Source organism: Musca autumnalis, unplaced genomic scaffold (genome assembly GCF_047663935.1).
Source record: "Musca autumnalis isolate F117 unplaced genomic scaffold, ASM4766393v1 scaffold_1, whole genome shotgun sequence".
In the NCBI taxonomy this organism is placed as follows: Eukaryota; Metazoa; Arthropoda; class Insecta; order Diptera; family Muscidae; genus Musca; species Musca autumnalis.
The window spans coordinates 315,605,216-315,749,394 of NW_027411644.1; the positions used below are offsets into that span (position 1 = coordinate 315,605,216).

At 34.4% G+C, this 144,179-nt stretch overlaps 1 protein-coding gene across 3 annotated transcripts; it reads right to left on the reverse strand.

Annotated features, from left to right (window-relative positions):
• Positions 1 to 23,042: 23,042 nt before the first annotated feature.
• On the reverse strand, positions 23,043 to 115,609 carry LOC141389979 (protein serrate-like). 3 transcript variants are annotated; one of them, XM_073962339.1, is made up of 14 exons: positions 114,928 to 115,609; positions 105,802 to 106,186; positions 88,696 to 88,813; positions 87,929 to 88,119; positions 70,583 to 70,637; positions 69,428 to 69,743; positions 47,754 to 47,887; positions 47,240 to 47,415; positions 42,993 to 43,206; positions 35,062 to 35,553; positions 34,494 to 34,621; positions 33,595 to 33,742; positions 24,490 to 24,870; positions 23,043 to 24,239 (listed from the first exon to the last, which is right to left on the reverse strand). In XM_073962339.1, the coding sequence occupies exons 2-14, from the start codon at positions 106,003 to 106,005 to the stop codon at positions 23,698 to 23,700; spliced, it is 3,099 nt and encodes a 1,032-aa protein (XP_073818440.1). In that variant the 5' UTR covers positions 106,006 to 106,186; positions 114,928 to 115,609; the 3' UTR covers positions 23,043 to 23,697. The 3 variants fall into 3 exon arrangements, with proteins under 3 accessions (XP_073818440.1, XP_073818442.1, XP_073818441.1); XM_073962341.1 differs by having other exon boundaries at positions 115,261 to 115,608; XM_073962340.1 differs by having other exon boundaries at positions 114,938 to 115,608.
• Between the last annotated feature and the right edge of the window lie 28,570 nt (positions 115,610 to 144,179).

Sequence of the window (144,179 nt, forward strand, 5' to 3'; positions counted from 1 at the left end):
GAACTTTAGTGATTTTAAAGATTTTGTCGCGAAGTTCAAGAACCGTCGTTGGTCTGAACTTAAGAATTTAAGTGCTTTTAAAAGAATTTGCCGCGAAGTTCAAGAACCGTCGTTGGTCTGAACTTAAGAATTTTAGTGATTTTAAAGATTTTGTCGCGAAGTTCAAGAACCGTCGTTGGTCTGAACATAAGAATTTTAGTGATTTTAAAGATTTTGTCGCGAAGTTCAAGAACCGTCGTTGGTCTGAACATTAGAATTTTAGTGAATTTTAAAGATTTTGTCGCGAAGTTCAAGAACCGTCGTTGGTCTGAACTTAAGAATTTTAGTGATCTTTAAGGATTTTGTCGCGAAGTTCAAGAACCGTCGTTGGTCTGAACTTAAGGATTTTAGTGATTTTAAGGATTTTGTCGCGAAGTTCAAGAACCGTGGTTGGTCTGAACTTAAGGATTTAAGTGATTTTTAAGCATTTTGTCGCGAAGTTCAAGAACCGTCGTTGGTCTGAACATAAGAATTTAAGTGATTTTTAAGGATATTGTCGCGAAGTTCAAGCACCGTCGTTTGTCTGAACTTAAGGATTTTTAAGAATTTGCCGCGAAGTTCAAGAACCGTCGTTGGTCTGGACTTAAGAATTTAAGTGCTTTTAAAAGAATTTGCCGCGAAGTTCAAGAACCGTCGTTGGTCTGAACTTAAGGAATTAAGTGATTGTAAAAGATTTTGGTGCGAAGTTCAGAGCCGTCGTGGGCCAGAACGCAAAGAAAAATCAGGAGATCAAGTCTTGTTCAGGAGTCGTCGCGGACCAGAACATAAAGAAAAATTACCGAAGACACGTTCAAGAGCCGTCGTGGGCCAGTACGTGGAGTTAAGTGGTCGAAATATCGTTCAAGAGCCGTCGTGGGCCAGAACATAAGGAAATAGTACGTTGCCCTGGTCAAGAGCCGTCGTGGGCATTGACGCCAGCCTTTATCGAGGAAGCTGACACCAGTACCGTCGTGGGTCAGGAGACTACGACACCGATTTAAGCCGCAGAGCAGACGTCGCCCCAACCACAGCAGCGAAGCAGCCCACATTTCCGACGAAGTCGCCGTGCCGAACCTAGCGCAATATAATAAGTAGAATAAGATAGTGTAGAACTTTGAAGTGGTCAATAAAGTGTAATATCAGAATCTGTACCTAAAATATCTTTCTTTCACTCTCAGTCACTTCAATATAAATTTTCTGTGACGAACCCACCCCCGTGAGTCTATCCCAGTAACCGGAGGAAACTTGTCGTTACACAATAATCCAGGGATTTTTTCCACCCAAAATAGGTTGGTACTGTTGTATAATATTATTAAAAATGAATTACCCTGTTTATATTACTTACCACTGTATATCATATTAGTTATAACTATTGTATAGTACATGAAATAGAATAAATGAATTCATTCCGATAAACTACAGGTACTTACAGTCATGTTTAAATAGAAATCTTGGTCAAATTCTTGAAAATGCATCAAATCGGTTCACAGTGGCCAAATCTCCGAAAAACCTGGCCAAAAATCGAAAAAAAACTTTTATAAATTTACGCAAAATAGTGTCAAATATTTTTTATAGGATCGCACTGCGTGATGTTATGAAAAATATATACTTTTCTAGTTTAGTAAGTGGGTATAAAAGCAGGTCAAAGTGACCCTATTTAGAAAATTTATTTTCTGAATATTTAAGTTGTTTATTAAAATAATATAACATCCAAAACAAACGTCGGTTTTTAAATATTTTTTGGTGTAATTATAATGAAAGGCATGTGAAACGAATTTAAAATGTTCAGTGCCGTCAATAAAGTGCGCGTTTTTTAATAATTGATGTCCGTACTTGTTGATTTTTATGGGTCAATTTTCACAATAAATTATGAAAATAGTTGTTAGCAAGATCGAGTTGGGCTGTGTACCTTACCATTTCAAAACAGGGACGAGTATTTCACCAAGAACCATCGAAAAATCCATATTTGCACTTTTCGTTTTTATGTGATATTTTGTCTTGCAGATACCAAGGAACGGTCCTGACCGGCTTTAAAATGGTAAAGTCCAGGATTTATCTTAGTCCCTCTCTCATCTCAAGTGGACACTGACCTCCCGTGGTGTCACCTGGGGAGCTGCCTTTAACACCCATTAAAGGTAGTGAGCTAACATGTGCCGCGCGTTCACCCATAAGAACGTTAAAAACTTGGGTTGGGCGTTGGGCTAGTAACTCACCCCATCAAAACACCGCCTACTATGAAAAAAACAAAGAAAAAGAAGAAAAACAAACCCCTCTAAAGTTGACGAACTCCGCAAACGTTTTAAGGACCATGATCTGCGAATCTGCACCTGGAATTTCAGGACTCTCTACAGAGCAGGTGGAGTTTTCGCACTGGCGGATATACTTGGCAAGTACAAAGCTGATATTATCGCCTTACAGGAAGTGCGATGGAACCGGACAGACGTAAAAATAACAAACGATTACGTACTGTATTATAGCTGCCATGAAACGAAACATGAGCTAGGGGTTGGATTTATGGTAAATGGGAGGCTTAGAAATCTCGTCTCCAGCTTCACTCCTGTTGATGAGAGAATTGTCTCAATCCGAATAAAAGCAACGTTTTTTAACATCAGTCTCATCTGCGCCCATGCCCCGACCGAAGAGAAATATGAACAGACCAAGGATATATTCTACGAGCGCCTAGATAGAGCATATTACCGCTGCTCTGGTCATTACATTAATATTGTTCTAGGAGATTTGAATGCTAAAATTGGTAGAGAAAATATCTTTGGTCCCACGATCGGAAAGTTCAGCCTTCATGAGGTAACATCCGATAACGGAATGAGGCTGATCGATTTTGCAGCGGCAAAAACATGGTAGTGAGCAGTACCAGATTCCAACACCTCGACATACGCAAGGCCACATGGATATCCCCAGATGGGAAAACAAGAAACCATATTGATCATGTTGTGATAGACGGAAGACTCTCGTCCAGTGTGTTAGATGTCCGATCGATTCGAGGAGCGAATATCGATTCGGACCATTTCCTTGTAGCAGCAAAGGTACGCACTCGCCTTAATGTTGCGGCAAAAGTGCGATCTAACACAGGACGGAAGCTGGATGTCGAGAAGCTGCAAACACAACAGATAGCACAAGCCTACTCCGCTCAACTGACTCACATGCTGGAAAACGGAACTGCTTGTCCCGATAATATGGAAGCGCAGTGGCAAATCATAGCCCACTCACTTGAAACTGCCGCAAAATCTGTGCTTGGGTACCAAAAACCACCACCTAAAAATCTATGGTACGATCAGGAGTGCCGTAAGGCTACTGAAGAAAAGAACGCGGCATACAGAGGAACCCTTCATTCAGTAGCAACACGAAGCGCGAAAGAAAAATATCGGGAGAAGAGGAGAAGCGTATTTTCAGAAGAAAAGAAAAAGAGCAAGAAAAACGTGAGCGTGAGAAACTCGAGATGTTCAGGAGTCAGAATGAAGTCCGCAAATTTTACCAGAGTGTAAAACACCAGACTGAAGGGTATGGTGCAGGCACATTCTCCTGCAAAGATCATGAAGGGAATCTGGTAACTGATACAGATAGCGTACTGAGGATCTGGAAGGAGCATTTCATGAAGCTCTTAGTATAGAATATGGGCGGTGATGAAGATATACTAGAATATCTTTCACCTAGCCAAAGCGAGGTCATGACAGCAATTAATCGGCTGAAAAGCAATAAAGCAGCAGGAGCTGATGGGCTGCCCGCCGAACTGTTCAAGACCGGTGGCGAAATGCTGATAAGGAGTATGCATCAGTTAATTACCGAAATTTGGCAGGAAGAGAGCACACCCAACGATTGGAACCTTAGCCTCCTATGTTCCGTACACAAGAAAGGAGACAAGACGGTGTGTACAAACTACAGAGGCATAAGTCTGCTACCAATCGCATACAAAGTGCTGTCGAGCGTACTGTGTGCACGTTTAAAACCCATGGTCAATAACATAATCGGGTCATACCAATGCGGTTTCAGACCTGGTACATCGACAATTGACCAAATCTTCACACTGCGCCAAATACTTGAGAAGACCCACGAAAAACAGATCGACACATACCACCTGTTCGTCGACTATAAGGCCGCCTTCGACAGCCCAATTCGATCAAAGGTGTTTCAAGCCATGTCTGAGTTTGGTATCCCTGCAAAACTTATAAGATTATGCAGGATGACATTGGCTAATACAAGATCAGCTGTTAACGTAGGAAAGAACCTCTCGGAACCTTTTGAAACAAAACGAGGTTTCAGACAAGGTGACAGCCTATCGTGTGACCTATTTAACATTCTATTGGAAAAGGTCATATGAGTATCGAATGTATAAATGGATAGAGATAAAAATAGCACTATATACACTAAGGATATAATGTTACTGGCCTACGCAGACGATATTGATATAATAGGTCGATCAACTCGATCCGTAACAGCCACCTTTGCGAAAATTGAAAAAGAGTCTGCCAGTTTATGGTATCAACACGCAAGACGTCTAGTAGACTCGGACCAACTGTTGATGTTCAGAACTACAATTTTGAGGTAATAAATGACTTTATTTACCTTGGCATCGCCACAAATAAAACTAACAACATCAGTTTTGAAATCAAAAAAAAAAAAAAAAAATAAATAATATTGGCCAACAGATGCTACTTTGATCTAAGTAAACAGTTAAAAATTAAAACCACCTCTCGTCAAACAAAACTTACACTCTACCAGACACTGATACTACCCGTACTTATGTATGGATCTGAAGAATGGGTACTTGCGAAAGCAGATGAGGCAGAACTTGGTGTGTTTGAGAAAAAAATTCTTCGAATGATTTATGGACCAACGACTACAACGATTGCGTTGGCTTGGCCATGTCAGCAAGATGGATAAAGATGCCCCCGCCAAAAAGGTATTTGAATACGAGCCACTCGTCGGTATACGGCCCAAGGGAAGGCCAAAACTCCGATGGAAAGACCAAGTCGAAGAAGATATCACCAAACGTGGCATCGAAAATTGGAAAAGTAAAGTAAAAGATCGGTGCGTTTGGAAATGTTTTCTTAGTTCGGCTTATGGAACAAGACGCTCTGTTTAATATAAAAGACATCTAAGTAAGTACCTTACCATTTCAAAAAAGGGACGAGTTTTTCACCAATTACCATCGAAAAATCCTGCACATATTTGCACTTTTCGTTTTTTGTCTTACAGATGATATTTTGTCTTGCAGATATGTACAGATTTTTTTTGATTCAGAATGTCAGAATATAGTATAGGGTCACTTTCTGGCGTTTAGGTATAATTTAGAGTTTTGATGTATTCTAAGAGCTAAAGTAAAATTTTATGGCGAACAAATTTCTAGAATATTTTCATCAGATTCCTTCACATTTTATAGGATATTTTAAAGATTTGTGGAAAAAGGGAACAAAAAGACCCCTTTTAGGACTCGCACGGGGGTTATTTTTTTTAAGAAAAATATTCCTCGCGTTCTTCTCAGTAAAGTTGGCAAATACATTATACACCTAAAGTGCAAGGATTCCAAGTGATATTATCTCAAACATTTCCAGTACTGTAGAAATGGTAGAAGCCTGCAACCCTATTTTAGTTTCTTGGTATTTTGGCAAAATTGATACCGATATTTCTTTGGTATGTAACGCAAATAGAGATTTCATTTCTTTGGTGACTTATAGTGAAATTTAGCCGAGAACATTTTTGTCTTTGACGTCAGTCTTTTAAAATTATGCCTTTTATGACAATTTTGCCCTTAACCCTAAAATGTGTTTCTAATTTTGCATGTTTCTGGAGTTTAGGTAAGGCATAGACTTTTGGTGTATTTTATGACGTGCAGTAAAATTGATGGCGAACAAATTTGTACATTATTTTGATCCCATAAGATCACATTTTATAGCAGAAGGGACCAAAAATAAACTTTTAATAAGCGTCTGAGGGTTAGAAAATTTGAAAATGAAACCAGCGACCCGAAAAACATAAAAACCTAAACTTTTGATTAAATCCAATCATTTTTAGAGTTTTGGCCAGGTTTTTCGTTCTTTAAGTACGGTAACCAACCGTACTCTATTATAGATTACAGTGCTCTATTTTAGGTGCCCCTACTCTATTTTAACGTCCTCTATTATTTGTCCTCTAGTTTTGATGAAATCAGAGAACCGTAGACAGAAATTAAACAAAATATTGAAATCAGAGACTTCAAATAAAATATTCTTCTGTTGTGTTTAAACTTTCGGAGAGTAAGTTTTTAGTAATTTAGAGTAATAGAAATTCCCGTACTTTTATTTATACCCTTAGTATTTATGTTAACGAGGGTATCATAAAAAAATGGTTTTAGGCCCCAAGTATGTTTGGACGAAATGCGTTTCAGACAATTTGCACTTCGTAATATTTTGCCCAAAATTAGTTTAAGTTCGAAGATGGGTCACATCGGTCCACTCCCACGGGTACCTCTTCCACAAAAGTTCGAAATGTTCTGTAAAATGGTGTGAACGATAACTCCCGAAGGGAACAATCGATTTGGTCCGATATGGACTATATCGGTCCACTTCTTCGGGTACCTCCCAATGAAACAATGAAGTTTAAGAGCTCCTCTCGGATCGTTTTGAACTTTGTTCAGCAGGTTTTCCTTGTAGCCCCCTTTACAATGGTATAATTGTTTTCGGGCGCAAGTCCATACTTCCTGAGATAATGACCTAACAGCACCAAGAAACCCGGACGGCACCAACTTAAATGTAAAATCCACAATATAGATCTCGCAAGCAGTTTCTGATTGGTCCAATATTTTCACATCGTATTACTATGTTGTTGTTGTAACAGTGTTTATTATTATGTTTGTATGTTCGTTCTTCTGTTCAATCTGGCTCTGGGTCTATATCCAGTTCCGGGAAAATGGCTGCTTCGATGGAATGTAGCCACAGATCCACTGGAGTTAGATGAGTAGGTTTGGCCGGGCAGTTGAAAACGTGCTTTGTGTCGTGCGGGCCCATGCCGCATACTGGACAGATGTCTTACACGGCACGATCGATTTCCGCCAATAAGAATTTAGGAGACTGCAATAACCTGAGCGTAGTTGAACCAAAACTACTCAGGTTTGTCGTGGCAGCTGACGCTCCTCAGCTGCGATAAATGGGGGATGTACTCCTAGAACTTTATTCACACTATATTTGCTTATGGCCTTAGCAACTGCATCCGCTTGAATACTATTTAAACCTGCTTGATATGCCTGTTGATCGAGGGGTTCTCTCCTACATTGTTGGACCTGCCTCTAGAGTATGAATATTCTTCCTGATATGTCTGAATGTGTCGGGCCTAGCCAGAAGATGGTGATTGGGATGACTCACACGGTAATAGCCAAGCAAGTACTGCAACGAAAGCATCGCATTATGCTGCTTTAATGGAAGAATCTTTGCCTCCTCATGTAGATGGTCCCCTGAAGACTTGAGGAGACACCCTGTTGCTGTTCTCAGGGCGGCATTCTGACAGGTTTGAATCTTTTTCCATTTCAATTCCCATAATCTCGGGGAGCAAACTGGAGCCGCATAGCTTACCACTGACCGACCTTTCGCGTTATATGTGGTCAACAAGGCTTCTTTATCTGCACCCCAAGTGCTGCCGGCTAGGGACTTGAGGCATGAGCATAGCCAGGAATGCTTTTTTGTGCTTGTTTTTCCGAAATATTCATAATTTTTTACATACAAATGAACTGTTTTGTAAGGGCAGCTGCCCCTCCCTAGCTATTCCTGGCTACGCCCATGACTTGAGGACATTGTGCCTGCTTTTCAGTTTGTCGCAGATAGCTGTGGCGTGTGCGCATGACTTGAATGTAGTGTCGAATGTGACCCCTCTCTCACAGATGTCGTCAGGGAAGGTACCTGACGCCAGGATCGTGTATACCATGCTGATGATCGGCAACGTGATAGCTATTTCTGATACTGGGGAGGACTAAGGCCTCAAGGGTCTTTGCAACGGGCGACAAAAGCGAAATCGGCCTGTACAATTCACTTTTGCTGGCATCCTTGCCGGGCTTCCGTAGTGGGATCACCCTGCCCATTTTCCAGACTTGGGGAACAATGAGGGTGGCTAGCGACAAGTTGAGAACTTTAGTGAGATACTCCACTACCGGCTCATCCGGCTGCTTCAGCATTACCAAGCAGATTCCATCAGGGCCCAACGCTTTGGATAATTTAGCGTTCCTGATGGCATTGGCAACATCATCCATTGTTAACTGTGGTGGTTCATCCTCGGTAGGAAGAGATCTAATGCGACGTAATACTCTTCGCCCTGTCACCCTAGGGGTGCTCGACAAACTGTCGATTGAAATAACTTGCACACCTCTTCGGGTCAGTCAACTTAACGTAGCCAAACGTGACTGAGGTCCTATCTTCCCTTCCTCCAGGGTTCGAGAGTGACTTAACCGTTTCCCAGAATTCAGCTATACCGGCTCCAATGTTGCAACTCTTCAGATGATTTAACCACTTGTTCCAGCCTGTTAACCTCCAGTGTCAGTTCCCTGACTCTGGGGTCATTGGGGTTGGCTCGACGAAACTCATCACGCTCATTTGCTAATCCCGTCGCCTCTGCTGGGAAGTTTGGCCTTAAATCGGCTATTCGACAAACAGGGATATGGCGAGCGGCTGCAGCAGTGATGATGTCTCGGAATGTCTTTTATGCGGCGTTCAGAGGTGATGAAATCGGGTGGTCTGCTAATGGAGACAATTATGGGTAGGAGGTCTGATCCACGGGAAATGACGGGTTGCAAGGTAACGTCATTTGTCAGACCAGGTGACACGATGGTTATGTCTGGCGAACTCTGACACTCTCCTCTAATTCTGGTAGGTGCGTCCTCATTGACCGTGCATTGAACGTTCTATGAAAATTTGAACTCAAAAATATTTCCTTTATAATTTTTTTCATTTGACAGTTTTTGCCTTTATAAAAGTTTTCATTTCACATTTTCATAGAAACAGAATTGAGCCCCTGGAAACGATGTGTTTTACTTGAATGTAGATGGCATTAGTCTGAGGGTATGTTCTGATTTTCCGTGTGAGGGGCAAACAAACAATTGATTAATCTTAAAAAAATATATGATGTTTCAAAGCTATAACTACATATTTTTTTCAAAGTTGCGGCTATCTAGTGTAGCCCAAAAACGTTGAACTGAGTAATTAACTTTTTTAGGAAAAAAGTGGAAAATGGAAAAGTGTTTGTACCTTGCAACAGATTATCAAACTCCAATTTCACTTCCATAATCCATCTCCGCTAAATAGAAAAACACTCCTCAACAATGTATTTAATGTTCTCTTTTCCAGTATCCTTTGTAACTATTTTTATTATTGTTTATTTATTTGAGAAATTACTGTAATTTTCTGCATTGTTAATGTCGTTCGTTTGTTTGTTGCCCCTCGGTCGTTTGTCGTTGTTGCAGTTGTTGGAAAACGACAAACATAAATATCGTTACACAGCTCCATAAATTCAAAACCAATTAGCCGGATAGACTTGCAAATAGCTGATGTTTGTGTTTTTGTTTAAACTTTAGCCTCCTGTGTCCTGTTTTTACTTGTCGTCGTATTGAATGTCTATGGACAATTGTCGTGTTGCTGTTTGTTTGTTTGCTTGGCTAGTTCCTTACGTTTACCATTTCAAGTTAACTTATCGAAATGATACCGATGGAAAGAAGGAGAATGGGGTTTAATGAGTTGGGGAAACAGCGAAATGCTGGTATTGATGCTAGGGAAAAGATGAAGTCAATTATAAAAATAAATTTAAAGGACTACTTAAATTTTTTTATTTATTCAAAAGTACTCAAAAATACTATAAGAAATATAGGGCCAATATAACAAAATAAGCGAAACTCAACTAATTACTAAATACCACCGATAAAGCCGATTAGTCTTTTAAAGTTTTAAAAAATGTTATTGGTCTGCAGGTTATCAAAAATACATCATACTAGTCCACCTGAATGTTCCAATTGTATCTTTTAATATAACACATAATATAATTATATAATACTAGCGGACCCGGCGAACTTCGTCTCGCTTTTAAGGAATAACGTTTCATACAAAAACTCAATTTTCGATTTTTCCCACTTTTCCAAGAGATTTTCCAAAATTTTCTTCCGTAAAGACCTTCTCCTCGAAAATACGAATAACTGACAAAAATTTTACAGAAATCGGCCTAGCCATTCTCATTTTATGAATTACTATACATTTTTTACACCATTTATATATATATAGATTTATAAAAGTAATCATTGAGATGCAATGGTGAGCACACTCGCCTGACATACATTTTACCCGGGGTTCTAATCCCAGACCAACAATTTTTATACCCTCAGCCTTTAGGCTAAAGAGGGTATTTACACTTTGATACGACCAAAAATGTGCCTCATCGAAATAATGGTTTTAGACCCCAAGTATGTTTGTACGATATCCGTTTCAGACAATTTTGAGTAGATCTAGCAATGTCCGTCCGTCTGTCTGTCTGTCCGTCTGTCTGTCTGTCTGGCTGGCTGGTGCGCACGATAACTCTCGAACGGATCAATCGATTCGGTTCAAATTTTGGGTATCGAAATATTTTGTCCAGATTCGATTTAAGTTCGAAGATGGGCCATATAGGTCCACTCCTTCAGGTACCTCCCCCACAAATGTTCAAAAATTGTCGCAAAATTTGTGCGCACGATAACTCTTGTAGGGAATAACCGATTTGGTCCATACTTTACACATCGTGTAATTTCTACCAAACTTAGATGAGGTTCCAATATGGACTCAATCGGTCCACTCCTTCGGGTACCTCCCACACAAAATTTCGGAAAAGTTCGGTTTAGGACCTTGTCTCGAATCTCTTTGATTTTTGTTTACGCAAGTTGTATTCGCTGTCCTTTATACGACGCTGTAAGTTTCATTAAGGGCAAGTCCATACTTCCTGAGAAAATAGCCTGAAAGTTACAAAAAACCCTATGACACCGTGTGTAGTGGTTGGAGCGCAAGATAACTCTCGAACGGATCTGCCGATTCGGTCCAAAATTTGGCTTTCGTAATATTTTGTCCAAACTTAGTTCAAGTTCAAAGATGGATTATATCGGTCCACTCCTTCCGGTACCTCCCCCACAAAAGTTCGAAAATGTTCTGAAAATTTGTGCGAACGATAACTCTTGAAGGAAGTAAACAATTTGGTCCATACTTTGCACATTATGAAATTTCTACCAGACTTAGATGAGGTTCCAATATGGACTCAATCGGAAAACCCCTTCGAGTACATCCCACACAAAATTTCGGAAAAGTTCAGTTTAGGACCTGCTCTCGAATCGCCTTGGTTTTTGTTGTAACATCTTGTATTCACTGTCCCCTATACGAAGGTACAAGTTTCCTCAGGGGCAAGTCCATACTTCCTGAAAAAATAGCCTGAAAGTTGAAAAACAAACCCTATGACACCATGTTCATGGGTGGAAGCGCAAGATAATTCTCGAACGGAAATTCCGATTCCGGCCAAAATTTGGCCTTCGTAATATTGTTTCCAAACTTAGTTTAAGTTTGTAGATAAGCCATATCGGTCCACTCCTTCAGGTACCTACCCCACAAAAGTTCAAAAATATTCGGAAAAATTGTGCGCACGATAACTCTTGATGGGAGTGACCGATTTGGTCCATACTTTACACATTCTCATAATATCTACCAGATATAGATAAGGTTCGAATATGGACTATATTTGTCCACTCGATCCCGTACCTCCCACACAAAATGTTGGATAAGTTCATTTTAAGACCTGCTATTGAATCACTTTGTTTTTTGTTGAAGCAACTTACATTCACTGCCATAATTACGATGGTAAAAGTTGTTTCAGGGGCAAGTCCATACTTCTTAAGAAAAGAGCCCAAAGGGTGTAAAAACCCCCAAGGCACCCCCATGGTCTATGATGGTCCATTCCTTTAAGTACCTTTTCTGCAATATTTTTGAACTTAATCCTAATCAACATTTTTGCCAGTTCATACGACCAAAATTTTGAAACCCCCTAAATACATACGTTTTTGGTGAAAAAAGTGTTTTAATTTGCACAGGCTGAGGGTATATCTCTGTCGGCAAAGCCGACTGATACTTTTTAACTTGTTTATTACAACTTCTTTACACACAGCCTGGTCTTAAGACACGCTTTTCGGACTCGGCGAAGCGGTGTGCACTAAGAGAGAAGTTTCCCATGTCCCTTCGTGAATTTTTTTTCTGAAAATATAATTATTTTAAATTTCCCAAATTTTTATAACCGCCTCGTTAATGAAATAATAAAATTGCTGTATTTTGATTTGATTGTATTTAATTTTATTTGATTGCCCCCAATCACCACTACTCGGTTTGAATGGTGCGGTAATAAATATCGATAATAATGTGCTGAAGAATACATCACCATTTAATTTGAACATCATTTTTTATTTCATGATGTTTTATTTGTTGTTTTTGCATTTGTCGTTCTTGTGTGAAAACATCCATTGACGAATGCCGTGTATTTCGAGATGGAAATTTTTTTTATAGTTTTTTTACAAATACAAATTTTAAGAATTAGAGTTCAGTTTCAGCCGACAGAAAAAAATAGTAAAAATAATGCAAAAAGAAATATTCGGTTCCAGATTTTTGTGATATCACAGAATTCGTTAATGTATGACTTCAACCTAGGGACGGAGTCTACAAGTTTGGTATGCGGCAGCAGGAATTTGTCGTAACTTAGAAGCAATTTTTAAAATAATACAAATCTTGATTAAATGCACATGTTGTTGACATTAGTGGGGGAGGTACCAGAAGATAACGACGCTTCGTGTTTCAGATGCTGGTCAAAATTCTGTAACTTTTGAATTAAGAAGTAAAAAAGTATCAGTCGGCTTTGCCTACAGAGATATACCTTCAGCCTATGTGAATTGAAACTTCCATCAACGGACAGATCGAATGTATTTACGCCTTTTTGTGGCTTTTTTTGAACTTGCGGACGAAAATATGGATTAGGATAAAAGTTCAAAAGTGTTGCAGAGGCGAACAGACCTTAAACTACCCTAAGGTACCTCCATTTTAGAAGTTAAACTAAGTTTGGACAAAATATTAGGAGATCCATACTTTGGACTAAATTTGTTCAAGATATATCGTGCATACCATTTAAGTGACATTTAAATATTCGGGGGAAGTCCAGGAAGTTGTTGACCGGTATTGTCTATCTTGGAACTAAAACTATGACAAAGGGCAAATTTTTGGACCAAATCGGTTGATCAGTTCGAGATATATGCTCTCCAGCCATAGGTGTTTTTTACATCTTTCGGCCTGTTTTCTCAAGGAATATGGACTAGCCCCTGAAAAAATTTTCCTGTCGTAATTGAGGCAGCGAATGCAAGTTGCTTCAACAAAAATCAAACTGATTCGAGAGCAGGTCTTAAAGCGAACTTATCCGTAATTTTGTGTGATAGGTACCCGAAGTAGTGGACAAATATAGTCCATACTCGAACCTCATCTATATCTGGTAGATATATTAGGATGTGTAAAGTATGGACCAAATCGCTCACTCCCTTCAAGAGTTATCGTGCGAACATTTTTTCCGAATATTTTTGAACTTTTGTGGAGTGGACCGATATGGCTTATGTTGGAACATAAACTATGTTTGGACAAAATATTAAGAAGTCCGAATTTTGGACCGAATCGGCGGATCCGTTCGGGAGTTATCTTGCGCTCCAACCTCTACACACGGTGTCATAGGGGTTTCTTGAGACTTTCAGTCTATTTTCTCAGGAAGTTAGGACTTGCCCCTGATGAAACTAGTTCCATCGTATGGGGGCGGTGAATGCAAGTTGTTACAACAAAAGTCAAACAGATTCGACAGCTACACTTTTCCGAAATTTTGTGTGGGAGGTACCCGAAGGAGTAGACCGATTGAGTCCGTACTAGCACTACATCTAAGTCTGGTAGAAATTTCACGATGTGCAATGCATGGACCAATTCGGCTACCCCTTTCAAGAGTTATCGTGCGCACAAATTTTCCGAACATTTGTGGGGGAGGTACCGGAAGGAGTGGATCGATATAACCCATCTTCAAACTTAAACGAAGTTTGGACAAAATATTGCTAAAGCCAAATTTTGGACCAAATCGGTTCATCCGTTCGAGAGTTATCAGACGGACGGACATTGCTTAATCGACTCCAAATTGTCTGAAACGGATTTCGTCCAAACATACTTGGGGTCTAAAACCATTATTTCGATGAGACACATTTTGCCCATGTGAAAGTGTATATACCCTCGTTAGAATAAATGCGGAGGGTATAATTAAGAGGTAAATGTACGATTTCCAAAATGAAACTTATAGTTGATGGCATTGACAATATTCCTACGAAACAACAAATTCAAAATTCATTTTCTAAGTTCCTTAAAAATAAATTCTTTGTTAATGACTTTTTGTGTTATTTTTAATATCATTACTATAAATTTATGTTGAGTTTCACTAATGTTGGCCCCGTAACGGCAAGCCCATATTTTTTTTTTAAATACAGAGGCAAGTCTAAGTTATACCAGCCCTGAAAAATCGCCGAAATTCCGAAAATCGGAAAGTACGTTTATATGGGAGCTATACCGAAACGTAGACCTATATTGAAAATGTATGGTGTTCCCTCAGAACTTAAAATGCAAAATTACAGCCAAATCGGTTGGAAATTTTTGCTAAAATCGTCAAAATACAGAATATCGGGAAGTTCGTTTATATGGGAGCTACACCTACACTTGGACCTATATTGAAAATTTTTTGCACGGATGTGTGATCTTCCCTCCGAAGTCAAAATACAAAATTACAGCCAACTCGGTTAGAAAATCTAGGTAAAATCGTCAAAATACCGAATATAGGAAGGTACGTTTATGTGGGAGCTATACCTAAACGTTGACCTATATTGAATATTTCTTGCAAGGTGGTATGTTGTTCCCTCAGAACACAAAATGCAAAATTACAGCCAAATCGGCTGGAAAATTTGGCTAAAATAGTCAAAATATAAAAAAATCGGGGGGTACCTTTATATGGGGGCTACACCCAAATGTGCACCTACATCCATTAAATTTGTTTTTCTCCCTTTTGGGCTCGTTATAAAACTATGTTTCGAGGCGTTAACTCGATTATAACTATTTTTGGCACTCCTTTCTATACAAATGGAACCACTGCACAGTGGATCCCCTTGTATGCAAAAAGTGGCCAAAAATATGTAGAGTGTAAAAATCAAGCCAATGCGCCGGTTAAAGCTTTGTGCTGCTGCGAAGAATGTTTTAAGAAACCACGAGCGTAACATTCTTCCCCCTTTCCCCTCTGGAGGGAGTATACGGTAAGAATTTCTTTATGCTGTTAATACAAAATAACATGAAAAAGGTCCAGATTATCTTATGATGCAAAAATAGGCTTTTGGAAACAAAACAATCTCCAAAACAACATAAAATCCAACCAATTTAGCGGATTAAAAAAATCAACATTTTTGTCTGAAAATTGGTAAAATTTTTAATATAGATCTTATAGCGATCTTCCTGGAAGGCACGTACCGCCAACGTAAGACAAATTTGGAAGAAGATTTCTTCATCTTGCCACTGATGCCAATTATGTTAATGTACGTGGTCAGATAACAGAGTTACACGCTAAGGTATCCATAGAAACCCTATTCTAGGGCAGCTTTATTCAGCGACACATGTTAGCTCGCCACCTTTAACGGGAGTTAAAGGCAGTTCTCCAGGTGACACCACGGGGAGGTCAGTGTCCACTTGAGATGAAAGAGGGACCAAGATAAATCCTGGGCTTTGCCATGTTAAAGCCGGTCAGGACCGTTCCTTGGTATCTTCCATCCCCTACGTCACCGATTTTCGGTGTTTTGAGGATTTTAGCTACAATTTTAAGGGTGACGTAGGGGATAGAAGATACCAAGGAACGGTCCTGACCGGCTTTAACATGACATAGTCCAGGATTTTAATACTGAATAATCTTAAACCCATGACCTACTTTAAAAAATTATTCCCGACGTGGGCACTGGTGGGCATTATGTCTAAAACCTTAGGTCAAATTTAGGTATATGATCGAATTGGCATTACAAAATACACTGAGAAAATATGCAGCTAACTAGAATTCCACAACAGGCTTAAACACTATTTTTAAACTATTACCTCCTCCTTCAAAATCCAATACAATATTTTGCTATACGTATTAGTTTCGCAATATTTTGAATATATTTACTTGCACTTAAAAAATAGGTTTTACTCACAACAAAGAATTCGTATATTTAGCGAAGCTCAGAAGCATATATTATCCACAAGAAAAACTTCATAGCGCTCTTGGATCCCAAAATTATTAGTCCCACTGTATTTTCTGGGGTTTCATAAACTACTAGACCGAAAAACTCAAAGAAATCTGCAAGAGTCCGCCTTAACAAGCTATACGCGAAGTCTGACCTTAAATAACGCCAATTAAAGCACATATATGTTCCTACTTTGTCTAAAATATATCATAGACAACCAGAGACATTCGATAAATTAATAAAATGTAAAATTTGTATTGCTTATTCCATAAATTTTACGGTAATCTTAATATTTCATTGGGTGTGTACACTTTTTCCCTGCATTATGGAATATATTTTTGTTGTATGTAATATTGTTTATTAGGGATATGAGATAGAACTATGTACTTGGATTTTCATAAAAATGCTTCCTTACCCTTAAAACCCGAGATTTATAGGGTGTATGTATACTTTTTTGGTTGACCGCATTTTTAAAAAGGTCCATGTCATTGCTGCCACAGTTGCCAGATGTTGTACCAAAATTTTGACATTAATTTTTTTATTTTTGGCCAATGGGTGGATCCACTTTGCACTGTGCGCTGTTTTGAATCGATGTGTGAGAGTCCACATTGTCATGATGGAGAATTATTTGTGTTCTCTTGTTCATTTTCCGAATTACTCAGGAGACTTCAGCAAACAAATTATAGTGTACCACTCAGAATTATCCGTCCTATATTTCTCAAGCCGTATTGATGCCACACGGTCAGTTTTTCTGAAGAAACAGGCAACCTTTTGCTTCGAAGTGCTTCTTACATGAACAACTTTCGTTTGTTTTGGTTCGCTTTCGAAGGCACAAACGGCCGATTCCTGCTTTGTTTCAAGCTGCTAAGCATAGATCCTAGATTCACCGCCTGTAACGATCTTATAAACCTCGTTTATAAGAACCAATTCACAGTAGCCTTTTTGGAGAGATTGTCCAATTTTGCTGAACCTAACGAGAAAAATCCATTTTTGCGGCCACGTGTTTATGCAATATCAAATGTTAGTTGGTGGAAAAAATTTCCAAGGATGCCTCTATCTCTTGGTATTTAACATGGCGATCTCGCATTATCCGTTCATGCACTGTATATTTTTATTTATTTATTTATTAACAATTATACTTATAATTTATAATTACAAATATAATGAGAGTAGTAGCTCTGGCTACTGAGGCCTTAAGCTAACACTGTATATTTTTTTCCTGGCACAACGACCGATTTTGGGCGACCCTCACAAAAAACGAACTTTGAATAGGATGGTCCTTTATCGACATACAAAAATTGAATTTGATCGATGCACTCTTGCGGTGATTATCCACGTCGAAAATTGTGAAAAATTCTTAGACGAACATGTTCACAAGTAATTTCCATTTTTAAACCCTATACCACAATGTGGGAAAGGGTATTATAAGTTTGTTTTGGTAAAAATTCATGTAACACCGCGAAATATTCGTCGGAGACCCCCAATGTGGTATACCAATCTTCATATCTCGACGAGATAAAGCAATTTTGAGATGTGTGTCCGTCCGTCTGTCCATTATAAATTGTAAAAACGCTCCAGACCGCAATTATGGACCGATCGTCACGAAATTTTGTATGGAGGTCGGGTTCATATCAGAATAGATCCCTATTCTTATTCTTATTCGTGAACTATTTAGCGGGTGAAATTGACCAAAAACATAATCACCCTTATTATGGTTGGCGTAGTCGTAGACGTTCAAGTGACGTAGACGTTGTCGTAGGCGTAGTCGTAAGATACATTTTTATATGATGAAAAATTATATACAGCGAAATTTTTTGTCTTTTATAGCATTTTATGTCCTTAAAAATCGAAAGAAATATATTTGTAATTTCCAGAACGCATTTCTTGGTTTAACTACAACATTTATTTTTTTTGATACGACAAATCGGTATTACGTATGGCGTAACACGACAAATTGGTATTACGTATGGCGTTGAAATACGAGGAAAGAGTCGTGACCGATTTTGTAAACGACAGCATATAAAAATAAAAACAAATTAATTTCAAAAGAATTTTTTGGCAATGATTATTAAAATATATTGGAAAAGTAACTATAATAAATACAATTTTTACTACTTTGATTCATTTGCATAAGATAAATTTCTTGTCTTAATCAGATGACAAACTTTCTATTGAAAATCTTTTAGAGTCCTCATATAACGATTGATGCAATGTAAATTTCTTAGTTGAAATTTTTGATTTTTTGTACAAAAACGTACATAATACCAATTAGTCGTTACGACACGTCAGCTTGCAATTTTGGATACGACAACGCCAACCGCAATTAGGGTGAATATTTATCCAATTTTCTAGCGGCTCTAATAGTCCGATCAACGCTAATTTTAAATAAGGTAAGAGTATATCACAAAGGAGAAGCTTGCAATTTGAGATGGCGATCGGATAATATTTAGAGGGTTGTGAAAATTTTTAATATACAGCTTATATCTTTGTTCTTGAAAGACACATTCTTCCCTCGATTTATATTTGGAAGAGGATCTCTTGACCTTTGCGCTGATGTCGATTACGTTGATGTACGTGATCAGATAAAAGAGTTACAGCCTAATATATCCAGTTATTTGTTTGTAGTGTAATCAGAAGCACGCTAGAGGTCGCAGTTATAGATCAATAGTCACTAGATTTTGCACGATGTAAGAGTTTAGGTCGAAGAACATACCTACAATTTTGGATGATGATCTCATATTATCTAACCCACTAGACAATATGAGATCATCATCCAAAATTGTAGGTATGTTCTTCGACCTAATGGGTATTTTACACGATATGTTTTTTGCATATGAGTTGTCACTTCTCCCATACAAAATGTATATGCAAAGTGACAACTCATATGTAAAAAACATATCGTGTAAAGTACCCATTAACCTTTACATCGTGAACCATTACTTTTGCATGAAAAATATAAAAATTTAAAATTTGGTCCATATTTTACTTCCATGTCCCAGCAAAGTAGCCTACATATGGAAAATTAACTACTGACCTTTCCCCTGATGCAAATTGGAATAATGTGTATCATGGGTAACTAACGGGCCTACTGCCTAATATATAATAGGTTTTGTGTAGAATACAACATTTTCTTCCCATGTTACAATTTGTCTCTACCATGATAGATAAATTCCCATCATTATTGCAAATTACGTGGAACCCTAGCCATAAATTTGTTTGCAAATTGTTGGAATTTCTACACATTATTAGTTGTTTTTTACCGGTTAAATATATATTTGACTAGCAGACCCCGGTCCACGATGCTGGCCCGTCGTAATGAGTTTTAATTCAAAAGTAGGTATTTTCTACCTCACTTCTTCGGTCCATTGTCAAACCGAGAAGGATTTTAAATTTATCAACAGATTTTGTCTGTAACCTTTCTTTTCTCTTACGAACTTTGTCGGATTTTTCGCCAATTTTTGCCTTTTAGGATTTATTATCGTCCATGTCACTGTCTTTATCCTAATCCCTTCAGTAGTATTGGAGTTATGTCATACTAACAAAAACAGGCTTGGTCGGGCCTATAGGGCCCAAATATAACGTTTTTTTTAAATATCGCATAGAGGAGGTACCCCGCCCCCTCTGGAATTCAATAAAATATGTAACCTGTTTTCGGGGGCGTGGTAAACTATTCTTTCCAAAAAACCTAAGTTGGGTTATGACAGCATTTGATTTTAATTCATAAAGGTAAGGCGTTTTTTTAAATATGCCCTCTTCAAAATTCAAGAAAATAGGCCTGTACATTCCCTGACATTTTCACGAATATCGGTTCAGTAGTTTTGTAGATGTAACATATTTTAAAAAGTGGGTATGGTCAAGTCTGTGGTTCCTAAAAAAGTAGGTAAGGTCGGAGACACAACCACAATTGTCTCGCAAATTAACTTCCAAATAGATACATTCGTAATTATTGTAAATATTATATTTTTAAAAAAGTAGGGTATAGGGGAAGTTCCCCGCCCTTTCCGAAATTCAACTGAATTTGTAGCCTATTTTAAGCGGGTACCATCTCTGTACATTCCCAGAAAAATCGGTTCAGTAGTTTTTGTAGAAATGATAAAAATAGAAAATTGAAAAAAGTGGGGGTAAAAGTGGGCATGGTCAAATTTTCTTTGCATAAAAACCCAAGTCGAAAATCGGTCCAGCCGTTCTCAGCTGATGCCATTACCAACGAACGACATTTGATTTTTATTTATAAAGATTTAAAAGTTTAGACAAATCGCGATTTTCTTGAAAATCCCCTGTAGATATAACCTAATTAGAAAGTGAGCGTGGTCGGATCTTAAGTCACAAAATAAGTACGTAAGGTTGGAGACACAATCGCCATTGACTCGCAAATAAATTCCCAAACCGATACATTCGTATTTGTTGCAAATATTGCATTTTTACAAAAATAGGGCATAGGGAAGGTACCCGCCTGATCCGAAAGTCAAAAAATATGTAGCCTATTTTTATCGGGGACCAACCCTGTACATTCGCTGAAAGTTTCAGGAAAATCGATTTAGTAGTTTCGTAGATATAACATATTTAAAAAAGTGGGCGTTGTCCAGTCTTAATGCCCCAAATAAGGACGTAAGGTCGGAGACACAATCGCCATTGACTCGGAAATTAATTTTCAAGGCGATACATTTGTAATTGTTGCAGATATTGCATTTTTACAAAAATAGGGCATAGGGGAGGTACCCCGCCCGATCCGAAATTCAACCATATATGTAGCCTATTTCAACCGGGGGCCATCACTCTACGTTCCCTGCAAATTTCAGGAAAATCTATTGAGTAGTTCCGTAGATATAACATATTTATAAAAGTGGGCGGAAAAGTGGGCGTGGTCAATTTTTCTTTGCATAAAAACCTAAACTGGACTATGACTAACATTTCCACAAAAAATTATCCAAATCGCTCTAGCCGTTTTCAACTGATTCAATTACCAACAAACGACAATTGAGTTTTATATATAAAGATATCACAATATATATCCACAATGAACTATTTTCGAAATACACAAAATCGCGAGCATTTCCACACAATATGTATGGTACAAGTGCACTTTTTTGACGATAGATCTTCAATAAACTCACAATGTTCCCTTTGAAAATTTGTATATAGCATTTACATTTGTTCAATAAAATTGGAGCAATGTCCGTCTGTCGAGCAATGTCCGTCTGGGTATATTTGCAGCGGCTTATATATTATTTATATTAGGTGTATTCCAAAAAGGAACCTCATATTCAAAGAAAACTTATAGATGTATCAGAAGAGGGTACCAATGTCAATTTTCCAATTTTGGAACTTTTATTAGAAATGTATAATGATATACATAATTGTTCCACATATATCGTCTGTTCGATTCCTCGGCGAGGTAACATCAAACTTTCAACGGTGGCAAAATACACCTCAGTAATGTTGGCGACATTTTCTGAGTATTTAAGCCATATAAAACTTTTCTAAAAGTGTTGTCTTAGGACACGCCCTTCGGACTCGGCTATAAACTGTAGGTCCCAAGCTTAATATGATAAGGTGGTAGAATCCAAAAAAGTATTTCGTACAATAAGCTAATTTGTTCCATAAAGGAATTTTGATTTGCTGAAAGCTAATTCCCAGGGACAGTGGTGTAGGGTATCACATGGTCGGCCCCGTCCGACTATAACCTTTGCTTACTTGTTTTTTTTTTTATTTTTCTCATCTATTAACATAGAATCCGCAAAAACTTCCATTTAAATTTGGTTCAAGAGCACCGTATATTGTAATAATATTCTTGTATTTGCATTTTGGTCGCTAACATTCGAAAATCGAATAGGCAAATAAAGAAGAAGAAGCAGGTGTGCCGATTAATATTGGCAAAACTGTTGCAATGCTGTTCGCCCGATTGCAGCTTCACGATTTGAATTCATCTTATCGAGTTTGATCAAAGCATTTGGTATATTGACAGCGTGATGTCCATTAATAACGCTGTAGATGACCTACGAAAAAGTCAGTACAACATTTGACATTTCTGCAGGGCAGCAGAAATATTCCAGAATACCAAAATAACATCAATAGATGCTTTAAGTTCATACTTCCGTATGGTAACGAAACATGGATCATGTCAGCCAAAAAACTTCAAATTCAATAACAATTGTCTCGCAATAATTTGTTGCTTATTTTGATCGAACACAATCTTAAACATAAATCTGGATACAAGAATGAGAGAAGAATTAATAACAATGCAAATCACTAGACCGAAGTGAAGATGGATTGGGCATAGTTATTAGTATCTCGAAAATCAGAACTTCCAAAAACCCATGGAGTAAACAATCGAACTAATTATCACAAATTAATAAAACAAGCAATGATATAAAACCTTTGTGTATTGATAAAATAACTAATAAATTTAGACGGCTTATGCCTCCAAATATATCACTAACAAGTAAAAGAAATACCCAAACATGAAGTTCAAAGTTCGTGGTCCTACAACTCTTCTATCTTCTTGACCTATATGATTCCAACGTATTCCTATGCTAATAATCATCAAGGCAAAGAACACGTGGTCCTGATTACAACGATATATTTTGGTGTTCGGGAAATCGATACTCCACCTACAACCTTTGTACAATTACATGCCGAAAAATTCTTGTGTGAAATTTCTGAATTGAATGTTGTACTTATTTTTGCACTTACCATAGGGCAATTTTATTTTATCCCCTCAAACGTCATTGAAACATTTTTTTAATTTTTTCATAAAAATTATTTATTTATATTTTAATTATTTTAACTATTTACAGATTTTTTCTCTACTTACTTACAAATTAATTGTAAATATAATTAAGTACATTATTTATTAAAGAAATGCCCTCTAACTTAATTAGGCAAGTATCAGTTTGTCTGTTTCTTTCTTTTATACACAAAACGAAAAGTTAACTAAACATAAATATTAAAAAAAAATTACATTTTAACAATTTCTAATCCCTAACGAATTCCTATTTCGATAATAACAATTTGTCTAAATTGTCTCAGTCTTAACAAGATGGTGAGTGTTTGCGTGTGCATGTGTGTGCGTGAGAGTGTTTTTTTTTGTGGTGATATCGTAGAGTTACAACATTTGGTGTTGATCTTCCCCTGAGTATTTCGCTGCTGCTGGCGATAAATAAAAATGACAGCAAAGTCTTTTTCCTTTCCAAAAAAGAAAATCTTTACAATTCTGCTCATCATGATGCGGCGACGTCGTGCTTTATGTTCACTGAGCCTTGAGCAGTTACACAGCCTAAGGCATTAAATGAAAAATTCTTGCCACCTATGGTGGCAAAGTCTTTTTTTTTCGTTGTTGTTTGTTTTTCTGTTTTTGTAACCTTAAAAAATACCTAAACATAAACGGTGGACTATCTGTAGACGGTGTTACGTTTCATATCGGAATTTTCCATTTTATGCAATAGGATTTGTGAACTGCGTTTCACCGATGAGTCATGTTTGTTCTTGGCATTCTCATCGAGTGTATAATCGAAATTTGATTCGGTATACAATGGCTGGGAACGATGAACACCAGAGGTGGATGAAGAGGCACTGGCCAGTGTGCCAATTGTAACCATTTCAGGATCAGGATTTAAATTGAGATTCTTTTCATTGACACGATCCACCAATGAGGAGCTGCTATTCTTCAGTGGATTCATGTAACGTCGTAGATTTTCTTCATTTTGTAGATTATTGGATTTCTCGGGATCTAAACGTGATGCATCTATGGAGGGGGTGAGATTTATGCCCGACGCAGAGGCAGCAATAATACGTTGACGCCAAAATAAACTAAGAAATATGGCCAATATTACCAGGACTATGAAAATGCCACACAGTACAGCGATGAGGAAATAGTTTTTGTTACCAGTTTCAACTTTAACTTCGATTATGGCAGATTTGGAATCGGAATGGGCTGAAATGAGAACGAAATATAAGGAAATGGGAAATTAATGCATTGGAAGAATTAAATTGTTTTGAAGAAATATTTAAATATGTATTATAAAGCGAATACGATTATAAAGAAACACATTTTTTTTGAGAATTAAATTTAATAAATATATATTAAATTAAAAGTAATAATGATAAAATTTGTTAATTTCGTTATAACCATGTTCACAAGTTTTGAATATAATTTTTAAAAATAACAAAAGGTTTCTACTTACATAATTCACATTTCGCTCCGTGACGATCAGGCGGACACACACAGGTGTAACCACCAATACCATCAACACAAGTGCCACCACCCTCACACGGCTGTGGTGAACACTCATTGACATTTATACGACAATCTGGTCCCGAAAAACCTTTGGCACAAATACAACGGAACCAGCCAGATCCCGACTCACAAGTAGCTCCATTATGACAAGGTTGGCCATGACATTGATCTTCAGGTTCATTGCAATAGGGTCCTGTCCAACCGGCAACACAACGACATTGTGCTGGTATACCTTTGTCGGAGGCATTTGCAACACAACTGCCACCATTTTGACACTGACCAGGATAGCAAGCTACAATTGTCGATGAATTTTCTGAACAAGGTTTTCCTAAAAGAAGAATAAGAAGAATTTTTATTAATTTATTGAAAATTAAAATACTTGAAGCCTGTATCCCTAAAAATATTGTAAAAAATAGGCGTATCTAAAAAATGTTGTGGAAAAGACCACGTCCTAAAAAATTGTGAAAAAAATCCATGTCCTAAAATAATTTTGAAAAATATCCATTCCCTAAAAAATTTTAAAAAGAAATAAATATATACATAAAAAATCATTATCAGGGATTTAATCTTTAAAAAAGAACAAATTACAAATAAAAAACAAATTATTGTGATAAAAACAATTTTTGTTAATGTTTTTATATAAAAAATTTGATTTGCCCTTTTTAAAAGTTTAGATCTCTGATGATCGTTGTCGGAGATGACCGAAATATCGGAAAATAAAAATTATATTAAAAACAAAATAAAATGCTTTAATTTGCTGACCTCAAGCCAAACTAAACCTAAGAGAAAAAAGTCCAAAATATTAAAAAATCCGTCCCTAAAAATATATTGAAAAAGATTAACGTCCCTAAAATATATATAAAAAATTCAAAAAGATTGATTTAAAATATGCACGTTCTAAAGTTAATATTTAAATATAATAAAAAATTAAAAATATTTCAAAAAAAGATTTAAAAAAGTGGTTTAAAAAATGATTTAAAAAATAAATATTAAAAAATATTTAAATATACATATTTTGAGATTTAATATTTAAAAAATCCACGTTCTTAAATAGATATTTAAATGTATAAAAAAATGATAAAAAATCACGCCCCTAAAATAATATTAAAAAAATGATTAAAAAATCACGCCCCTAAAATAATATTAAAAAAATGATTAAAAAATCTAAGCCCTAAAATAATTAAAAAAATGATTAAAGACATCGGCGTACTTAAAATAATATTTAAAAGAATCTACGGTCCTAAAAATATATATAAAAATCGCGTCCCTAAAATAAAATATAAATACAATAAAATATTTAAAAAATCCACGTCCTTTAAAAAGTATTAAAAGAAATCCACGTCTATAAAATAAAATATTAATAGAAATCCACGTTCCAAGTATATAATATTAAAAAAATTCACATTCCTAAATAATGAAAAATCATAAATAAATGTTAAACAATCCAAGCGTAAAATCTCTGTTTGTTTAAAAAAATGCGTTAGAAAATTGAACTTAAAATCCCTAAAAATATTTTGAAATAAACCATAAAACCATATCTTAATATTTCCAATTCACACTTAAAATCCTTAACAAAATTTGAGAAAATTCCCATTTTTTGAAAAAAACCCGCAAAAATTTTGGAAAAATCGCCAACTGCTCTGAAAAAAAAAAAAACAATCCAAAAAAAAAAATTGAAAAAAAATCTACGTCCCTAAAAAAATCTTTCAAAATCTACGTCTCTAAAATATTTAAATAAATCCATGTCATTAAAAATATTAAAAAACCACTTTCCAAAAAATATTTTGAAAAAATCGCCAACTGTTCTAAAAAAACAAACCCAAACAATTTTGAAAAAAATCCACGTTCCTAAAAGATCTACGTCTCTAAAATATTTAAAAAATCCATGTCATCAAAAATATTAAAAAACCACGTTCCAAAAAATATTTAATAAATAAAATAATTAAATAATAAAAATCTACGTAAAAAAACCTATAAGAATTATATATGAAAATTCACTCCCTTAAAAACTATTAAAAAAATCCACGTCCCTAAAAAATTTAAGAAAAATTTTAAACAAAATCCAAAAAATATATAAAAAATATTAACAAAAATCTGTATACCAAAATATTAAAAAATCACTTAAAAAAAATTAAAATAATAAACTTTTCCTAAAATAAAAAAAAATAAAAAAATCAACGTCTCTAAAAATATTTTTTGAAAAATTGCCAACAGTTTTGAAAAAAGCAAGCCATATAAATTTTTAAATCCACATCCCTAAACATTTTTAAACAATTTGCGTTTCAAAAAATATTAAAATAAATGCATGTCATTAAAAGATATTAAAACACCACGTTCCAAAAAATATTTAATAAAAATCTACGTTCATAAGCATATTTAAAAAAATGTAAGATATATAACAAAATTCACGCCTTTAAAAGATATTAAAAAAATCCACGTCCATAAAAAAATTAAAAAAATTTATATTAAAAAAGAAATCCGCTACACTAACCTAAATCCACGACCTAAAACCGGTGACGTTCATTAAGTATTTAAAAAACCCACGTCCGTAAACCTATTTAAAAACACCACGTCCTTAGAAGTATTTAAAAAGTCCACGTCCCTAACAGTATATTTAAAAAAAACCAAAAATCCTGATTATATTTTTGTCGACCTTTGATCTTTTTATATTATTGTAGTTTGTTCGGCTGTAGGTCTCTATTTAATAAAACATCGTTACATTTGTTTTATTTTATTCCAATATTTCGGCCGTCTTCGACGGTCATCATCAGGGATTTTTTGGTATTATTCAACTAGCAAACAACTTTCAGCCTTTGTCACTGGTGGTGTTGAACTGTTCCGAACAAACTACAATAATATAAAAAATCAAAAATATAAAAAAAACAAGTAAGAACAGACTATAGTCGGACGGGGCCGACCATGTGATACCCTATACCACTATCCCTGTGCACTAGCTTTCCGGGCTAGCTGTTATAAGATGTGCATTAGAAATTTTACCAATTTTCACACAAAAGTTTTGATCAATTTAACCCGCTAAATATTATCCGATCATACCGTTGACTTGCACGCTACTTCTTCATCTCAAACCAAAACTACGTTTAAAATTTCGCGCCGATCGGACTATTATTGCGACCTACAGAGCGGCTACAAAATCGAGCAAAAATTTTGTTTTTGGTCCATTTCATCCCTTTAACATTTCACGATCATCGCCAAAAACTAATCAGTTCTATTCTGGTCCAAACCCGACCTCCATACTAAATTTCGTGACAATCGGTCCATAATTGCGGCCTCTAGCTTGATTACAATTTTTAATGGACGGACAGACGGACGGACGGACACACATCGCTAAATCGCTTTATCTCGTCGAGATATGAAGTTTGGTATACCACGAGGGGTCTACGACGAATATTTCGCGGCGTTACATGAATTTTTGGGAAAACAAACTTATTATACCCTTTTCCACATTGTGGTATAGGGTATAAATATTAACAAAAATCCGTGTCCCAAAATATTAAAAAAAAATCACAAAACAAAAAAAAAATAAATAAATAATCCTTTCCTAAAATTTTAAAAACCCCTAAAAATATTTGAAACAAAAATCCGCGTCCCTGACAAATAGTTAAAAAAATCCAAATCCCTAAAAATATTTGAAAAAATTCACGTCCTTAAAAAATATTTAAAAAAAGTTTAAAAAATATATGTCCCTAAAAATTTTTTAAAACAACCAAGTCTCACAGAAATAAAAAAATCTGCGCCAAAAAAAATTATAATAATAATAATAAAATTAAAAAACACGTCCCTACAAAACCACGTCAAAAACATTTTAAATTTAGGTCCTTAAAAAATCCTCAAAAATTCGAAATTAAATTTACTGAACATTTTCTGGAAAAATATCCACTCTTAGGCATTGAAAATAGTGTGAAAAAAGTAAGGCCCTACAACAATATTTTGAAAACCTTAAAAAAATAGTTAGAGTTTTAAAGCCAATTTGAAAATATTACAAATAATAAGAAAGTCTATATAATATTATTATACAAATTATTTTAACGAGTCTCTAGAAACCACGTCAAAAATATTTAAAATTAACGTCCTTAAAAAATCCTCAAAAATTCGAAATTAAAATTACTGAACTTTTTCTGGAAAAAAATCCACTCTTAGGCATTGAAAATATTGTGAAAAAATAAAGGCCCTATTTGAAAGTCTTAAAAAATATTTAGAGTTTTAAAACCAATTTTTTATATATTAAAAATATTAAAAAATAGGCTATAAAAATACATGTCCCTAAAAATTATTTAAAACAACCAAGTATCAAAAGTCTACCCCCAAAAAAAAATATAATAAACTAGCAAAGTGCCCGCTACTTCGTATGCGGAAAGGATATAAAAAACAATATATAATATGAAAATGGCGAACACTGAAGATTTTATTGTACTTATACCAATTTTAATCAATATTTATTGTTATTTTAGTGCTGTTCGTACCGCTTTAGTTCGATTTTCAAAAAGATCAGCCGTATCTCACCCTTACATGTTAACAGCTAGACCAACATTGTACACCAGTACTCACACTAAATCCAAAAAATGCAGATTCCAGCACTGTTCCTACACCCAATAGTACGATTTTCCAAAACTACCTCAATCCTTCACTTCACCAGTAACCTAAATTGCAAAAAACAGGATTCCAGCGCCATCGGTCCGCTCAAATTGTATCATTTGGTATATTTCGTGGCCATAAGTACGAATTTCAAAAACTACCTCCATGTCTCAATCCTACACTCCAATCTTAGTCTTACCAAATTCCAGGATTCCAGCTCTATCCGCAAATACCCACTGTACCACATTTAGTATCATTTAGTACTTTTCGTACCCATAAGTACGAAGTCTCAAAACTACTTCCGTTCTACTCTCAACCTGCAGCCTTAATTCAAAATTTCAGGATTCCAGCTCTATCCGCTCAACCTAAATCCAAATTGTACAAAATTTAGTACCATTTTGTACCTGTCGTACCCATAAGTACGAATTTTCAAAACTGATTCCATTCTACTCTCTAATTCAAATTTCAGGATCCCAGCTCTATCCTTTCGCCCAAATCGTAATTGTACCAAATTTAGTATCATTTGGTACTTTTCGTCCCCATAAGTACGAATTTTCAAAACTACTTTCGTTCTACTCTCCAACAGTAGCCTTAGTTCAGGATTCCAGCTCCATCCGTTCGCCCAAATCGTAATTATTCCAAATTTAGTACCATTTAGTACTTTTCGTACCCATAAGTACGAATTTTCAAAACTACTTCCATTCTACCCTCCAACTGTAGCCTTAATTAAAATTTTCAGGATTCCAGCTCTATCCGTTCAACCTAAATCCAAATTGTACCAAATTTAGTACCATTTAGTACTTTTCGTACCCATAAGTACGAATTTTCAAAACTACTTCCATTCTACCCTCCAACTGTAGCCTTAATTAAAATTTTCAGGATTCCAGCTCTATCCGTTCAACCTAAATCCAAATTGTACCAAATTTAGTACCATTTAGTACTTTTCGTACCCATAAGTACGAATTTTCAAAACTACTTCCATTCTACCCTTCAACTGTAGCCTTAATTCACAATTTCAGGATTCCAGGTCTATCGGTTCAACTTAAATCCAAATTGTACAAAATTTAGTACCATTTAGTACTTGTCGTACCCATGAGTACGAATTTTCAAAACTACTTCCATTCTAATCTCTAACATCAGCCTTAATTCAAATTTCAGGATTCCAGCTCTATCCGTTCGCCCAACATCGTAATTGTACCAAATTTAGTACCATTTAGTACTTTTCGTACCCATAAGTACGACATTTCAAAACTACTTCCATTCTACCCTCCAACTGTAGCATTAATTCAAAATTTAAGTATTCCAGCTCTATCCGTTCACCCAAATCATAATTGTACCAAATTTAGTACCATTTAGTACTTTTCGTACCCATAAGTACGAATTTTCAAAACTACTTCCATTCTACTCTCTAACATTAGTCTTAATTCAAATTTCAAGATTCCAGCTCTATCCGCTCGCCTAAATCATAATTGTACCAAATTTAGTATCATTTGGTACTTTTCGTACCCATAAGTACGAATTTGCAAAACTACTTCAATTCTACCCTCCAACTGTAGTATTAATTAAAAATTTCAGCTCTATCCGTTCAACCTAAATCCAAATTGTACCAAATTTAGTACTTTTCGTACACATAAGTACGAATTTTCAAAACTACTTCCATTCTACCCTTCAACTGTAGCCTTAGTTCACAGTTTCAGGATTTCCGGTCTATCGGTTCAACTTAAATCCAAATTGTACAAAATTTAGTACCATTTAGTTCTTGTCGTACCTATGAGTACGAATTTTCAAAACTACTTCCATTCTAATCTCTAACAGCAGCCTTAATTCAAATTTCAGGATTCCAGCTCTATCCGTTCGCCCAGCATCGTAATTGTACTAAATTTAGTACCATTTAGTACTTTTCGTACCCATAAGTACGAAATTTCAAAACTACTTCAATTCTACCCTCCAACTGTAGCATTAATTCAAAATTTCTGTATTCCAGCTCTATCCGTTCAACCTAAATCCAAATTGTACCAAATTTAGTACCATTTAGTACTTTTCGTACCCAAAGGTACGAATTTTAAAAACGACATCCATTTTACTCTCCAACTGTAGCCTTAGTTCCAAATTTCAGGATTCCAGCTCTATCCGTTCGCCCAAATCATAATTGTACCAAATTTAGTACCATTTAGTACTTTTCGTACCCATAAGTACGAATTTTCAAAACTACTTCCATTCTACTCTCTAACATTAGTCTTAATTCAAATTTCAAGATTCCAGCTCTATCCGTTCGACTAAATCATAATTGTACCAAATTTAGTATCATTTGTTACTTTTCGTACCCATAAGTACGAATTTTCAAAACTACTTCCGTTCTACTCTCCAACAGTAGCCTTAGTTCAGGATTCCAGCTCCATCCGTTCGCCCAAATCGTAATTATTCCAAATTTAGTACCATTTAGTACTCTTCGTACCCATAAGTACGAATTTTCAAAACTACTTCCATTCTACCCTTCAACTGTAGCCTTAGTTCACAGTTTCAGGATTTCCGGTCTATCGGTTCAACTTAAATCCAAATTGTACAAAATTTAGTACCATTTAGTTCTTGTCGTACCTATGAGTACGAATTTTCAAAACTACTTCCATTCTAATCTCTAACAGCAGCCTTAATTCAAATTTCAGGATTCCAGCTCTATCCGTTCGCCCAACATCGTAATTGTACTAAATTTAGTACCATTTAGTACTTTTCGTACCCATAAGTACGAAATTTCAAAACTACTTCAATTTTACTCCCCAACAGTAGCCTTAGTTCAAAATTTCAGGATTCCAACTCTATCCGTTCGTCCAAATCATAAGTGTACCAAATTTAGTACAATTTAGTACTTTTCGTACCCATAAGTACTAATTTTCAAAAATACGTGCATTCTACTATCCAATAGTAGCCTTTATTCAAAATTTCAGGATTCCAGCTCTATCCGTTCACAAAAATCATAATTGTACCAAATTTAGTACCATTTAGTACTTTTCGTACACATGTGTACACTTTTCTTAAGCCACCTCCTTATGTCAACCGTACCTTTTAACCTTGATTCTCACACCAAATTTCAACCTTTAACCTTTATCCGTTCACAAAATACGAATTGGCACCTAATTTAGTACACTTTAGTACTTTTCGTACACTTATAGTTCGAATTTCTAAAAACCTTTTAGGACATCTTTCCTACACTCCATCAGTGACCTTCATTCCAAATTTCAAAGTTCTAGCTCTACCGGTTCGCTAAATACAAACGGTACCATATTTAGTACCTTTTAGTACTTTTCGTACAATTCCAGTTCGAATTTCCAAAAACCCAGCCTTATCTGACCCCTTCGGACCAAGAGTGATCCACACCCAAAATTTCAGGATTCTAGCTTCAGTCGTTTCGTCTGGGCGTTGATGAATCATTAAGTCAGTCAGTCAGTCAGTCAATCACTTTACTCTTTTATTAATATAGATAAATAAAATAACGCGTCCATAAAAGACCACCTCAAAAATATTTAAAATTTACGTCCTTAAAAAAATCCTCAAAAATTCGGACTTAAAATTCTGAAAATTTTCTGGAAAAATATCCACTCCTAGTCATTGAAAATATTTTGAAAAAAAATAAGGCCCTACAACAAAATTAAATTAAAGTTCCCAAAAAAGTGAAAAATCCGCTCATAATATTCCAATATGTAATTTAAACAAAAAATCTTCGTTTTAAAATCACTATTTTTTCGTGTTTTTTGCGAAATTGAATATCCTGAAGTTGCAACCTAAATGATTGCGAAATATCGATAAATACAGAAAGATTTTGATCAAATGACCTCGAGCTTGAAAAAATTATTCATATTTAATACCAAATAGAAGGTCGAAAAAAAATCAAATACACTCGAAATTTAAATTCCAGAAATTCTTGTTCAAAAAAAATCATTTCTTAAAATCCTTAAAAATATTGCGAAAAAAATATGTGTTTTGAAAAAAATCAAGATCAGCAAAGCCCATAAAAAATATTAAAAAACACTTAAATCCACTTTTGAAATTCCAAAACATAGAAAATCCGCTCCAAAAAACCCTAAAGAACTTTAAATAGCCAAGTTGAAAATCTCTAAAAATTGAAAAAAAAATCAAATTTAAATTTCGTAAAATTTTTGGTAATAAATCCATGCTTAAAGCTCCTAAAAGAGGTGAAGAAAAAAATTAAAAAAAAACCCCAACAATACCTAACAAGGTTTGAAAAAAAAACTTCATACTTAATTTTTCTAGAATATTAAAAAATCCACGCCAAAAATGTCTGAAAAAATTATTTAATCTGCTTTTAAAATTATTAAGCAAACTTCACGCTTTCATACCCTTCATTACCTCCTTAAATTTAAAATCCGCTCTATCGGTGTTACTCTCAAAAATATTTTGAAAAAATTCCCACCTCCCAATATTTTAACAAATATTACAAACTTACCATTACATAGCGATTGATTGTAGAGTGGAAGCATTTGTTCACAATGCTTTCCAGTCCGGCCAGGGGGACAATGACAATAATAACTGCCGGCAGTGTTTATACAATGTCCCACTAAACATGGTGAGGGTGAGCAATAATCATTGGCCGCCTGGAAGTAAAAAGAGCACAAAGAAAACAGGTTATGATCCATGAAGAACAAAAACAAAAATGCTGTATTTAAAAATACAATAAATAAGCTAAGAATTTTAAAGCCTGTAGGACTATAATAGGTAATTTATAAATTTTTATAAAAACTCTAGCAGAGAGAAGAGATACACAAATGTCGCTCTCTCTCTCTCTCTCTCTTTAGCGACTGCTGACATCTTTTGCAAAATTTGTGTATTTGTATTGCAACTAGTAGTTCAATCCGCAAACTACATTTAATTGCTGAAATCCTCAGAGATTTCGTAATGGCAACAAATTGAATATTGTATTAATTAATGTCTTATTACATACATATGTATGACCACAAGAATACTAATGAGCTAATGTTGTTACAGTTTTCATCAAAAAATGATATAATTAAAGTAATTAACAAGTGTCTTACGCTTGTCTGCAAAACTTAAAACAAACACGTTTGTTTCTTAAGTCTTTTGTTTTTTCTTTATGATTTTATACATTTGAAATAAATCGCCAAGGAATGCTTTAACTAAATTCATACTATATGACAAAATTGCAAATTCGCAATATGAAGTTGTTTACCTCGTTGAAATTGATATCAAATTTTAGAAAACTAAATTACAAAGCCTACATTACAAATCTATTCGAACTGCTAATTTTTTATAAAAAAAACATATCTGCAACTGTTTGAGAAACAATTTCTTGCAATGTTAAAAAACACAGACAGCACGCACACTTACCTCACATAATGGTCCGGAATATCCCAGTGGACAAATGCAATTAAATTTACCAATCATATCAACACATTCGCCACCGTTGCGACACGGTGAATTGGCACATTCATCAATATCGATTTCACAATGGCGACCTGTTAATGAGAGAGAAACAAAAACAACAAAAAATATAACAAAATTAGTTATAAGATTTAATATTTGCTTTTTATAAAAAAAATAATTTTTAAATCATAAAAGTTGATTAAAGGATAATATTTTAAGCCTGCGGAGTACTAATGTGTTATTTCTGTTGAAGTCGAGGTAGGAATCTGAAGGTGTTCTAAGTGCCAAAGAGGAACACAATGTGTGACAATCTTTTGACTATACGTGAGACACAGATTTCGATCTCTACTGAGGTCACTGTAGGTCGAATGAAGAGGCTTATTTACCTTCGTAATAGACTTCACCTTTTGACTCTAGGTTGCGACAGCTACATGACGCAAAATCAACTCAACATCCTTTGATTTTTAAATAATTTCCTTAATTTATTTGTTTTTTATTAAAATAAAAAATATTCAAATATTTTTGTACCCACCTGTAAAACCCGTTGGACATGCACAATGATAATCATTTACCAAATCCATGCATGTAGCACCATTTTGACACTGACCCACGCAATCATCGAAATTTATTGCACATGTTGGACCACCCCAACCATCAAGGCAAACACATTGAAATGAACCCGGCAGATTAATGCATTGCCTGGCATTAACACAGGCCCCAATGGTTGTGTGGCCGATAGCGGTGGTCGTTGAAGCATTACCCACCAGCGTTAACGATGCTGGAGATGCTGCTGCCGCTGCATTTAAAGCAGCAATCAAGGCTAACGAAGGTGATGCAGACGTTGTTACAGCAGCAGCTGTTTGTGAAGTGGGCTGTGGCGGCGCATATGGCATTTCGCATTCATTTACATCCGTTTGACATACATCGCCTGTCCACTGGGGTGGACATTCACAACGGAAACCACCGATTAGATCTATACAAGTGCCGCCATGTTCACAAGGGCCACCAGCACATTCATCAATATCTAGAAAGAAACGAAGAAGAAGAAAAAGAACAAAATAAGTATGAAGATAAGCTCAAACAAATCAATGTTAAACATAGCTTTAAAGTACAGATCTCCAATGTAAGGAAAAAACAACGAAACGTAAATAAACAAATAACATTGTATGAGATATGCAAAGGATCTCTCTGACCATTCATTCATTCATGCCATCATCCATTCTATCATTCCCGTGTACATACATACGATTGTTTGTTTGGTTATCTTCTTCACAATATCAAGTGTCCATTATGGCCAACTTGAAGATTTCTTTGGCTTTCGTAAAGTAGTGTGGGGCAAAGTTTAAACTTTTTGATGACTTGAATGATGTGTTTCTTCTAAAGTGTAGACAGTTTTATCTAGTTTTTAGTAATCTAATGATGATTGTTGGCTTTCTTTTTTCGTCAAGTGACAGGCTATTCTCTAGTATTTGTTGCGTGATGTCTAAGACAAATAGCATTAGCCAGCTAGCTGTCGGCTGTTGCAAGGTGCATTTGCAAGATTTCTATTCTATTCGTTTTTTTTTTTTCGAAAGAAAACTCATTTAAATTTGTTTATGCTGGAATTGCAGACCACCTGCTGTGCCATTTTATTTGTTTGCCTTTCAACGATTTCTATATTTGTTGGCCATTTTCGCAAGTCATAGTAAAATGCAAAACAAAAACTATGGCTTTTAAGAAATAAATGTATGGGTGTATGGGAGTCTCTTTTTTTTGAGAGGGGGTTTCCTTGGGGGGTACTTAATGCAAATATTATTAAATTAAAAATGAAAACCGTGTTAAGTTCAGAAAGTTCGTATTTTTCATATTTGAAGTCTGTTGACGTCAAATCAAGTGATACCGTTATATGCAGGTGAATATTATTATGAGCTGTAGAATGCAAATTATATTCAGTGAGGACCCACAATGTCACCCTATAGTTTAATTGCTTGAAATGTGGAAAAATTCATGGAAAGTTCTGAAAACTATGTAAAAAGGATTTCTCTTGACTGTAGACTAGAAAATAAATGACAATACAGTTGGGGAATATGAAATACTCAAAATGTTCTGTACCGCTTTATTGCGACGTTAACTTAAGGAGGAGCATATTGTGAGAAACAATGAGCAGCAAACAATAACGATCAATTTAAAAAATATGAAATTTTCACGACGAAAGCGATACGCTGGTAAAGTATGTGTATTAGGAAAATAGCATAACCTGAAATAGTATGTAATGAATAACCGATTATTAGTGATGAATCATTAATAATAATAATAATAATAATTGTTCCACAAACATCCCAGATGGGACAAGGGAGACTTCTCTCATATCAATGAGTGCACGCCGATTCATATTGGCTCAATGATATGGGACCTACTTTTTATTGCCGAGTCCGAACGGCGTGTCTTACGACACCACTTGTAGAGAAGTTTTTCATGGCTTAAATACTCAGGAAATGTCGCCAGCATTACTGAGGGGGAATTTTGCCACCGTTGGAAATTTGATGTTGCTTGGCCTGGGATTCGAACCGCAGACCTTCTGAGTGCAAGGCGGACGTGCTAACCATTGCACCACGGTGGTGAATCATTATATGTAGAAATATTGAAAAAAGTAAAAAGGTATCTGTCAGCCTGTGTGAATTGAGAACTTCATCTTTGGGCAGATCGAATACCGGCTACACAACCGAAATTCTTTTCCCCAAGACGTGTGCTGTGAGGGTTTAAATAATCTACGTTTGTGCCTCTGAGGGTCCTTGAAAAATATTTAAAAACAAGTAAATAAGTTTCAGTCGGTTTTACCGACAGATATACCCTCAGCCCGTGTGGATTGAAATACTTTTTCCAAAAAAAAAAACTGATTTATTTAGGGATGTTCTTAAAATTTTGGGCGTATGAACCGACAAATGTATGGAAAATTTGCGGGAATATCGATAGATAGGGCTTTTTTTCACAGAACCACTAGGAAAACCTTTAGTAAAAATGTCCAAAGCATCCTCGAACAGACCCTTAACCACACAAAAATGTTCAACATTTGTGTGAGTGGTACCACAAGGATTGGACAGATAGGACCCAAATTTGAATCTTAACTAAGTTTCGGCAATATTAAGGATCCAAAGTTTCGAACAAATCTGTTGCTACGTCTATGTGATATCGCGTGTACAATTTTAGCGAATATCTTCGAACTTTTGTGAGGAGGTACCGGAAGGAGTGGATCTATAACCACAACCTCCGATTTTCATCTAATATACGAAGAATTATTACAATATCCAAAGTGTGGACGAACGCAGTATTCGGTTCGAGCTCTCCAGCCACTACATTTGGTGCCATAGGGGTTTTTTACAACTTTCGGGCTATTTTCTCAAGAAGTATGGACTTGCCCCTGAAAACACATTTACTTTCGTAATTGAGGCAGCGAATGCAATTTGCTTCAACAAAAATGAAAGTAATTCGAGAGCAGGTGTTAAAGTGAATTTATCCAGAATTTTGTGTGGGACGTACCCGAAGAAGTGGACAAAGATAGCCCATATTCGAACCTGATCTATATCTGCTAGATCTATTAGGATGTGTAAAGTATGGACCAAATCGGTCACTCCCATCAAGAGTTATCGTGCGCACTATTTTTCGAACATTTTTGAACTTTTGTGGGGAGCTACCTAAAGGAGTGGACCGATATGGCTTATCTTCGAACTTAAACTAAGTTTGCACAAAATATTACGAAGGCCAAATTTTGGACCGAATCGGCACAACTCGACGTTTGTAAACAAATATTTTTAAGAACTCGACGTTCGTGAAAAATATTTTTAAAAAATCCACCGTTCGCGAAAAATACTTTTAAAAAATCCACGTTTGTAAAAAAATATATTTAAAAAATTCACGTTCGTGAAAAAATATTTTTAAAAAATCCACGTTGGGAAAAAATATTTTTAATTTTAAGGCCGATAGCCCTAGTTGCTAGTGCTTTTTTATATTTTTTTATTATGAGTTTTAATTGTAATAAATATTTCGAAAATAAAAATAAAAAAATAAAATAAAATTTTTAAAAAATCCACGTTTGGGAAAAAATATTTTTAAAAAATCCACGTTCTTGAAAAAAATATTTTTAAAAAATCCACGTTCGTGAAAAAAATATTTTAAAAAAATCCAGGTTTTTTGAAAAAAATATTTTAAAACAACCCAGGTTTTTGAAAAAAAAATATTTTTATACAATCCAGGTTTTTTAAAAAAAATATTTTTATAAAATCCAGGCTTTTGAAAAAAATATTTTTAAAAAATCCAGCTTTTTGGAAAAAAAAATTAAAAAATCCAGGTTTTTGAAAAAAATGTTTTTAAAAAAATCCAGGTTTTTGAAAAAAAAATTTTAAAAAATTCAGGTTTTTTTAAAAAAATATTCTTAACAAATCCATGTTCTTGAAAAAAATATTTTTAAAAAATCCACATTCTTGAAAAAAATATTTTTAAAAAATCCACGTTCTTGAAAAAATTGTTTTTAAAAAATCCACGTTCTTGAAAAAAATAATTTTAAAAAATCCACGTTCTTGAAAAAAAGTATTTTTAAAAAATCCACTTTCTTGAAAAAAGTATTTTAAAAAAATCCACGTTCTTGAAAAAAATATTTTTAAAAAGTCCACGCTCTTTAAAAAAGTATTTTTAAAAAATCCACGTTCTTGAAAAAAAATATTATTAAAAGGGTCCTTAAAATTTTTAAAAATAAAACATTCAAGATTCAATTTTTTTAATATTTACGTTTATGTCTCTGAGGATCCCTGAAAACCATGTTAAAAAACCCGCGTTTGTGTCTATGAGGGTTCTCACTCTAATGTTTTTATTAGTGAATGGCATTGGCTAATGTTGGGTTAAGGCTAATACCAGTAGGAATCTTCTAAGATAAATAAAAATGTTTCATTTGTGTATAATTATGTGTAGGATTCATAATAGCATATTTTTTATAGTCTTCTAGCCTCAAAGAACCGATTATGGCAAAGACCAGGCCCACCGATAAGGTCATCTGGTAAGATGTAGTTTTAAATCTACAGAAGAAAAAAAACATAGTCATCCATTACAAAAATCTCAATGGTTTGAGAACTTCATAGAGGAGTTGTAATTAGATGTTAACACGTAAGTCATGTAGGACCGGTTCTTTTCGTCCTATTTGCAAATTCTTTACTCATACATTAATTTCAACAAAAAAACCTTCTGCTATCACTGTGAGACTTTTACAATTTCCTACATGCCAACTCAAATATTCTTTTTTTGTCTTTTTAAAATTTCGACTTTTCACTTCTATGGCAATTTATTTGAGGATTATTATTTGTAGAAGAAAAAAACTGTCATTTGTTGGTAAATATTTTTACAATGCTGTTGTAACGTCTAAGTACGTGATTATGATGAAGTGAGAAAAAAAAAAGAACTCAGTATTGTTGTTTTGATGATAAATGGGCTTGTGACATGAGGACGGAAAATGTGTTAAGAGGGATTTGAAACAACTGAGTATGTGTGTAACTATGAAAAGCTTTTCAAACACTCTTCGTGTATGCGTAAAATTGTTTAGTAACAAGAGAAGGTAAGCGTTACAAGATCGACTTCCGAAATAAGAATCAGAAGAAGTGAGTTTTAAGGTGAGGATTATGCTATACAGAGCTGGAAACAGTTTCTTGTTGTATGAAAATATGAAATTAATATTTGTATTTTATAAAATGTTTCATTCTTTGTAAAATTTGTTATTTCAAAATTTCAAGGAAATAAGTAGATTTAAGCCTCTGGAGAAATACGCATCGCACATTTACTCAAGTAGTGTAATAACTAGACAGTGGAATTTTATGCAAACCCTATTTTTGGTCCGATTCATTAAATTAAATTTTAAATTTTGGGACTGGGCATATTTTTCGCTTCTGATTTAATTGCTATCGAAACATATGACATATGCAAAATTATGCAAAATACATAAGTTTTTGCATATTCAATATTTATGCATTTTACATATTTTCTTATGCAAAAAATATTCAATAATAGGTACAAAAATGTTTGTATGAGAATTTGTCTGTTTAAAATTATTTTCAGACAAGTCAATAAAATAGGGAAATGTATAACCAAAGGTTCAACCTTCAAAATACCAAAAATCGGGAGGTATCGTTCTATGGGGGCTATATGAAGGCTAGGTTCAGGCCTTCATATAGCCCCCATAGCGACAAATTTCAGGTAGAAAGTTGTTTACCCCCAAGGAAGACTTAGTACCAAATGTCAGCCATTTTGGCGGGATATTGAGGCCACAACCTTCAAAATACCGGAAATCGGGAGGTACCGTACTATGGGGGCTATATGAAGACGTAGACCTATACCCACAAATTTCAAGTGGAAAGTTGTATACCCCCAAATTTCTGTCATTTCAGGGGGATATTGAGGCTACAACTTTCAAAATACCGAAAATCGGGAGGTACCGTTATATGGGGGCTATATGAAGACGTGGACGTACCTTGCTGTGGCAAACATGGACGCCATGTGACATTGTTTGGGCCACAATAACTAATTAAAACGTATTTGTTTATAGTTTTCAAACATAAAAAACAAATCCCAATTTAATTGGTAGCTGCACTTGTTTCAGCAAACAAACAAAATAAAACTCCTTTTGTTTACAATTTTCCACCTTATATTTTCCAATAAAAAAAAAACAAATTAAAAACAATTATTTTTCTTTTCTTTTCGAAATGTTTGCTATTTCAAAATCCCGCTGTGTTATGGTTCACTATAAAAACCTTTCACCGAAATTAACAACTTTATGCCAAGACACATTCCTAAATGTGAGCATGCGTTTAATCTGGTTTTCCGAAAGTCTCACAAGTCAAGTCAATACAAGTTGCAAAGTTTTTTTTCGTTTTGGCTTTTCTTTGACGGGTCTATTTCTCATAAAAAGGCTGCAAAATTTCGATGAGGCCAAACTCATTTCGTGAAAAGCGTTTAAAAGTTTTGTAGTCGTTTGGTTGCCAGTTTTTATGGCATTTTATTAGTTGATGCTCTGCCATTGTTTATGGCCGTTGCAATTGAAATTGAGGAAAAGCCATGAAAACAGAAACAAAACATCCTGGATTGTTTGTTGTTGTTGGTATTGTGCCGTTGTTTTGAGATAATTATTCAAAGATTCAATTTTGTTTTGTTGTTGTTTTTTTGTTCGTTACAAATTGTTACCAATTTCAAAAAAACAAACAAACAATACAAGACATGTTTAAAACGCTCTGTGGGTTTGTTTTTTTTTTGTTTGGAGCGATGGCCTATCTGTGATTTGTATGATGCATGTAAGGCAAATGGTACACTCCTCGCAATGATGGGATATAAATACAGACATATTTTAATGGATATGTCTCAGGGGATTGGGGGATTAAAAATTGAGGCCTGTGCCTCTCTGAGCATCTACACTACTCTATAAAGTAAATGGAATTCATGGACTATTTTTATTAAATTTTGTTGTAAAATGGTGGAGGGTATCCTCCTCAATCCTCTGTTTGTATATTGTAGCAGTTATCTAAGACATTGTGTTTCAATTGTTTTTTATTTTGCATGACTTGGGTTGTGTTGTACTTTTACAGCTTATCCTTGGACCTGTTCCAAAGAAACAGTTTTTGTATGAATTTAAATTTTTGTTGTATGAAAATCCAATGTCCACTGCAATAAACCATTTCATGTCATGTTTTTTATTTCTGTTTTGCTATAAAAATAACATCAAAAATATATTTGTTTTTAATTTCATGGGACAAATATCAATGTTTTATGGCAAATCTATAAAATATTGTATTGCTGTTTTTGTTGTTGTTATGTTTTGTAAATTTAAATGTAATTTCAAAACAACATTACCTCATAATGGAATATAAAACCAAAATCTATCTGCTTGTGTCTGTGTGGCTATTGCACTTTGCGTTTGTTTCTTAAGTCTTTCGTTTGCCATTTGGAGAAACATCTACCCCATAACTAACTGACTACACTTTGCATGTTCGCGGGCAAAAAATAAACTGTTTAATATACATTTCGGATTTGTTTGCATTTATTAATACCAATATTTGATTGCATTTTATTAATATCATTCTATTGCATGTTTGCATATGAATTAGAGACGGACAAAAAAAAAAAAAAAAACGAATGAACGAATATTTCACATACTCTGTCTAACATTGGCATAACAAGGAAACTATTTTATGGCCAAAACGAAATACCTTGTATTTTGTGGATTTTTGTATAATTACTTATACATGTAAATAGTTTTTTTTTTCAAATATCTAGGTCATATATACATACGGATAAATAAAGTGATGGTAAGTATTACAAAAATGTAGAACATGTTTTTTATATGAGCGACAGGTTATTTAAAGTTTTTGGTTTTAGTCTTGTGAAGTAAATATTGCAAGTCAAATAAATGCAGATCAATGCAGGAGTTAAATTAAGAGGATTTGTTGCACTTACTTATCTCACATGTTGGCCCCGTCCATCCCAAGGCACAGGCACATGTAAATTCCGATACTGGCGGTACTTGAGGAAGACTGTTGGATACCAGTGTTGAAGAATTGCCAGCCAGTAGTGGCATATTTCGCCTATTCACAGGTTTACCCATGGCTGAGCTCATGCCACGCATTACACGAAATGTTGGCAAAGATGTGCTGTTACGAATTGGAGATTCCTGCAAAATAAAAATACATATGTACATAAGCAAAACCATAAGAAATAAGGGGGAAGTAAAATTTATAAATTTAATTAAATTTTTTAAAAATAATTTAACTTTTCTAAACATATTTTCTGTCTAAAATATAAAGTGCCCCGGCAAATATTTGGGAGTCACATAAGCCAAAAGAAAATGTTGCTGGTGATAAATTTTAACGGCGAAAATGTTGCGGCTGAAATATATATACTATTTAGGGAGACGATTTTGAAAACCTAAACAAACCCCAAAAATGTGAACTTTGACCGGTCCACCTTCCGGTACCTCCCTCACAAAAGTTCGAAAATTTTCAGAAAATTTGTGCACACGATAACTCTTCAAGGGAGTAAACGATTTGGTCCAAGGTTTGCACATCGTGAAATTTCTACCAGACTTACATAAAGTTCCAATATGGACTCAATCGGTCTTCTCCTTGGGGTACCTCCCACACAAAATTTCGGAAGAGTTCAGTTTAGGACCTGTTCTCGAATCGTTTTGATTTTTGTTGCAGCATCTTGTATTCACGGCCGTATGGGGTACGGCGGTTCAAGTTTCATCAGGGGCAAAACCCTACTTCATAAGAAAATAGCCTGAAAGGTTCAAAAAACCCCTATGACACCGTGTGTAGTGGGTGGAGCGCAAGATAACTCTCGAACGGATCTGCCGATTCGATCCAAAATTTGGGCTTTATAATATTTTGTCGTAGGGGATGGAAGATACCAAGCAACGGTCCTGACCGGCATTAACATGGCAAAGCTCAGGATTTATCTTGGTCCCTCTTTCATCCCAAGTGGACACTGACCTACCCGTGGTGCCACCTGGTGAACTGCCTCTAACACCCGTTAAAGGTAGTGAGCTAACATGTGCCGCGCGTTCACCCATAAGAACGTTAAAAACTTGGGTTTGGGCGTCGGGTTAGTAACCCTCCCCAAGAAAAACAGCCTACTATGAAAAAACGAAAGAAAAGAAAAACAAACCCCTCTACAGTTGACGAACCGCGCAAACGTTTTAAGGACCATGATCTGCGAATCTGCACCTGGAATGTTCGCACTCTTTATAGAGAAGGTGCAGTCTTCGAATTGGCAGACGTACTTGAAAAGTACAAGACCGATATTACTGCCATACAGGAAATACGATGGATTGGAAAAGGCTTCACAACAACACCTAAAGGTGACGCACTGTATTATAGCAGCCATGACGTAAAGCATGAGTTTGGTTGTGGATTCGTAGTTAGTCGGAGAATAAAACATCTGGTATCCAGCTTCACCCCAGTGAATGAAACACTTGCTGCAATTCGAATAAAAGCTAAATTCTTCAACATCAGCTTTATTTGCGCTCATGCTCCCACTGAAGAAAATGACGAACAGACCAAAGATATATTTTACGAGCGCTTAGAAGAAACGTATGACCGTTGCCCTGCCCATGACATTGGCGATTTTAATGCCAAAATTGGAAAGGATTGGAAAGGGAAGTCGGGAAATTCAGTCTCCACAGTGAAACATCTGACAATTGTATGAGACTTATAGACTTTGCAGCTGCACAAAACATGGTAGTTAGCAGTACCAGATTTAATCATCTCGATATTCATAAGGGCACCTGGCTATCTCCAGATCAGAAAACAAGAAACCAAATTGATCATGTTGTGATAGATGGAAGACATTCATCGAGCGTGTTGGATGTACGATCGTTCCGAGGCGCAAACATTGGTTCGGACCACTACCTTGTTGCAGCAAAGGTACGCACAGACACAACACGAAAGTTAGACATCAGTAAGCTGCAATCACAACAGATAGCCACAGCATATTAATCAAAGCACTCCTCATCCCGATAACATATCAGCGCAATGCAAATCATTGCCAACTCCATGCAAACAGCCGCAAAATCCATACTTGGATACCAGAGACCTCTACCAAGGAATCCATGGTATGATCAGGAGTGTCGTGCTGCCACCGAAGAGAAAAATGCGGCATATAGGGCTACTTTACAATCCGTAGCAACGCGTGGCGCACGAGAGTGATACAGGGAGAAAAGCAGAGAGGAGAAACGTCTTTTCCGCAGGAAAAAGAGAGAGATGGAAAAGCGGGAGTGTGAAAAAATCGAGATGTACAGGAGCCAGAATGCAGTCCGAAAATTCTACCAAAGAGTCAAGTATCAAACTGATGGCTTTGGTACAGGCACACATTGGTAACTGATACAGATAGTGTACTCAGGATATGGAAAGAATATTTTTCAAATCTGTTGGTATGCAATAGCAGCGAAGGCGACGAAGATACCACAGACCCAATCCCAGAAGATGGTATTGAATGTATACCGCCCAGCCAAGATGAGGTAAAGACAGCAATAAATCGGCTGAAGAATAATAAGGCAGCAGGAGCCGATGGCTTACCAGCCGAGCGGTTCAAAACCGGAGAAGACACGCTGATAAGGTGTATTCATGAGCTAGTTAGCACCATCTGGCAGGAAGAACGAGTACCCGACGATTGGAACCTGATTATCCTGTGCCCCGTCCACAAGAAGGGAGATAAGACTGTATGCTCTAACTATAGGGGCATAAGTCTACTCCCTATTGCCTACAAGATCGTGTCAGGGATATTGTGCGAACGACTAAAGCCTATGGTCAACGAGATAATTGGACCATACCAATGCGGCTTTAGACCTGGCAAGTCCACCATTGACCAGATATTTACCCTGCGGCAAATCCTGGAGAAGACCCAAGAGATGCAGATCAACACCTACCACCTTTTTGTCGATTATAAAGCAGCCTTCGACAGCCCGCTGCGTTCAAAGGTATTCCAAGCCATGTCTGAATTTGGTATCCCCGCAAAGGTCACCCGGCTTTGTAAAATGACTTTAACTGACACGAGGTCCTCAGTTAAAATAGGAAAGAACCTCTCCGAAGAGTTTAGTACCTAAAGAGGTTTCAGACAAGGAGACAGCCTTTCGTGTGATCTCTTCAATATCCTGCTGGAAAAGGTTATACGAGAGGCAAACGTCAAAAGAAGTGGCACAATCTACACCAATTGTCACATGTTACTTGATTATGCTGATGATATAGACATCATGGGCCGATCAGTAAAAGAAGTAACTGATACCTTTATAAAGGTCGAAGGGGAATCTGCAAAAGTGGGTCTGGCGGTAAACGGTGAGAAGACCAAGTTGATGGTGTCGACGCGCAATGCGTCCATTGAGCTCGGACCAACTGTGGAAGTTGGTTCCTATAATTTTGAGACTTCGTCTACCTCGGCACCTCCGTAAACACAACAAATGACATCAGTTGTGAAATAAAAAGAAGAATTGTATTGGCCAACAGATGCTACTTTGGTTTAAGTAAGCAGTTTAAAAGCAAAGCCACATCTCGTCAAACATAAATAACGCTCTACAAAACACTGATACTACCCGTGCTGATGTATGGCTCCGAAGCCTGGGTACTTGCGCAAGCAGACATGGCAGTGCTTGGTGTGTTTGAGAGAAAAATTCTTCGAAAGATCTACGGACCAATCTGCGTTGACGGTGAATATCGACGTCACATGAACCACGAGCTGTATCTGCTATACAACGACATCAATATAGTTAAAGGTATCGAGATGCAGCGATTGCGTTGGCTAGGCCATATCATAAGAATGAGCGAAGATTAACTCGCTAAAAAGGCGTACAAATACGGACCGTTTGGCGGTGCACGCAGAATTGGCAGGCCAAGGAATAGATGGCGCAAACAAGTGGATGAAGAGATGAAAAGGCGCGGTATTCCGGGGTGCGAAGCAACAAATAGAGAGAAATGGAAATCTTTTCTTAGTTCGGCCTATGAACAAATGTTCTGTAATGGGCCAGCTAAGTAAGTAAGTAAGAGGGTATATCTCTGTCGGCAAAGCCGACTGATACTTTTTTACTTGTTTAAAGAAATTTTACAAAAAATGTCTGAAACATATTAATTTCCCGGAAATCCTGGCCCTGATTGATTTGAATATTAGAATCATCTTTTGATTGATAAATATCCACAAACTTTATATCAACTTACCTTCACTGTACACGATCCACCATTTTTGCACGGTTGTGTGGCACATGGATGTTCAATAATTTCACAACGTTCACCGGATAAACCCTCGGCACATGTGCAACGAAAACGATCAGGTGCGGTATTTTCACATGTGCCGCCATGTTTGCATGGCTCATGAGTGCCGCAATAATTCAAATCTAAGGCCATGAAAATGAAACAGAAAAAAAAAGAACAGGAAGAAAACATAAATTATTAATATGCAGAAAATTCACATCGAAGTTGAAATCAAAGCATAAGAAAAAAAAGAAAGAAAAAACGGCAAAATATTGAGTGTGTTTGTTGAGTGTTTTTCTTAGGTATTGCAAAAAAAAAAAAAAAAATAGTTTACTGTTTATTTTGTTTGTGTTTTTATTTCTGTTGTGTTCTTAATGTAGTTTTGATTACACAATGCTAGTGATTTTAAATTACCCTCTTCTTTTATTACAGAAGGGTATGGTCTTTTGTTCCATTATGAACTCTGGGTTCATTGCCTTACCTTGATCACACAAAATACCGCCCCAATTAGTATCACATTTACATTTCCAGGCTTCGCCATAACATGAACCATGTTTACAACCGGGATACACGACACATTCATTACAGAGGGGACCTTGCCAGCCAGGACGACAACTGAAAAGGGGAACAAGAAGATTGCAAAGATTGTTAACTATTTTTGGAATTAAGAAAAACATATTTTTAATGAAAATAATTAGGAATAGAATAACTCATATTTAAACACTGAGGAATAAAATTGTCTCTTAATTTTTGTTTTATTTTTTTTTATAAAAAAACACATTTCGAATATTTTCTTTTTCCCATGTTCACACCATCCGTAACTTATCATTATTCCATGTTTTACTTCATTCTTACCAACTATCCCATTCGCTCCCTCGCTTTTTGATTTTTAGCCTTAAACCAAACCAAAATATATGCAAAATGCCCGCCCCAAACCACTCAAGATGAATCAATGTTTACAAATCATTTTGAATTTCGTGAGAATTGAACTTTTAAAGCGACATGCTTGTGATTTTGTTGTTGTTTCTTGCTGTTTGTAGTTTTGTATTGGATTTTAATGAAATTAAACTGTGTCACTTTATTTTCTTACAATTTACAATATTTCAACGCCATCGCTGACAATAGTAACACAAAACGTAACACAAAAACCAAGAGAGGGAGAAAAAAAAACGACGAAGCAAACTACAACCATGCAACAACTACGAATTCATCATGTCATCCAATGTTGAAATGCCTTTTGAATGAGGCCCAAACAACAAACAGATCGTTTAAGACAGATACAATACAATTCGAACGAAATGAAATGAAACCGAGAAAAAAAGACGTCACAAAACCTCTTTCAATACTATTTTCAATTAAGCTTTTCAACACGCTCAGTTAATGTTTTGCAGGCTTTACTTCTCTGTTTGCTGCTCAGACAAAGGCAAAAAATTCTTTTTGGTCAACAAAATAAAGAAGCATGAACTACAAAAACAAACCATGATTTGTTTGTAGTTAAAGTTGCTCGTTTTTTTCGTTTGTTTGTTTGTGCTTTTGTTAAACTGAAGAATGCTATGCAAATTTTGTTGAGAACGCCCTAGTCGCCTTAGCACTGGATTTTGTGTAACGAAAACGAACAAAAAAACGAAGATTTGCATCCTTTGAAGTTGTTCTAAATCACAAAGGACGTTAAGTTTTGAAAATGAAACATGTTGCATGTTGTTCTTAGATGGGGTGCATTTTTTTGTTGTTGCATTGGTTGGTACTGACGACGACTTTAAGTAATTTGATTAAAAGTCTGTGGTATAAAAACGAAAGCAACCATCACGAATGTGTAGTTTAGGGTTTAGTGGTTTTTCTTTTCATTGTTAAAAGGGATAGAAGTACACTTGGAAAATAAAAAATAAAGTATTGAAACTTCTTACTCGAAAACGATTTGTATAAGATTACCTTTAGGGAAGCTTAGCGTCACCATGGCGTAAAACTATTGACAATGCTTATGCAGTCGGACCTCGATTATCCGTGATGGTCGGGACCGGAGGCATTACGGATAATCGATTTTCCCGGATAATGGAGGCAATGCTTTTATGCAGTTTTTGAACATATTTTGAAGTAAAAATGGCATAGTATCGTACAATAATATGAAAATCTGCAATTTTTTTAAGTTTGTTACGGCAATCCACCAAAATTTTAAAAAGTACTTAATGTAATCATCAGATTCATCTGAATGGACTTTGTCCCATGGTTTTTGTGGTACTGTAAATACACAAATTGTGTAATACGGGAGAATTTCCAGTTTTTGTTTGTTTACCTTTTGTTTGCTTAATCAAATTAATTGAAAAGTGTCCTTTTAATGCCGGGTAATAAAGTTATAACGAAAAATAGAGGAAATGGAACAAATTCCCACATTTCTTTCCTATCACGGTTAATGGAGGTTCCCGGATAATCGATTAACGGATAATCTAGGTTCAACTGTACTATTTTCCTGGCACCACTTAAGCTATTAAAGGTAAATTTTTTGAGAACATTTTTGATATAAAAACTTCTTATAACATTTTTTTCGAATAGAACATTTTTGTACAAACACATATTTCGCACAAAAATATTCCAAGAAAATTGATCGTACCCACATTTTCGAGTACAATCTTTCCTATATTTTTCCAGACTGAGTTTGATGGAATTTTTATTGAGAAATAGTTTTGAAAGTCACCACCGTATTTCCCAAAAAATGTTTTTAAAATTCTACCAGAAAAAGAAGAAAACTTTTCATAAATATTTTTGAATTACCATTACGATATGTAATTGAGGGAAAAACTTATTTATATTTCGAAAGGGAACCAGGGAACTCTATTCATGGGGGCACAACCAAACCAATAAAACGTATATTTTGATTTTCTAAAACGATTTTTCATATCGAGGAATTTTTAATATTTTTATAAGAATATTTAAAATTTTTTAAAGAATATTCTATAATCGTGGTTTTTTTTAAATAAATTTTCATATTTTTAAGAGCTTTTTTAATATAAATTTCAAAGAATATTTTTGAGGGCTAGAGTCGTAGACTTTTTAAAAATGATCAAAGAATAATTTTGAAGACAATAGTCGTGAATTTTTAACGAATATTTTTGAGGGCAATAATCGTGAATTTTAATGAATTTTTAGGGAATATTTTGGAGGGCAATTGTCGTGGATTTTTTAAACATTTTTAAAGAATATTTTTGAAACCTATAATCGTGGATTTTAAATAATTATCAATGAATATTTTTGAGGTCTATAATCGTGGATTTTTAAATATTTTTACAGAATATTTTTGAAAGCTATAATCGTAGATTTTTAAATATTTTTACAGAATATTTTTGAAGGCTATAATCGTGGATTTTTAAATATTTTTACAGAATATTTTTGAGGTCTAGGATTTTTAAATATTTTTAAAGAATATTTTTAAGGTCTATAATTATTGTTCCACAACCATCCCAAAAGGGACAAGGGAGACTTCTCTTATATCAATTAGTGCATCCTGATTCATATTAGCTCAATTGTATGGGGCCTATTTTTTATCGCCGAGTCCGAACGGCGTGTCTTAAGGCACCACTTGTAGAGAAGTTTTACATGGCTGAAATACTCAGGAAATGGCTCCAACATTTCTGAGGGGTATTTTGCCACCGGTGAAATTATTTTGATGTTGGCTGGCCGGGGAATCGAACCCACGACCTTCTGCATGCAAGGCGGGTGTGCATACCTTTGCACCACGGTGGCATCCATTTTTAATGTCTACAATCATGTTTTTTAAATAATTATAAAATAATACAATTGTCGGTGATTTTTAAAGAATTTTAAGGAATAATTTTGAAGGCAATAATCGATTTTTAACGACATTTTAAGAAATATTTTTCTTGGATTTTTAAAGAATTTTAAGGGATATTTTTCAGGGCAATATTCGTAGCTTTTTAAAGAATTTTTAAGGAATATTTTTTAGGGCAATAGTCGGATTTGTTAGGCATTTGTTGCAGATTATTTTTGAGGGCTATAATCGTGTATTTTTAACTATTTTTGCAGAATATTTTTGAGGTCTATAATCGTGGATTTTAAATAATTATCAAATAATATTTTAAGGGCTATAATCGTGGATTATTAAATATTTTTACAGTCTATAATCGTGGTTTTTTAAATAACTGTCAAGAAATATTTTGAGGTGTATAGTCGTGAATTTTTAAATAATTATCCAAAAATATTTTTGAGGTCTATAATCGTGAATTTTTAAATATATTTTACAGAATAGTTTTGAGGGCTATAATCGTGGATTTTTTAATAATTATCAAAGAATAATTTGATGGCAATAGTCTAGGATTTTTGTAGACTTTTTAAGGAATAATTTTGAGGACAATAATCATGGATTTTTAACGACATTGTAAGGAATATTTTTTAAGGCAATAGTCTTAGATTTTTAAAGGAATACTTTTCAGGGCAATAGTCGAGGATTTTTAACGAATTTTTAGGGAATATTTTTGAGGGCATTAGTCGTGGATTTTTTAAAAATTTTTTTATATAATATTTTTGAGAGGAATAGTCGTGGATTTTTAAAGAATTTTTAAGAAATATTTTTCAGGGCAATATTCGTGAATTTTTAAAGAATATTTAAGGAACATTTTTCAGGGCAATAGTAGTGGAATTTTAAAACAATTTTAAGGAATATTTTTAAAGAATTTTTTAGGAATATTTTTCAGGAAAATAGTCGGGCATTTTTAACGAAATTTTTAGGAATATTGTTGAGGGCAATAATCCTGAATTTTTTAACGAATTTTTAGGGAAAATTTTTGATGGCAATAGTCGTGGATTTTTTAAAATTTTTTTACAGAATATTTTTGAGAGGAATAGTCGTGAATTTTTAAAGAATTTTTAAGAAATACTTTTCAGGGCAATATTCGTGGATTTTTAAAGAATTTTTAAGGAATCGTTTTCAGGGCAATAGTAGCGGATTTTTAAAGAATTTTTGAGGAATATTTTTCAGGTCAATAGTCGTGGATTTTTAAAGAATTTTAAGCAATATTTTTCAGGGCAATATTCGTCGATTTTTAATGAATATTTTTCAGGGGAATAGTTGTGGATTTTTAAAGAATTTTTAAGGAATATTTTTCAGGCAAATAGTCGTGGATTTTTTTAACATTTTTACAGAATATTTTTGGAGGCAATAGTCGTGGATTTTTGAAGATTTTTAAGGACTAGTTTTCAGGGGAATAGTCGTGGATTTTTAAAGAATTTTTAAGGAATATTTTTTAGGGCAATACTCGTGGACTTTTAAAGAACTTTTAATTAATATTTTTCAGGTCAATACTCGTGGATTTTTAAAGAATTTTTAAGGAATATTTTTCAGGGCATACTCGTGGAAATTTTAAGAATTTTTAAGGAATATTTTTTAGGGCAGTACTCGTGGATTTTTTAAAAAATTTTAAGGAATATTTTTCAGGGCAGTAGTCGTCGATTTTTAAATAATTTTTAAGGAATATTTTTCAGGACAATAGTCGAGGATTTTTAAAGAATTTTTAAGAATTTTCAGGACAATAGTCGAGGATTTTTGAAGATTTTTAAGGAATATTATTCATTGCAATAGTCGTGGGTTTTTTAAGAATTGTCAAGGAATAGTTTTCAGGGCAATAGTCGTCGATTTTTAATGAATATTTTTTAGGGCAATAGTCGTGGATTTTTTAAACATTTTTTGCAGAACATTTTTTGAGAGCAATAGTCGTGGATTTTTAAGGAATATTTTTCAGGGCAATAGTCTTGGATTTTTAATGAATTTTTAAGGAATATTTTTCAAGGTAATAGTTTTGGATTTTTATTTTATATTTTCAGGGCAATACTCGTGGATTTTTAAAGAATTTTTAAGGAATATTTTTCAGGACAATAGTCGACGATTTAAATGAATATTTTTTGGGGCAATAGTTGTGGATGTTTAAAGAAATTTTAAGGAATATTTTTCAGGGCAATAGTCGTGGATTTTTTAAACATTTTTACAGAATATTTTTGAGGTCTTTAATCGTGGATTTTTAAATAATTATCAAAGAATATTTTTGAGGTATATAATCGGGGATTTTTAAATAATTATCAAAGAATATTCTTGAGGCCAATAATCGTAAATTTTAAAATATTTTTTTTTAAATATTTTTGAGGGCTATAATCGTGATTTATATAATTATTATAAAAATATTCTTGAGGTCTATAAACGTGATTTTTTAAATATTTATCAAAGAATATTTTTGAGGTCTATAATCGTGAATGTTTTTAATATTTTTGAGAGTTTTTAAAGAAATTTTTAAGTTGTTTAATATTTAATATTTTAAATTTTGAAAAACCAAAATTGCAACGCTGTCCCAACAGAAACGCCACTAATGTTTCATATTAAAAAATAAATGCTTATAATTCTTTTTTTTTTTTTTTTTTTTTTTTTTTGAATATACAATTTTTGCATAAAACATTTTAGTCATAAAAATATTTGTATTGAAAGTTTTTTCATATACCAAATTTTTAACATATTTTAACCCGGCCAAGTTTAATATAATTTTTAATCGAGAGAAAATATTGAAATTCGTCGCCGTATTGTTTAAAAATATTTTTAAAAATCCCTCGGGAAAGCAAAGGAGTGACACATCTCAAAAAATCGAATTTCGAGAAAAACGTGTTTTAAGCTGGCGATTGAAATTTGACTTACCAACTTAAAAAGGTTATTATACAAAAACTAAAATAACTACTTGGACCATATTTTGCAAAAAGCTAGCCAGATATCAGTGCTAAATTTCTGTGCAAGATCATGCATGATGTGAAGTGTTTTAGTGCTTCATAAATTCATTTGATTTATGCCACTCTTTGAGTAAATGAGCGTTATGTTTATTTTGAAAGGTCACCATGGCGTATAAGTATCGACAATACTTATATGGTATCGCTTGAAGCACCACAAAAGCTATAAACCTTATTTCTTAGGAAATTTTTTATAAGAAAATGTTGTATAAAACCGTTTTTGCATAAAAATATTCCTATAGAAAATTTATCGTAAAAAAATGTTCTTAAACAAATCATGGTGTATTCTAGACAGAAAGACTTATGTTTATTTTGAAAGGTCACCATGGTGTATAATTATCAGCAACACTTATACGCTATTCATATAAAAATGTTGCAATTTGTTTTTTGCATAAAAATATTCCTATTGAGAATTTATCGTACAAAATTGTTCTTATATTATATTTTACATTTTCTCCCCGTCCGAATTTGGTGGAATTTTAGTTGAAAGTTTTGAAACTCTTCACCGAATTTTTTATGTTCCTCAGAACATCATGGTATATAATTAACAGAAAAAGATTTCTTTATATTTTGAAGGGTCAACACGGCGTATACAATACGTATACTCTCTTTATTCCTGGAGGCACCACCAAAACTATAAAACGCGTATTTTTATTTTTAAACGAATTTTCGCATAGAAACATTTTTCGCATACAAATATTCGCATAGAAAAATAGTACTGCCAACTTGTGTGACGCCACACTCGTCTATAGGCTTCGACTAGTTGAATAGCCTGCTGGTATTCGATTCTGACACTTTGCAGATAAGCAGATATCGAGTGAGATTCTCGGAGTAAATCAAACGAAACACAACGTTTCTGGTTTTTTGTCATTATTGTTTTCTAAAAATTGTATGGATATAAATAATTTTGCAAATTTCTAGTTTTTGTGAAATGCCATTTCCAAATGACCAAACACGCTCCAAAATTAATTGGCCACAATCGAAAATAACACGTTCTTATATTTTTCTCAGTGTCTTTGCAACAAAAAAATGCTCTCAACAAATAAATGTTACTTTGTATAACTTTTTTTTCATACAATTCTAGTACAAACAACAACTGCAGCAGATGAAAAAAACTTCTATTAAATTTAACAGACATTAGTTCATGTTTCTGTTGAAAGAAAACCATACTCAACGTAACGTACATGTCAACGTTGCATGTTAAACAACGGGTGGTACCTAATTAAACAGATGAACAGCAGAGCATTCACATATTGCAAAAGGAGAAGGCGAAAAAAAGTCCTCTTCCTTGATAACAAAAAGACTAAAATGCCGCTACTTTAGAAGACAAACAACAGCAACAACAAAAAATAACGCGAAACACAAATGGTGTTGAAGTCATTGAATGATGGTGCAAATGATGACATGATCTTAGGGTTACACCAAAACCAAAAAAGAAAACAACAACAAATTTGAAAACTCTTCTTCAAAGGCTAACCAAAAGAAAACACAAAAATCTCATGATTTGTGTATAATTCCATTTTGTTTCACAGCTTGTTAGCAAAAGTTGTCGTTGACGTTTTTTTTTTGTTATTGTTTCTTTTTTTTTTTTTGCTTTTCTCCTTTTGTCGTTTTTGTTCTTCAAAGTGACTAATGAGCCAAACAAATGACAAATTTTTGCCCTTAAACTTTAGTGTTGTGTTTTTTATAGAGTTCCCTGGGCCTCATGTCTGTGTTGATGACTTTTTAGTCAACAGTTAACTGTCCCAGCCATGATTTTATGTCTGACAAAACTAGCAAAACTTCTGTTTTACTTTGGGAAAATGTCGTCGCTGGTTGTTGTAGTTTTTGTTTGCCTTAAACACCAACAAATTTTTATGTTTGCCAAAAATTTGTTGGAAATCATGTTTAACGGTTTAACATTATGCAAATTACCAATTTTTTTACTGATTCGTTACAAATCGAAATAACAACATTTGTTTTGGTTTAAATTAAAAAAGCAATAAAAAACAAATAACATCAAAAAATCAGTTTTGTATTGACAACTTTAGCATAGCAAATTCTTTGGCTAGAACACTTTTTTTATTGAAAATGGGTCAGTGGACCGATCATCAGGGAATATCTGTATGTGTAAAGTTCGGATCAAATCGTTTACTCCTTTTCGAGAGTTATTGTGCGCAACAGCAGGATAGGTAGGTTAAATTTAATCCAATTTAATTTAACAAACTTTTTTTTTTTTATTGTTTGAGTGGAGTATTCCCCCATTGGCTCAACTTCATTTATTACCCTCTATTACAGAGAGTAATGTTTTTCAAAACGAACTGACAGTGTTGCAAAATTTTACTGATCGCTACCAATATCATGATTTCATCCCGGCGAAGGGAATTATCAATTGGCTTCTCAGTTTTTGAAATGATGCCTTTTTAGCGAAAAACCGACCTCTTTAAGTGTCTAGTATTCCCATATGAATGAGAATCACACTCACTTTTCGGCTTTTCCAAAGAAACACCAAAATCAAAACAATCGAAAATGAGATTGAACTTCAACAAAAAACAAAACAAACAAACTTTTTTTTCAATTAAACGTTTTTTATAAAAGCAATTTTCGCGCAAAATGTTTCCTATAAAAAATTTATAGTACAAAAAATGTTTATATAGAAAATTGTTTGTATATATTTCCCCGCCGGGTTTGGTGGAATTTTAATTGAGAGAAAGAACTGAAACATAAAAACATTTTTCGCGTAAAAATAATTATTTGGCAAATTTATAGTACAACATTTTTCGAATTCAATTTTTCATATATTTTATTTCTCGAGTTTGATGGAATATTAATTAGGAGAGACTTTCGAAAGTCTTTTCCGTATTGTTTAAAAATATTTTTAAATGTACCCCAGAAAATAAAAATTGTGCATAATTAACAGAAAGATTTATTTATATTTTGAAATGTCACCATGGCGTATAATTACCGACACTACTTATACTACATATAATCCTGAAGACACCATCAATGGTATAAAAGGTACTTTATTTAAGAAACTTTTCATAAAAAAAAATTCTTATAAATTTTTATTCATATAAAATTTTGTATAAGGGCGTTTTTGCAATAATATTAGAAATTTTATCCTACAAAATTTTTCGTATACAAATTTTTCCTATATTTTCCTCTGATCGAGTTTGATGGAATTTTCATTGTGAAAAGGTTTTGAAAGTATTTTTTAAATAAGTAAAATTCCCCCAGAAAGCGAAATTGGATTTCTCTAAATATTTGCGAATGACCACCAACGGAAAGCCTACCTTATATTTTGAAAGGTCGCCATGGCGTATAATTATCGACAATACTTATACGCTATTCCTAGAGAAAGCACCAAAGCTATAAAATGTACATTTTTATTATTTTTTTAATTTTTCATATAAAAAATTGACGAACCCCGCAAATGTTTTAAGGACCATGATCTGCGAATTTGCACTTGGGATGTTCGCACTCTTTATAGAGAAGGTGCAGTCTTCGCATCGGCAGACGTACTTGAAAAGTACAAGGCCGATATTACTGCCATACAGGAAATACGATGGATTGGGAAAGGCGTCACAACAAAACCTAAAGGTGACGCACGAGTTTGGTTTGGTTGCGGATTTGTAGTTCGTCGGAGGTTAAAACATCTGGTCTCCAGCTTCACCCCAGTGAATGAAAGACTTGCTGCAATTCGAATAAAAGCAAAATTCTTTAATATCAGCTTTAATTGCGCTCATGCTCCCACTGAATAAAAGGACGAACAGACCAAAGATATATTTTACGAGCGCTTAGAAGAAACATATGACCGTTGCCCTGCCCATGACATTAAAATTATTCTAGGCGATTTTAATACCAAAATTGGAAAGGAGAATATCTTTGGCCCAACAGTCGGGAAATTCAGTCTCCACAGTGAAACATCTGACAATGGTATGAGGCTGATAGATTTTGCAGCTGCAAAAAACATGGTAGTTAGCAGTACCAGATTTAATCATCTTGATATTCATAAGGGCACCTGGCTGTCTCTAGATCAGCGACGACCACAGAAATACAACCAAAGCGAAGACATGTATAAACGTATGAGTCAAAAAAGCAACAACCACATTATGTTTTTGTTTCTTTTCATTAATTTACACTGTACGTGAGAGAGCGAAGCAAATGCAAAAACAACTCAGTGGGCGCCCTCACTATACGATCTAAGCAAAGAAGCTCGCCCCTGCTCTAGATCAAAGAACAAGTAATCAAATTGATCATGTTTTGATAGATGGAAGACATTCATCGAGCGTGTTGGATGTACGATCGTTCCGAGGCGCAAACATTGATTCGGACCACTACCATGTTGCAGCAAAAATACGCACCCGCTTAAACGTAGCAAACAAAGTACGAACAGACACAACACGAAAGTTATACATCGGTAAGCTGCAATCACAACAGATAGCCACAGCATATTCCACTCAACTAGCCCAATTGCTTAATTAAAGCACTCCTCATCCTGATAACATATCAGGGAAATGGCAAAGCATTGCCCACTCCATGCAAACAGCCGCAAAATCCATACTTGGATACCAGAGACCTCCACCAAGGAATCCATGGTATGATCAGGAGTGTCGTGCTGCCACCGAAGAGCAAAATGCGGCATATAGGGCTATTTTACAATCCGTAGCAACGCGTAGCGCACGAGAGAGATACAGGGAGAAAAGCCAGAATGAAGTCCGAAAATTCTACCAAAGAGTCAAGCATCAAACTGATGGCTTTGGTGCAGGCACATCCTCCTGTAGAGACCAGCAAGGTAATTTGGTAACTGATACAGATAGTGTACTCAGGATATGGAAAGAACATTTTTCAAAACTGTTGGTATCCAATAGCAGCGAAGACGACGAATATACCACAGTCCCAATCCCAGAAGATGGTATTGAATGTATACCGCCCAGCTAAGATGAGGTAAGGACAGCAATAAATCGGCTGAAGAATAATAGGGCAGCAGGAGCCGATGGCTTACCAGCAGAGCTGTTCAAAGCCGGAAGCGACACGCTGATAAGGTGTATTCATCAGCTAGTTAGCACCATCTGGCAGGAAGAACGAGTACCCGACGATTGGAACCTGAGTATCCTGTGTCCCGTCCACAAGAAGGGAGATAAGATTGTATGCTCTAACTATAAGGGCATAAGTCTACTCCCTATTGCCTACAAGATCGTGTCAGGGATATTGTGCGAACGACTAAAGCCTATGGTCAACGAGATAATTGGACCATACCAATGCGACTTTAGACCTGGCAAGTCCACCATTGACCAGATATTTAATCTGCGGCAAATCCTGGAGAAGACCCAAGAGATGCAGTTCGACACCTACCACCTTTTTGTCAATTATGCGGCAAATCCTGGAGAAGACCCAAGAGATGCAGATCGACACCTACCACCTTTTTGTCAATTATAAAGCAGCCTTCGACAGCCCGCTGCGTTCAAAGGTATTCCAAGCCATGTCTGAACTTGATATACCCACAAAGCTCATCCGGCTTTGTAAAATGATTTTAACTGACACGAGGTCCTCAGTTAAAATAGAAAAGAACCTCTCCGAAGAGTTTGGTACCAAAATAGGTTTCAGACAAGGAGACAGCCATTCGTGTGATCTCTTCAACATCCTGCTAGAAAAGGTTATACGAGAGGCAAACGTCAAAAGAAGTGGCACAATCTACACCAATAGTCACATGTTACTTGCTTATACTGATGATATAAACATCATAGGCCGATCAGAAGGTCGAAGGAGAATCTGCTAAAGTGGGTCTGGCGGTAAACGTTGAGAAGACCAAGTTGATGGTGTCGACGCGCAATGCGTCCATTGAGCTCGGACCGACTGTGGAAGTTAGTTCCTATAATATTGAGGTAGTAAAAGACATCGTCTACCTCGGCACCTCCGTAAACACAACAAACGACATCAGTTGTGAAATAAAAAGAAGAATTATATTGGCCAACATATGCTACTTTGGTTTAAGTAAGCAGTTCAGAAACAAAGCCACATCTCGTCAAACAAAAATAACGCTCTACAAAACACTGATACTACCCGTGCTGATGTATGGCTCAGACATGGCAGTGCTTGGTGTGTTTGAGAGAAAAATTCTTCGAAGGATCTACGGACCAATCTGCTTTGACGGTGAATATCGTCGGCGCATGAACCAAGAGCTGTATCTGCTATACAACGACATCAATATTGTTAAACGTATCGAGATGCAGCGCTTGCGTTGGCTAGGCCAAATACTAAATACGGACCGCTTGGCGGTGCAGGCAGAATTGGCAGGCCAAAGAATAGATGGCGCAAACAAGTGGATGATGAGATGAAAAAGCGCGGTATTCCAGAGTGCCAAGCAACAACTAGAGAGGAATGGAGATCTTTTCTTAGTTCGGCCTATGGAACAAATGTTCTGTAATGGGCCAGCTAAGTAAGTAAGTAAGGGAGCGAAGACTATAGTTTCAGATCTCGCCACAGATCTTCATCAGTTAGGTAGTGCCAAAGAAATTCTCGATCAGAGTGTTTCTTTGCACACGTATCTATTTGAGCGGGCAATTGACACTTGGATATAAAAAGTTTCTTGTTGAAAAACAAGAAACAAGGGAACTGATGAAGATCTGTGGCGAGATCTGAAACTATAGTCTTCCCTGCCTTACCCCTTGATAAACATCGCCAATTTTCCCACTAATAAATTAAAGTTGTTTGTTTTAAGCCTGACTATTTTGAAAAACAAAATAGAAGTCGTCATCACAAATAAAAAACGCCAACCCTCTTAAAAAAATACCGATAGGAAATTTATCGTATGAAATTTTTCGTATACAAATGTTTCATAAATTTTTCCCCGACCGAGTTTGATGCCATTTTAATTGAGAGAAAGTTGTGAAAGTCTTTACCGTATTTATTTAAAAGTTCCTCAGAAAAGCAAAATTGGATTTCTATTGTGATTTTTGAATGAATTAACTGAAAAACTTATTTATATTTTGAAAGGCAACCATGCCGTATAATTGACGACAATACTTATACGCCATTCCTGGAGGCATATAAAAATGTCTTATAAAATTTTTGTTCATAACAGCAAAATATTTAAAACAATAATCGAATAAAATTATTGGCGTATAATTATCGACTTTACTATATTTTTTGTATAAAATTTTTTCCTATATTATGCTCTTGAGAAAAGGTTTGGAAATCGTCACAGTATTTTTTAAAAATATTTTTAAAATTCCTTCAGAAAAGCAAAATTGGATTGAAAATCAACAGAAAGCCTACCTTATATTTTGAAAGACCACCATGGCGTATAATTATCGACAATACTTATACGCTGTTCCTGGAGAGAACACCAAATCTATAAAATTTACATTTTTATATTTTGAAGAGACACCATGGCGTATAAATGTCGACAATACTTATACGCCATTCCTGGAGGCATATAAAAATGTTTTATAAATTTTTTGTTCATAAAAACATTAATCGAATCAAAATATTGGCGTATCCACAATATTTATACTCTGTTTTTATCTTTTAAATTTTACATATAAACATTAAACATATAAAATTGTTTAATAGACAAATTTTTGTACATAAAATTGTTTTCGTATATAATTTCTTTTCGTAGAAAAAAATTTCTTGAATAGCTTTCGTATGAAAATATTTTTTTTTTAATATCAGCTTCAGTATTTTTATATAAAGTCCATATTTACATAAGGTAATTTTGCTTGCGGCAATTGTCAGTTTAAAGGAGAGGGAGGTAAGACATATGGTAACCCTTTGCCTCTCAACACCCTCTCTCACCAACAATCTGAAAATTGCCGCAAGGAAAATTGCCTAATGTAAATATGGACAAATTTCGTGGTAACAAATATTTGCTCTGTTCCAGAACCTGCAAGAATATATGGTCTGTTCCAGAACTGCAAGAATCTACTAGTTTTTACTATTTTGTCCGATAACATAAAGAGAAAAATGCTATCGTAGTAAAAAATAGTAGCTTCTTGCAGGTCCTGGAACAAAGCACTTCTATTTTTATTTTTTTGACAAATTTATAAAGAAAAAATTTGAAAATTTGAAAAAATAGGTTTTAGAACAGATAATTTGTTTCAAAATTGTTCGTATGAAAATATTGAATATAAAATATTTTTCTTAAAAAATATTGTTTGTAATTTCGCATAAAATATGTATGTACACAAAAAGTTTTGCCCGGCAACCAGATGTGTGTTGTTGAACAAAGAAAAATAATTTAATTTTTGAAATTTTTGCCTTTTTAGGGCGAAGATCATTTTTAATGACTTTTGTTAATTTTCTCGTTTAGAGTTAAGCTTGATGATCTGAAATTATTTGCAAGTGAAAAAGGAAAGCCAAGGACTCGAACCCACATAGTCACCAAATTACGTTACCTGGTTTCATTGGTGGTAAAGCAAATGTTCGGACGTATCGACTATGTAATGGCTTCTCTGTCCTAGAACTTATCGTTTTTCAAATGCAAATGTGTTTTTGTACATTAACGCGGATACTTGGCCACAGAAATGTATTTTCTTCACGACAAACGCTTTTTGCAAATAATTTTTTGCAAATAATTTCAGATCATCAAGCTTAACTCTAAACGAGAAAATTATCAAAAATCATTAAAAATTTATAAAAATAAAAAACAGGCTGAGCCCGGCTGGGATTTGAACCCACGTCCTTGAAAAACATATCAAAAAATGTTGTCATGGCGTGTTAGCGTTCAAAGCCAAAACTCATAACTTCAAAGTCAGCGCAAAAAGCGTTTATCGTGAAGAAAATACATTTCTGTGGCCAAGTATCCGCGTTAATGTACAAAAACACATTTGCATTTGAAAAACGATAAGTTCTAGGACAGAGAAGCCATTACATAGTCGATACGTCCGAAGATTTGCTTTACCACCAATGAAACCAGGTAACGTAATTTGGTGACTATGTGGGTTCGAGTCCTTGGCTTTCCTTTTTCACTTGCAAATAATTTCAGATCATCAAGCTTAACTCTAAACGAGAAAATTAACAAAAAAAAAAATAATATAAATTTTCTTTATTTTTTTTTTCAAAAGTTACATAATTATGGCCAATTAAAACAATTATGAATCCTATGATTGATTGCATTTCGTAATATTTCAGTCATCCATAACTTCCGTATGAGCGATAACAAATAAATAAATATACTCCTTGATATACCACTGCATGTCCCCAATTCTATGTCCAATTTCCTGAAAATAAAGATGACCCAAATTTCCCTGTGTGAATTAGCAATGACCCAAAAAATACCAGTAGATAAATCACTTCTACTTAAAAGGGGTCACTACAAAAAAGATGAACTGTCTGCACAAAACTCTTACAAGATGATGGCAAATAACAAAGATGATGGCTGATTATGGTAGTTATTTTTAAGACATCTGAAGATTTGTTATAAAAAAAGGTTTTTCTTTTAACTTTTGACACCCCCACCAAGAAACAACAGACAACAGCAACAACAAACTGCTTACTGGTCATGGCAGTAGTGGCGGCATCAACAATAGTTTGGCAAAACTTCAAAACTCTTCAGCACTTTATTAAGAGGCTAACAATGAAATAAGCCAACAAAATGGCGTTCTCAACAACAAACTTCAACAAAACTCAATTTTCCATAGCCAGCAAGAAGCACTGTTGTTGCTGTTGTTAAAATCTCATAGATCTTCATGTCGGTCAATAATTCTAGGTCGAATCTTAACTAATTGCAGGCTAAGAGATATAATCATAATTTATTTTCAAATATAGTTTTGAAAGAGAGATAGAACCAATAACAACAACAGAACACTAAATTTTCGAGCAAATATCAAAAGTAATTGCATTTAGAAGCTACGAAAAGGGTGCAGAGGGAGGGGTGTTTGGTTTGGTGGTAAGCAGTTTCATTTGTTATGGTCTACAAAATCTGTACCAAAATCATAAACTATGTCTATGATGAGATTTTTGTCTGTTGTTACCATTATTACCATTGGTTTTTTTTTTTTGCTATGGGATGTCTATAGAATTTGAGTTGTTTGCTGTGCTGTGTTTTCACAAGCAATGAGAATAAAAATCACGTATTCTGTGTTACACAAACTTTCAATGTTCAACATTTTGTTGTTGAGAAGAAAATAACAAAAACCCGGCAACAACAGCAACAAAATCGCATAAATGCTGATTCGTGCATACAACGAATGAATGGACGAGAGATCTCCGTTCAGAAAAAAAACTCAAAAGATGAAAATTGTAACAAACAACAATGAAAACAGATTTGCAGAAACTCCTACAAACCACCCTAAACTATGTGGAAACAAACTGGTAAAATTGTTCAAAATAATAGAAAAAACAACAATAACAAATCTTTTAAAAAAGGCAACAAAAAATAGTAACAGTTTTTTAAACAACAATCGATGAGTATTTTATTTGGCTTCTCCAATCGGCAATGATGATGATGGGGTGAATGATGATGAAGCCAGACTGCTTACTGCGGTAGCTGTTGCCCATACTACGACTACTACTGTTTCTATTGTTTCGTTATTGTTGATCTGGCCAAAGTAATTTAAATCAAAATACAGATTTTATATTTTCTGCTTTTGTTTTACATCACAACAACATGCCAGCCACCAAGACTAGTTAGTTAACTGCAAAATCAGTAGCTCCCCAAAAACAAAAATTTCATTATATTTTGGTCATGTTATTCTCCATCTTTTTTAATGGCATTTGGCTCCACCCACAAAACGGAGAAGAAGAAAACAACAAAAGCGGCTATGGCGAATTATGAAAAAAACAAGCAAACCTTTTACTTAATAATATTAACAACAAGAACAACAAAGATTTGCAGTTTTGAAATAAAAAAACTACAACAACAATAGGGTTGGTTAATATGACCATTGTCTTTGATTTAAAGGATGCTTCAAATCAAACATACAAGATTGGGAAATGTTGTAACAACAGTGGTCGATATTTTAGGGGATACTTGAAGGGTCTAAAAAATAAAATTTTTTATAAATTTTTATTTCGAAATAATCCATTTAAAAAATTTTGTAAAAAAAATCGGCCATGGCTAAATATAAAAACAAACAAACCATTTACTTAATAATATTAAAAACACGAACAACAAAGATTTGCAGTTTTGAAATAAAAATAAAAAACAGTGATCATAATAATACAACAATATTATGACCATTGTTTTTGATTTAAAGGAGGTTTCAAATCAAACATACAAGATTGTGAAATATTTTGGCTATTTTTTTTTTCAGTTTCGTATGAAAACATTTCGTCGACAAAAATTTCGCCTAAAGAAAATTTTTCGCCAAGAAAAAAATTTTAGTCTACAGAAAATTTTTCGCCTCGAAAAAAAAATTTCGTTCTATAGAAAATTTTTCGCCTCGAAATAAATGTTCGTTTTTAGACGAAAAAAAAAATTTAGACTGTAGAAAAATTTTCGCCTAGCAAAAATTTCCGTCTATAGAAAATTTTTCGGCCAGAAAAAAATTTTCTTCTATAGAAAATGTTTCGGCTACAAAAAAAATTTTGGTCTATAGAAAATTTGCCCCCCTAGAAAAAAATTTTCGTTTATAGAAAATTTTTCGCCCTAGAAAAAAATTTTCGCCTATACAAAATGTTTCGCTTCGGAAAAAAAATTTTCGTCCATAAAAATTTTTCGGTATAGAAAAAATTCCTTGTATAGAAAATTTTTCGGTATAGAAAAATTTCGAATATAGAAAATTTTTCAGTATAAAAAAATTTTTGTCTATAGGAAATGTTTCGGTTTAGAAAAAATTTCGTCTATAGAAAATTTTTCGTATAAAAAAAATCGTCCACAAAAAAATTTCGGTATAGAAAAAATTTTCGTCCATAGAAAATTTTTCGGTATAGTAAAAATGTTCGTCCATAGAAAATTTTTCGGTATAGAAACAATTTTCGTCCATAGAAATCTTTTCGGTATAGAAAAAAAAAGGTTCGTCTATAGAACATTTTTCGTTATATAAAAAATTGTCCTAGAAAAAAATTTTCGTTTATAGAAAATTTTTCGCCCTAGAAAAAAATTTTCGCCTATAGAAAATGTTTCGCTTCGGAAAAAAATTTTCGTCCATAAAAATTTTTCGGTATAGAAAAAATTCCTAGTATAGAAAATTTTTCGGTATAGAAAAATTTCGACTATAGAAAATTTTTCAGTATAAAAAAATTTTTGTCTATAGGAAATGTTTCGGTTTAGAAAAAATTTCGTCTATAGAAAATTTTTCGTATAAAAAAATCGTCCACAAAAAAATTTCGGTATAGAAAAAATTTTCGTCCATAGAAAATTTTTCGGTATAGTAAAAATGTTCGTCCATAGAAAATTTTTCGGTATAGAAACAATTTTCGTCCATAGAAATTTTTTCGGTATAGAAAAAAAAGGTTCGTCTATAGAACATTTTTCGTTATATAAAAAATTGTCGTCTATAGAAAATTTTTCGGTATAGAAAAAATTGTCGTCCATAGAAATTTTTCGGTATATAAACAATTTTCATCTATAGCAAATGTTTCGGTATAGAAAACATTTTCGTCTATAGAAAATTTTTCGCCTAGAAAAAATTTCTCGCCTAGATAAAAATTTTCGCCTAGCTAAAAATTTCCGTCTATAGAAAATTTTTCGCCCTAGAAAAAAAAAATTCGTTATAGAACATTTTTCGCCTAGCAAAAATTGTTCGTCTATAGAAAAGTGTTCGACTCCGAAAAAAAAATTTAATAGAAAATTTTCGGTATAGAAAAAATGTTCGTCTATAGAAAATTTTTCGGTATAGAAAAAATGTTCGTCTATAGAAAATTTTTCGGTATAGAAAAAATTTTCGTCTATAGAAAATTTTTTGGTATAGAAAAAATTTTCGTCTATAGAAAATTTTTCGGTAAAGAAAAAATGTTCGTGTACAGAAAATTTTTCGGTATAGAAAAAATTTTCGTCTATAGAAAATTTTTCGACTACAAAAAAGGTTCGTCTATAGAAAATTGTTCGACTCGGAAAAAAAATTAATAGAAAAATAGAAAATTTTCGGTATAGAAAAAAATGTTCGTGTATAGAAAATTTTTCGGTAAAGATAAAATTTTCGTGTATAGAAAATTTTTCGGTAAAGAAAAAATGTTCGTGTACAGAAAAATTTTCGGTATAGAAAAAATTTTCGTCTATAGAAAATTTTTCGGTAAAGAACAAATGTTCGTGTACAGAAAATTTTTCGGTATAGAAAAAATTTTCGTCTATAGAAAATTTTTCGGTATAGAAAAAATTTTCGTCTATAGAAAATTTTTCGGTATAGAAAAAATTTTCGTCTATAGAAAATTTTTCGGTATAGAAAAAATTTTCGTCTATAGAAAATTTTTCGGTATAGAAAAAATTTTCGTCTATAGAAAATTTTTCGGTATAGAAAAAATTTTCGTCTATAGAAAATTTTTCGGTACAGAAAAAATTTTCGTCTATAGAAAATTTTTCGGTATAGAAAAAATTTTCGTCTATAGAAAATTTTTCGGTATAGAAAAATTTTTCGTTTATAGAAAATTTTTCGGTATAGGAAAAAATTTCGTTTATAGAAAATTTTTCGGTACAGAACAAATTTTAGTTTTAGAAAATATTTCGGTATAGAACAATTTTCGTCTATAGAAAATTTTTCGGTACAGAAAAAATTTTCGTCTATAGAAAATTTTTTGGTATAGAAAAAATTTTCGTCTATAGAAAATTTTTTGGTATAGAAAAAATTTTCGTCTATAGAAAATTTTTCGGTATAGAAAAATTTTTCGTTTATAGAAAATTTTTCGGTATAGGAAAAAATTTCGTTTATAGAAAATTTTTCGGTACAGAACAAATTTTAGTTTTAGAAAATTTTTCGGTATAGAAAAAATTTTCGTCCATAGAAAATTTTTCGGTATAGAAAAAATTTTCGTCCATAGAAAATTTTTCGGTATAGAAAAAATTTTCGTCCATAGAAATTGTATTGTCTATAAAAAATGTTTTGGTATAGAATAAATTTTCGTCTAGAAAAAAATGTTCGTCTATAGAAAATTTTTCGCCTTAGAAGACAATTTTCGTCTATAGAAAATTTTTCGGTATAGAAAAAATTTCGTTATAGAAAAAAATGTCCTCTGTAGAAAATTGTTCGGTATAGAAAAAATTTTCGTCTATAGAAAATTTTTCGGTATAGAACAAGAAAAAATTTCCCCGAGAAGAAAAAAATGTTCGTATAGAACGAATTTTCCTCTATAGAAAATTTTTCGGTATAGAAAAAATTTTTGTTTATAGAAAATTTTTCGGTATAGAAAAAATTTTCGTTTATAGAAATTTTTTCGGTATAGAAAAATTTTTCGTTTATAGAAAATTTTTCGGTATAGAAAAAAATTTCGTTTATAGAAAATTCTTCGGTATAGAAGAAATATTCGTCTATAAAATATTTTTCGGTAAGGAAAAAATTTTCATCTATAGAAAATTTTTCGGTACAGAACAAATTTTCGTCCATAGAAAATTTTTCGGTATAGAAAAAATTTTCGTCCATAGAAAATTTTTCGGTATAGAAAAAATTTTCGTCCATAGAAAATTTTTCGGTATAGAAAAAATGTTCGTCCATAGAAAATTTTTCGGTATAGAAAAAATTTTCGTCCATAGAAAATGTATTGTCTATAAAAAATGTTATGGTGTAGAACAAATTTTCGTCTAGAACAAATTTTCGTCTATAGAAAATTTTTCGCCTTAGAAAAAAATTTTCGTCTATAGAAAATTTTTCGGTGTAGAAAAAATTTTCGGTGTCGAAAAAATTTCGTTATAGAAAAAAATTTCCTCTGTAGAAATTGTTCGGTATAGAAAAATTTTCGTCTATAGAAAATTTTTCGGTATAGAACAAATTTTTGTCCATAGAACATTTTTCGCCTAGACAAAAATATCTTCTAAAGACAATTTTTCGCCTAGTAAAAAAAATTTCGTCAACAGAAAATTTTTCGCCTAGCAAAAAAAAAAAAAAAATTCTATAGAACATTTTTGTCTTTAGAACATTTTTCGATATAGAAAAAATTTTCGTCTGTAGAAATTGTTTCGGTATAGAACAAATTTTCGCTCTAGAATAAAATTTTCGTCTATAGAAACTGTTTCGCCCTAGAAAAAAATTTTCGTCTATAGACAATTTTTCGCTCAAGAAAAAAATTTTCGTCTATAGAAAATTGTTCGCTGAATAATAAAATTTTCGTCTATAGAAATTTTTCGCCTTAGAAAAAAATTTCGTCTATAGAAAATTGTTCGCTCAAGCATAAAATTTTCGTCTATAGAAAATTGTTCGCCCTAGAAAAAAAATTTCGTCTATAGAAAATTTTTCGCCCTAGAAAAAAAAAATTTCGTCTATATTTTAACTATTTTTTAATTAATTAAATTTTCAAATAATTTCTACTTACACACATTCACCCGGCTTATCACACCGCCCATGCACAGGATCACAGCCCAATTTACAAACAGCTTTTTCACAATTATCACCCATCCAACCGTTCATGCAGATCTTTTCACCCTCCGGTCCGCAAGTGTAATGGCCAAATTGATCGTTACGAGGACGACAGAACGTTGTACAGGTGGTGTTGTAATAGGTGGCTGCACACTGAACTCTGACACGATATGTAATGCGAGCATTGCGTCCAATATGATCCAATGTTTTCCATTCGGGTGATGGTAAAATCACGCTTGCAAAAGATGTTTCCTCAATTAACCTTTCGGAATCTGTAACAAGAAAAAGAAAGAGAGAGAAAGAAACAGGGGAAATGTTGTAAATGAGTCTCGATGGATATATACGGGATAAATTCATTAAGGAGCAGGAAAATCATTTGAGGTTGGTAAAATTATGTGTTAGGATGATGACTATGATGATGAGAACACTGTGGACAAATAACATTACATGGGTGGTGTTGTTGTCTTGGAAATTGTTTGAAGGTTTGAAATGTATTTGCAGTTGACAACATTGTCCGTTTTGTAAAATAGGCGTTGTTTTTAGAAACAACGACTAAATGTTAAATTCAAATAAATGTTAGTAGCTTTTGCTGCAGTTGTTGCTAGCACAGGAAAAACGATCATGGTGGCAATTGTTAACGTAAATGTAGATTTGTTAAAATAAACATCAACGGCATGTTGTTGTCTATTTAGTGTTTGTTGTTGCTGCCGGTTTGATGGTTTGAATTAACAAACCACCAACAACCCAAACGTAACAACTTAACGAACAAACTTTACATTAAAGACAAGTTCAAATTCAGAGGTCCCACTCTTCAGGATCATGTATTGAGTTTAAAAACATATGGAAATTGTTTTGAATTAACAAAAATAAGAAAATAGAGTGAAAAAAAAACCAAATCGATTTTAAATTAAATAATTTTTTTTTCAATATAGGAAGAGTTTATAGTTCCTGCTTCGAAATCGGAAAAAGTCTTTGATAGCCTTTGAAAAAATCTTTTTTAGTCTCCCATAAAAGATTTTTTGGTCTTCGAAAATAAGTTGTTGGCCTCCATAACTTTTCTAACAGCACTCGTTCCAAACCATGCAAACAAAAACTGGGTGTAGTTACATACCTGGATACGATGTATTGTACATATCCAATGCCTGTAGAATTAATGTAAATGATTTCTGTAAAGAGAAGACAAAAAAGAAACAAAAATTAAACATTAGTTAGATGTTTGTAGCGAGGAAGAAAAAGAGGAAAGAAACAAATAAAAAGGCGGGCTAATTTTAAAACTTTTCCAAAACATTCGCCACTAAACAAGGTTACATCGAGGTTAAATTATTTTGTCAATTTGTTACGGTGTTTTCTTCAGAAAGACAAAAAGACATTTACATGGTGGAACATTTCAACAGTAGCTGAAAAGCTTGTTTTCATTTCAACTCTTAATGGACACATTTTCATAGCCCTTGTTGTTGTTGTTCTTGTTGTTTTAAATTAGCAGCATAACAACAGTCTGCACCATCATTAGCTTGAGGAACATTAGAAAAGGTTAACAAAATATTTGAAATAGAATAGAAGTTGATTGCAATTGAATTGAAAGTTGAGCTTTGTAAAAAAAAGAAAAAAAAACTTATTTTTCGTGAAGTTGGTGTTAAAATGTTGGGGCCCTGGTATTGAGTTGCAAATTAAAATAGTGATTGCCACAAATTTGTAAAGGAAACGTGAGATTTTTTAAATTATTCTAAACTCAATAAAATAAAAGAAAACATTCTAAAAAATATACAAGAAATACTTTCTTTGTGGCGCTCCAAAAAATTAAGATCCAACAAAATGGTAGCCTTTATGGAAAAAAATAGTCCACCACCAGCATCATTTATAATGTGCCAGGGTTTTGGTACTCATCTTTTTTTTTCTGTTTGTTACCTTTAAAAGTTTCCTGGCTTCCAGCTGGGTAACGTCGTTCAAACTTTAATTGCTTGGCTTCAATGATTATTTACAAGGCACGAGATATGGCCCACAACTAGCCATTGCAGAGCAGCTATGCCACAAGAAAAAAAGATTTACTCCATTTCAAAGTCTCTACTCCATCCACTGAGTACCACAACAAAAAAGAAGCAAACCGCTGCGATTTATCATAACGTGTTTGGTGAATCATGTTTCCACACCATCATGGATGGTCATAAATCTATTGTCTATCTCCAAGAAAAACTTATTGGTGTAACGATAGAAAATTGTAAACTTAAGGAGATGTAGAAGGAAAAAAAAAATAGAGAAAACCTAATGAAAAGCCATGGTGAAGGCAGGTCTTTAAGTGGATAAAATGAAATTCATAAAAAAATGTTGGAAGGAAGTTTTTGGTAGTTGAAGCGGAGCACTGAATACCCTAAACGAAGATCTCTGGTCTTCTATGAGATGCACTAGATATTCTGTTTTTTTCGGTCTAAAAAAAACATTTTCGGCTATGCAAAAATTTTCGTTTAGAAAAAATTTTTCGCCTAGAACAAAAAATTTCGTCCATAGAAAATTTTTCGCCTGGAAAAAAATTTTCGTCTATAGAAAATTTTTCGCCTGGAAAAACATTTTCGTCTATAGAAAATTTTTCGCCTGGAAAAACATTTTCGTCTATAGAAAATTTTTCGCCTGGAAAAAAATTGTCGTCTAAGAAAATTTTTCGCAAAGAAAAAATTTTCGTCTATAGAAAATTTTTCGCCTGGAAAAAAATTGTCGTCTATAGAAAATTTTTCGCCTGGAAAAAAATTGTCGTCTATAGAAAATTTTTCGCCTGGAAAAAAAATTTTCGTCTATAGAAAATTTTTTTGCCGGGAAAAAATTTTCTTCCATATAAAATTTTTTTGCCTGGAAAAAAATTTTCGTCTATAGAAAATTTTTCGCCTGGAAAAAAATTTTCGTCTATAGAAAATTTTTCGCCTAGAACAAAAATTTTCGTCTATAGAAAATTTTTCGCCTAGAACAAAAATTTTCGTCTATAGAAAATTTTTCGCCTAGAACAAAAATTTTCGTCTATAGAAAATTTTTCGCCTAGAACAAAAATTTTCGTCTATAGAAAATTTTTCGCCTAGAACAAAAATTTTCGTCTATAGAAAATTTTTCGCCTAGAACAAAAATTTTCGTCTATAGAAAATTTTTCGCCTAGAACAAAAATTTTCGTCTATAGAAAATTTTTCGCCTAGAACAAAAATTTTCGTCTATAGAAAATTTTTCGCCTAGAACAAAAATTTTCGTCTATAGAAAATTTTTCGCCTAGAACAAAAATTTTCGTCTATAGAAAATTTTTCGCCTAGAACAAAAATTTTCGTCTATAGAAAATTTTTCGCCTAGAACAAAAATTTTCGTCTATAGAAAATTTTTCGCCTAGAACAAAAATTTTCGTCTATAGAAAATTTTTCGCCTAGAACAAAAATTTTCGTCTATAGAAAATTTTTCGCCTAGAACAAAATTTTTCGCCTAGAACAAAAATTTTCGTCTATAGAAAATTTTTCGCCTGGAAAAAAATTTTCGTCTATAGAAATTTTTTCGCTTGGAAAAAAATGTTCGTCTATAGAAAATTTTTCGCCCAGAAAAAAATTTTTTTCCCTAGAAAAAAATTTTCGTCTATAGAAAATTTTTCGCCTGGAAAAAATTTTCGTCTATAGAACATGTTTCGTCTTCGCCAAGTGTAGCATTATCAAAACTAATATTATTTTTCATTTTTGTTGTTGTTGTGTTTTATGTTTTACCCACAAATACTTCATCCATGTTAACTGGCATGATGCGCCGCCGCTGTTTGGTTGCATGCCTTATGGTTACGGATATTTGTGAGATTAGATTAGATTCTACAGTAAAGTTTAATTGGAAAAAGAAAACCTTTGGAAAGCAGGGAATAGGATGAGGAAATTCCTCATTGACTGACCAGTTGGCTGGTTTTTTGTTTGTGTGTATGAGTGTGTGTGTGTAACAGCAACATGTTTAATGAAAATTGATATTGATTGCAACTAAAACTGACATTTAAATTAAAACTCAAAATTATCAGCTTGCTAGTACTTGATGTTTTTGGACTATCTCTACGGCTGTGATGTGTAAAAGAAAAAAATACATTTTAATTGGCAAATATTTGAAATGGTCTTGAAATCCAATTGAGGGTAATGTGATTTGGGGAAATGGGAAAATTAGATGTGAAATTAAATAGGATTTAGACAGATTTTTACATTTTCGCACAGCATTGATTCTTAAAGTCTTTATGGTAGATTTTAATTACATTTCAAAAGAATTATCGATTGAATGTTTATTATTATTTTATTTTATTTCATTTCATTTCATTTTATTTTATTTTATTTTATTTTATTTTATTTTATTTTATTTTATTTTATTTTATTTTATTTTATTTTATTTTATTTTATTTTATTTTATTTTATTTTATTTTATTTTATTTTATTTTATTTTATTTTATTTTATTTTATTTTATTTTATTTTATTTTATTTTATTTTATTTTATTTTATTTTATTTTATTTTATTTTATTTTATTTTATTTTATTTTATTTTATTTTATTTTATTTTATTTTATTTTATTTTAAATTATTTTTATTTAATTTTTAAACTCAAAATAGTTCTAAATTGATTTTTTATTATCTTTGCTACCTTTCACCACATCGACCTACGTACATATCCCCTATTTCCACTACGCTTAATTTGTCATCAGCTGGTTCATTTCACAGCTAGTGTTGGTTGGCTATTAGTTATCAAATTGTCTATCGATGATATAAGACAGAGTGAGGCAGAGAACATTTTTGGGTCTCTCTTGTTCTCTCAATGAGCGTAAATTTGTTGTTGTTCACAACGTGTTAGCATCTACACAGGCTGTGAGCGATAACAAATTTACGCTCACTTAGAGCACATGGGCTCTCTTGTGAGTCACAATGCCTCCTCCTGATATAAGACAATCGCGCCTTACCGTTATACGATACCAACCTAAATAAAATCATTAAATTATTTTCCCATCATTATCATAAAATAGACACACAACAACTGTAAATGTTGTTGGAACGAACGAACGAATGCCACACACAAAAGAAACAAAGAAATAAAAATCATCGCAACAATCATAAACACTTCAAATCCTACGCATTTGAACTACATTTTATGATTATTAATGACATTCAGAAAAATCGAAAAGCAAAAAACGATCCAACAAATGTTCAGCAATACTGTGTGTCCCCTTCGCATGGTAGTCATCTCTAAGCTTAAAGCAATTGGAAGAGGCAAAAACGCCAAGAATCAATAGAAATTCCCATGGCGAAAAATGTTTCGAAAACGAATGTAGGAAGTTGTCATAACGCGGCGAACTGAGAGAGGGTTTTAAATAAAACTTACTGAACAAAAAACAATGCAAGAAGATTTGTCGCTCGTGTTGTACTTCGAAACACAAAGCAATCGAAATATTATGAAAATTATAAATGATCATTAAATTAAATGATTGGTTTTTATTGAGATAACCATATAAGCTTTAACGTTGGTATCTTTGATTACAGGTGTTAATTGTTTATTCAGACTCTCATCGATATTTTGTTTTTTATTGTTATTTAAACAATTTTTAACCAAAGATTTTAATCTGCAAGATATCTCTTTAGAAGATAACGGCAGAAGTAAAGCCAAATCACACCTAATTTAAAACCATTTTTTTTTTTTTTTTGTAATTAACATAATTAATTCACAAAATAGATGGAATTGTAAATTGTTTTTGTTTTGTGTTGACAAAATAAAATAGCCATTTGAAATGTCATCTAATCTGTGAGATATTTATTTGTTTTAATTTAAAATGGAGCTTCGCTTTGTTGTTGTCTTGTTGTTGATTTATGTCACAGCAAATTTCCATGTTTTATGTTAATTTTTATTGGATAATTGACCGTTATCTATAAATCGTCTTTGGTTTATACCGCTTTTAATCGCATCTCAAATTTATGTTACCAAATTAACATTTTACAAAATTGTCAATGAGATGATGATTGGGCTGTTGTTTTATTGCTTGTTTTGTTGGAGAACGCGTTTGATAACTTAGGCATTAATATTTTATTTGTTGACAGTAGTACATGGGATTTTAATTATTGGAAAATTATGGCTTTGATTTTGTTTTGGGTAAGCTAATTTTTTGAATTGAATTTATAATATAAATTACAATTTATAATATTGCTTGATGGGTCATTGAAGGAAAATTATTAAAAAATCCAGGCTTATCGCTCATTAAAAAAATTGTTGTAAAAACCCTCTTAATGACACACCAACAATAAACGTGAGTTTTTAAAATATTTTTTTTTCAACGACCACCAGAACAATAAATTTGGATTTTTTAAATTTAATTTTTTTCAATGACCCACATAGCAATAAACGTGGATTTTTTAAATATTTTTTACAATGACCCACATAGCAATAAACTTGGATTTTTTAAATAAGTTTTTTAAATGACCCACATAGCATTGAACGTGGATTTTTTAAATAAGTTTCTTCCATGACCAAACGAAAAATAAAATAAATAAATAATAATTTTTCAATTGCCCACCCTCCGAGCAAAAAAAAGTAGATTTTTTAAATAATTTTTTTCAATGACCCATTAAGCAATAAACGTGGATTTTTTTAAATAACTTTTTCCAATGACCCACCAAGCAATAAACGTCGATTTTTTAAATAATTTTTTCAATGACCCTCATAGCAATAAACTTGGATTTTTTTAATAATTTTTTCAATGACCCACATAGTAATAAACGTGGATTTTTTAAATAATTTTTTTCAATGACCCACATAGCATTAAACTTGGATTTTTTAAATATTTTTTTCAATGACCCACATAGCATTAAACTTGGATTTTTTAAATATTTTTTTCAATGAACCACATAGCAATAAACGTGGATTTTTTAAATATTTTTTTCAATGAACCACATAGCAATAAACGTTGATTTTTTAAATATTTTTTCAATGAACCACATAGCAATAAGCTTGGATTTTTTTAAATATTTTTTTTCACTGACCCACATAGCATTAAACGTGGATTTTTTAAATAATTTTTTTTCACTGACCCACATATCATTAAACTTGGATTTTTTAAATAATTTTTTTCAATCACCCACATAGCAATAAACGTGGATTTTTTAAATAATTTTTTTCAATGACCCATTAAGCAATAAACGTGGATTTTTTAAATAATTTTTTTTCAATGACCCATTAAGCAATAAACGTGGATTTTTAAATAATTTTTTTCAATGACCCACATTGCAATAAACGTGGATTTTTTAAATATTTTTTTTCAATGACCACATTGCAATAAACGTGGATTTTTTAAATATTTTTTTTCAATGACCCACATTGCAATAAACGTGGATTTTTTAAATATTTTTTTTCAATGACCCACATTGCAATAAACGTGGATTTTTTAAATATTTTTTTTTTCAATGACCCACATAGCATTAAACGTGGATTTTTTAAATATTTTTTTAATGACCCACATAGCAATTACAAAGGATTTTTTAAATAATTTTTTTCAATGACCCACATAGAATAAGACGTGGATTTTTTAAATAATTTTTTTCAATGACCCACATAGCATTAAACGTGGATTTTTTAAATATTTTTTTCAATGACCCACATAGCATTAAACGTGGATTTTTTAAATATTTTTTTTTCAATGACCCCCATAGCAAAAAACGTGGATTTTTTTAAATATTTTTTAATGACCCACATAGCAATAAACGTGGGTTTTTTTAAATATTTTTTTCAATGACCCACATAGCATTAAACGTAGATTTCTAAATGATTTTTTTAATTGCCCACCCTCCAAGCAAAAAACGTGGATTTTTAATAAACCTGGATTTTGTAAATATTTTTTCAATGACCATGCAATAAACCTGGATTTTTTAAATATTTTTTTTTTCGTCAGGATTTTTCAAATATTTTTTCCTTTGGATTTTTTAACTATTTTTTTCGCGCTGATTTTTCAAATAATTTGTTCAATGTTACACCAAGCAATGGACGGGAATTTTTAAATAATTTTTTTCAATGACTCAATAATATTTTTAATGATAATTGAATTGATTTTTTTAATTTTTTTAATGACCCCCGGACCACCAATTTAAACAAATTTTTTCAAACGAACAATAAACATTGTTCAATTGAATTGATTTTTGTAAATTTTTTTGTGAGAATTTTTCAAATATTTTTTTAATGACCCTCGGACCACCAATCGTGGTTTTTTAAATAAATTTTTTAATGGCCATTGTATCACTAGTGTTGGATTTTTTAACTATTTTGTTCTATGACCTCGGATCACTAAACGTGGATTTTTTAAGACATTTTTTCTATGCCCCTTGTACCACAAAACGTGGATTTTTTAAAAATTTTTCAATGCCCCACTAAGTTCATTGGGCTTCACGTTTGTGTCCTAAGTCGTTTGTTTACTTTTCGATATTTTTCTACTCTCAGGCCAATAAAAATATTTTTAAATTTTCTTAATTTTGTTATGTTAAGTAATAAGTCTGGTATTTTTCTAAGCTTCTTACCACCAGTTGTCTAACAAAGTGTTTTCAAAAATGCAATATGTGACAGAATCAAGACAAGGAGTGTCCAACGTATAAATTAATTAGAATACGATCACTTCTAACACATGTATGTGTGTAAAATTTATTGCATTTACTGCTGCTAATGCCATAATGCATGCATGGGAAAACAAGTCTATACATTATAATTATCATGTTTACAAGTTAGAGGTGGTTACAGACAAACACTTCTAAAGAAATGCACACTTATGAAATATTTATGCCATTGTCAACTGCAAAACACGTAGGTGTTAGACTAGACACATTACATTGCTTTACATTGCTTGTTTGTTTGTCTTTCGAATTTCTCATGTTCCCATGCTTAAGTCTGCAAAGAGAAATTAATTTAAATTACTTTCCTGGAAATCAAAACTGATAAAAGAATTTCTTTAAGAATTTTTTTGGTTAAGAAGAAGAAAACGAAACGAAACATTAAAAATAATCCTTGTAAACAATTTCTTGGAGGAACATTGTTGTTGTATATGCGTATGGCAAGACATGGTCATAATTGCATTTAAGCCAAAAGCTTAATCTTAAACTTCGATCTTGATTAAAATACCACCAGGCCAGTCAGTAACAAAACGCACTTCAGACAAAAAAACAACAAAAAGAAGACAAGAAAAACATTTAAAGAAGCAACGGACATGATGCACTTGAATGGTATGTAACAACAAGCTGAACATAAGCGGCAGTTTGAGGCCTACTGTAAAACAACAACTAAGGCGGAATATAAACAACACAAAACTGTTGGAATTAACCACTGGAAATTTTTTACAAAGTCATTTTATTGGTAACACCTACCGACAGAGACGAAATCCCTCTCACTCTCTGTATCTTTGTAGGAACAAACATCTTCTTTATTTGTAGCTGTTGCTTTTATACATTAACTCCAGTTCTCAAATGAAGAATTTCAGTTAATGATCAAAATAAAAACAGACAAGCAACACTTAAGAGTCACTGAACAACATGTTATCCAGAAATGACCACTGACCACTGTAAGCAAACAAACCCGACAAGCATCAAAATCGAAAAAAAAACAAAAATACTTCGACTATTCAAAAAAAGCTTAAAAGAAAAAAATTTAACGAAATAACAATTCAATGTAGTCAGGAGGGGGCAAAAGTTTGGTCTCGGCAATTTCGTCACAACAAAACTAAAAGCACACTGAAAATAAAACAATAAAACATTATTTTATTTATCCATGTTGGGCGGTTTGATGGTCAATGAAAAAATTATTTAAAAAATCCACGTTTGGTGGTTTTAGAAGGATCATTGAAAAGAAATATTTAAAAAATCCACGTTTGGTGGTTTTAGAAGGATCATTGAAAAGAAATATTTAAAAAAATCCACGTTTGGTGGTTTCAGGAGGATAATTGAAAAGAAATATTAAAAAAATCCACGTTTGGTGGCTTCAGGAGGATAATTGAAAAGAAATATTTAAAAAATCCACGTTTGGTGGTTTCAGGAGGATCATTGAAAAGAAATATTTAAAAAATCCACGTTTGGTGGTTTCAGGAGGATCATTGAAAAGAAATATTAAAAAAATCCACGTTTCGGTCATTGAAAAGAAATATTTAAAAAATCCACGTTTGGTGGTTTCAGGAGGATCATTGAAAAGAAATATTTTAAAAAATCCACGTTTGGGTCATTGAAAAAATATTTAAAAAATCCACGTTTGGGTTACTGAAAAAAATATTTTAAAAAATCCACGTTTGGGATATTGAAAAAATATTTTAAAAAATCCACGTTTGGGTCATTGAAAAAAATATTTTAAAACATCCACGTTTGGTCATTGAAAAAAAATATTTAAAAATCCACGTTTGGTAGCTCGAAGGTCATTGAAAAAAATATTTAAGAACCACGTTTGGTAGTTCGAGGGCCATTGAAAAAAAAATATTTAAAAATCCACGTTTGGTAGTTCGAGGGTCATTGAAAAAAAAAAATTTAAAATCCGCGTTTGGTAGTTCTATGGTCATTGAAAAAAATATTTAAGAACCACGTTTGGTAGTTCGAGGGCCATTGAAAAAAAAATATTTAAAAATCCACGTTTGGTAGTTCGAGGGTCATTGAAAAAAAAAAATTTTAAAATCCGCGTTTGGTAGTTCTATGGTCATTGAAAAAAAAAAATATAAAAAAATCCACGTCTGGTAGTTCGCGGGTCATGGAAAAAAATATTTAAAAAATCTACGTTTGGTAGTTTGAGGTCATTGAAAAAAATGTCTTTAAAAAATCCACGTCTGGTGGTTCGCGGGTCATGGAAAAAATATTTAAAAAATCTACGTTTGGTGGTTTGAGGGTCATTGAAAAAATGTCTTCAAAAAAAAATCTACGTTTGGTGGTTTGAGGTCATTGAAAAAATGTCTTTAAAAAATCCACGTCTGGTGGTTCGCGGGTCATGGAAAAAAATATTTAAAAAATCCACGTCTGGTGGTTCGCGGGTCGTGGAAAAAAAATATTTAAAAAAATCCACGATTTGTAGCTGGAGGGTCATGGAAACAAATTATTTAAAAAATTCATGATTTGTAGCTGGAGGATCGTAAAAAAAAAATTATTTAAAAAATCCACGATTTGTAGCTGGAGGGTCATGGACAAAATTATTTAAAAAAATTTAGAGAAATTCACATTTATTGCTTGGTGGGTCATTGAAAAATTTATTAAAAAAATCCACGCTGATTGCATGGTGGGTCATTGAACAAAATATTTAAAAATCCAGTCGCAAGCTTGTTGGGTCATTGCAAAAATTATTTAAAAAATCCACGTATATTGCTAGTAGGTCATTAAAAAAATTATTTGAAAAATCCACGCTTATTGGCCTGTTTTGGTCTGTTGGTACAAATTGTATGGTCTATAAAAATTACTATTAAAATAACCGTTCCGAAATTAAAAAAAAAAAAAAAAAACAAGAAATAAAGCAAAATTCTGTCAATTGTAACATTAAAGCAAATATTTCGTTTAAAGCTTAAACTTCTTAAGCCTTTTTGGAATGTTACTGGCTGGTAGTGTTGATGAATGTATTTATTTATGTATGCATGTGTGTTACAGACAATTTGGTTAGTTCTTAAAAATATACACATGGAAACAGTTTAAGTTTAATGGCTATGTGTGGTCAAATGGACAGAGGCGGTGAAATTGGTTTTAAAGTGCTAACAATTGCTTAACATTTTTAAATTTTTTTATTAAAGTATATTTTTTAATATTATCATTATTATAACACTTGTCCCTTTCAAGTCTCTCTTTATGCCTTCTTATTATCCCCACCGCCCCAAAGGCCCTGCCTTTGTCTACGTCCCTGTTGCAAACGCCATACCATGGCTTTAAAGAGTTTATGTTTGGCCAAAGTGAGTTTTGTTCGACAAGGCAATGTTCCCACGAAACAGGTTGGTGTTGTTGTTAATGTTGTTGCCTGTGCTGTTGCTGCTGTTGTTGCCGTTTGCTTTACAAAACTCAATGACTGACGAACGACTGTCCAAGATACACAACACAAACTAACTGTGGACTGGATATGCTACTGCTATAATAGTTGTTGTTGTTGCTGTTCTTGTACAGCAATCGAATAGTGCATTAAAAATGCTACACTCTCCACTCCTTGATCGTAGCAACAACGCGTTTTATTATTTCGTTTTTTGTTTGTAAGCTTATACGGTCTTGATGTTGTTGTTGTTGCTGTTTGTAAACATTTTGAGTTTTTCTTGCCACACAACGGTCTAAACACCGGTCAGTGTAATGCCCATTACTTTATGTTTTTGTTGTTGTTTCTTTTGTATTAAACTTTAAACGTTTCTCAAAACAAAAAAAAAACCAGCACTGAATTGAACGTGTCTGAAAATGTAACTGACTTAAACGTTTGATGTGCTGTTTTTCATTTTATTTCTGTATTCTTAGGAATTTGATGGTAATGAAAACGTCTGATTGCCAGGCTATAGATAGATAATATGCGCAATTGATCGATATTTGCCAAGAATTTTGATTGAAAGTTATCTAAGAATCTTTGAAAGGTTTGTTGGTTTTCAGAGGAGAAAAGTTCTTTGCAGTGAATGTTAATTTTCAGTGGGCCCCTATGAAGTTCAAAACTGTGATTTAAGTCACGTTGTGAAATATTTGATTAGTCTGAAATATATTTCATAAGATTTTTTGTGCAATACGAATAAAGAAACAAAAGACTTAGGACACAATCGTATGGACTAAACATCTACGCTTGGCTTGTCATTGGAAGTATTTTGTTTAAAAATCCACACCTGAAGCTTGGTGGGTCAATGAAAAAATTATTTAAAAAATTCCACGTTTATTGTTTGTGGGTCATTGAAAAAAAAATTATTTAAAAAAGTCCACGTTTATTGTTTGTGGGTCATTGAAAAAAAAATTATTTAAAAAAGTCCACGTTTATTGCTTTGTGGGTCATGGAAAAATTTATTTAAAAAATCCACGTTTGGTGATTGGTGGGTGATGGAAAAAATTTATTTAAAAAATCCACGTTTGGTGATTGGTGGGTGATGGAAAAAATTTATTTAAAAAATCCACGTTTGGTGATTGGTGGGTCATGGAAAAAATTTATTTAAAAAATCCACGTTTGGTGATTGGTGGGTCATGGAAAAAATTTATTTAAAAAATCCACGTTTGGCGATTGGTGAGTCATGGAAAAAATTTATTTAAAAAATCCACGTTTGGTGATTGGTGGGTCATGGAAAAAATTTATTTAAAAAATCCACGTTTGGTGATTGGTGGGTCATGGAAAAAAATTATTTAAAAAATCCACGTTTGGTGATTGGTGGGTCATGGAAAAAATTTATTTAAAAAATCCACGTTTGGTGATTGGTGGGTCATGGAAAAAATTTATTTAAAAAATCCACGTTTGGTGATTGGTGGGTCATGGAAAAAATTTATTTAAAAAATCCACGTTTGGTGATTGGTGGGTCATGGAAAAAATTTATTTAAAAAATCCACGTTTGGTGATTGGTGGGTCATGGAAAAAATTTATTTAAAAAATCCAGGTTTGGTGATTGGTGTGTCATAGAAAAAATTTATTTAAAAAATCCACGTTTGGTGATTGGTGGGTCATGGAAAAAATTTATTTAAAAAATCCAGGTTTGGTGATTGGTGGGTCATGGAAAAAATTTATTTAAAAAATCCAGGTTTGGTGATTGGTGTGTCATAGAAAAAATTTATTTAAAAAATCCACGTTTGGTGATTGGTGGGTCATGGAAAAAATTTATTTAAAAAATCCACGTTTGGTGATTGGTGGGTCATGGAAAAAATTTATTTAAAAAATCCACGTTTGGTGATTGGTGGGTCATGGAAAAAATTTATTTAAAAAATCCACGTTTGGTGATTGGTGGGTCATGGAAAAAATTTATTTAAAAAATCCAGGTTTGGTGATTGGTGTGTCATAGAAAAAATTTATTTAAAAAATCCACGTTTGGTGATTGGTGGGTCATGGAAAAAATTTATTTAAAAAATCCACGTTTGGTGATTGGTGGGTCATGGAAAAAATTTATTTAAAAAATCCACGTTTGGTGATTGGTGGGTCATGGAAAAATTTTATTTAAAAAATCCACGTTTGGTGATTGGTGGGTCATGGAAATAACTTATTTAAAAAATCCACGTTTGGTAATTGGCGGGTCATGGAAAAAATTTATTTAAAAAATCCACGTTTATTTCTTGGTGGGTCATGGAAAAAATTTATTTAAAAAATGAACGTTTATTTCTTGGTGGGTCATGGAAAAAATTTATTTAAAAAATGCACGTTTATTTCTTGGTGGGTCATGGAAAAAAATTATTTAAAAAATCCACGTTTATTTCTTGGTGGGTCATGGAAAAAAATTATTTAAAAAATCCACGTTTGGTGGTTGGTGGGTGATGGACAATTTTTTTTTTTAAAAAATCCACGTTTGGTGATTTGTGGGTGATGGACAAATTTTTTTTTTTAAAAATCCACGTCTGGTGGTTGGTGGGTGATGGACAAATTTTTTTTTAAAAAATCCACGTCTGGTGGTTGGTGGGTGATGGACAAATTTTTTTTTAAAAAATCCACGTTTGGTGATTGGTGGGTCATGGAAAAAATTTATTTAAAAAATCCACGTTTGGTGATTGGTGGGTCATGGAAAAAATTTATTTAAAAAATCCACGTTTGGTGATTGGTGGGTCATGGAAAAAATTTATTTAAAAAATCCACGTTTGGTGATTGGTGGGTCATGGAAAAAATTTATTTAAAAAATCCACGTTTGGTGATTGGTGGGTCATGGAAAAAATTTATTTAAAAAATCCACGTTTGGTGATTGGTGGGTCATGGAAAAAATTTATTTAAAAAATCCAGGTTTGGTGATTGGTGTGTCATAGAAAAAATTTATTTAAAAAATCCACGTTTGGTGATTGGTGGGTCATGGAAAAAATTTATTTAAAAAATCCACGTTTGGTGATTGGTGGGTCATGGAAAAAATTTATTTAAAAAATCCAGGTTTGGTGATAGGTGTGTCATAGAAAAAATTTATTTAAAAAATCCACGTTTGGTGATTGGTGGGTCATGGAAAAAATTTATTTAAAAAATCTACGTTGGGTGATTGGTGGGTCATGGAAATTTTTTTTTTTAAAAATCCACGTTTGGTGTTTGGTGGGTCATGGAAAAAATTTATTTAAAAAATCCACGTTTGGTGATTGGTGGGTCATGGAAAAAATTTATTTAAAAAATCCACGTTTGGTGATTGGTCGGTCATGGAAAAAATTTATTTAAAAAATCCACGTTTGGTGATTGCTGGGTCATGGAAAAAAATTATTTAAAAAATCCACGTTTATTTCTTGGTTGGTCATGGAAAAAAATTATTTAAAAAATCCACGTTTATTTCTTGGTTGGTCATGGAAAAAAATTATTTAAAAAATCCACGTTTATTTCTTGGTGGGTCATGGAAAAAAATTATTTAAAAAATCCACGTTTATTTCTTGGTGGGTCATGGAAAAAAATTATTTAAAAAATCCACGTTTATTTCTTGGTGGGTCATGGAAAAAAATTATTTAAAAAATCCACGTATGGTGATTGGTGGGTCATTTAAAAATTTATTAAATAAATCCACGTTTGGTGATTGGTGGGTCATGGAAAATTTTTTTTTTAAAAACCACGTTGGTGATTGGTGGGTCATGGAAATTTTTTTTTTAAAAAACCACGTTTGGTGATTGATGGGTCATGGAAAAAATTTATTTAAAAAATCCACGTTTGGTGATTGGTGGGTCATGGAAAAAATTTATTTAAAAAATCCACGTTTGGTGATTGGTGGGTCATGGAAAAAATTTATTTAAAAAATCCACGTTTGGTGATTGGTGGGTCATGGAAAAAATTTATTTAAAAAATCCACGTTTGGTGATTGGTGGGTCATGGAAAAAATTTATTTAAAAAATCCACGTTTGGTGATTGGTGGGTCATGGAAAAAATTTATTTAAAAAATCCACGTTTGGTGATTGGTGGGTCATGGAAAAAATTTATTTAAAAAATCCACGTTTGGTGATTTTTGGGTCATGGAAAAAATTTATTTAAAAAATCCACGTTTGGTGATTGGTGGGTCATGGAAAAAATTTATTTAAAAAATCCACGTTTGGTGATTTGTGGGCCATAGCAAAAAATTTCTTTAAAAAATCCAGGTTTGGTGATTGGTGGGCCATGGCAAAAAATTTCTTTAAAAAATCCACGTTTGGTGATTGGTGGGACATGGAAAAATTATATAAAAATCCACGTTTGGTGATTGGTGGATCATGGAAAAAAATTATTTAAAAAATCCACGTTTGGTGATTTGTGGGCCATGGCAAAAAATTTCTTTAAAAAATCCACGTTTGGTGATTGGTGGGCCATGGCAAAAAATTTCTTTAAAAAATCCACGTTTGGTGATTGGTGGGCCATGGCAAAAATTTCTTTAAAAAATCAACGTTTGGTGGAAATTTATTTAAAAAATCTACGATTGGTGATTGGTGGTACTTGGAAAAAATTTATTTAAAAAATCCATGCTTATTGCTTGATGCTCATTGGAAAATCCGAAATCGAGGCCCATTTAATTTGTTCTTTATAATGTTTTATTTGTACATCTATTGTATAAAACTATTTATTAATGGACCTAAAAATTTACTATTTACTTATATATAAATAATGATGTTAGTTCTACGAAAACTGTGGGTTACCAATGCCAAAACAAGAGAACAACTCGACCCGGTTAAAAGATTTGAAAAAAAAGTCATGTGGCGAAGGGTACTGACACTCCAAACAATTCCAAAAGTACTTAACATTGTGTGTTTCCAAATAGTTTTAACAAACAACAACATTTTTTTATGTTTGTAATTAACAACCAACAACAACAACGGCACCGGCAAGAAACAAAAATGTGAACGCTAAGCATGTGCGCGCCTGCGCAATCACACATTGAGAAGCAACCGAGGCATTCCATTGTTCAATCAAACTAAGTCAAGTTGAGTTGGAACAAAAAAAATATTCGCTTCAAAACTAATGGAATGAAGTATTGTTGTGAAGGTGTTATTTTGGCGTTTGTTTCTGAACATATTTATCATTTTTGGTATTTCAAACTGTGTGAAATGTGATGGACATGATGGGGATCTACGTTTAGGTGGGGGGTAAATGAGGCTTAGCTAACAACATTTGTTAGTTTATTTAAAAATTCCAAAAAATACATATCTTAAATCTTGATGTGGTTCTTACTAATTAATTCATAATTCAAATTTATATTTTGAAATTAAAATTAAAAAAAAATTAAAAGGGTTTTGTTGTGCTACCCCTTGATGACTGTGTTATTTTTTCCTAAGTTTTATGTTGTACAACAAACTAATTTAGCCATTTTATTATTTTTAGTTTTTTTTGTTAATGTTCCTTAAAATATTGAAATTAGGTTTCGCCCTCAAGTCTTGGATTTTTTGGTGTTATTCATGCTTCACAGCTTATGTCAGTGTACAAAAAAAAAGCACTGCGTTACGCTTTAATTGTAAGGTTCTTCTTCAAATTTAACCTTTTAATTTTTTTTGGATGAAAAAAGGCAATTAAAATAAACATATTTTTTTGTTGTTTTTGGATTAACCATTCATGCCGGCCACACGCATATTTAAATGTTTCCTGGCTTAACCAAAGTCAATCTGTTATTTTGTCGGTTGTGTGTTTAACAAGATAACCTCTAACGTTTAAAGGCAAAACATTTAAAGCCATCACTTTATTCCAACATGCCACAGTTGGTTTACCCCTGTGTGATGTTGCTGCTTCCTTGAGCTATGGGTGTTTCTGCGTTTATTTGCCGTGAAAAATATTATGATTTAAAAAAAATACGGTTTCGGCATATATTTTGAGCGTGTATTAAAATTAATGATGTTTAAAAATCTGCGGGTAGACAAACTGTTTTTTTGTTAAACTGTAGGTATAAAAGATTTTATGGTCTACTGCCAGGTTTTTATTATTTGACTTAATATTCGAGGGTAAATAATCGGTTTTGGCAAGAAATGAATTTTACTATTCTCTCCAAAGTTTGATCAATAATATTCAGCTAATATTTTCGGAAAACATTTTGAGGAACTTTTATGGGAAAAGATTTGCAAAATATTGCTACAAAGGATACAATGATGGCCGGCATGAATTCAATGACGATATTTCATGGGTATTTTAGTCATGAAAACCTTCTCTACAAGCACTGTCTTAGAACACGCCGTTCAAACTAGGCGATAAAAAGTAGATCCCATATCACAGAACGAATTTCAATCGGGGTGCACTGAGTGATAAGAGAGTATTTTCCCTTGCCCATATTGGGCTCCCTTCAAAGGACCTATTTTTCAAGAGTTTTCTTTTAGACAAAATAAACCTACAGATTCATAATTTTTTAAAACATTAAACATTTTTTTTTAAAGTAATAATTTGTGTTTGAGTACTTACCGTCCATCTAAATGTAAAGGGCAGGATCATAGCTCCTCTACCAGGATCACTTAGAACAAAACTTGAACCACCCAAGATTCCAGTGGTGGTGTTACCAAATGAACAACCTGTTGATATGCTGGGGATACCTTGTTCTGCTGCTGAATATTCTTTGAGACATAAACGGAAAGCTGTTGAACAAGGCGGGCAACCTAAAAATGTTAAATTGATGAAAAAATAAGCTGCCTGCATTTTTGTTGCTGCTGAGAGGGCTATGGTCGCATTGATTATTTTCTAGTAAGGCGGAAAAGATTGGCAAAAGAAGTTTGGCACAAATGCTAATGAAAAATCTCTGGTTCGGCAAACCTGTTTGGTAAACATAAAAACTGTGACAAGGATCTTCATGTAAAATGGTAATTTTTTACTCGAAAAGCGTTCCTTTACTTCAGACACAATACAATTCATATGGGAGCAGTTTACAACTTTTACTACTTTTGCCGGTTTTACTATTTTCAAAAGTAAAGAAACAGACCAATAGTGTCAGCTTTATTTAAGCTATAAGTGCCTACCTACTAGGTTCTACTCGACCCAAAAATCTTTTGGATTGGAAGAAAATAAGGAGGAGCTCGGAATAGAAAAAGCCGATACTCGTTTATGTGAGAGAAGACTCCCTTTGTTCAATCCCAATCCAGACTTCTAATATAGTCTTATCTACCTTTCCCGAAACTAATCTAACCGACCATGACCCACTTTATTTAACATGAAATTCACATGAATTTCCTACTTACCCGTTGTTCTTGTTTTTCTTAATTCTAAAGGAACTCCACAGCAATAACCCGATAATAAATGATTATTTGTATTTGAAATTTCTAATATTTCTAATTCGAAGTTACCAATGGCAGATATCTGGAAGTAAAAGAAAAAAATTAAATTAATATGGTATCTAAAAATTATTATAAAATGTTATGAAAAAATATTGGAAAATAAAATATAAATAAAAAATTTAATTTTTTAATAATTATTTAAAGGTATGATGGGAGAGAATAATAAACAAATGTATATGAAAGTATGATACCAAGGAACGGTCCTGGCAGGCTTTAACGTGGCAAAGCCCAGGATTTATCTTGGTCCCACTTTCATCTCAAGTGGACACTGACCTCACCGTGGTGTCACCTGGGGTACTGCCTTTAACACCCGTTCAAGGTAGTGAGTCAAAATGTGCCGCGCGTTCGCCTATAAGAACGTTAAAAACTTGGGTTTGGGCGTCAACTTTAGAGGGGTTTGTTTTTCTTTTCTACAATGAAAAAAGAAAAACAAACCCCTCTAAAGTTGACGAACCCCGCAAACGTTTTAAGGACCATGATCTGTGAATCTGCAACTGGAATGTTCGCAATCTTTATAGAGAAGGTGCAGTTTACGCATTGGCAGATGTACTTGAAAAGTAAAAGGCCGACATTACTGCCATATAGGAAATTCGATGGAACGGGAAAGGCTGCCATGACACAAAGCATGAGTTTGGTTGCGGATTTGTAGTTGGTCGGAGGTTAAAACATCTGGTCTCCAGCTTCACCCCAGTGAATGAAAGACTCGCTGCAATTCGATTAAAAGCAAAATTCTTCAACATCAGCTTTATTTGCGTTCATGATCCTACTGAAGACAAGGACGAAGAGACCTAAGATATATTTTACGAGCGCTTAGATGAAACTTATGACCGTTGCCCTGCCCATGACATTAAAATTATACTAGGCGATTTTAATGCCAAAATTGGAAAGGAGAATATCTTTGGCCCGATAGTCGTGATATTCATTCGCCACAGTGAAAAATCTGACAATGGTATGAGGCTGATAGACTTTGCAGCTGCAAGAAACATGGAAGTTAGCAGTACCAGATTTAAGCATCTCGATATTCATAAGGGCACCTGGCTGTCGCCAGATCAAAGAACAAGAACAAGAAATCAAATTGATCATGTTGTGATAGATGGAAGACCTTCATCCAGCGTGTTGGATGTACGATCGTTCCGAGGTGCAAAAATAGACTCGGACCACTACCTTGTTGCAGCAAAGGTACGCACCCGGTTAAACGTAGCAAACAATGTGCGAAGAGACACAACACGGAAGTTGGACATCGGTAAGCTGCAATCACAACAGATAGCCACAGCATATTCAACTCAACTGGCCCAACTGCTTAATCAAAGCACTCCTCGTCCCGATAACATATCAGGACAAGGGCAAAACATTGCCCACTCCATGCAAACAGCCGCAAAATCAGTACTTGGATACCAGAGACCTCCACCAAGGAATCCATGGTATGACCAGAAGTGTCGTGCTGCTACCGAAGAGAAAAATGCTCTACAATCAGTAGCAACGCGTAGCGCACAAGAGAGGTATCGGGAGAAAAGGATGGAGGAGAAACGTCTTTTCAGCAGGAAAAAGAGAGAGATGGAAAAGCGGTAGTGTGAACAAATCGAGATGTACAGGAGACAGAATGAAGTCCGAAAATTCTACCAAAGAGTGAAACATCAAACTGAACGCTTTGGAACTGGCACATCCTCTTGTAGAGACCAGCAAGGTAATCTGGTAACTGATACAGATAGTGTGCTTAGGATATGGAAAGAGCATTTTTCCAAACTGTTGGTATCCAATAGTAGCGAAGTCAACGAAAATACCACAGATCTAATCCCAGAAGATGGCATGAAATGTATACCACCAGGCCAAGATGAGGTAAAGATAGCAATAAACCGGCTGAAGAATAATAAGGCAGCACGAGCTGACGGCCTACCATCCGAGCTGTTTAAAACCGGAGGCGACACGCTGATAAGGTGTATGCATCAGCTATTTAGCACCATCTGATAAGATAAGACTGTATGCTCTAACTATAGCGTCATAAGTCTACTCCCTATTGCCTACAAGATTGTGTCAGGGATATTGTGCGAACGACTAAAGCCTATGGTCAACGAGATAATTGGACCATACCAATGCGGCTTTAGACTTGGAAAGTCCACCATTGACCAGATATTTACCCTGCGGCAAATCCTGGAGAAGACCCAAGAGATGCAGATCGACACCTACCACCTTTTTGTCGCTTATAAGGCAGCCTTCGACAGCTCGCTTCGTTCAAAGGTATTCCAAGCCATGTCTTTAAAATATGACCAGTTCCAGGTCTTCTCATAGAACATAACACATAATGGACAACATTGATCAAACTAAAGATTGATCTGTGGAAAAGTCTAACTTTTTTATACAATTCTAAGCTACTATTTTAGCTTTCCAGATCAATTGGTAATGAAGCAGAAAATTTCTAAGAAAAAAAGTCCAACAATAAAAACCAAAGCATACCAATAAGAATAATACATACTCACACACACCAATACAAACATTCATGACGTCAAAAAGAAACGCCAGAATTGTGTGATGCTGTTATTGCTGCTGCTGCTACATCACAGGTGGGTTTGTTTTGAAGATATATGCAGAGATTGTAAAGCAGAAGGAAAATTGAAGATGCGATGTGATGATGTTGTGGCACACAACAAACAAGATCACCACCAACATCATCCCCATCATCATCAACGTAACGGCCATCATAGTCAATTCCAACAACAATGTTAATAGCATTGTAAGAAAAGAAGAAAAACAAATACAGATGAGAGATAAAAAAACATAAAATACCAGAATAAGAGGATAAACAAGAGCGTATAAAAACTAAAACGAAACAAAGCGAAAAAAAACGCTAAGAAGCAAACCTAGATGACGAAGTCAAAAACGATACGAAGATGCCATAACATTATTGGGACACATTGATCAATGCTCGTGGTGAAGAAAAATAAAGGCGATTATATGGCATGACTTGGCATCTGCAGGCGGTTGGTGGTGGTGATGGAGCTGATGGCGGTGGTACGTGTGATGGTAGCCGGTATTGAATTGACTATGATGTCCAATGTGATCATGTTTGATTTTTTTTTTCGCGGCTATTGAATTGGAATCAAATGCGGGGATGGTTAAAAACTGGTGTTGATATTGCTCTTGCTGCTGACGACCATGATGATGCTAACGAAGATGTGTCATGTGACTTTATCATGTGGTATATTTGGTGGGTGAGGGAGGGAAATTCAGGAAAAGCTGCAGTCAGGGGTTTTATTACCGTTATAATGTATTTAAGATATTTGTGTTTAAAAATTGCCCCAGTTTCTCACAAATATGAAAAAATATTCTTTAGCCATAAAAGTGTGTAGCAGTTGTTGTCCCTTCTCTTTGTCCAGATTTACATTTGGTAATTTCTTTTGAGGCAATTGCCAGTTTGGTGGAGGGAGAGAGAGTTGATACCTCATCTCTCTTTAAATAAAAGTGACAATTAATACAAGGAGAACTGCTAATGTAAATCTGGAGTTTCTAGTGGCAACAGCGATTGATGCGTCCATGGTGCAATAAAGAAGGTTACACAGTAAACCCACTTATTATCGTGTTATTTAAAAATATTTATTAAATAAACTTATTTCAGTTCTGATAAAAAAAGTTACCAACACGATATTCAATCTTGGAACATATTTTATTGATTCTTCTATGTCGGTGGATTCCTCGCTAGCAAACTTTTGACAGCAAGATACAATTAAACCCTGTATTCACCTTTTATGTCGCCTTACTAAATTAACCTTGGATGCAGCCGTATTTTCTAACGAATTATTTTAATTTGTATTTTTTTTCTTTTTCTAAGAATTCAATTCAGCTTCGCGTACACAGTGTTCCCTTTTATTTATAACAGGTGAAGATTTAGACTATTTAAACATTTTTTTTTAATCTTTTCCTACAATATTCTCTTTCTATGAACTTCCTGCTTTACTTTCCCCCTTTAGCTATTAAAGATGGAAAAAAGTTGATGGCTTGTGTAACAAGTCGCATACCTTCAGCATAACATCAATCCATCTTCCTGTCGCCATTAAGACGAACTATGCCAGTACATCACATGGTATGACAAACAATTTATAATGACAAAGTTTCATTGTAGAGAAATCATCATCACGATCATCATCCGAAGATCACAAGAATTGTCATAAAAATTAACAGGCATTTAAAACATTTAACAAGCTTTACTACTTATTAAGGAATATAAACTATTTCTGTTTTCATTTTCCAAGCTAAACTCCTGTCTAGTCTTTGGAAATTTTTTGTTGCAAAACAGAAAATGTCGCTCCTTTGGTACTTCAGCACAAATGTGCACACACAGAAACTGGTTCACTGGTTTAGCGCCTTCTCTAATTCTTTTGATTGTTGTGCCCATCATTTAGCCTGTCAGTCCGGCTAACTTTTGGATTGATAATGTTGCTCTGCTCACCACAACAAAGTATATTTTTATGGCCACTGAGTGACGAAGATTAATAGGGTTGTGTCACTTTTTTAAGATTTAATTTTTTTCTGAACGATTTATGTTTTTTTTTTGCGGAGGAGAGTAATTATTAGTTTGTTTGAGTTTTGTGGGAGATTTTTGGTATATTTTTCTTTGTTGCAAAAAATTATATTTTTGCAATTTGAAACTTAATTATAAAAAAATGAATTTTTTATCGGACAGTGGTTCTGAAATCGATTTTGCTGACAAAAGACCCATTATTTGTTGTCACAGATTGTTAATTTTTATATGGGATTCGATTGTTATCATAGTGAAACTAAGGAAAATAAAAAATTTGGTCCCACTATTGGAAGGTGTGGGCGTGGCGTGCTCCTAAAGTCGACGATTTTCCCCAATTTTGGAAAATAAGTAATTTTTGCAAATTTATGGAGAAAGAAATAGCTATTTTTCTGAAATTGTAACATATATTGTGTTCATTGTGTTTTGTTAGGTAGGTAAGATTTTTGCCTTTAAGAACCGTTTTAACGAATTACCGTAGCGCTTACATAAAGTGAGCTATTTTATATTTCCTGAAGTACTACGTTTTAGTTAAACTATAATTTTACAGGACTAGAACATTTTGGCCCACATATATTTCTACAGCCGTCCCGTTCCTTCCGTCTAACACATTATTTTAATTTATAGAAATTACATTTTTAAAAATGCGTGTTTAGAGTACACCACACTGTGGTAAGGGATATTATGTCTTTGTGCATTTGTATGTAACATTTCACGGCGCTCTTGAACCGGATTCTGAAACTACAATGTTTATAGATGAGAAAAAATAAAAAAAAAAAACAAAAAAAAAAAAAATCGCCGAAGCGCTTTTTAAATAAATCGCGATCCAAGCTGACATTTTTAAATGTTTTTTAGGTTTTCGCGATTTTGCTTGAAAGTTTTCAAGCAAAATCGTGAAAACCTAAAAAAACCGTAAAAATGCCTTGCATCGCGATTTATTTAAAAAGCGATACGGTGATTTTTTTTTTTTTATTTTTGATTTTTCTCATCTATGAACATTGTAGTTTCAGAATCCGCAAAAACTTCCCAGGTATAAGAACCTTCCATTTAAAATTGCATCAAGAGTACCGTGATGTATAAGGAAACAAGACAGACCCATACTTCCTTTTAGGGATATACATAGAATCATTTTCTGATTCGATTTATGCATGTACGTCCGACCGTTCGCAACGCTCAGGTCGCATTTATCGTCCGATTCAGCTGAGAATTGCGGAATATAATTTTTGGCCATAGGAAAAACGCTATTGCTTTTGTTGAAAATCGTTTCAAATTTGGATGCAGCTCCCACGAACCAACCTACATATATATGTCCGATTTCGATGAAATTTGGAATGTGTGACTTAATTTGGTCTAGAAATAAATGTGCCAAATTATAACGAAATCGGTTCAGATTTGGATATGGCTCCAATATATATTTTCGGCCGATTTCACGTATTTCCTGCACCAAATGGGCTGTTTATGTCCGTTTTCAATGAAATTTGAAATGTGTGACTAAATTTGGTCTAGAAATAAATGTGCCAAATTATATTGAAATCGGTCGAGATTAGGATATAGCTGCCATATATATGTTCGGCCGATTTCAGATATTTCCTGTCCGATTTCGATGAAAATTGGAATGTGTGACTGAATTTGGTCTAGAAACAAATGTGCGAAATCGGTTCAGATTTGGATATAGCTCCCAAACATATTTTCGGCCGATTTCATGTTTTTGATGCACGAACCACCCTATATATGTCCGATTTCGATGAAATTTGGAATGTGTGACTAAATTCGGCCAAGAAATAAATGTGGCAAATTATAATGAAATCGATCGAGATTTGGATATAGCTCCCATATATATTTTCGGCCGATTTCAAGTATTTGCTGCCACCAAACACGATGTATGGTCCGATTTCGATGAAATTTGGAATGTGTGACTGAATTTGGTTTAGAAAAAAATGTGCCAAATTGTACTGAGATCGGTTGAGATTTGGATATAGCTCCCATATATATTTGACTTATGCACAGTGGTGTAGGGTATCATATAGTCAGTCCCGCCCGAGTTTGATTTTTTCTTAAAGTTTTTTTTAGCCTTTTGTCCATATATATTATAGATTTTTTACACAAATGGACATTTTATAAAATATATGTATGAGTTTTTATATGAGTTTTATGAAAACCAAATAATATTTTCCTTTAATTTTTGAGCATATTTCCAATTTTTTGAATTTTTTTCATTTAAAAAAATAATTATTTGAATTATTTTTTTATTAAAAAAAATAATTTCTTGGTATTTTTCTTAGTATTTTTATCAAATATTTAATTTTTTTAAAAAAAATTTATACTACTGGACCGAATTTTACCGTTTTTGATGCAGCGGATAACTGATTGTTTTAGCTGTCGAAAATGAAAATAAATCTATTCCTTCAAAAGTTACAGAATTTTGAACGAAAAAAAGACGCTGAACCACTGGGCAACGCTCTCGGAAAGAATATTCGCTCAGGTATCTCGGCCATGAGAGGGGCAAGAGTACGAATCTACTACTGTCTTGATTGACCATCTGGCTCATATTACAGGAGAAATTTATTTTGCTTTGTAATGGGGACCAAATATTTAGTAGACCAAACTGAATGCCAGGACTTGAGTCCAATCAATTGTTTCCGAACTGTCCAAAAAACACACCCTTCAAAAACCAAGTGAAAATGTTTTCAGGTGTCGGTCTTAACTACATATATAGAGAGGCTGCGACATCATAAAAACTAAATCCGGCTGTTTTCATTGATATTGACGAAATCTTCCCTGAGGTGTTCATTTCAAATATATGGTTTTTTTAATATTGTGAAGGGTACTGCCCTGGTGTTGTGATGAGTCCATGCTGATAAGTAGTCATATATGAAACTCTCTCTCTAGATTTCATTCCCTTAAAACATATGCTTGTTTTTCTTTAATTATACCCTCAGCCTTTAGGCTAAAGAGGGTATTTACACTTTGATACGACCAAAAATGTGCCTCATCGAAATAATGGTTTTAGACCCAAGTATGTTTGTACGATATCCGTTTCAGACAATTTTGAGTAGATCTAGCAATGTCCGTCCGTCTGTCTGGCAGGCTGGTGCGCACGATAACTCTCGAACGGATCAATCGATTTGGTCCAGATTCGATTTAAGTTCGAAGATGGGCCATATAGGTCCACTCCTTCAGGTACCTCCCCCACAAATGTTCAAAAATTGTCGCAAAACTTGTGCGCACGATAACTCTTGTAGGGAATAACCGATTTGGTCCAAAGTTCAGTTTAGGACCTGGTCTCGAAACGCTTTGATTTTTGTTTGCGCAAGTTGTATTTGCTGTCCGCTATACGACGCTGTGTGTTTCATTAAGGGCAAGTCACTACTTCCTGAGAAAATAGCCTGTAAGTTACAAAAAACCCTATGACACCGTGTGTAGTGGTTGGAGCGCAAGATAACTCTCGAACGGATCTTTGGAACGGAATTTGGCTTTCGTAATATTTTGTCCAAACTTAGTTCAAGTTCAAAGATGGATTATATCGGTCCACTACTTCCGGTACCTCCCCCACAAAAGTTCGAAAATGTTCGGACAATTTGTGCGTACGATAACTCTTGAAGGGAGTAACCGATTTGGTCCATACTTTGCACATTATGAAATTTCTACAAGACTTAGATGAGGTTCCAATATGGACTCAATTGGTAAACTCCTTCGAGTACCTCCCACACAAAATTTCGCAAAAGTTCAGTTTAGGACCTGCTCTCGAATCGCCTTGGATTTTGTTGTTACATCTTGTATTCACTGTCCCCTATACGAAGGTACAAGTTTCCTCAGGGGCAAGTCCATACTTCCTGAAAAAATAGCCTAAAAGTTGAAAAACAAACCCTATGACACCATGTTTATGGGTGGAAGAGCAAGATAATTCTCGAATGGAAATGCCGATTCCGGCCAAATTTTGGCCTTCGTAATATTGTTTTCAAACTTAGTTTAAGTTCGTAGATAAACCATATCGGTCCACTCCTTCAGGTACCCACCCCACAAAAGTTCAAAAATATTCGGAAAAATTGTGCGCAGGATAACTCTTGATGGGAGTGATCGATTTGGTCCATAGTTTACACATTTTCATAATATCTACCAGATATAGATCAGGTTCGAATATGGACTATATTTGTCCACTCCATCCCGTACCTCCCACACTAAATTTTGGATAAGTTCACTTTAAGACCTGCTATTGGATCACTTTGATTTTTGCTGAAGCAACTTACATTCGTTGCCTCAATTACGATGGTAAACGTTTTTTCAGGGGTAAGTCCATACTTATTATGCAAACATCCCGAAGGGTGTAAAAACCCCTTATGGCACCATATGTAGTGGCTGGAGATCCACTTTCATAATGGTCAATGTAGATCCATTCCTTTTAGTTTCTCCTCCGCAAAACTTTTGATCTCTAATCCTAATGAATATTTTTTTTGGTTCAAATTCCCAAAGTTTTTAAAAAACCCCTAAATACATACGTTTTTTGGAAAAAATTGTTTCAATATACACAGGCTGAGGGTATATCTCTGTCGGCAAAGCCGACTGATACTTTTTTACTTGTTTTTCTTTAATTTTCTATTAAATTTACTATTTTCCATGGACACTTGCTATTGCCTCCTCAAAAACAGTTAGATCCCCTCCACAGTAATAAAAAATGCTCATTTAACAGCAGGAATTTTATTTCCTATGAAATTGAAATTGAAAAAAAAAGAAACACAAAATAAAACTTGCCATGAACCATCATTGTCAGGCAGCCAAGTGTCCAAGAGCAGCATCATTATCAACAACACCATGCAAGACGTTCATCAAATTATTCACAAAATAAAAAAAAACAAAAAATAAAAATTCATTTAAGGTCATAAAAAATGCTATACCATCCAACATCCACCACCATTTAATTAATTACAAAGTAATAAAACATGTTGGCCTTTTTTTCTCACCAAATTGTGCTACAGCCTCTTCTTCGTCTTCTTCTTGTGATTTACAAGAAAACGAGACATGGCCTCCTAACATGATGGTCTATCAAACGGACATTAGGCCTAACAGACAGCCTACAATTCAGAAAAATGTTCTTTAATTGTGCCATGATTAATTGTTTGAGATTATATTTAATGTTTTCTTAAAGAGGTAATATTTTTTTTTTTACTCAACGTCAAGAGTAACAAAATGTAAGCTAGTTGTCAATCTTTTTTGGCAGTAGACAAAAACGAGTGTCTTGAAACTCTCTGATAACATTTATGGCCAAATTAAAAAGAATTAACAATGTTCCAATCATGTTTTTTCATTGTTGCGGATAAGATTACATTTTTTATTGTCCTTTAAAGACATGAGTGAGAGGGAAAGAGAGAGAGAAAATTGTGAAGTATAAAAATTAAACATGTGAACATAAACGTAGGAGGTGAATTTGATACCATTGGCAAAGAGGAATGAATGGATTGAATGGAATAATTCAAGTTCAAATTGAATATTCATTAGCTAGGCGTGTGGCTCAATCTATTAAATTTGAATTTAATTGGAATAAAAAACAGAAACGTCTACAGGTGAATATATGTAGGTCGATGTTAGATAATGAAAAAATCACTTAGAAAATGTGACGGAATTTGGTCTAATGATTAATTTTTCAAAATATATTAAAATCGGTTCATATTTAGATATAATTCCCATATATATTTTCGCCCAATTTAATTAATTTGAAGCACAATTTTAATGAAATATGAAAAATATGACGGAGTTTGGTGTAGAAATAAGCCATCAAATAATACTGAAATAGTGTTGGTGTAGGGTATCATTTAATCGACCTGTCAAACTTCGATCATTTCCTTACTGCTTAGTATTGAAATAAAACAAATGCAATATTTTAAAAATTTGTTTCAAACTAAACCAACGTTATTGTTGGCAATTTATACCAATTATTTTTTTTTCCTTTCCAATTCATTCATTCATCATCATCTCTCCTATTCCTCTTTAAATTAATTTATTTTTTCATGAATATTTAAGTTAGCTAAAGTCATAATTTAAACATCATCATTTTCCCAAATTGTAGCCATTAATCAAATCGATAATCATAAGCAAAAATGTAAAATGTATGAAACAAATATTCCCACATTAAACAAATGAATTCAGTTTCAAACCGTTTTCTCAGCTCCCGGCAAAGACTTTCATTTTACGGCTTAATTAAAAACATAAGAAGAAGACTCACAAACCAAACTTAAATGGCAAAACAAATTGGAAATTGTTCATTCTGAACAAGAAAATCCATTCACACTTACAATAGGCAAACAAATTCACAATGAACTCGGTTGTTAACGTTGTCTAGAAAAACGGTAGCCTGCAGAGTTTTAATTAAAAATTCAATACACTTTAATTATAGTAACGAAATCGTTAATGGAATCCAATACAATTGGCAAATCAACATCAGAAATGAAATGCAGTATTTGGAGGTAATGGAAATTAAACTATCACAAAAAGCCAGGGGTACTCAAAATAAGTTTAAGATGAAATCTGCCGAATATTAGAATTATAAATACAAAGTCTCCAAAAGCGTTAGCAAATTACAAAGCTCTATCTTAAAAATTTCAACAGACGGAAGGATGGACAGACGGACATGGTTATATCGACTTAGATTTTTACCCTGATCAAGAATATGTATCTCCGATGAATATTTCGATGTGTTACAAACGGAATGATAAAATTTAATTATACCCTACATATTAAGGTGGAGGGTGGAAAAATATCAATATAAAAATACCCTTCCTACGTCTCACTCTTTCTGGCCCATTATTTCAATGAGATCATTAAAACAAATAAACAATTTCCCAAACATACCCCCCAAACATCAAAAAGCAAAACAAAATCCCTTTTGCAAAAAAAAAAAAACAAAAAACATTCAACTGTCAAAAAGACATCTTTCAACTAAACCGATAAATGCATGCAAAAGAAAAAAAATCAAACTCAATCTGTCGAAATGTCGAATAAAGCAATGTTCCAATTAACGAAAATTCTCCCCCCATTTTGAGCAGACAACAGCTAAATAAATACAAAACACTTTCAAATAAGCAAAAATAAAAGAACAATAACAGCAACAACAGCAAAAAGCCCAAATGAAACCAAGAAAAAAAAAACTATTTTCAAAATCAAACACTTCAAAAACCAACACAGCAACAAAACAAAAACGAAAAACCAAAATCAGCAGAGGCCACAACAAAAAATAACCATTGAAAATCAAAAAACTTAAGACACAAGCGCCCATTAAAATCAACGCAACGTACTTCAATTCTCTGTCTGTCTGTCCGACTCGCACATAAAAGTTATTTAGGGAAGAATCACAAAAAACGAACTCAAGAAAAAAACATTTTTTCTCACACAGCTTCGTTGTTCTTTCAAATAACCCCAAGAAGATTTGTATCGTTTGTTATTTTGTTTAGTAAACTTCAAAATATTGAAAGCAAACAAATAACTTCCAATAGATGTCCGTCTGTCAGGCTGACTGGCTGGCTGGCTGCCTGCTTGCCCCACGGTTCGTCTCTTTTTGTGCGCCAAACAAAAGATAGAAAGAATTATTAATGCCCCAACATAATGATCAATGAAGAAGAACAACAACAGTAGTTAGTTTATTTGTTTGTGTTGTGTTGCGCTGGTGCTGCTGCTATTGCGGTTGTTGTTGTTGTTGTAGTTTGGCGTAGGATATCTGAACATTGGGTCAAGATTAAACTAATGATGATAATTTATTACAAGATGCCGTTTAATTAAACACAGATAAGGTCAACAACAAAAGAAAAGAAAAAAGAATATCGAAATATGAAATAAAATATAATAATGGGAAGCCGCTAAATGAGGGAAGATTGGGGAATAGTTAAAGTAAAAAATGCCGCAAATTCTCAGGTTCATATGTGAGGAGACTGCTGGGTAATTTTTTGAAACAGGTAGTGTTAAATTTAGTTAAGAACTATTTGGAGAACTATTTCAAATGAAAATACTAACTTATTGTGCCTTGTTGAGAAGAAGGGGTTGATTGGCAAAACAAACAAAACAAGTAAAAAAGTGTCAGTCGTATATCAGACAGATATATACCCTCAGTTAATGTGAAGTGAAACTTTCACCTACGGACAGATCGAATGTATTTAAGGTCTCTTCAGAATTGTGTGGCCCTTTTTGGACATTTGAACTTGCTGACAAAAATGCGGATTAGGAATTAGCTGCACTAAGACACAAATGTTGAACTTTTGTGGGGGAGGTACCCTTCGGGAGGAGCGATATGGGCTATTCTAGAAGTTAAACTAAATTTTGACAAAATATTAGGAGATCCAAAGTTTGGACCGAATTGGTTGCCCAATTCAAGTGATAGCGTCCTAACATTTTAGTGACATTTTTTTAAATATTGGGGAGAAGTACCGGTAGTTGTGAACCGGTATTGCCCTATGAAACTTAGTTTGGATATAATATCAGGAAGACCAAATGTTGGACCAAATCGGTTGAACAGTTCGAGAGTTATCGTTCTCTCCGACCGCCACATATGGTGACATAGGGGGTTTTTAAACTGAACTTTTCCGAAATATTGTGTGGGAGGTACCCGAAGTCGTGGACCGATTGAGTCCATATTGAAACCCCATCTAAGTCTGGTAGAAATATCACCCGTTTAGAGTTATAGTGTGCACAAATTTTCCGAACATTTTCGAACGTTTGTGGGGGAGGTACCGGTGCGCACCAGCCAGACAGACGGACGGACATTGCTAAATCGACTCCAAATTGTCTGAAACGGATTTTGTCCGAACATACTTGGGGTCTAAAACCATTGTAAAAGTATAAAAAGTTGTCTAATATAGTCCATGGGTGACGTAGGGGATGGAAGATACCAAGAAACGGTTCTGACCGGTTTTAACATGACAATGCCCAGGATTTATCTTGGTTCCTCTTTCATCTCTGACCTCCCCATGGTGTCACCTTGGGAACTGCCTTTAACACCCGTTAAAGGTAGTGAGCTAACATGTGCCCCGCTTTCACCCATAAGAACGTTAAAAACTTGGGTTTGGGCTTCGGTTAGTAACCCTCCCCTAGAAAAAACAGCCTACTATGAAAAAACGAAAGAAAAGAAAAACCAACCCCTCTAAAGTTGACGAACCCCGCAAACGTTTTAAGGACCATGATCTGCGAATCTGCACCTGGAATGTTCGCACTTTTTATAGAGAAGGTGCAGTTTACGCATTGCCAGATGCACTTGAAAAGTACAAGGCCGACATTACTGCCATACAGGAAATACGATGGAACGGGAAAGGCGTCACAACAACACCTAAAGATGACGCACTGTATTACAGCTGCGATGACATAAAGCATGAGTTTGGTTGCGGATTTGTAGTTCGTCGGAGGTTAAAAAATCTGACCACTAGCTTGTTGCAGCAAAGGTACGTACCAGATTAAACGTAGCAAACAAAGTGCGAACAGGCACAGCACGGAAGTTGGACATCGGTAAGCTGCAATCACAACAGACATCCACAGCATATTCCACTCAACTGGCCCAACTGCTTAATCAAAGCACTTCCCGTCCTGATAACATATCAGGACAATGGCAAAACATTGTCCACTCCATGCAAACAGCCGCAAAATCAGTACTTGGATAGCAGAGACCTCCACCAAGGAATCCATGGTATGACCAGACCAGGAGTGTCGTGCTGCTACCGAAGAGAAAAATGCGGCATATAGGGCTACTTTACAATCAGTAGCAACGCGTAGCGCACGAGAGAGGTATCGGGAGAAAAGGAGAGAGGAGAAACGTCTTTTCCGCAGGAAAAAGAGAGAGATGGAAAAGAGGAAGTGTGAACAAATCGAGATGTACAGGAGACAGAATGAAGTCCGAAAAAGTAAAACATCAAAGAGTGAAACATCATCCTCCTGTAGAGACTAGCAAGGTAATCTGGTAACTGATACAGATAGTGTGCTAAGGATATGGAAAGAGCACTTTTCCAAACTGTTGGTATCCAATAGTAGCGAAGTCGACGAAGATACCACAGATATATTCCTAGAAGATGGTATTTAATGTATATCACCCATCCAAGGTGAGGTAAAGACAGCAATAAACCGGCTATAGAAGAATAAGGCAGCAGGAGCCGATGGCTTACCAGCCGAGCTGTTCAAACCCGGAGGCGGCACGCTGATAAGATGTATGCATTAGCTAGTTAGCACCATCTGGAAGGAAGAATGCGTACCCGATGATTGGAACCTGAGTATCCTGTGTCCCGTCCAAAAGAAAGGAGACAAGACTGTATGCTCTAACTATACAGGCATAAGTCTTCCCCCCTATTGCCTACAAGATAGTGTCAGGGATAATGTGCGAACGACTAAAGCCTATGGTCAATTAAATAATTGTGCCATACCAATGCGGCTTTAGACCTGGCAAATCCACCATTGACCAGATATTTACTCTGCGGCAAACCCTGGGGAAGACCCAAGAGATTCATATCGACACCTACCACTTTTTGTCGATTATAAAGCAGCCTTCGACAGCCCGCTACGTTCAAAGGTATTCCAAGCAATGTCTGAATTTGGTATCCCCGCAAAGCTCATTCGGCTTTGTAAAATGACTCTAACTGACACAAGATCTTCAGTAAAAATAGGAAAGAACCGCTCCGAAGAGTTTTTTACCAAAAGAGGTTTCAGGCAAGGAGACAGCCTTTCGTGTGATCTTTTCAACATCCTTCTAGAAAAGGTTATGCGAGAGGCAAACGTCAAAGGAAGTGGCACAATCTACACCAAGAGCCACATGTTACTTGCTTACTTGCTTGGTTGCTGATGATATAGACATCATGGGACGATCAGTAAAAGAAGTAACCGATCTGCTAAAGTGGGTCTGGCGGTAAACGGCGAGAAGACCAAGCTGATGGTGTCGACGCGCAATGCGTCCATTGAGATCGTACCAACTGTTGAAGTTGGTTCCTATAATTTTGAGGTAGTAAAAGACTTCGTATACCTCGGCACCGCCGTAAACACAACAAACGACCTCAGTTGTGAAACAAAACGAAGAATTGTATTGGCCAACAGATGCTACTTTGGCTTAAGTAAGCACTTTAAAAACAAAGCCACAACTCGTCCAACAAAAATAACGCTTTACAAAACACTGATACTACCCGTGCTGATGTATGGTTCCGAAGCATGTGTACTTGCGCAAGCAGATAAGGCAGTGCTTGGCGTGTTTGAGAGAAAAATTCTTCGAAAGATCTACGGACCAATCTGCGTTGACGGTGAATATCGACGTCGTATGAACCACGAGATGTATCTGCTATACAACGACATCAAGATAATTAAGCGTATGGAGATGCAGGGATTCGGTTGGCTAGGCCATATAATAAGAATGAGCGGTGATGGATCCGCTAAGAAGGCGTACAAATTCGAGCCACATGGCGGTGCACGCAGGCCAATGAATGGATGGCGCAAACAAGTGGATGATGAGATGACAAGGCGCGGCATTCCAAAAAGCGAAGCACGAAACAGAGAGAATTGGAGGTCTTTTCTTAGTTCGGTCTATGGAACAAATGTTCTGTAATGGTCCAGCTAAGTAAGTAAGTAAAAGACTTCGTCTACCTCGGCACCGCCATAAACACAACAAACAATATCAGTTGTGAAATAAAGAGAATAATTGTGTTGGCCAACAACTGCTACTTTGGCTTAAGTAAGCAGTTTAAAACCAAGGCCACATCGTCAAATAAAAACAACGCTTTCCAACCACTGATACTACCTTTGCTAAAGTATGGTTCCGAAGCCGCAGATAAGGCAGTGCTTGTCGGCAATGGATTAGAACGCTTAGATCTCTCCAACAAACAGACTATGTTATCGAGGTCTTAGCGTTCTAAGCCACTGTCAATCTACTTCCGAAATGGAAGAAATTACAGTTCATGAAGAAAACCCATCTTCGATTGTAAATGTGTATGCATTGAGTAAAGGTTTCTAGACAAAGACTCTAGGTTGACTTGATAAGTAAATGGCTTCAAAAATATTCATATCTGCAAATTTGTAATAATCGTTGTATAAATAGAAGTTATCAAAACCAGCCTTTATCTTCTACCCATTCCCATTTAATATGCCTGATGAGCTGAATTAAACCACCAGCGAAACGATCGTTGCATTTTCGTTGAGTGTGTGTTGACTTCGTTAGAATTCACTTTTTCAATACAAAAAATTCTTCGGTCATGTTAGCTCGACTAAAAATTCAATTAATTAAAAACTTTTATATGTATAATATTTAAAATGGATAATTAAATATTGGTATAAAAATTGAATCAATATTGAATGAGAATATCGCAAATCAACGTGGAAATGGTAATTGTTCTGACAACTTTTGGAAAGAGATTATGGACTAGATTTACGAAATAGTGCAATTAAAAGAGTAAAACCATATGAAGTTTCCTAAAAATTATAAATCACATCAAGTTTATTATAGTTTTAAAATATAGATAATTAAATATTGGTAAAAAAATGTATTTTTATGCACTTACCTTATTTACTGATACACTTAAAATTATGAAAATTATTAAACTGGACATTGTTAGCCGGCTTGGGCTTAGTGATGTAAAGCTGTTGTGATGACGGCAATAATAATCCAAAGATTTTCGTCGAAAATGTTTTGTAAACATTCTGTTTTGTTGTGGCAGCGGCAATGTGGTTGTTGTAGATTCTGTTGAGTCGGGCGATTGTGACATTTTTTTTAAATAGTTTATGTTATTTAATTTGCTTAGTACTTTTAACCAATTGATATTGATGATGTTGTTTAAGAGTTTAAAATATGTTAAGGTTCCATAATTTTAAATTAAATTGTTTATTGATTTTTTATATGATTTTATTTTTTTTTCAATTTCCGATTTTTTATTACACTTTACACAGCTGTAATTTGAGAGAATGCGCATATTAACAATAAATTTAATGTTATTTTATTTGTACCACTCATATTTTTGTTTTTATTTTATTATGTCTATCGTTTTTTTACTTTGTTGTATTTTTTATTCTTATTATTGTTATTTACATATATATTACACTTATTTCCCCATATTTATTTGTTCATTTACTCATGCGTTCCACTTCCAAACCGGCAAATTGATGTGTAAAAGGCAACACCAAAAGCAACACAGAAAAATAATAATAATAAAACAACACAGCTGATGTATGCCTCCATATAATGCAAATGCAATTCAATTTAAACTAATTTAAAATTCACAATTTTTTGTATTTCTTCATTCTCTGTGGCAATGCAGGCAGTTGTTGCATGCACTCAGTTGGCAACAAGCCAAACAAACTATCACATGATGAAGTTATAAATAAAATAAAGCAACAACAAGTGTGCTCAGCAGGAATTGCAAAATGTTAATATGTATGTACTTCAAATGGAGTAAGAGTGAATTGTAGACCTTATAGTAGAAATAAATTAAAAAAAAACGTATATAATTGGGATTTTTTTGTGGAAGGTCAGCTCTTCAAAAATGTTAAAAATATTCAAGACAATTTAATTTTTATTCTTAGAAAGCTTCGTATATAACTTCCCACAAAAAATTCTTCATAAAATACCTGCTAAATGGTGTGTCGCCACATCTAACTTCCAATAAGTTTGAAAATAAACAAACCCTTAAGGTTCCTAAAATCACAAGATCAATGTTTAAACTAACCACTAAGGAATGCATAATAAGAGTCACTTCCATGACTGCTGTCTTTCAAACGTCTCAGGAATTTCATACCATGCCACAAACAAAACACACAAATAATGACTCACACCAGCCATGGGAGACGGATCCCCGTATTATGCAAAAATGCACTTCTCCCAGCCGGTTAAATTGGTGTTTTCCTTGGCTAATTGTTTTTGATTTCTTTTATTTTTTGCTTTTCTTGATTTTCTTTAAAGAATTTATGCTTGTCGTTTAATTCTTCATGGTGGGTATGGCTGGCTTCTCCACTCAACATGGTGTTAATTACTCTTTAAATACATTAATTAATTTGCATTGCAACAACTACGTCATGGCAATTTAAAATAATGATAATCATTCTCTCTCTCTTCTCGCTGCATAAAAAATATAATACTTGTTGACATTTGATAGATAAATGGGGTGGTGGTCAGTGGGGGATCTTTAAGAGGAGATAACCATTATTCCCATGAGTTGTAAAAAACAATCAACACATGTGCACATGTGTGAGAGGAGAGGCTCCAAGCCTCCATAACTCTCACTTGCCTGATTCGTGTGTGTGGTTTATTATTTCGTTCGTTTTTTTCTGTTTTGTCTCATAAAAACGGAAGTCGTTGACTCGTTGCCGTAGTAAAATGCAAAATCACACATGACACACACACATACAGACACTTGAATGATAGTGCATCCATATAATAGTAATGAATGACTAAAAATAATGTAATTGCCTTAACGTCGTCAACTGCATTGAAGTTCAATGAGCATTTGTTTTATGATGAAAACTTTTGTTTTCATAGACTAAAGAGATTTCTCATGGGAGAGGGTTTTTGTGTTGGGGATTGTTGATGGTGTTTATGATGACAACGATGGTGATGATAATGATGTTTGTTGACGATGCTAGAGCAAAGTTTATTTACAGAGTGGCCGGAAGTTAAACGGCATTCTTGTAGTTTTATTGTTGTATAATAATGAATTATGGGTTCATAGTTTCGAATTGGAGCATTTAAAAAAAGAAATGTAAAACAATTTATAAAAGTGAAATTATAAAGAAACTAAGGGAAAATTATGAATTTATTAAAATCTTAGCCATATGAGTATGGAAGTTTGTTTTGTTTAATTGTGAAGAGAAAAAATGTGTCTTTAAAAAAACTGGTACTGAAAAGTTGATTAAAGTAAAGATAAAAGGTAAAGATAAGGATGATAAAAAAGATAAAAGTTAATTAAAAATTAATTTAAAAAATAAAAACAAAAATTTTCAATTACATTAAAAAATAATTAATAATTTTAATAAATAACCTTCGTATTAATAAGACTACAATAAATAAAACTTCACAGCAGAGCCCAGCTGCCCGGCTGAGGTTTAAACCTGGATCCTCTCCGACAAACAGACAATGTTCTGGAGGTCTTAGCGTTCTAAGCCACTGCCACAATCTATCATATCAAACTTCCGAAATGGAAGGCATTTACAGTTCATGAAGAAAACCCATCTTCGATTGTAAATATGTACCTATATATTGAGAAACTGATTCTAGACAAGACTCAAGGTTGACTTGATAAGAAAAAGTCTTTACAAATACTTCATATCTGCAAATTTGTAATAGTAGTTGTATAAATAGAAGTTATCAAAATCAGCCTTTTAGCCATTCACATCCGATAAGCCTGATGAGCTGGTATTAAACCACCAGCGAAACGATCGTAGCATATTGGTGGGGGTGTGGGCATTCGCTAGAATTCACTTTTTCAATACAAACGCCTTAGGTCATGTAAGCTCGATAAAAATTCAAAAAAGTATTTTTTTGAGCGTTAAAAAAAATAAATAAAAAATTAAACTAAAATAAATTAGTTTCTAATTTATTTTTTACTTCATTTATTTTTTATTTATGTTTTATTTTTTTATAAAATTTTTTTTTTATTAAAATTTTTGTTTTTATTTTCCATTTATTTTTTAACGCTCAAATAAATATTTTTTTATTTTTTTTATTAATTTTTTTTTTATAAAATTTTTATTTTTTTTATAACATTTTTATTTTCAATTTATTTTTTAACGCTCAATTAAATAATTTTTTATTTTTTAATTTAAGTTTTTAAAGCATTTTTTATTTTAAATTAATTCTTATTTTTTATTTTTTATTAATTTTTAAATTATTAATTCAAATCCTAACGTGTCAATACCAGTTTTATTAAAGACACATTTTTCTCTTAAGCGTTCAACACCTTCATAAACTAGGGAAAGTATCTTTAAAATTATTTTTATTTCTTTATTTAATATTTTTTGTACAATTTTTATTATTTTTTTTTTTAAAAATTGTATAAAAAAATATATAATAAAAAATAAAAATAATATAAAATTTTAAAGAACCTAGGGAAAATTATGAAATTGTTGAACTCTTAAGAGAAAAATGTGTCTTTAATAAAACTGGTATTGACATGTTAGGATTTTAATAAATTAGTTAAGAATTAATAAAAATAAAAAAACAACAATTTAATTAAAATAAAAATGCTTAAAATTTTTTAATTAAAAAAAATATTTATTTGGCCGTTAAAAAACAAATAAAAAATTAAATTTAAATAAAAATTGCATAAAAAATATTAGATAAAAAAATAAAAATAATTTGAAATTTTAAAGAAACTAGGGAAAATTGTGAAATTGTTAAACTCTTAAGAAAAAAATGTATCTTTAATAAAGCTGGTATTGAAATGATAGAATATTAATTAATTAGTTAAAAATTAATGTAAATAAAAAATAAAAATTTTGATTTTTCAAAAAAGAAGCCACCAATGTTCTATTTAAAAAATAAAAATAAAATTAAAATAAAAATGTTTTAAAAAATTAAATTAAAAAATACAAATTTATTTATTCCAGCATTAAAAAATAAATAAAAAATATATAAAATTTTATAAAAAATAAAACTTAAATAAAAAATAAAAAATAAATGAAATAAAAATTAAATGAAAAATAAATTAAAAACTAATTTATTTGAACGTTAAAGAAGGCAAAATGTAAAGGAATTTATGATGACCTTTGGAATGGTCTGCTTTGACCCTGCTATACTATGTAGCTAGCCTACTTATAAATACAAATTCCTCAAATAAAATTTTGAAATTTAGCTAGTCTACACAATTTTCACATGTAATTCGAAACTTTTCACTTGTAATTCGAGAATTCCAATTGAATTTTTTTTCTGATTATTTTATTTGTAATTTGAGAATTCCAATTGAAATTCGTATTATTTAATTTATAATGTTTTATCCTTATTATTTCGAATTTTTCCAGTTGTAATTCGAATTTTTCCATTTATAATACGTTTTTTTTTTAATTGACAATTGTGTTATTACATTTGAAAGTCGAATTATTCTATTTGGAAATATTTTATTTGTATTTCGAAAATCCAAATATAAAGAACAATGAAATCAATATGTTGTATTTTTTTGTGTCGAATTTCAAATGGAAACATTCTAATTACAAATATAATAATTCGTATTACAAATGGAAAAATTAGAATTACAAATAGAAAAAAACGAATTACAAATGAAAAAAAATCGAATTTTAAATGAATTAATTCGAATTATAAATGAAAAAATTCTATTTTCAATTGGAATTACGAATTACAAATGAAAAAAATCGAATTTTAAATGAATTAATTCGAATTATAAATGAAAAAATTCTGATTTCAATTGGAATTCTCAAATTACAAATGAATAATTCAAATTACAAGTGAAAGGGTTCGAATTTCAAATGAAAAAAATCAAATACCAACTGAAATTACATATGAAAATGGTGTAGTGATTTAAATTAAAAATATATTCCGTTCAAATTTTTATTATTTTGTGTGTGTTTCAGCTTACTGGCCCTATCATAATTAAAAAGACTGTTTATTGCATTATTCCCAACTTTTTTGGCAACTTCTTTAAGGGATTTTGTGTAGTTTTATAAAAGAAAATACTACAAACTTTAAAAGACTATAAATCCCGAATTGAAAACTAGTATCACCGATTTGTTTCACATTTATTGCTTTTTTTGATTTTTTTTTAATTTTTAATGTGTTAGAACATTTTTCTTTAAATGAAACCTAAAGTTTTTCTGCTAATATTAATTATTGAATTTTGAAATAAAATGTAGTTGAATAGGACCCATCATTGTAATTAGAAATCCTAAAGAAATTTTTTTATTATTTCTATTATATTCCTCAATAATTTGCTCTCAGTTAAACGCATTTACCTTATCTTCTCAAATCCCAACAACTCTTTAGAGCCCACGCCAAGAATTTTAAACAAAAAAATCCAACAACCATTTCCCACCTTAAATAAAGTAATTAACCGCAATTCCTGGAAAAATCAACAAAACTAACCCCTTTTCCAATCGCTGCACTAATTCTCCCGACCGACAATCTAATTAATGTAGATCTATCAAAATATCTTACATTTTATTAGGGTATTAACATGATGTGCTGCATATAAAATACAAAGAAGACAATAAACCCCTTAGAAAAAGAAGAGAAAAAAACAACGAAATATTCCCATCACAAGTCAATCTACAATGCAATAAAAATGGGAGCTGGGAACTTTATCAAAAAGTCATAAAAATAATGCAGGCGAACAAAAAATAAGAAGTTAAGAAGATTTTTTTTTGTGGTAAAGGTGTTGAGAGTTGTAAAAAAAACAATAGAGTTAAAGAATGGGTTATTTAAGAGAACTTCCGAATAATAAGAAGTTCGTTTATTGCTAGCTTCTGGAAAATGAAGGAGCGGTATGTACAAAAAACGTGGAGTTTGAATGACGTTTCCAAGAAATATTTTCAGAAATTAGTACAAAAAATTTTATAACAAAATTTTGGTCTATGATTTCTAAATAGCGGCCACATTATGTCAAAAAATAAGATAAGAGAAAGGCAAAAGTGAAAACGTCTAAAAAATTTAGAGAGAATTCAAATTCTAATCCGAAAACTGTATCAAAGCCGAAATTTACAAAATCATGATATTGACAATGACATGCTGCAGGCCTATGGACTACACAGTAGTTTTAGAAACAAAATTAATTGTGGTCCAAAGACGAACAATAATAACACCTGGACGAATATAGACCAGTGCCGACCAAGAAGAGTGAAGACAAAAATGTGAATGTATTAAAAACATTGGCCTTTTATGACAGTGTGTTAGTATGTTTGTATGCACGCTAGCTACAAAACAAAAACAAATCAAAACATTTGCTCTCTCATGCACGCTCTTTTTCTACGTTCGGATCGTGTGTGTGTGATTTGCCGAAAAACTTCGTAACCTCAACAATGCCACCGAACGGCTTTGATATAGACGAGTATAGCCTGATTATATTTGTAGGTCAATGATGTGCAATAGAGATGACAAACAATGTATTACCCAATCGATAGAGTTGATATTTTCTTCCCGGTGTCCATTCTGATTATTGGAAATTTAACATTTTATTTCAAAATGAAAAACACGATTTCTCACGAACATCTCAGAGAGTCGTAAAGAGACTTCTCTTCATGTCAAAAGAGTACAATTTGTTAATACCTTTGGTTCAATCGATAGGGCCGATATTATAATCGAATAATATCTGTCTCCCCCCAAAAAAAAAAAAAAAAAAAAAAAATTGGGAAAATTTAAAATTTTGAAATAAAGTGAACATGTGGTAAAGATTTCCAGTCGATCGAAATAAAATTGAAGGAGATACGAGCGTTGGAAAGAACAATTTATAGATACTTTAAAGCGTTCCTTCTAGAAATATTACTCTTGAAGATCTTCATATATTTTTATGACATTTAAATGAGGAATTAAAGAAATTAATATTTCTGACGTGTTCATTTCCAAAATACGTTCCATGTTGTGTAAAAAAACTATGTTTTGTTTGGTAGTGCACATTTTTTAAGTGGATAGTTTTTTCAAACGTTTAAAGACAAAGATTGTTAGGTACTTAATAATCTCAAAAAAATATGATATGATGATCATCCATTCGTTTTCGACATAGAGCGACCGCCGCAAAACTTTTTTAACAGTGTTTCATAGGCGGCTGTGACAAAGTATGAAATATTAAAAAAAAAAAAAAAACAACAGCTAAAGAAGTAAAATATGTACTAAAGAAGACTGGTAGCAAAAAAAATATGAATTGAAATCTTTGCAGTTTTTGTTTTTCTGCGAACATGCCGGCGGACAAGGGTTGCACTTTCTATACCCTCAGCGTTTAATGCTAACGAGGGTATATACACTTTCATACAGGCAAAATGTGCCTCATCGAAATAATGGTTTTAGACCCCAAGTATGTTTGGACGAAATGTGTTTCAGACAATTTGGAGTTGATTTAGCCATGTCCGTCCGTCTCTCTGTCTATCTGTCTGGGTGGAGCGCACGATAACTCTTGAACGGATCAACCGATTCGGTCCAAAATTTGGCCTTCGTAATATTTTGGGCAAACCTAGTTTATGTTCGAAGATGGGTTATATCGGTCCACTCTTTCCTGTACCTCCCACATAAAAGTTCGGAAATGTTCGGAAAATTTGAGCGCACGATAACTCTTGAAGGAAGTAACCGATTTGGTCCATACTTTGCACATCGTGGAATTTCTACCAAACTTAATTGAGGTTCCAATATGGACTCAATCGGTCCACTCGTTCGGGTACCTCCCACACAAAATTTCGGAAAAGTTCAGTTTAGGACCTGCTCTCGAATCGACACCGTGTGTAGTGGATCTCGAACGGATCTGCCGATTCAGTCCAAAATTTGGCCTTCGTAATATTTTGTGCAAACTTAGTTTAAGTTCGAAGATAAGCCATATCGGTCCACTCCTTCAGGTACCTCCCTCACAAAAGTTCAAAAATGTTCGGAAATATTGTTCGTATGTTAACTCTTGAAGGGAGTGGCCGAATTGGTCCATATTTTACACATCCTAATATATCTACCAAATATAGATCAGGTTCTGTTCACTTTAAGACCTGCTATCGAATCACTTTGATTTTTGTTGAAGCAATTTGTATTCACTGGCTCAATTACGATGGTAAAAGTTTTTTTCAGGGGCAAATCCACACTTCATGAGCAAACAGCCCGAAGGGTGTAAAAACCCTCTATGGTACCATATGTAGTGGCTGGAGATCCACTTCCATAATGGTCAATGTCGATCCCTTCCTTTAAGTATCTCCTCCGCAAAACTTTTGCTCCTTAATCCTAATGAACATTTTTGTCGGTTTATACGCCGAAATTTTTTAAAACCCCCTTATAAATACATACGTTTTTTGGGAAAAATTGTTTCAATATACGCATGCTGAGGGTATATCTCTGTTAAGCCGACTGATACTTTTTTACTTGTTAATTAAGATTTTATGTTATTTTAGGTAAAACCTTAGCAAAATATCACACAGGGATACGAGGTTGTAAAAAAGTCTTAACCCTAATGTCCGTATTTACTGAGATGATAACCATAAAGCTGTAAAAACCTACTGATGGCTTAATTATTTTGAAAATATTTCAATATTATTAATATTCTGTGTTGTTTTTTGCCTTACACTACTATTGCCTTGTTTGGAACTAAATGTTAAGTGTGAATAAATCTACAGGTTCATATTCTTACATTTTCTTCCAACAGTCCAAAATAAATATACCGTTTATGAAATATTCCTTTAAATGGTTCCAGTATGTAAATCCAATTAGGGTTCGATACAAAGATTTTTTTATAAAAAATTGAAATTTTTAAAAACGTATTATTACATATGTTTTTGTTAAGGCGAGTTAACATAAATGTGTTTTTGTTGTTTATTAGGCAAAATTTAACATGAAAGGAAATATTTCAGTTTCATTTATTAATTTGTATATTATTTTTTTGTTTTTTCTTTAATTTTTCACAATTGTTGACAATTTCTCTGCACCTGTTTTTAACGTCTGTTTTATCAGTTATTTTAAATTTTTTATATTTTCTTGTTTTTGTAATTTTTTTACAATTTTGTCTCACTTTTTCGCACCTGTTTTTTCAGCCTTTGTTTTATCTGTCCTTTCCGATATTTCACAGTCCATTAACGTAACTCCTCAACACGAAAAACAGTCCAATTTAAAAATTTATTGCATTGACATAAAATTTGGAATTTTACTCCACATTGCAGCACTGCACTAAATTTTGTTCTACGACAGAATAACAATAAGTGTTTTTTTTAATGACTTGCCGCGTTATTACAAATCACACGATCTTTATTTGAAAATTTGCATTCGAATTCGTACTTGTAACTCCCATTAAAAATAACAAACACGTACTCTCTCGCGTTTATTTATGATTTCGTTTAGTACTCACACAAACCGACACAGTTTAACTAAGTACTCGTCGGCACAGTTATTGCGCTGATTTACAAATATTTAAAACACTTCGTTTTTCGTTACTTCTTTTTTGTGCTTTCTGTTGTTGTTGTTGTCGGCATCAACAATCGTCAAGAAGACTTTTTTCCATAAGATCTTCGTTTTTAACAATATCTCAGTTGTTTTTTATATTATATTTTTTTACACACTGTCTAATACGAAAGCGCGCAAACGCACACACAGATACAAGTTCAATATCCAATAATGGCCAACATTGAAACGTTCGCTGCCTTTGCCTTTAATTTCCGACCGTTGTTGCTTACAGCTCCACGTTTGACACTCAACTGAATTGGTACAAGTCCTGCGGCAAACAAAACCTTGCGGCAAGCATGCTCACAACTACCATTTTCTCAAACGCACACACATACAACCAGCAATGTGCACCTTACTCTTAACAGTGGTGGTTTTGGTTATCCAACTCACCAGAGTTCATATTGGATTCTCTTCCAAACGGTTTAAGGCTGGTTGGAATTGGTGTGTTACCGCTACGTTTGAGCTCTTGTCTCTTGAAAAGATAAATAGATCACATGTATATGAGCGAGTGTGTGAGTGCGTTTGTGTGATTGAGGGTTACCTTGTGAGTAGTGAGAAATACAAGTTATTTAATGAACGAAAAGTGGTGCTCCACAAAAATCAAATAAGAAAACAAGAGTTACTATATTTTTCAAAAGAGCACACACAATGATATAACATTTCTCTTCTTCTTGTACGGTAGCCACTAATGAACTCATTCATATGTTTGAAATTTTATATGTTAGTTATGTATTTACTCTATAAAAATATTAGTGGGGGTGGTTATGATTTTTGTTTAGGTTAGGAGAGCACCACTCACCACTCTATTGCCAAAAATTGTGATTCGCGTTTTGTTCGTAGTGGTTGGTGGTTGTGGTAGGCACATCATCCCACCCCTTTTTTCTGGCGAAATATGTAGCTGGTGTCGGCTAATTAATATTCGGTCATAAACCACAATCATACTGATCATTTATTGTTATGCTTAACATATGTTTCATTACGAATGTTAATCATATTTGACAGATCTACATGTTCTGTAATTAGTGGGTCAATATGTTTGACTTCTTAACGGTTTTTGGTTTAGATGGGTGGAGAAAGTATTGACTTTTGAGATAAAATTTATGACACTTTTGAAGGACATGAGCAATAAAAATGTATCATGAATTGATTTGCTTTCGTAACGATAAAACATTTGGGAGTGATTGCAAGCAGAATAAAGCAGAGCCAATCTGTTCAATATCTTCACTTAGAGGAATTAACATATTTGGCTAAGATGAGTTTTATTCGTTAAGAATATTATATTCGTTACAGAATATTACATTCTACAGTACTGCTCTCAGAAGTTTCAACTGATATTATTGATTCATGGAAATATATATTATTTCGGATGAAATTTAAGGTATTAAAGGTTTATTATTACTTATATAAATACATATGTAAAATATACAATTAAATTAAATTTTAGTGTGCTCAAAACATTTTGCGAATCCGTGATTTTTGCATCGTTTACTTTATATCTTTTGGGTTTTGGTATAAAATATCATAATATTGTTATTAATAGGATTAGGGTTATGGCCACTTACAAATTCTACAAATTCGAAAAAAAACAAGTAAGAAAGTATCAGTCAGCTGAGCCGACAGAGATATACCCTCAGCCACGTACCCGAAGAAAAAAAGTTAACACAATACTTCTGTAGGTTTTTAGCTCTCGGGAAAATTTTCCAGGATGGAAAGGGCCGCAAAAAACTACATGTTGCAACAAAATTCAGAATGATCCAAGACGAGTGCATTTTTTCCAAACTTTGGGTAGGGTGTACCCATAGGAGTGATCCGATGTAGTACATATTCGGACCTAATACAAATCTGTAGGAAATATTTTTTTTCTTTATTAGTCTATGAATATTTTCCTTACAGACTATATAAATAAATATGTTGTACTTAATTTTCTGAATTTAAATATATTACAATGTTACTTTTCAATTACAAAGTTTGAGCTAAATCGATTTCTCTCTTAAAGGGTTATTTTACACATTAGCCAGTTTAGGTGGTGCCGGTAGGATTTTCTGGACCTTTTTGGGTCATTATCTCAGGAAGTATGGACTTTCCCACGAAAAAAATTACAACGTCGTAACAGAGGCCGCAAGTGCAACCTGCTGCGTCACAAATTAATAAGATCAGAGAGGAGTTGTTAAACTATACTTTTTCAAAATTTTGTGTAGGAGGTACTCAAATGAGTGGACCGATATAGTATATATTAGAACTCGATCTATGCCTGAAAGTAATATTACCAATAGCAAAGTTTGGCTCAATTCGGTTATTCCCTCCTAGAGTTATCATGCCCACAATCTTAGCAAAAAATTTTGAACCTTTGTGGGGGAGGTACCGGAAGGAGTGGACCGATATGGTCTATCTTCGAATTTAAACTAAGTTTGGACAAAATATTGGAAGACCCAAAATTTTAACCAAATATGTTGATCCGTTCGAGAGTTATTGTGCACTCCAACTACGACTCGTGGTATTATATGGGTTGTTTACAGTTTTCGTCCTGATTTCTGAGGATATATGGACTTGCTCCTGAAAAAAGTATATCGTCGTAATGGGGGTAGTGAATACACGTGGCTGCAACAAAAATCAAAGCGATTCGAGAGCAGGCCTTAAACTGCACTTAAGCAAAATTTTGTGTGGGAGGTACCCGAAAGAGCGAAGCAATAGGGTCCATATTGGAACCTCATCTATGTCTGGTAGAAATGTCACGATGTGCAAAGTATGGACTAATTCGGTTACTCCCTTCAAGAGTTATCGTGCGGACAATTTTTCCGAACATTTTTGAACTTTTGTGGGGGAGGTACCTGAAGGAGTGGACCGATATGGCCCATCTTCGAACTTAAGTCAAATCTGGGCAAAATATTTCGATACCCAAAATTTGAACCGAATCGATTGATCCGTTCGAGAGTTATCGAGCGCACCAGCCAGCCAGACAGACAGACAGACAGACGGACGGACATTGCTAGATCGACTCAAAATTGTCTGAAACGGATATCGTACAAACATACTTGGGGTCTAAAACCATTATTTCGATGAGACACATTTTTGGCCGTAGCAAAGTGTAAATACCCTCTTTAGCCTAAAGGCTGAGGGTATAAAAATTTGGTTCATTTTAAAGTACAGATAGTGTCGATCGGACAAAAATTAGGTGAGATATGAGCGTTAGAAAGAGAAAATTCATTGTGATTTGTATGTTTTTTTATTGTTTATTTATTAACAATTATATTTATAAATAAATTACAAATATAAAATAATAAAGAAGCTCTGGCTACTAGGCATTAAGCTAAAGATTTGTATGTTACATCGAGGTTTTAAACGAAATGACATTTAATTTCTCGAAATGGCAATTTTGAATGCGGTGCCCACTGTAGCTTGAAAACGGATGATCCGATCTTCATATGTTATTGTAGGATTATTATACATATAACAAGTGAAAAAGTATCAGTCGGCTTTGCCGACACAGATATACCCTCAGCCTATGTGAATTGAAACTTTCATCCACGGACAGATAGAATGTATTTAGGGTCCTTTCACCATTTTGTGGCCCTTTTTGGCCATTTAAACTTGCCGCCAAAAATTTAGATTACGATTAAAGTTCAAAAGTGTTGCAGAGAAAGTACTTAAAGGAATGAATTGTCATAGTCCATTATGGAAGTGGATCTTATTTTGAGAGTCATATCTTTTCGAAGGATATCGCGCCCACTAGCAATTTCAGTGGATCATTGCATAATTTTTAGACCAGTATGTCAGGAAGCATGGACTTGTCCATGGAAAACATAATAAAAAAACAGGACCACAACTAACAGCATCGGTATACATTTCCAAAGGATCTTCGAACAGACTGCCCTATACTGCCCTTAGACAAAAATGTTGAACTTTTGTTGAGGAGGTACCCTAAGCAGGGGAAAGATTTGGGCAATTTTAGAAGTGAAATTAAATTTGGATTGGTTACACCGTTCAATAGGTATCGTACGTATAATTTTAGTAACATTTTTTAAATGTTGGGGGGAAGTACCAGAAGTTGTGGACCGATATCTTTCGAACGTTCCCAACGCCACACTTACCCGCCCCTGCCGACCGAGGGGGCGACCTCCGCATAACGTGGGGATTGCGTACACACCATAATCCGAATCATGGTGGGGCAGTATGTTTAAGGAGAATACCAGCTACAGAAAATAATTCAGCCAGTTAAACAATATTATAACTAAATAAATAAATTATGCATTTAAAAAAGAAATTATATATTATATTTGTCAAGAAGTATGAACTTGCCCCTGAAAAAACGTTTATCGTCGCAATTTAGGCAGCGAATGCAAGTTGCTTCAACAAAAATCAAAGTGATTCAAGAGCAGACCTTAAATTGAAGGAGAGGACAAATATAGTCCATATTCGAACCTATTCTTAATCTGGTAGATGTATTAGGATGTGTAAAGTATGGACCAACTCGGTCACTCCCTTCAAGAGTTATCGTGCGCAAAATTTTTCCGAAAATTTTTGAACTTTTGTAGGGAAGGTACCTGAAGGAGTGGACCAATATTGCTTATCTTCGAACTTAAACTAAATTTGGACAAAATATTACGAAGGCCAAATATTGGAGCGAATCGGCAGATCGTCGCAATTTAGGCAGCGAATGCAAGTTGCTTCAACAAAAATCAAAGTGATTCAAGAGCAGACCTTAAATTGAAGGAGAGGACAAATATAGTCCATATTCGAACCTATTCTGTATCTGGTAGATGTATTAGGATGTGTAAAGTATGGACCAACTCGGTCACTCCCTTCAAGAGTTATCGTGCGCAAAATTTTTCCGAACATTTTTGAACTTTTGTAGGGGAGGTACCTGAAGGACTGGACCAATATTGCTTATCTTCGAACTTAAACTAAGTTTGGACAAAATATTACGAAGGCCAAATATTGGAGCGAATCGGCAGATCCGTTCGAGAGTTATCTTGCGCTCCAACCACTACACACGGTGTCATATGGGTTTTTTGCACCTTTCACGCTATTTTCTTAGAAAGAATGGACTTGCCCCTGAATAAACTTATACCGTCGCACAGTGCACGATGGGGCCAATGACAGGTTTTCGAGGCAACAAATCACTGGGGCAAGCTAGACCTTCCAAATTTTGTACAGATGTTTATAATGGGCTTAGAAACTAATATGCCAAATTTGGTTCATATCGGTTCATATATACATATAGCTCCCGTATATATGTTCGTCCGATTTCAAGCAATTGATGGACCAAACACGCAAATTCTGCCCAATTTTTATGCGATTTGGGAAATACCACGGAATTAGGACTACAAATAAGTTTGCCAAGTTATATTGAAATCGGTTCAGATTTTGATATTGCTCCCATATATATTTTCGCTCGATTTTAGGTATTTGGTCACCAATTCCGCTATGTATGTCCAATCTTGATGAAATTTGAAATGTGTGACGGATTTTGGTATAGAAACATTTTTGGCAAATCATATTGAAATCGGTTCAGAATTGGATATAGCTCCCATATATATGTTCGCCCGATTTCAGGCAAATGATTGACCAAGCATGCAAATTCGGACTACAAATAAGTTTTTCAAGTTATCTTGAAATCGGTTCAGATATAAAAATAGCTCCCCTATATAAATATGTTCAAATTTCATGGTTTTGTCTGTGGTTTGTTATAAGTTAATAAAACAAGGTTCCAAATTTAGTAAAATCGGCTAAGATTCCGCTACAAAAGCCAAAGTTTGTCTGCAATGTCTTGGAAATTATATATTATTATTATATACATCTATTAAATTTTTCCGAAATCCAATTGATAACATTAATGGGTTTCCAATTATTCTCCAAACAAAACATAAAAATTTCCATATTTTTAACTATTACGACATCTGAAATCAGATTTTTATGAAAAGGCGCATCTAGGCGCAGCTAATTTTTTCACAAAATGATAGTACACATTAATACCTTTCACCACATATATATAATATCCTAAATCTACCTAGATCTCAAAAGTTATACTCCAGAGAACATATTGATAACAAAGCAAAATACTCCAAAAAAGACATAACATCTTAACTCAAAAATACATTTACCACACATAACATTTTTATTATTTGTTAACACTATCTTATTTTACATACCCATTGAAGAGCTTTCCATGTTTAAAAAATATAAAAATGTTGAAATGTTCCTTTTGGCGCCTAAAATGCTTTCACTACTTATTTATAATGAATGTCGGAAAATGATGCATAAGAAAATATGTCACCATTGCCAGATCAGTATGTCGCTATGTGATGTTACCAGATTGATTTATTTTTTATTTTTAGTGATTCAGAGTGTTGGCAATCGAAATCCGTTATTATTTTGTTCAAATTGTTAACTTCAAAAATTGACTTTTTGCCTCGAAAACCTGCTATTGGCCCCATCGTGCAGTGGTTCAGAATCGTTTTTTCCTTGTCAAAATTCTGTAACTTTTGAACGGATAAAGATATATTCATTTTGTTAGACAGATAACACAATTAGCTTTCAGACGAATTATAAGCGGTCAAGTTCGGTCTGGTAGTTGCAGAGAAATTCAAGGTCAAAGTTAAACTTTTGAGTTTTTTTAACTAATTTTCTTCAAAATATGAGTGTTTTTGTGGTTTTTATATCTTCCTATGTATTTAAGATGGTCAAACACCAACAAATAAACAAAATAATTACCAAAAAACTTAAAAAAAAATTTGAAAAAATGTCGAAATTTTTTTTTTTCAAAAATTTGTAAAAAAAAATTTTACCAAAAAAATTTAAATTTTTTTCAAAAATTAAAAAAAAAATCTCCTTGGGTTTAATAAAACTTATATAACTCGTATAAAAACTCATATACTCAAAAAAGTTGTAAATTGTTTCAAAAAACTGTAATTCATATGGAAACAGTATAGAAAAACACACATTTTTACCCATGTAATTTCAATAAATTGAAAAAAGTGTTAAGCGGACGGAACGGGACGGGTACAAAAGTATATATGGGCTGGAAGAGGAGACTTTTGGGCATCTTTCTGTGAAAACGGAAGTTTGTTCCATATTGTTCCACAAAAGTTCTAGTCCACTAAATTTGGAATTTCATAAAATTTAGTACCCGAGGAAAAATAAAATAGATCATGTTGTGTAAACGCTACGTTAATTTACTAAAACGACTTTTAAAGGCCACAATCCTACCTTCCTTACAAAAAAACAATGAACACAATAACTGTTATAGTTTCAGAGAAATAGCTTCGTCTTTCTCCAGAAATTTGCAAAAATGACGTATTTCCCAAAAATGGGGAAAATGCTCGTCTTTAGGGGCACGTTACGCCCACACCTTCCAATATTTGGGCCTAATTTTTTGGTTTCCTTAGTTTCAATATGTTTACTATCAAATCCCATATAGAAATTAAATATCTTTGACAAAACAAAATTTTGATTTTTGGCCAGGAAAATCAATTCCTGAACCATTGTGCGTCGTATGGGGGCGCAGTGAATAAAAGTTGCTATAACAAAAATCAAAGCAACAAAGATCAAAGCGAGAGCAGGTCCTAAACTGAACATATGCGAAAATTTGTGTGGGAGGTACCCGAAAGAGTTGACCGATTGAGTTCATATTGAAACCTCATCTAAGTCTGTTAGAAGTTTCACGATGTGCAAAATATGGACAAAATCTGTTACTTCTTTCAAGACTTATCATGGGCACAATTTTACGAATTTTTGTGTGGGGGGATCGATATAACCCATCTTCGAACTTAAACTAAGTTTGGACAAAATATTACGAAAGCCATGTTTGGGACCCAATCGGTTGATCCGTTCGAGAGTTATCATGCGCTCCAGCCAGCCAGACAGATAGACGGACCGACATGGCTAAATTAACTCCAAATTGTGTGAAACGGATTTCGTCAATACATGCTTGGGTCTAAAACCATTCTGCGATGTGGTACATTTTGCCCGTATGAAAGTGTATATACCCTCGTTAGCATAAATGCTAAAGGTATACAAAACTTGTACCTAAATGAGACACTTTATAAAAAAAAAATTATTTTAACGGATTTCTGGCGAAAAAAACTATCCTCAGCCTTTAGGCTAAAGAGGGTACATACACTTTAATACGGTGAAAATGTGCCTCATCGAAATAATGGTTTTAGACGCCAAGTGTGTTTGGACGAAATGTGTTTCAGACAATTTGGAGTCGATTTAGCCATGTCCGTCCGTCTGTCGGACTGTATGTCCTGCTGGGTGGAGCGCACGATAACTCTCGAACGGATGAACCGATTCGGTTCAAATGTTGGCTTTCGCAATATTTTGCCCAAACTTAGTTTAAGTTCGAAGATGAGCTACATCGATCCACTCCTACCGGTACCTCTCCCCCAAAAAAGTTTGAAAATGTTCGGAAAGATTGTGCGCAAGATAACTCTTGAAGGGAGAAACCGATTTGGTCCATACTTTGTATAGCGTAAACTTTCTACAAGAGTAATATGAGGTTCCAATATGGTCTCAATAGGTCCACTCCTTCGGGTACCTCCCACACAAAATTTCGGAAAAGTTCGGTTTAGGGCCTGGTCTCGAATCGCTTTGATTTTGGTTCTATCAACTTATATTCAGTGCCGTCTATACGACGGTGCAAGTTTCATCTTGAAGAAGTCCATATTTCCTGAGAAAATATCCAGAAAGGTGCAAAAAACCCCTATGGCACCATATGTAATGGTTTGAGCGCAAATAACTCTCGAATGGATCTGCCGATTCGGTCCAAAATTTGGCTTAAGTAATATTTTGTCCAAACATAGTTTATGTTCGAAGATAATCTAAATCAGCCCATTCCTTCAGGTTCCTCCCCCTCAAAAGTTCAAAAATGTTCGGAAAAATTGTGCGCACGATAACTCCTGAAGGGAGTGAACGATTTGGTCCATACTTTACACATCTTAATACATCTACCAGATATAGATCATGTTTAAATGTGGACTATATTTGTCCACTTCCTCGGGTACCTCCCACACAAAATTTCGGATAGGTTCACTTTAAGACCAGCTCTCGACACACTTTGATTTCTGTTAAAGCAACTTGCATTCGCTACCTCAATTGCGACGATAAATGTTTTTTTCAGGGGCAAGTCCGTACTTCTTGAGGAAACAGCCCGAAAGGTGTAAAAACCCCTATATGTAGTCGCTGGAGAGCACGAAAACTTTTTCTTCCCTTTAAGGTACCTCCCCCAGAAAAGTTTAACATTCGTGTCCAAATGCTGTTTAGGGTCTCTTCGAAGGTGCTTTGGAAATGAATACCGATGCTGTTCATTGTGGTCCTGCTGTTTACAGTCATATTATGTTTCCTGGCATACTGGTCCAAAAGTTATAAGATGACCCACTGAAATAACTAGTATGACCAATATATATCAAAAAGATATTACTCTCAAAATTAGATCCACTTCCTATATCGTCTATTCATTTAAGTAGCCTCTCCGCAAAACTTTAATCCTAATCCACATTATCGTCGGCAAGTTCAAAGGTACAAAATGGCCACAAAATTCTAAAAAGACCCGAAATACATTCGATCTGTCCGTAGATTAACATTTCAATTCACATAGGCTGAGGATATATCTATGTCGGCAAAGCCGACTGATTCTTTTTTAATTGTTTTGGTTAAAATCGAAATTTTGACTTTGACAGTTCACATTTTTTTTAATAGATATTTTGTAATTGCATTCCGCTTAAGTACAAGATAACACTGTGCAACATTTTTGAGGTGATCTTGTGCAAACAATTCGAACTGAGGATTTTTTGAAAGTACAGACCTTAGCGACAAGAAACCCTAGTTGGGTTTTGTTGGGTCAGATCCAGCTCGGATTTTATGGCCCCATCTAAACATGGTTAAATATTGAGTTTTTAAAGAAATTCGGGGATATATCTATGAAACCAATGCGAATCTTCTTCTGACCTCTGAAGCAAATTTGTAGATAAGCACAAGAATAAAATATTTGGACAAATAATTTACTCGGAAAACAACATTTATTGCCTCAAATTTCAAAATATATGCAAAAACTCCACAATTTTTATACATTTCGGAGCGTATCTCCAAAACAGTTAATTTCTTCTTAAAGTTTTTTTTTGCAAAAATATTCCCTGGGATGTAATACACTACTCTTTAGAACATGTCATTGTTGTAAAATGCCTCTATGCCGTGGTTTTCAGTACATTTTTCAACGACGATTTAATATAAATGTCAATAATGTAGTGAAATTCGAAATTCGAGAATGAACTGTTGGTGTGAACTGTGTTTGAAATACGTGTTGTAAAAGATATGATGCAAAATACCGCTGAAACAACATGAAGTAAGCAGTTTAGAGTTTCGGAATGCTCTAAAGAATTGTTGGGAACTTTATTTGAAAGATTTTTGCAAAAGGTTACTTGGTTCAACTCCCAATAGTTTAGCCGATACTGACCAGAATTTCAGCAATTATGTAAAATTTTCTATATTTTATAAATTTTGATGCCCTAGATGGAGTTTTTCTTATGTGGTTTTTTCAAAAGATAAGTTCTACTAGTTTAGGGCTACAATGTTGCTAAAGACAACAAGGCCAAATTCGTATTAATTTCTGAGATAAAGGCCCGATAAATGCAAAAAAGTGTAGATTGAGCCCGGTTTAGATGAGGCCATAAAATCCGAAATCCGATCTGACAGGACAAAACCCTACTAGGGTTTTTGTAGTCTAAATATGTACTTTCAAAAAATGCATACTAGAAGTTGTTTGCATTTTCAGTGTTGCATTGTGTAATTATATTCTTAATTCGTTTTCTAGCTACAGTGGGCACCGCAAACTGCTTTAGCAAAAACAGTGTTTCGTAGGCGGCCATTTGTTCGAACGATCGCGACGCTAGATCAGTGATTTCGATCAGTGTGCACGGTACCAAATTATATAGCTCTGTTGATTTCAATGCACAGATTAATTAATTGTATCGACTTACAATTTAATACTGATTTTATTGTAAAGTCCATCAATTCAATGTAGCATTCCCTATATTACCGGATTTTTAATATTGAAAAAAAAACACTTTTTAAGTGGGACTTAAAGAAGACCATATTTTAGGATTTCGCCACAGATCCTCGCAAGTTCCCCTGTTTTTCGTTTACATCAAACACACAAGCGGTATTTTGTCTATAGACAGCCCCAAGCGATCTTCTGTGTATAGAACCTCGTCCATATGAAACTCGTCTAAAGATATTGAGTTCTATTTGTCTAGGAGTAATTCCTTTATCACGTGTATAAAGATTCCTTACAACTCGACCAACTTTAGCTCGTCAATGTAAACTTCCCTCAACAGATCTTCCGATCATCGAATACCATAAGAGGTTATCTGCTTATAGAACATTCAGAAGTCGTATGCCCTTAGAAAACGTTTAACTACCCCAATGATTTCTGCTCCTTTCATCCTAAATCGATTCCTCAATATAAAATATCATCTCTAACCCATAAATTGTTCAATTGACTACTTTTTTAAATGATTAGGTGGGAATACCAAAACATTGTTGCACTTCTTTTGTTAATTCCCGCCTAATTTCCAGTCAACCTCCCCTTTCGTTTATTACATTGTTGCTGTGTGTTAATCTGCCACACTTTATTTCTTCATTTTACATGAAATTGAGTGTTAAAACATTCTAGCCTTAGGGGTTGTGCTACTGTTTCTGGAGGCTCGCGTGTTTGCTCCTCTTCAACTTCATCCTCTATTTTGCTTTGTTTTAAATGATGGTTTTAAGTCTCTTTTGTATTCTTCTTGAATAAACGCCTCGCCATTTAATTGGATTGTTGTTGTTGTCGGTAGGTAAAACTCAAGTATTCGTGATTGTATCACCAGTACCAGAAGCAGCACCACCACGGCCACCAATAGCACATTTCTCCGTTTTGTTAGGAGAAGTGGTTTGATGTCTCTGGTTTTTGTTTGTTGTTGTTTAAGGCGTATGGTGTGGTCTTGTGTGAAAAAATTGCTTAAAAACCTATAATTAAAACAGAAACAAGCAACAAAAATATTATTATCATACCTATTTTTGCTGCCAACTCAAATAAGAGCGTAAACGGTCTTTTAATAGTAATTATTTCTGTTGTTCTCGTTTAAAGTAAACAGAAGTTGTTTAGAATTGCTTTGGATGATTTCAATTTGTTGGGTGTTAGTAAAGTAGTTAGAGCTGAAGTTGTGACACATATTCACGCCCATTTAATTTAAGGACAGTGTGTCATTCGCAAACGGGAGAAGGAAACACACGAATATCACTGAGATAGTACATGTGAATTGTCTTAAGAGCAGGATTATTGTTTTGATATCTTGAATATGTTTACTATTGAATGTCACTGACTTACATATAATTCAGAAGATACACCGAGTATAGTTTCGGATTTTTTCTTGTAGCAGAAGCTTTAAGTTACCCGATTGTTGTAATACGGCATCCTATGTTTGGATAAACAAAGATCAATCCCTAAAAACGGCCAATACTGGACAAGGCACAATATCAGGAGGAAAGGTGAATGGAGGGGGGGAAAAGATAGGCTGAATTTAGAATGAAGTCCCAAAATTTTACCAGAGAGTAAAATAAAAAATTGAATTTTATGATGCTTGTAGATTCTTCTACAAAGTATACTGAGGAACTGGAAGAAAGATTTTAGAATACAAATTTTTAGCGGCGAGAAAGATGCCCTTAAAGGACAAACTGCTGATGGGCTGCCACCCGAATTGTTGTCGTTGTTGTAACAGCATATGATATGCCTGTGTGATCGTTTTACAGCTTAATGTAACTGTGGATCTATTTTCAGATCTAAAAATGTGGATGCGTCAATTGGTTGTAAGCACATAGCTACTGAAGTTAGATGAGCGATCGTAACCACCATATGGTGAATAGGATGAATCTCACTGTAACAGTCGTGCAAGTACTTATTTACTTACTCAGTTGGCCCATTATAGAACATTTGTTCCATAGACCGAACTAAAAAAAGATCTAAAAGTCTCTCTGTTTAGTGCTTCGCTTTTTGGATACCGCACCTTGTCATCTCTTCATCCACTTGTTTGCGCCATCTATACTTTGGCCTGCCAATTCTGCTTGCACCGCCATGTGGCACGAATTTATACGCCTTTTTAGTGGGTTCATCATCGCTCATTCTTATTATCGATATAAACCGTCAACGCAGAATCGTCCGTAGATCTTTCGAAGAATTTTTCTCTCAAACACGCCACTTGCGCAAGTACCCAGACTTCGGAACCATACATCAGCACGGGTAGTATCAGTGTTTTGTAAAGCGTTATTTTTGTTTGACGAGTTGTGGCTTTGTTTTTGAAGTGCTTACTTAAGCCAAAATAGCATCTGTTGGCCAATACAATTCTTCTTTTAATTTCACAACTGATGTAGTTTATTGTGTTTACGGCGGTGCAGAGATATACGAAGTCCTTTACTACCTCAAAATTATAGGACCAAACTTCAACAGTTGGTCCGATCTCAATGGACACATTGCGCGTCGACAGCAACAACTTGGTCTTCTCACCGTTTACCGCCAGACCCACTTTAGCAGATTCTCCTTCGACCTTCATAAAGGTATCGGTTTCTTCTTCTACTGATCGTCCCATGATGTCCCTATCATCAGCATAAGCAAGTAATATGTGGCTATTGGTGTAGATTGTGCTATCTCTTTTGACATTTGCTTCTCGTATAACCTTTTCTAGCAGGATGCTGAAAAGATCCTTAAAACGTTTGCGGGGTTCGTCAACTTTAGAGGGGTTTGTTTTTCTTTTCTTTCGTTTTTCCATAGTAGGCTGCTTTTTCAAGGGGAGGGTTACTAACCCGACGCCCAAACCCAAATTTTTAACGTTCTTATGGGTGAACGCGCGGCACATGTTAGCTCACTACCTTTAACGGGTGTTAAAGGCAGTTCCCCAGGTGACACCACGGGGAGGTCAGTGTCCACTTGAGATGAAAGAGGGACCAAGATAAATCCTGGGCTTTGCCATGTTGAAGGGGGTCAGGACCGTTCCTTGGTATCTTCCATTCTCTGCGTCACCCCAGCCGAACAAGTACTGCAACGAAATCATGCAATTATGTTTGTCTACTGTAGTCATGAGGAACAACCTGTTGCAGTTCTCAGGGCGACATTCTGACAATTTTAAGTAATTTCCCATCGCATTGCAATTGTATTCCCAGACCACACTTGCTTCGAAAGACAAGGTTTCTTTATCTGCACGCCAAGTGCTACCAGCTAGGCACTTAAGGACATTGTTTCTACATCTCACCTTGTCGCAGATTGCTTTGACATGCACAGACGGCGTGAACTTGCTATGTAATGTAGCCCCTAGCACCATAGCATTCAATTCTGTTCTCACCTCTGCCATCCATGTACATAACAGAGTGGCGGTAGATTTACTGGCGGATATTTGCATATTCCTCGCGTGGCAAAATGTGGTAAAATCGGTCAAATAGGAGTTCAGCCTTTCACAAATGACATCAGGACAAGTACCTGACGCCAAGATCGTACAATCATACACATACGTTACGATTTCAATGCCGTCTGGAGGTGGCTGCTTACAGGAGAGGTAGAGGTTAAACTGTTCCGGAGATATCATCCCACCTTGGCGAACTCTCTGTTTCTTGTTCTACTTCTTGTTCCTGAATTCTACACATATAATTGATTATCCAACGTTTCAAACTTGGCCAGAGGGTCTGATCGATACCCTCAAACGGCGTGAAGTGCTTGGCAGTATCAAATAGACAATTCATTCATCCATCACTGTTTTCTTATCACGGTGCGCTTTAACTAATTTTAAATGGAAGGTGCTTACACCTGGGAAGTTTTTGCAGATTCTGAAACTACAATGCTCATAGATGAGAAATATCTAGAAACAAAAAAAAAATCGCCGGAGGCATTTTCAAATAAATCGCGATTTAAGTTCACATTTATAGGGGTTCTTTAGGTTTTCACGATTTTGCTTCGAAGCTGCGCGTCCTATGTACATGGGCCTAAAGAAAATGTTGTAGCTGTGAAAATTCTTCACAAGATTGGCTTTTATGATACTTTCGTAGGTTTCACCGTTTTTGAGATATAGAAGTTCAAATTGAGACATATATATCATTATAAAACAATGTCATTACTGCAATTTCCAAAATAAAACTTATATATCTTGAAAATGGTACAACCTAGGAAAAAGTAAATCATCCTGTCGTGTAGAAAATTTTCAAATTTTCTTTAGTCCCATTTTGATATGACTTGCTGTTTCCAAGCAAAATCATGAAGACTTAAGATAAATACCTAAAAAATTGAACTGAACCTCTATATCTCAAAAATGGTAAAACCTAAGAAAAATCCTAAAGGATTTTTTCCTAATCCTTGTAGAGAATTTTCACAGGTACAACATTTTCTTCAGACTCATTTAGATACGACTTGCGGTTTCCAAGTAAAATCGTGAAAACCTAAAAAAAAACCCTAAAATTGTGAATTTTGATCGCGATTTATTTAAAAATCCCTCGGGCGATTTTTTTCTGTTTTCTCTATTTTTCTTATATATGAACATTGCTGTTTCAGAATCCGAGAAAACTTCCCATGTGTAAGCGGTTTTCATCAAAAGTTGGTTAAGGCGCACTGAGCATGATATTGTTTTATAAGGAGGCGATACAGTCAGTGCATTGTCTCAAATTGAACTTCTATATCTCAAAAACGGTAAAACCTACAAAAACATCAAACAGAGCAATCTTGTGGAGAATTTTTACAACTACAACATTTTCTTTAGGCATATTTACATAGGACTCGCCGTTTCCAAGCAAAATCGTGAAAACCTAAAGAACCCCTAAAAATGTGAACTTAAATCGCGATTTATTTGAAAATCCATCCGGCGATTTTTTTGTTTCTTGATATTTCTCATCTATGAGCATTGTAGTTTCAGAATCTGCAAAAACTTCCCAGGTGTAAGCACCTACCTTCAGGGCGTCTATAAATACTCCCACCAGGGCTTCTATAAAGACTCCCTTCTTGTCGTGCATAAATACTCCATTCAGGGCGTTCATGAAGACTCGCTTCAGGACGTCTATAACGACTACCTTCAGGGCGTCCAAAAAGACTCTCTTCAGGACGTCTATAAAGACTTCCTTCAGGGCGTCTATAAAGACTCCTTAATGAAATCTGTAAAGGGAATCTATTAAGACTCCCTTTAGGAAATCTGTAAATGGAATCAATAAAGACTCCCTTTAGGGAATCTATATAGACTCCATCCATGGCGTCTACATAGTCTCCCTGTAAGGCGTCTATAAATAATCTCTTCAGGGCGTCTATAAATACTCCCACCAGGGCTTCTATAAAGACTCCCTTCTTGTCGTGCATAAATACTCCATTCAGGGCGTTCATTAAGACTCGCTTCAGGACGTCTATAACGACTACCTTCAGGGCGTCCAAAAATACTCTCTTCAGGACGTCTATAAAGACTTCCTTCAGGGCGTCTATAAAGACTCCTTAAAGAAATCTGTAAAGGGAATCTATTAAGACTCCCTTTAGGAAATCTGTAAATGGAATCAATAAAGACTCCCTTTAGGGAATCTATATAGACTCCATCCATGGCGTCTACATAGTCTCCCTGTAAGGCGTCTATAAATAATCTCTTCAGGGCGTCTATAAATACTCCCACCAGGGCTTCTATAAAGACTCCCTTCTTGTCGTGCATAAATACTCCATTCAGGGCGTTCATTAAGACTCGCTTCAGGACGTCTATAACGACTACCTTCAGGGCGTCCATAAAGACTCTCTTCAGGACGTCTAAAAAGACTTCATTCAGGGCGTCTATAAAGACTCCCATTAGGAAATCTGTAAAGGGAATCTATACAGTCTCCCTTCAGGTCGTCTATAAAAACCCCTTGAGGGCGTTAGACTCCTATCAGGCCGACTATAGAGATCTCTTTAAGGCGTCCACACAAGCTTCCATCAGGACGTCTGAAGATATCACCTTCAGGTCATCCATATAGACTCCCATCAGGGCGTCAATGAAAACTTAATTCAGAGCGTCCATGAAGACTTTCACCAGGGCGTCTATAAAGACTATGTTCAGGGGGCCTATAAAGGCTCCATTCATGGCGTCTATTACCCTAAAGTATATAAAGACTGCTATCCTACAGTTTGCTTATAAAGATTGTCCTCAGTTCTCCTACAATATTTAGACTACAAGAACAATAGTCCTGTGGAGCATCTGTTCTCTTATAAGATCTTTTGAAAAGTAGTTATCACTTGTTAGATGTGTCCTACATCTTCCAAAGCAATGTTGAAATCTCAACTTTGATTAAAATTACATTTTTAGAAGACGAAACCCACCTTTTCATGTCTCATGAAGACCAAAGTTGTCATTACATTTACAACTTTTTCCTTTAGAATAAATGAGAGTGATATACTCTCCTCCCACTCCTCCTCCACTATATGAATATTTTATGGAAAATCGTTTAGAAATTCGTCCACAATGCCATCATCGTTCAGAGCCTTTAGCTGTGCTGTGTTGTGGTGTGACCAAGTATGTGACACCAAAGATGGTTAAGGCCAAGATTTGTACATTAAAGTTTATTTAGAGCTTCTCTTTTGTATTGCCTAGACATTTGTGGCCAAATAAGTACGTCAGTGGTTTATTTATTTGTGATATTTGCTTCTTTTATTTATTTCAAAGTGACAGCAAAATAAACTAAAAACCACGGATGGATGGAGAAATGTCGGGATGGATATATCCTTACATGATTGACAAAAACGATAATAAACACTTTTCTCTGTAAGCCAAACCCCTCGTGTAATATGTGTCCATGCGTGTGTGTATGTTTGTGCCTTACAAATCCCCACCAAAAACATCTGCAATCGGTCAAGTGACCAACCATAACTGGCTGGATAGCTGTCTGGTATGGTGCTCTACATCTGTTTCCGATTGTCTTGGGAATTCTTGTGTGTTTGATGTGTGCTCTGGAAATATTTTTGTGAAACTTGTTGGCCGGATAGATAGCAATTTTATTTCACTAAATGAGGTGCTGCTGCGCTGCGAACCTTCTTAATAAGGCACATAATGAATGGCGTTTATGAAAACAACAAAAATTAAAGAAAAAAATGGCAAACCATCACCATTTGGTTGGTCACGTTGCCCCCATCAATAGTGTGACTGTGGCCATTCAAGGTATGGATCACCGCTATCCGCTATCTAATAGCCAATACTTATATTTAGCTCATGTATGAGCACATTCGTTATGATTAGGAAGCACGTCTGCAACCAGATAGTTGCACAGTCAATCTAAATTCACGACTACAACATTTACCAATTTAATTAGCCACCTTTGGCGAGAGAGAAAGATAACAGCCGACCGACCGGTGGTGGCGGTGTTGCGTTGAGTTTCTGTTTTTGCTACAGCGTAAAAGTGCCGAGCGTTTTGGTTTTAGCTGAGGTGTGAAAATATTTTTGCACTGGAATCTTGTAGCAGCAATTATAATTAAATTAGATTTATCCATTTTTAGGCAGTTGCCTCAGCATCACTATGTTGCGCCAATGGTGTTGTGGTGGCGGCGGCAACTTCTCTAGAAATAAAAGTGTGTGTGTGTCTTCTGGTTTTCCTTTCTTGTGTTAAAAGTGTCCGCTTTGTTAGTTGCAGTTGCAATTTAATACTTTATGCACGGTCCATGCAGTCACCATTCGCTTTAAGTGGCAATTAATTACTTAATTTGGTTACAAGTTAGTGAATAGCAGTGGAAACAAATTACATTATTGTGGACTTCTGGTAGGAGAGAAAAAGAAATTAAAGGGAAGTTCTATAGTCCGGGTTACTGTGGGTGTGATAGATACAAGGGGTCTGTCCTGATCGGGTTTAACATGGTAAATTCGACTAAAACAACTTCCTTATCGATTTTAGTTTTTTTTTGTTTTGATAAATATTGAGGTCAAGAGAGAGTGTCCTTCGGAAACATATGTTGGAGGGCCTAAATAAACCAGTACTGGCGAGTACCGTTGATTTTCCTAAAAGTCACGACTCGTCGTGATCCAGCGAACGTAAACAAATCTCTCTCTCACAGATGTGGGTGTCTTGGTATCGGTGGCTGCGGGAAACAAAGGAAACAGTTGACTGGGGCTCAACGGCGGAAATTCAAGAAGCAAAAGACAAGCAAAATTTAGCAGGACTCTCTCAAAAGGGATGATACCTTTTTAGGAGCGGATAACCGCAAAGGACGACAAAGAAGAAAACAGAACACCTCACCTTCAAATGCTTCAGACAAAGTACTCAAAAGAGGCTGTTCAGGAGACAAAGTTAGCTCGAACATGAAGAAAGTGTTCCCCACCGCGGAATCTAATAGAGAGCGTGGTGATTCGCAGAAAAAGTCCCGGATACGACTGAAAAAGGCTGTCATCTTACGCCAAGGTATCCAAGAAACGCTAAATGAATGAAGTCTGCTTTTCAGGAATCTGGCATCGATCAAGAAAGTTACCCAAAGACAAAGTTCACGCCATCGAGAAAAGATCATCAACAAGATTTTGGAAAGACCAAATTCGTGAACTGACTAAGGTGTCAGTGTTTATGATGTAAGCCGTGCAAAATGTTTAACCCTGAGGACGACAGATCCTTGAGTTGGGTAACCCGCCCTTAGATAAAACTCTTTAATATAAAAATCCTGAGCAAAATTGGCACCCCAAAAGTTGAATGGACCTTTGTCATTTGTATGGATTACAACAGAATTACTGGAATATGATGCAATTCCGTTTAATAGTCGTAATGAACTCGTAGGAATAATTCTCATTAACTTGGTAACGCTGTTTACTTAAGTAACTCATTTCTTGATCAGGAGAGCTTGGCATTTTTCTAAATAAGGAGGGTCTTACCCTTGGTTGTGTCAAACTCCACCTTCTACTCTCCTTAATCCCTTTACGCAAGTTTGTGGAAAATTTATGAATGCATGTTTTTGTTCACTGAGGCAAGACTGCGCTACTTTGGTGACGGTATCCCAACGGAATATTTCCATTTGTGGATTCGTTTTACATAGCTCACATAGCACATAGTTTTGCATAGCTGCTGAATAAATTAGATGTTGTAATCTAAGGGCAAGGCGGGATACACATTGCACCACAGTGGCTTTTCCAAGTTTCTTTGTTAGTTCACCTAACAGGGGCTTTCTCACTGACCGATAAGAGAGCGGATTGTTGTTCCAAACTAGGGAAATCACTTATAATGTAATCTGCTACGAGTTTCCCGCGGACAAGGTATTGACTATGGGACCCCCTAAAACGACAAAGAAACCATGGAAGAAGTTGGCAAAAAAAAAAATAAAGATAGGGCGCAGGGCCGAATTAACTTAGTATCTGCCAGCGAGTTAGACCTCGTCGTCAATTTGCGATCATGACAAACAATCTTCCATAGATTTGAGTGACTTGGTGTATGCGGCCGGAGTAACTGTTACAAGCACACAACCTGAAGTTCAAGCACGATCCAGGTCTAAGATATAGGTAGCGACTCTGACTCTGAATTCAATGACAACATAAAAACAATGAAGAAGGTGTACCTTGGGATTTTGAAAAGAAATTCCCGACCCGGCCTTACTCTCCTAAGCAACAGTATACTGCAAAGTGACAAAAAGGAAAGGGACTTCGTCATCTTAAAATGCTCCCGACAAAACGCGTCCTTGAACCAGAGGGCGAGAAGAGTGAGCTGTAACATGAAGAAGGTTTTCTTGGCCGCTGAATCGATTGGAGAGCCCAGAGATTCTGAGAAGAATATGTGGAGACGGACGCTCGTGTGCAACAGAATGCGACAATTCGACAAAAAGGATAGAGAACTCTCCATTTTTAAATGCTCCGGACAAACCGCGTTGTTAACCTGAGGGCGAGAAAAGTGAGCACTACCATGAATTTTAGGAACTCTGACAATAAAAAGCTGAACCAGCAGAAGGGGGCTACGGAGACTGGGAGCTTGTAGAAACGCTAAAGGAACGAACTATGCTATGCAATGGTCAATACCAGTGAAGGTTCCAGGAAGCTACCCAAAAGCCCATCTTCAAACCATCGATGATACGATGAACAACAAAATTTTTGACCACCTTTAGAAGTAGGATTTATTAAATCAAATTATCTGCAGCGGGTACAAAGAGGAATAATGGTGTTCTATTCTTTCCGTCATGCAGACATTGTATCTCTCAAATATATTGTCAGAAGCATAATACTTCCCTGGGAAATTCGCACACTCGAGGTGCTGCGGAAAAACCAAGATCTTAAACTGACTAAAGTGACCGTGTTTATTTCGAAGTCTTTGGCAGCTAAATCAATACTTTTGGCGTCAAGAGATGGCAAATCTTTCGCAGGGAGGTCGGAAATGAAAATATCTCCATGACCAGAGATGTTGGCCTTCTACGTCTCAAACGCTGTCAGCTTCAATACGGGACAGGCGAGCATCAGAGTGGACCAGGAAGCCAACACTAACAGAAATGAAGTAATACCTTCAAGCAATAGGAAAACATGGATACAAAATTAAAATCAGCGACTTTCAAGTAGCCTATTTACTCAATGGTCGAGATCATGCAGATAAATATCCATCGGAATAAGGCAGTTGGTTCCCCTGGACAGGCAACTTAAAATGTTGAACGGTGGAAAAAAAAACCATAGTGTTTTCGAACAGATCTCAAAATGCACTTAAAAATGCCCAACTTCAGTGGGAGAGAGAGGAATACCGAAATGGAAAATTTTCGAAGTTAAACTAAATTTGGCAAATCGGACCGAATCGCCTGAGTCGTACACCAATACACATGTTGTCATAGCTGTCGGACCAATTTTAAGGAAGAATGGACTTGCCCCTGAAAAGAACGTGTACCATCGTAAGGGTTCCAGTGAATATAAGTTGTTATAACAAAAATCAAAGGGATTCGAGAGGAGGGAGAGAGATACACGAAGGAGTTGAGTCCATATTGAAACATCATATCGACGCCTCCAAACAATAGTATGCTAAGTCGACTTAGCATGTTTTCAAGTTCTTTACATTTTTAAATTTTACGTCCTTTAACTTAAATTCTGTCAAATTTTGGTAATGATCGGTCAATCCGAACAGAAGTTATAAACAAATGTTTACTCAGAATAGTAGTGAAGGTCAAAGAAAACTGTAAACTTTGAGAGCTTCTCCTGCAAAACTCACTTTTCAGACTTAGCATACTATTATTTGGAGGTGTCGATATATGACTGGTAGAAATTTTAGGATGTGCAAAGTTTGGGCAAAATCGATTGCTCCCTTCGAGAATTTTCGTTCATACCATTTTAGAGAAAATTTTGAACTTTTGTGGTGGGAGGTAACGGAAAGGGTAGACCGATATGGCCCATCTTCCAACTTAAGTTGGGACGAAATATTTTGAAACGAATGGGTTGATACGTTCGAGAGTTATTGTGCGTACCATCGTCCAAACCTTTATTTCGATGAGGCACGTGTTTGGTCGTATGAAAGTGTATATAACTTCTTTGGCATTAAGGCTGAGGGTATAAACAGGGAGTCGATTCTGAAAGCAGCGACCGATTAATGGTCGAGGTCATCCAGGTAAATCAACAACAAAGCAACATTGACCCTTGTGGAGCAAACTACTAAAGTTAATTAATGGGTGCCACAATGGTGCAATAGTACGGTGTATTCCAGGGTTCAATACCCAGGCCGGGCAACATAACCTTTTCAACGTTCAAAAATACAACTCAGTGTTATGTTTTCGGCCCTTCCTAAATATTTCAGCCACTTCTCTATAAGCGGTTTCCTGAGGCACGCCGTTCGTACTGGCGATAAATTATTATTATTTTTATATCCTACACCATAATATGGAGGGAATAATTAAATTTGTCATTCCGTTTGTACCACATCGATCAGGGTAAAATTCTAAATCGATATAACCCTGTCCGTCTATCCGTCAGTCCGCCCGTCTGTTGAAATAAAGATACAGCTCGCAGTTTTTAGGATAGAGCTTCGAAATTTGGTATAGAAGTTTCCATTACTCCTAGGATCATTGGTATTGCAAATGGGCTATATCGGCCCACGTTTCGATATAGCCCCCATTCGTATTTTTAAGATTTTAGTTTCATTATCAATCCTGAAATTTGGTATTAAGTGTTCGTTGGTGGTATAAAACTTTCCCCCAGAATTTTGTTGGTATGGGTCCACGCCTTCAAATAGCCCCCATAGAACGGTACCTCCCCATTTTCGGTATTTTGAAGTTTGTGGTCTCAATATTACTCCGAAATGGCTGAAATTTGGTATTTATTCTTTGTTGGGGGTAAGAAACTTTCCCCCCAGAAATTTGTCGCTTCAGGTCCACACCTTCATATAGTCCCCATAGAACGGTACTTCCCGATTTTCGGTATTTTGAAGGTTATGGTCCCAATAATCCATTGAAATGGCTGAAATTTGGTATTTAGTCTTCGTTGGGGGTATTTAACTTTCCATTCTAAATTTTTCGGTATAGGTCCACGCTTCCATATAGACACCTTATCGGGGTTTTAACAGTTAGTCTTTAAAAGAACCAGTTCATATAGCCTCATTATTCTCTTTTTATTCTCCTCTTTTGTGAGTTTATTCTGCTTAGGAGGTCTATGTTTAGTACGATCTTTTGGTATTGATTCTAAGCCTTTTTTATCGCTATATTTGAGGAAACCTTGTTCCTGCTTGATGCTTCACTGTTTCGTAAGAGACTAAAAATTACAGATTCCTTGCCTTTACCTGAAATCATCCACGCTTGTACTTGTTGTTCGTAATTAAATAAGCAAATTCCAAATTTGTATCAAAAGACGACAATCTGCATTCTAGAGAATATTATAAATGGTGGACAATTTAAAATTAAACTTAACAAATAACTGAATTATGTTCCACTATTATCAGCTACACATGATCTCTGCTTGGCAGAGCTGATTCCATTTCAAAAAAAGAACAGAAGAAAAACACCAAAAACTGCATCATAAATCAAGTGTTCCGCGTAAGTACATAAGCAACTCAGAGCAGTAGCCAAGTATGAAACAAGACGACAAACAAACCAGAAAACTGTAACCACCACTAGCTGCTCCTGCCTGCCTTAAGCCTAAACAGTGGAGATTGGAAATTATGAGCACATAATTTTAAATCTGCTAAATAGTTGATGTGTCAGAGATAATGTCAATAAAATCTATGCCCATTTTTATTTAATCTAATTGCAGCATCCAGGCAAGTAACAATCTCAGTGATACCCAATCATACTTAGCATTGCCCCCCTTCCCCCAGACAGAGGGTTGCAAAGTGCTACTCTAAATGAAAGCCAATTTAATAGTCTTAAAACGCTTAACGTTAGGCAAAGATACTACAATTTACCATAAAACCAAATAAATCCTTGAGTAATTGACATCTGGACAAGTGTGTGTGCGTGTGCACATGTTTATATACTGCACTGCACTCATGTTGTTGCATTGTGCGAACAACAAAATCCTTTGGCACGCACTAGAGCTTTACTATTTTGGATGTAGAGACGCAACATATGCGTGTTTGCTTAACAACCACTGCAACATTTAATAATGCCTGCTGCTGCAATGCAGTCAGCAGTACTCACTCGCTCCTTTTCTTTCATCGGTGTTCTGCTTGTCTTTCGATAATCTTTTCAAAATCTCTTTTACAAGTCTACAATGAATGTACGCAGAGCAACAACATCAGCCGCTTGTTAAATGGCCAGACAGTTGGCCAAATCAAGTTATTATTATCGCTAAATCAAACATATTGAGTAATCAAATCGAACACACAAAACCATGCGAATCGCCAAATCTAATCTGACAAGGACGTTTCATAGCAGGAACACTTGAAATGCGGCTAAATATTTTCATTGTGTGTGCAAGTGCAAGTTTGTTGAATGGCCAACCATCCAGCCAGACAAGCATCAAGGCGAGTCTGTTCTTAGGCATGTTGCCAGTTCGTCAATTATAAAAGAGGGTGGTGGTTGGTGGATGTATGGATGAGTGCGTGTATTTTAGAAAAACCGCAACATAATAACAACCACCGAAATCGGGGTTATCTGTTTATTGTAAATAAAAATTTGCCACAAATGGGCACTACTGTGTTTCGGTGTCACTTGTCTGTCATTTGATAAATGTTTAAAAATTGTTAAGGGATGTTATTTTGAAACAGATTGTAAAATTTGGGCTGACATTAAATATTTTCTGCTTTTTATTGTGTTAATTTTCAGAGAAAAAGATTTATGAATTATGAAAAACTACGTTGCTATTTTTTGCCATCTTCGAAAATAATGTTCAACCGCCACGGAAACATTATAGATTTATTTGCAATATAGGTACATACCAACCTTTATAGAGAACACGAGGCTAATATCGAATGCAATTGACAAATTTTAGGGAAAATCTTTTAGTTTTCCCATCAGTTCATCTAAGAAGCAAACAAAGTATTAGTCGGCATTGCCTCACTCTGTGACATAAAGAAAACAAGTAAGAACAGACTATAGTCGGACGGGGCCGACCATGTGATACCCTATACCACTATCCCTGTGCACTAGCTTTCCGGGCTAGCTGTTATAAGATGTGCATTAGAAATTTTACCAATTTTCACACAAAAGTTTTGATCAATTTAACCCGCTAAATATTATCCGATCATACCGTTGACTTGCACGCTACTTCTTCATCTCAAACCAAAACTACGTTTAAAATTTCGCGCCGATCGGACTATTATTGCGACCTACAGAGCGGCTACAAAATCGAGCAAAAATTTTGTTTTTGGTCCATTTCATCCCTTTAACATTTCACGATCATCGCCAAAAACTAATCAGTTCTATTCTGGTCCAAACCCGACCTCCATACTAAATTTCGTGACAATCGGTCCATAATTGCGGCCTCTAGCTTGATTACAATTTTTAATGGACGGACAGACGGACGGACGGACGGACGGACACACATCGCTAAATCGCTTTATCTCGTCGAGATATGAAGTTTGGTATACCACATGAGGGGTCTACGACGAATATTTCGCGGCGTTACATGAATTTTTGGGAAAACAAACTTATTATACCCTTTTCCACATTGTGGTATAGGGTATAAATAGCAAATTCTATATGGACATTAGAACTCTACAATATACATCAAGAAAATTGTCTTTTCCATTACAACAAATAAATTAAAAAAAAATTTGACACTACATCAATGATTTTTGGTACATAGATTAAGCAAAAAATCGTCATTCCAAATCTGTTTTTGTTGCGCGCAAAAGATATAGGCATTTTAATTTTAATAATTAGAAAAAATTCTAAAAAATCGAGGCTTCATATAATAAGCTGCTATAACTTGTTACTGTTTACAAAATTGTTACCCTTTGCGATGATGGAAAAATACTCATGAAAATTCTCACCGGATTCGCGAAAAATTTAATTTCTTACCACCATTAAAAAATACATCATTCTATGTCATTTCAGTGCGATCGCACTCAGTTTTTAGAAAAAATCTCTTATATCTCCGGATTCCCGAACGTTTTTAAATATCGCACATCTCAAACAGCCGTTTCGCTCTCTAAAAAAATGCGAAATTGCGAGTACGAGTACTACAATCACATAATAAACTTTTTGATAAATCCGGCTGCGCGTCCCGATTAGATAAAAAATTCAAAAAACCCCATTTTTCTGTTTTCAAAATGTCAGCATCCGTTTGGGGTATATACAGTGGATATATTAAAAAGTCATACATTAGAAACCTCATCTCTAAAGTGTATTCTTTAACTTCTTCTTTGAGCATTAAGTTCTACATTGTGTTGTAAAGCCACTAATTGGATATTAACACAAAAAATTCATTTCCTTCAACGCTTTTTTCCGCTCCGCTTCCGCTCCGCTTCCGCTCCGCTTCCGCTCAAATTATTATTTTAGGAAAACCATCGGTGAATCAGGCTAAAACAGTTTATTTTACCGAAACTCTTTCAAAAGTTATGGCATAGTACAACTGATCGCGAGTTACAATATCCCATACCTCAGATTCAATATAAGTTAATTTTCTACAAAAAGGTCGATATATTGATTTTGAACCAATGCACAGTGGATCCACCCATTGGCCAAAAATAAAAAAATGAAAGTCAAAATTTTGGTACAACATCTGGCAACACTGACAGCTATGACATGGATCTTTTTAAAAATATATTAATTTTTGTTTCATTCGAACGCGATCTTCTTAAGAATAGCTTCAAATTCGTAACATTTGACTAATATTTTTTGTTGTAAGTACAACCTATGTTTTAAGTGCAAGTAAATATATTCAAAATATCGCGAAACTTATACGTATAGCAAAATATTATAGTGGATTTTGAAGGCGGAGGTAATAGCTCAATTTTCATAAAAAATAGAGTTTTAGAGTGTTGTGGAATTCTAGCTAGCCGCATATTTTCTTAGCGTATTTTGTAATGCCAATTCGATCATATACTTAAATTTGACCCAATGATGCCCACCAGTGCCCACCTCGGGAATAATTTTCCAAAGTAGCTGATGAGTTTAAGATTATTCAGTATTAAAATCAGCTGCCATCTGGTGCCAGACTATAAATGGGGGTCGCTGACTTAAGCTGCCCTAGAATAGGGTTTCTATGGATATATTAGCGTATAACTCTGTTATCTGACCACGTACATTAACATAATTGGTATCAGTGGCAAGATGAAGAAATCTTCTTCCAAATTTGTCTTACGTTGGCGGTACTTGCCTTACAGGAAGAACGCTATAAGATCTATTTTAAAAATTTTACCAATTTTCAGACAAAAATGTTGATTTTTTTAATCCGCTAAATTGCTTGGATTTTATGTTGTTTTGGAGATTGTTTTGTTTCCCCAAGCCTATTTTTGCATAATAAGTAATCGGGAGCTTTATTCATGTCATTTTGTATTAACATCATAAAACATTTTTTACTGTGTACCCCCTCCAGAGGGGAAAGGGGGGAGAATGTTACGCTCGTGGTTTCTTAAAACACTCTTTGCAGCAGCACCAAGCTGTAACCAGCGCATTAGCTTGATATTTACACTGGTTTTCTTTAAAATATGTTAAAAAGTAAATACCGTTATATGGGGTACACCAAAATATATACTTATTATAATATTTTTTAATAAGTCGACTTCTGGTTCAAAGTATGTATTAATTTACAGCTATTGCGATGGAAAATATAGATAAAATCTTCAGAAGCCTAAAATTCGAATTTTGATCTTTTGTTGGGACAACTTTAGACCAAATCGGTGACTCCTTTCAAGAGTTATCTTACTCAGTAGCCATGTTAGTTGGTGGCTGTAAGTTTTTACAGCTTGGGAACAATTATCTGATGAAAAAATGAATTTACCCGAAAAATTTGTACAGTCGTTATATGAGCCACGAGGTTTATCGGGTGTAAGAAATTCAAACCTTTCAGAGACATGCCTTTAAATTGCACTTTTGCGAGAAATTTTGAGACTTTTGATGGAGGTACAACAGTCCATATCAGAACACAATTTAAATGTAACAGAAATATTACTATACGATTTCAGGAAGCAAAGACTAGCTGTAACAGGACCATAAGGACCATAAACATTTCCATACGATTCATGAACAGTCCTCAATCTGCACTTAAACGAACATTTTGAACTTTTGTGAACTTGATGTACGTTTGGAAGAAATGTTACTATGTGTAAAGTTTCAGCCAAGTTTCACTCATATTGTTGTAGTTGTTGCTGTAACAGTGTTCGTTTTTCTGCTAAATCTGGCACTGGATATGTCTCCAGTTCTAGGAATGTGGCTGCTTTGAAGGAATGTAACCACAGCCCTACTAGAATTATTTGAGTAGGTTTGACAAAGCAGTTGAAAGGGTGCGGTGT

Bases quoted from the DNA above. Each gene is read 5' to 3' on its own strand.
- LOC141389979 (XM_073962339.1), bottom strand. From the start codon at position 106,005: ATGTCACAATCGCCCGACTCAACAGAATCTACAACAACCACATTGCCG. The intron at 88,120-88,695 runs GTAAGTAGGAAA...TAACATTTTTAG, and splicing joins AAGAAAAACAAGAACAACGG to GTTGCCCGCCTTGTTCAACA. The intron at 35,554-42,992 runs GTAAGTGCAACA...GTTTCTTTCTAG, and splicing joins GGGGCCAACATGTGAGATAA to ATATTGATGAATGTGCTGGT.